This window comes from Ylistrum balloti, unplaced genomic scaffold (genome assembly GCF_031769215.1).
Source record: "Ylistrum balloti isolate Yb309-2 unplaced genomic scaffold, AGI_CSIRO_Ybal_v1 Utg371278, whole genome shotgun sequence".
Taxonomy (NCBI): domain Eukaryota; kingdom Metazoa; phylum Mollusca; class Bivalvia; order Pectinida; family Pectinidae; genus Ylistrum; species Ylistrum balloti.
The window spans coordinates 1-144,179 of NW_026782687.1; the positions used below are offsets into that span (position 1 = coordinate 1).

The 144,179-nt window shown below is 35.1% G+C and overlaps 6 protein-coding genes and 1 pseudogene across 9 annotated transcripts; 3 read left to right on the plus strand and 4 right to left on the minus strand.

Moving 5' to 3' along the window:
* Positions 1 to 7,723: 7,723 nt before the first annotated feature.
* LOC132561785 (dystrophin-like) lies at positions 7,724 to 19,607 on the plus strand. 2 transcript variants are annotated; one of them, XM_060226483.1, is made up of 8 exons: positions 7,724 to 7,801; positions 11,149 to 11,193; positions 12,258 to 12,321; positions 12,774 to 12,865; positions 13,428 to 13,668; positions 14,153 to 14,300; positions 14,617 to 14,700; positions 16,387 to 19,607. In XM_060226483.1, exons 1-8 carry the CDS (start codon positions 7,770 to 7,772, stop codon positions 16,527 to 16,529), a joined length of 849 nt encoding a protein of 282 aa, XP_060082466.1. In that variant the 5' UTR covers positions 7,724 to 7,769; the 3' UTR covers positions 16,530 to 19,607. The 2 variants fall into 2 exon arrangements, with proteins under 2 accessions (XP_060082466.1, XP_060082467.1); XM_060226484.1 differs by lacking the exon at positions 14,617 to 14,700.
* Positions 19,608 to 20,815: 1,208 nt separating this feature from the next.
* On the minus strand, positions 20,816 to 31,637 carry LOC132561791 (c-Myc-binding protein-like). 3 transcript variants are annotated; one of them, XM_060226490.1, is made up of 5 exons: positions 31,571 to 31,637; positions 27,410 to 27,482; positions 26,058 to 26,106; positions 24,532 to 24,670; positions 20,816 to 21,920 (listed from the first exon to the last, which is right to left on the minus strand). In XM_060226490.1, the coding sequence occupies exons 1-5, from the start codon at positions 31,583 to 31,585 to the stop codon at positions 21,873 to 21,875; spliced, it is 324 nt and encodes a 107-aa protein (XP_060082473.1). In that variant the 5' UTR covers positions 31,586 to 31,637; the 3' UTR covers positions 20,816 to 21,872. The 3 variants fall into 3 exon arrangements, with proteins under 3 accessions (XP_060082473.1, XP_060082474.1, XP_060082475.1); XM_060226491.1 differs by lacking the exon at positions 31,571 to 31,637 and adding an exon at positions 27,799 to 27,876; XM_060226492.1 differs by having other exon boundaries at positions 20,820 to 21,920; positions 24,541 to 24,670.
* A 1,454-nt stretch (positions 31,638 to 33,091) lies between these two features.
* LOC132561786 (serine-protein kinase ATM-like) lies at positions 33,092 to 81,498 on the plus strand. The gene is made up of 56 exons (XM_060226485.1): positions 33,092 to 33,160; positions 33,455 to 33,577; positions 34,142 to 34,286; positions 34,386 to 34,550; positions 35,607 to 35,772; positions 36,003 to 36,087; positions 38,985 to 39,089; positions 39,660 to 39,736; positions 40,044 to 40,122; positions 40,273 to 40,427; positions 41,086 to 41,193; positions 41,345 to 41,470; positions 41,944 to 42,871; positions 43,307 to 43,502; positions 43,995 to 44,215; positions 44,551 to 44,633; positions 44,896 to 45,060; positions 45,389 to 45,607; positions 45,898 to 46,003; positions 46,387 to 46,557; positions 46,717 to 46,877; positions 47,056 to 47,308; positions 47,991 to 48,097; positions 48,342 to 48,468; positions 48,833 to 49,047; positions 49,286 to 49,385; positions 50,474 to 50,551; positions 50,897 to 51,055; positions 51,360 to 51,495; positions 52,180 to 52,438; positions 53,235 to 53,382; positions 53,885 to 54,079; positions 54,528 to 54,693; positions 55,489 to 55,579; positions 56,637 to 56,771; positions 56,974 to 57,183; positions 59,295 to 59,397; positions 59,685 to 59,830; positions 60,300 to 60,398; positions 60,719 to 60,838; positions 61,275 to 61,494; positions 62,021 to 62,179; positions 63,001 to 63,123; positions 63,532 to 63,734; positions 64,111 to 64,321; positions 64,742 to 64,861; positions 65,530 to 65,682; positions 65,905 to 66,058; positions 66,422 to 66,504; positions 66,970 to 67,110; positions 67,560 to 67,835; positions 67,984 to 68,149; positions 68,598 to 68,684; positions 69,688 to 69,802; positions 69,924 to 70,135; positions 81,247 to 81,498. The coding sequence occupies exons 1-56, from the start codon at positions 33,092 to 33,094 to the stop codon at positions 81,429 to 81,431; spliced, it is 9,108 nt and encodes a 3,035-aa protein (XP_060082468.1). The 3' UTR covers positions 81,432 to 81,498.
* Positions 81,499 to 106,228: 24,730 nt separating this feature from the next.
* On the plus strand, positions 106,229 to 108,109 carry LOC132561798 (bifunctional 3'-5' exonuclease/ATP-dependent helicase WRN-like). The gene is made up of 2 exons (XM_060226498.1): positions 106,229 to 106,771; positions 107,367 to 108,109. Exons 1-2 carry the CDS (start codon positions 106,303 to 106,305, stop codon positions 107,795 to 107,797), a joined length of 900 nt encoding a protein of 299 aa, XP_060082481.1. The 5' UTR covers positions 106,229 to 106,302; the 3' UTR covers positions 107,798 to 108,109.
* A 2,339-nt stretch (positions 108,110 to 110,448) lies between these two features.
* On the minus strand, positions 110,449 to 129,372 carry LOC132561796 (dehydrogenase/reductase SDR family member on chromosome X-like). Its single transcript, XM_060226495.1, has 8 exons — positions 129,272 to 129,372; positions 128,189 to 128,274; positions 127,481 to 127,688; positions 125,897 to 125,931; positions 124,877 to 125,077; positions 112,827 to 112,974; positions 112,562 to 112,688; positions 110,449 to 110,845 (listed from the first exon to the last, which is right to left on the minus strand). Exons 1-8 carry the CDS (start codon positions 129,345 to 129,347, stop codon positions 110,734 to 110,736), a joined length of 993 nt encoding a protein of 330 aa, XP_060082478.1. The 5' UTR covers positions 129,348 to 129,372; the 3' UTR covers positions 110,449 to 110,733.
* A 2,448-nt stretch (positions 129,373 to 131,820) lies between these two features.
* Positions 131,821 to 139,410, minus strand: LOC132561787 (retinol dehydrogenase 14-like). The gene is made up of 8 exons (XM_060226486.1): positions 139,335 to 139,410; positions 136,592 to 136,677; positions 135,115 to 135,325; positions 133,958 to 133,992; positions 133,558 to 133,758; positions 132,841 to 132,991; positions 132,181 to 132,307; positions 131,821 to 131,959 (listed from the first exon to the last, which is right to left on the minus strand). Exons 1-8 carry the CDS (start codon positions 139,408 to 139,410, stop codon positions 131,821 to 131,823), a joined length of 1,026 nt encoding a protein of 341 aa, XP_060082469.1.
* Positions 139,411 to 141,670: 2,260 nt separating this feature from the next.
* LOC132561788 (uncharacterized) overlaps positions 141,671 to 144,179 on the minus strand; it is a 4,577-nt pseudogene continuing 2,068 nt past the window's right edge.

Genomic DNA, 144,179 nt, shown 5'->3' on the forward strand with positions numbered 1-144,179 from the left:
AGACAGTTGAGATGGTATTAGCTTCAATACTAAATAAGTGGGCTTATCAAGAAGCATAGATCTTATATCGATTGAACAAAATGTTTCATGAAAAATGGTACTGTGACCCATCTAACTGATAAAGCCCTTAAAAGCAGTTGAATGAAACTGACTCTCATCTCAGCCCACAGGTATCCTCAAATATACGACACATACATACAACAGAAGTTATGTTTCTAATATATGATATGTTAAATCTGACATTCTGTCTAATCCAGTGAAATTGCTGAATCCCAGAAGGTTTCATATCAGACATTTATTACTGTACTTTAAAGCCAAGATGAAGTGGTTCATGGCGAAATCTGTCAGGCCGCAGACTCTGCCGTTCTTACTTACTGTGTCCCCACATGACAGACAGCATGGTCTGTTTTGGTACAGTCTGATCTTGATTATACAGACTAGCCTGCCTATTATATATAAATACGCTCCTGGTAAACTCTGTCAGTCCAAGTCAGTTCAAGTCTTGCTTTTTTTGGACACTGAAAGATGTTGTCCTTTGCACCTAAAGCACTGTTCTGTGTTTGTACTTCTGAGAAAGTGCTGTCACACCCTTATCTAAGAGTGCAATGCAGTACTGGTTAACGATAAACTTGCTTCAGAAATTTTGCATCAAACATAACCACTTGCCGGTATTGAACTAAACTCTAGGTCTCTTGGTGTTAATGAGTTTTGCCTGCTGAATTGATATTTTATTTTTAGTATACTGTTGTAGAAAATAGTTTGACAGAATTGATAAAGACTTTTGAGATAAAAAATGTTTGTAATTGACTACTTGGCTTCAAAGTATCATCAACCTGGGAGTATATTTTTTGTCCCTGTGTGTTTACAAATACAACCGATGCAGGTGTCGTTTTATTCCTGATCCACTTTTAACTGGCTAACAGGGATATTATAGCACTGTTAAGTTTATGACTGGAGGGTGAATGGTACTTTGAGGGTACAGGTGCACTGTTCCTGTAATTAGTGTGTCCCGATGCAACATCATTCTCAATAGCCAGGAAATAGTCTGTTATTGATCTGACGTTACAGATACTCCAGATGTCTTTTAGACCAGTACTACTTATATACTTATAGACTGGAACTTCTTAGGGTTGCTTCCTACTCCATTACAAGTCTCATGTTAAAACAGACATTATCTGACTGACATCTAGTTGTTAAAAAACTCCTTCCATCTTTGAAATCATCCCTAAAAAAGTCTTATCCTACAGCTCCCAAAATTATTTGTCTGGAAAGTTCTGGGTTTTTATATGAGAGAAAAGAATCTGGTTGAGTTAAAAGAAAGTTAAAAAAGAATTTTGGAAAGTAGATTAAATTAATGTTTATTGTCAAATTTATAAAAGTATGGCAGGATATAGAAATTTTTATAAAAAATTATTTTTTCTTATTTTCACATTGTCTTGATAAAAAATTCAATGACATGGATGTGAACAGCAAAGATGTGTCCTTTACAGTCATATCTTGGTATTGGAAATTGGGTTATATAACTAAAGAGGGGTAAGTTATGCTATCTTACATTGCTAATGTAAGATGGCATAAAGTCTGTATTGATCGGGAATCTTACAAAAAATTGTAATGACATGACCACTAGTGTAGCTTAATTGTGACTCAGGTCACCTTTAATACCCAAGGGCCACTTGTTAAAATTTAACAATACAAACAACATCTTTACACATATGTAAATTAATAGTGTAACTGGAAATTCTTTTCATTGGAAATGACCTTCTTAAAGTGTATTTAGGTCAAAGTCTCATGGTGACGTATTCTAATACCCTTCAACTGACGTTGTGTGTCTGTTAAACACTTTTGACTCTCAACAACATCTGATTTGATTTCAGCGAAATTTTGCAGAAACCTTCCCTGGCCTTAGATAGACCAAAATTGTGAATTATACAGTCTCTCGGGGCCAAAACGGGTCAAATTGACTTAAATTTCAAAATATTCTTCTCAAGACCCAGATATGGTAGAATTAAATACTCTTCATGAATGGAAGTATCTTAAGGTGCTTAACCAAATTTGTGAATTTCACGGCCCCAGGATCTCACATTTCAATGTGCGGAGAGGGTAAAGTTTACCACAGTTTACGTAGGAAAACAAGATTTTTGAGCATGATTTGTTTAATTTCAATTGAAAATATTTCGAACTTGGTTAGAATCATAAGTGAAGGGTGACGGCCAGACGGTATGCCCATTTTGATCCTGACTGACCCCTAGGCAGGGCCGAAAAAAGTCAAATTGACTAAAATTTCAAAATCTTAAGATGCTTTAATTACCAAAATGAGTCTCACATTTCTTCCTGGGGAGGAATATTGTTTTAGACTTTACTATAATTTTCATAGAAAAAATTGCATTTTTGAACGTAACGTTGGTTACATCCCACTGGAAATAACTTTATTAGAATTATTGGTATCAGATGACAGTTTTGTTGGTATGCATGTATAGACACTGGCTTTAATTCAGTGTCACAGTTTCTGTTTCATGACACTTGATAACTTTCCTTTTACCTTTATATTTAATATTGCTTATCTCTGGTGACCATCAAGGCTGCTAGGCCTCTTGTTAGAAATGGAATAAAGGTCTTATGACGAGTAAAATTTTTTTGCTAAAGAATGAGACCCTCCAGTCACTGCGATATATGTTAATATCTAGAAAGCTTAGAAAGGGTAGAAAGTCATTGTACAGCCTGTCTCTGGATGCTGGCAACAAAGTGCTGTTTGATAATGACTGACATACAATGTCTGACAGAGAAAACCTGATTTTCTACTTTGGATAATCCTGCCATACAAAGCCATTAGTCGATTAGTTCTACTAAGTCTGTTTATGGTGCTTGAGGTATAAAAAAAATGTGTCTAGTCTCCTGGTGCAGACAAAGTGTCAACAATCGTGTGGCACACAACAAAATGGATCTCAAAGTCTTCTAAACAACAGAAAGAAAACAAATGTATCGGGATGAAATTAACAATTCATGATTGTGTGGGTGACGTGACAGATAACGAGCGCGGATAACGAGTTAGGTATTAGATTGTAGCACAGATGAGGCTGATCATCAGTTGACTTATGCAGGTGTGTCAGCATCAGTAGCCAATGCAGCATCAATCATTCATTGGCCACATCGTACCTGTTTGTGAATACAGTCCTCCGGAGAGCTTGTATCGCTTGATGTGGTATTTTACAGTTAGTAGACAGAGGACAAGTTTTTTATCGCGAGACACATTGATAAATAATAGATGCGTTTTAAGATTGTTTAGCTGTTAAATGTACATAATAGGGAGAATATATAACAGATTTTTTTTATTGTAACATTGTAGTGGAGGCCAAATTTTGAAGAGAAACTGTTTAATCAATACAGCATACATGATGTAGGGTACTGATTACGTACAAACTAGCTGATAGAAATTGATGATATTGCTATGCCTTTAGATAAGGCATTTGTTGGTAAAGGAATATGAAATTTTAATATGCTTATGCTGACAAAAATGATTATGAAACTGAAAAAAAAACTTTTTCCCACTTTTCTGTTTATTTCTTTGTTCAATTCTTGGGTGGTCGGTCGGTGCAGTGGTAATATAGTTACACATCTAGCTCTATGTGGTTCATTTCCCCCTTATGTTGTGAAAATGTAAGGAGTCACCTGCCCACCCAAGTGAGTTTTTCCCTGGTACTCTTGTCTTCTCCCACACTTAGGCTTGCAGTCAGCTACCAATTTTGATTAGAATAAGTTAAAATATCTTTGTTTCGTGTTTGTTGTAAAATAAGTAAATTCGTCAATATACTGTAATAGTTCCAGACAGGGTCACACAGTCTTAATGGCTATGTTTAGACATGAGATCAAATAGCTTTCTTATATCTCGGAACGCAAAATAGTTTCTGTAATGCTAGTTGAATGTTGCAGAATCAGGCTGTGAGATATTGTATCATAGAGAAGGCTGAACTCTGATCACACGATGTAATAAATGACAGACAGCAAACGTGATATTGAACTGCATGGTTTATTTAGAATTGTTTTAAATAACGATAATTTGTTGGTGACTGTTGATAGTAAGAAGATTGTAAATTATATAATAATATTAAAAAAAAAAAAAAAAAACAGAAATCTGAACCAAAAAAAATAAAAGTGTTGTTATGGTAACTGAATCTTGTGATGACCTACATAGGTTGATTGTAATCCTGCATACAATAGATAAACCTAAATTCTCCAAGACGATTGTAACTACATGAAGATAAAGATCAAGGGAGGGTGTTGATACCATACATGGATATGTCTGCCATTTGTCTGTGTCGGCAGCATCCTAGCTTTTTATTTCTGTGTTAATAACATACTCTGTCGCCTAGCTAATGACACATCACCTGATCAGACACTGCCCTTCTTCAACAGGTAGTCACGTCACAGAAAGAGAGCGGGGATGTGTTTTGAGCGAGATGCATGACTGATTAATATGCGTCGTCGATCAATGACTGGTAGAGAATTTGAAGTATAGCCCGTGGTATCACCATACTGCTCACCCGTTCAGTATATATTGATCAATTCTGGTACCATTAATTACCCTGATTTCTCTACAAGCATTTTACTGATACTTCATTCTCAATTGATCTCGGAATTCCTCACAGTTAGTGATGTTTATACAATAGGAGGAACAGTGTTCACGCCTGCTACCTAGATCTCCCACAAACCATTTCTTACACATAGGTTGTCATGGAAAGTGTCTCGGAATTCTAAGAGATTAGATTTCAGCTGTTTTATCACTGGAGACCAGAAGATATCTCTATTGTGCTGTCTCTTGCCAAGATTTCAAGCCACCGTATAGACTGTAGTTTTGATGGTGAGAACATCTTCAAAATTTTGAGGAATCGTGGATTTGTAAATGAGCACAAGATTGAACCTATATTGTGGTTAGGTATTGTCATCTTCTGTCTCGATTTCACGGAAAACTGATTTTTGTTTATCAGTGGTTGGCTTCAAGACTTCAATATAAAGGTTGACTGATCTTATAACCTTATAAGGAGCAGGAAACATCCAATAGGAGAGCCAGAATTACCAAATTTTATTTAACCTGCACTCAGCTCTACTATACTGGTAGTCAAAATTGCCAACTTTACGCCACCTGCACTCAGCTAGGATAACAAAACTCACTCAGGGAGTTCACTATCGGTGACTCCATTGATTGCTGAGGTTACCGGCATTTATACTTGAGTCATATGTCACAAAAACCTCGTGTCATCGACAACATCAAGGCTTAAACAATTCTTTTCTTTCGATTGGTTTAGAAACTACGCAGTTAATTCCGTAGACACTAAACATTTATTGAGGCGCCATTTCGTCGTTTTTTGGATGTGACACCAGTTTCTCTTGAATTTCACACTGAAAGCTACCAACCGCTGGATTTCTACGGGTTGTGTAGGAATTCTACAAGGAGAAAACTCTCCAGGATTATGGGAATTCTTACTATTCACAGGTACCATTACAGATGTTGTTTTGTTAGCGCTAATCAATACCATCATGTTTTATAAATGTTACAAGCTTCAGAGTCTCAAGACTGCATCCTCCTGCCATCTTCAGCAGGCAGTTTTCTAACTGCATGTTGTTAGATGATAATACAAAATCTCAGCTTCCATAGAAACAGTTAAAACTTCTTAATTATTTTATGAAAATGAATCAATGTTTGAAAAAGTGAGTTCTTTTTTAGGTTTTCATAAATAAAGACGAATCCAGCCATATGTTCATTGCTTAAATTTCATTTTGTGATATTTATATATGTACTTAATTAAAATTTGTATATCAGAAATCATTATTTACTTATTGATAACTTGTATATCAGAAATCAGACAGACACATTTGATGTTAAATCTTTGTGGGAAGTGTTTGTTCTTTTTTTATAAAAATATCAGACAAGATCAAACAGCTAAGATGGTATACTTCAGCACAAGATGATCGAGTGCATGCAGACATTCTGTATATCTCTTGTGTGTTTAGGCTTATTTGTCATGTTTCTGCAGAGCATTTACTAAGTGACATTGATGGAGATTTTGCATGTGTAGCCCTACTTCAGTTTTATAGCAAAGTAGATTTTCTAAACTTCATAAAAAAAAAAAACCATCGAAATATTCATTTATAAAACTAGGAGAATGTATCTGTCACCATTATGGTCAGAAAAAGTCATGTATCTACACTCTATAGATTGCAGACTGACACGTCCGGGAGGGAAGACTAACGGCAGTAGAAACAGTTTTATCAATATATGTAGGAGACATTGTTTTTGTTAACGTCCATTTTCCTGATATGGCAGAATAATGCGTTCGCCCGACGACACAGAGAAATCATTTATACGCAGTACGTCCATCAGGTGATCCATTGTGTGGTGCTCATCACTTTCTCTCCCAATAAGGGTATTTGTGTTCCTCCATACTAGTCTCTCCTATCTCTGTATAGTTATCCCACAGCGCTTGATGTATAGCCTCGTAGGGTGTTTCTAGGAAACTTTAACAGCCCTGACTGATATTGATCGTACAGTCTCAATTTTTCTCCATTTGATGAGAGCGTAAATTGCAGTTGGTAGATACTAATTACGGTAAGTTGTCAGAAGCGAGGGTTTGGCTTGGCATGACTCCAGAATCTGGGAGGCTTTGATGGTATTCCTACAGGACCCTAAACAGTTGACTGTACAGATCTACCGCTATGGTGTAAATCCACTTCGCAGCTTTACCATTTACTCTGCATGATCCGCAGTAGATAGGGTATCTTGGGACGTGACGGAAGATCGCAGCGGGGCACCTGTTGTCGTAATCGTGACAGTAAACCTCCTCCAACTGATTGCTTTTTGGCGCCAGATCATTACCTGGTGTATTAAGTGTGATAGCATGCCATATTTATACAAGCTTTGACCGATTCGTTGGTGCCAGACTAGCCGTTCCACTGTCAGTTGTCTATCTGTAATGGGTTTTGGACCAGTCTGGAACCGTCCTCTTGGACAATCAATGACACTGTGATCGTTTAATAGATGTGATTCTGTGTATCACGGACAAAACTAAATAGGATACCCCTTACCCTTGATACTGTTTGTTTTGTCAGCGAGGATAGGTTGGTCAGTCGTCGTCTGGATTTCAACACTCACTCTGGACATTGTCATTCTGACAACTAGAGGCCGAAAGTTAAGTTTGCCTTTCATTCACTGGTGAGAAATCAAGTACTGCTCAGAATAATGAAACTGATGTGTTGGAAGTTTTGTCAGGGATTGTATATCGGTTATTGGTTCACCAGAACCTAAGCCTTATGACAAATTGATGGATTTTCCTGTTATAGAAATGTCCCATACTTGATGCAGTGGCTATAAATAGGAATATTTTCTACCTGTAACGAGAGAAAATATATTTATTTAAAGCAAATGTTACATAACAGATTATTTTTTCCCAGATGGATGAATCTTCAAGTCTTTCCTAATTGTTTGATATTAATTTTTTTATTTGTAGAGGACCTGAGATTTTTCAAAACATTCTGTTAGTTATATAGTTGAGTAACATGGCTATGATATTGGTATTGTGGCATTGTTTTGTGTTTGATATTAAATTGAGTTGGAAATACTTGGTTAATGTCAAAAGATGCTTAATGTTTGTTTATCATCAACATCCTGTCAGGAAGTTGAATATTCATTGAATAACAGTTAGAATTCGTAAATTTAAATATTTTCTGTTTTTTTCAGTCCTTCACCATCTCCCCAACATAGTATATCATCACAAGACATGCATTCCCGACTTGAACTTTATGCAAACAGGTAAGTGTTATATTTGATATGTTTTTGCTCTCTAACATTGTTTTTAGTCAAGGATGATTCAGTAAGTTTTTGTACCTACCATATCTATTGTTTATCTGTCTTCCATAACATCAGAATTATCTCTCTAAAATTTGTTTATTTTGTGATCCCAAATGACCGACATCTGATGCCAAAGAAATTATCTTCTGTTTTTTTGATGATTCCATTAAGTTCACATATTTCTTCTGGATATCCAAGTTTTCAGAGAAATTTAAGCCATTAATCTTCTATTTACTCTCCCAGGATGTATTTATTCTGGGTAGGTACACTACATATATATATATATTGTATTGATTCATGAAAAAAAAGTAAAATTCAAAGTAAATATTCACAACATTGAAAAAGTTGAGAAAAAAATTTTTGTATGTACAAAGGAAGCTTCAAAAAAAGAGGTGAAAACTCTACAGCTTCAGTAGGTCAATTTGTTCTGAAATCGAATTTTGCAAAGGGGAGAATCAGATTTCAGTTTGTTGTAGTAAACGTATGGAGTAAATGGAGGTAGAGAATTGATGTATTGTATCTATATAACCTAAGAAGGTTCTGTCTGAGAGAAGGTGATAATAGGCTGGTGATGTAAACACCTCCGTTGTTTGTTAATGATGGTCCTGGAAACTCTATCCACATCAATAATACATGACTGCTGTCTGCTCACTGCCACTGTCCTGTAACACGATTTCTAACTTACCATGTCCATGAAATACTTTTGACTGTTTTTTTGTTCAGAATTATAGCCTTACATGAACTTTATTTATTTATTTATTTATTTATTTATTTATTTATGTATTTATTTATTTATTTATTTATTTATTTATTTATTTATTTCAAGAAGCCAAGGTATTACATTTTGCCTTGGAACCAATTCAGTTGATTTTCATTTCTTTTTTAAAAACTTTTTCTGTAATTATTTATTAAAGAAAATAATAACATGCTGAATATACCCCTACCTCTAACCCCCACCCCACAAATAAAAATGAAAAGGAAAAAAATGAAATGTAGTTTGGATTCATTGGTTCCTGGAAGGAAGAAGTAACAAAGAACAAATTTAATTGTTAATATCGTGTACATCAGGAAAAAAAATCCACGTTCCAACATGTCAACAATGGTGTATTTTCGTAAGTGATTGATTATCTTGATACAGGCATGGATGTGAAAAACAAATTTGTTAGAAAATTGTGAGATTTCTGAATGTTTAACTATAATCACTATTGACCGACATTTCAGCATCAAGCATGGCAGCTATTTGGCTTCTTATATTACAGTGCCAGACACCCAAGTTACGATGCAATTAATTTACGGTGTTGAATGCTGATTGGATGATGAAAATCATTATCTTCTGCAAATATTTTCTTTCCTGTTAGAAATCTTTGTAATGTAGACCATGTTAGAAGTACTAACACAGAAGTTGTGCATGTCTAATTTTATTTACAAAACATGTGTTTCTGATTGTATCCATCATGGAATTAAACAATTTTCTCAAAAGACAATTTTAATCTTTAAAAAAGATTTTTTTGTTTACTAAAGCCAAAGACCATGGTTGCCATCTTGAAAATCTGTTTTGAACTTAGATTCTGCTATGAAATGGATTTCAATGAATTTTTTATGGAGATTGTCCAGTAATATGTATTTCTGACTGGTTTCAAAACATACTTCTAATGATGATCATAACCTCTTCATACTGATGTTATGGAATGTTTTTTTTTTTACAGTTTGTGAAAAATCTATTCTAGGTGCCCCAGTATTGATTTTGAAATAACTTTTCTAATTCAAACTCAATTAAGTTGTAATTATAGATAACCAATTTACCTGGTAATGATGATATGTTTATGATTATGCTAAACACATATATGTCTATGGTTATCGTGTTTAATATTAAGACTTAATTTGTGATTACATTTATTTTAAGAATTCAAAATTTTAATTGATGAATTATCAAAAGCTCAAATCTCCATAAAACTTTCATGTTCATGTCTATGAACGCTATTTCATTTCTTAGGTTGTTGAAGCCCGTCTTTTTTCAATACCATATCTTATTTTCTCCAGGAAATAAGGAAAAACCAAAACCTAGATGTTTTATTTCGTAAATGTTGGTTTATTTGACATTTTTCACCTTTTCAGCAAACACTTATTGATTTTCAAGTGTTTTTGCTCATTTCTGCGAAACGTGGTGATAGGCAGCCCACAGAAACCGTTTCAGATAGCTGTTTGGCACGACATTGTCAACCTTTAATGGAATGACTGACTTTCAGAGTTCAATGATGCAATCTTAAATAGCAATGTGCATTTGAAGAAAAAAAGAGACTTTTGTTTTAAAGTGCTGGTAACTAACACTTTAGAGACTGCCCTGAAGCAGACAGTCACACCATCCTGCCATTTTAGTCCAAAGTTAATGGTTTGGGGGATCTGTGCATCAACAAGGTGTTTTCTGTGCGAAAAAAAAATTAAATTCTGCTAGAAAATGTATGATGATTGTCTAGCATTGCATGGCAAGCAAGTAAATCTATTCTATTAGAAAATGCATTAAAAGTGTAGATGTAGATTATTGATTGGGCTGTGCTTTGTTTATTACACCTAGAATATGGCTTTCTGTGTAGAATTCCATCATTGCCAAATTTGCAGCCTATCATCAAGCCTTTGTCTCGGCAATAAACAGCGATGATTTCTGACTCTACCAGTATCTTTCGACACTGCAAATGCCATACTAAACCAAGCATATGCTTAAGTGCTGTGTCTGAGCGGAATGCTTACGAGTGATGTCTCAAATGAACTGGAGGGAGCATTAGTCCTGATAATCAATAACTCTTACAATTCGAACTCTTTTATCCTGGAAATAATATAATTAAACCTTCATGTCATCTTCTTTCCTCAGATGAGCTTCACCTAAATATTGATTGTGTTTTATAAACAGAAAGATGTATCATCATCATGAAAATAGTATCACCAGTGACATCATTCCTTCTTCAGTCGCAGTGATATCTTACTTCATGTTCAGTATCAGCCAATGACATCATTCGGTATCTAGTGCAGTTTCTAGCGCTCAGACAAGCATGTAATGGTGTCTTTATTACCCAGTTTTCGTACCAGCAGTCATGATACTACTACTACACGTAATACTGTCCCTGACCAAGAAGACTGTGTCAAATAGTGCACTAGGTTACCTGGTAGAACTAAGTCGCCGTGGGCACACAGTGTGTCGTATACCACGGGCTGTAGAACAACGCAGGAACTGAAATCAGTTTTAAGTAGTGCTAAAGGATAAAAAATTATATTGTTTTAATGTAAAAGATGATGATGTATATGAATTGTTGTAGGTTGGCAGAAGTGGAACAAAGACAGGCGTCCTCCACACCCGACTCGTAAGTATATATATATATATATATATATGTGCCTGATACACCAGCTATTGTCTTTTCTTTTTCATCAAGTACAACTTCCAGTGTGTACAGCATTTCTTTTAAAACATATGGATTTCCTAGAGGCTTACCAGCATAAATAAAAGATCACTAAACACAGAGCTTTTATGTCTAGTCGACTTTAGCATAATTACTTTGGAAATCACAACCATTTGTGAACACTGAAATAATCACTTGAACTACGCAGGCAGGAAGTGTCTCATGGGAGCAGTGACATATTTTTATTGTTGCTTTCACTGCAATATCTTATTTCACTCTCCGATTCAGATTGCGGGTTTTTGTTTAAGTTTTTCAGATTATAGGTATTTGTATGTGTTTTTCTCTTCCCAAACGACTTTAAAATGCAAATTTTTAGAAGCGGCATGCAATTTCTGTTTACTGCTAAAGCAGTTTGTTCCTTAAGATTTTATTAAGATCGCTGTTTATTTGAATGTGTCGCCATGAAGATGCCAGAGATATTGATCTTAATTTTTCTTTTTCTGTTTTGAAACAATTTGATCCAAATCAGAATAAGCGAGCACATGTTATTGGTAATAACAATGCAGTAGTCTGCACATTAGATTCCTGGCCATTCAGCAGTTAGATTAGTTGAGTATGGAATCATCATGTCTGCTTCCCAACTGACTTGAACGTGTTGTAATTGTTTTGGGAGGGGAATTGTTTTGTGCCGATTGGCTGGCGATTCACCTTGTTATATTCTATATATAGAAGCATTAGGGTAAATCATTGTAGACAAGATTTACTAGACTGTCTGATCTTCAATTGGAGGCATCACATCAACTCGCTTTCAGTACTTAACACATTTGGTACCCAAGCCATCCCTGGGTTACAAGATACCATTCTGTGTATAGTTTTACTTAGTATCAATTTGAAAAGATAACATTGTTTTAGAACAGTTAATGTTATCCAATAAAAGTAAGTTTGTTTGTTTGTTTGTTTGTTTGTTTGTTTGTTTTGGGTTTTGTTTTATCAGATTATTTTTTTATTAAATTATCTCTCTTTTGCAGTGATGATGAACATAATTTGATTGCCCAGTACTGCCAAAGTCTGAATGGAAACACTTCCCATACGGTATGTATGTGTTTAATGGATCGTCAGTGCTATAGCATTAGGTCATTAAGACGATCAGATAATGCTGGTCTCAGACCTGGATTTATCTACTTTTTGTTGGAGTTCAGAACAACATTGTATGTACGTGTGATGCATGCTTCACCTGGATCTCCGTAAAATCATTCATGCAAGATTGATAGCGTTTCTCAACTTTGGCTGAATGACAAAAAAAATCAAGAAGCATTTCTGCATATCCGAGTCAACTGAGAGGAACAAATCAATAGCATGTACATGTCTACACAGAAATACAAAGATTGGGCAATATAGAGTGTTAAAAGCACGTTTTCATTTACATAGATATTTAACGATTGATTTTATATTGTGCAGTACTGACTAATACGTGAGTCACAAATGATGTAAGCACTGGTCGTGTGTGTATGAGGTAAGCAACTGTCATCCTTGTACCGTTGTAGCTGAAGAGTCCAATGCAGATCATGATGGCAGTCGATTCGGACCAGAAGTCGGAACTGGAGGCCATGATCAAGGATCTCGAGGAGGAAAACAAGTAAGTGTGACCTTACTACCTCTTAACCCCATGTGTGTCAAGGCTTGCAGACAGGTCTTGGTAAAGAGAGTCAAGATTATTGATTTTTTGGGAAATTGTTTGTCATGGAGTGTTCAGGGTGTCTAGTTTTCTGTTGTTTACATTTACCTTGTTTTGTGACAAGGGCAGAAAGTTACCAGTAAAAATTGCAAGATATATCTGGTTTGTATCAATTAATTTTTTTCCTGAGCTTCTATCTAATCAGGTAAAATGATGTTACCAGATCTTATATAATTACTTCAGTGCAAATTTATTGTCATATATCTCTATAACTGATAAACTTTTCAATAGCATTTTTCTATTCAATTTTGTTCATCATGATGAGTTTGGTATACTGATCTTAATGGGAACAAACATTTCTTTGACATTGATTTTGGTGTAAACATTACGTTGACCATGACTTTCATTTAACCATTTCCATGATAGTGACTTTGGTACACAAATAACATTGACCATGGCTTTGGTGCAAACATTATATTGACACCTACTTTGATGCAAACATTTTATTGATCTTGATTTGCAGGACACTACAGCAAGAGTATGACCGGCTGAAACAAGCCAATGAACTGCGAGAAAATGGGAATGGACTAGAGGAAGTGGAGGATGACAATAACAGCAATGTTGACATGGATGCTGAAATGATTGCTGAAGCCAAGTTACTTCGTCAACACAAAGGTCGTCTGGAGTCACGTATGAAGATTCTAGAGGATCACAACCAGCAACTGGAGGCCCAATTGACACGCCTCAAACAGCTCCTGGACCAGGTGAGTCAGGCTCATTCATAGATTACTAGCAAATGTTATGGTCCTACAGATATTCTAACATTGATTCCTTCATTAGTTGGTATGTAGATGTCTCCAGTTTTCTACAGAATGAACTTGTGGCTGTAGTTAACATGGTGGTTGAATTTACATAGACACCGTTCAGTGATGGTGAGAACTTCATCAAGCATGTCTTGTATGATGAAGTTTTAATTGTGAAAGTTACTTTTACTCTAATTTTACTGATATTCATGTTTCTACAGCTTGAATGTTAAGAGAATGATTCACATTAGTTGTAATTGTTCATAAAATGAAGGTTAGATGAACATTATATAGTTAATGAAATGCTGTCTCACTCAACAGTATCAAGTACAGAATTTGGAAATTGTTTCAGTGTGCAATATTTTCCCAGATATGTATATGACAATTTAAATGATCAAAGGAATGTATAATAATACTGGTGTTAATTTCATTCTCACCTTTTCAGCCGACACAGGAGCAAAGTGTAGGTTCATCCATGCCTACCACCCCCTCCTCCACAGAATCTGACATTCAGCAGCCCCCACCCCCTCGGTACAGGTTCAGCCCTCAGCTGGAGTCCACCCCTCAGATGAATGGTCACAGTCATACAACAGGTCAGTACATACATACCCTTGTTTCCACATCTCCTTAGCTAGCAGTTACCCTTGAGAAATACCACCTGTTATAGCAGTATCAATCACGGTCTTGCCTAAAAAGCCACAGAGCCACTTGCAACAGGTCAGACCATCTCCCATGGCAGCTGACTTTTCATCATGTATTTACTTGTGGCAGCACTGGGGAATTCATTGTATTTATTGTGTCATATCATCATGATCATATCACCAGTCATAGTTAGTGTTAAATAGTGTGATAGTCCCTTGACATACCCATTGATTCCTCAGTTCTCAGTTTTCATATTGTTGTTTACAGAAACACCTAGTAAAGATGAAGTTGGGGACATCAGTGAAATCATATCAGAACCCAATGGCAGTATAACAGAGGACAAATCCAGAGGTACAAATGCCAATGACTATATCACTGAGTTCTGTTTCTTCCTCTCTTCTTCTCTCTATCTCATTGAGTTCTCTCTCTTCCTTTCTTCTTCTAAGTCACATTGAGTTCTGTTTCGTCCTCTCTTCTTCTCTCTCTTTATATCTGTCTCATTAAGTTTTGCTTCTTTCTGTCTTCTTCTCTCTATCTCATAAGTTTTATTTATTCCTGTCTTCTTCTGTTTCTGTCTCATTGAAGTCTATGTCTTCCTCGCTTCTTCTTTCTCTATCTCTTTTAATTCTGTTTCTTCTTCTCTCTCTATCTAATTGAGTTCTGTTTCTTCCTCTCCTCTTCTCTCTCTATCTAATTGAGTTTTGTTTCTTCTTCTTTTGTCTCATTAAGTTTTGCTTCTTTTTGTCTTCTTCTCTCTCTTTCTCATTGAGTTCTGTTTCTTCCTCTCTTCTCTATTTCATTTTTTGATTTGTTTCTTCTTTTCTTCTCTCTCTATCTCATTGAGTTTTGTTTCTTCTTTTCTTCTCTCTCTATCTCATTGAGTTTTGTTTCTTCTTTTCTTCTCTCTCTATCTCATTGAGTTTTGTTTCTTCTTTTTTTCTCTCTCTATCTCATTGAGTTTTGTTTCTTCTTCTTTTCTTCTCTCTCTATCTCATTGAGTTTTGTTTCTTCTTTTCTTCTCTCTCTATCTCATTGAGTTTTGTTTCTTCTTTTCTTCTCTCTCTATCTCATTGAGTTTTGTTTCTTCTTTTCTTCTCTCTCTATCTCATTGAGTTTTGTTTCTTCTTTTCTTCTCTCTCATCTCTTTGAGTTTTGTTTCTTCTTTTCTTCTCTATCTCATTGAGTTCTGTTTCTTCTTTTCTTCTCTCTCTATCTCATTGAGTTTTGTTTCTTCTTTTCTTCTCTCTCTATCTCATTGAGTTTTGTTTCTTCTTTTCTTCTCTCTCTATCTCATTGAGTTTTGTTTCTTCTTTTCTCTATCTCATTGAGTTTTGTTTCTTCTTTTCTTCTCTCTCTATCTCATTGAGTTTTGTTTCTTCTTTTTTTTTCTCTATCTCATTGAGTTTTGTTTCTTCTTTTCTTCTCTCTCTATCTCATTGAGTTTTGTTTCTTCTTTTCTTCTCTCTCTATCTCATTGAGTTTTGTTTCTTCTTTTCTTCTCTCTCTCTCATTGAGTTTTGTTTCTTCTTTTCTTCTCTCTCTATCTCTTTGAGTTTTGTTTCTTCTTTTCTTCTCTATCTCATTGAGTTCTGTTTCTTCTTTTCTTCTCTCTCTATCTCATTGAGTTTTGTTTCTTCTTTTCTTCTCTCTCTATCTCATTGAGTTTTGTTTCTTCTTTTCTTCTCTCTCTATCTCATTGAGTTTTGTTTCTTCTTTTCTCTATCTCATTGAGTTTGGTTTCTTCTTTTCTTCTCTCTCTATCTCATTGAGTTTTGTTTCTTCCTCTCTTCTCAGTATCCATTAAAGGTAATTTATTGAGTTCCAAATACTTAATGATAACACTTGCTTTTCTGAATTCTTGCTGTATTCAGAATCATCTTGTTTTCAGAAACTTGTACTTTTATCTTGTTCCATATTTATAAGTGAAATGTTCGTCTTTTTATTGTTGGTGCGTTGTAAAATGTGTTGTTTAGGAAGTTTCATAATTATCAAGTGTTTTATATAACATTAGTGTGTGACTTTGGTTGTTCTTTCCAGGCCCCAACAAGGTGGGAAACTTGTTTCACATGGCTGGTGAGGTGGGCAAAGAGGTCGGACGTTTGGTCACTGTGATGACCGATGAACAGACCGCAGAAGCCGAGGCCAGAGAAACAGGTGCTGCACAACCCCAGACCAGTTAGAGGGTCATTACCATTGTAGCACATCAATGATCTCAAATCAGTGTTCACCTGTGTTGAGGAGACAGGTGTCACTCTGGTCACAAAGACACCTGTCTTGAGAAATCATATTCCATCAGAACACATAAATGACTCTGAAGACATGTCATCTCGTGTATGTTGGTCCCTCATCACGTGAAAATGTTTTCATTCTAGCCGAGACTGAGATCATGCCTGCCACTTCATGGACATACCGTCAACATTTGGGTCAATGTGTATGTGTATGGAAGCTGTTATCACCCACCATCTCTTTGTCCTCATTATGTACAAACACGTTTTCTCTGCTGGACACAAAACATAAAAACAAGGTCAAAAAGTGTTGTAATATTCAAGACCTCAGAAGTTGTTTGTGTTAAATTGTTGAATGAGAATATTTTGACTTTTTTTTAGAATTTATCTTTTTTGAACAGAGAGGACAGGATAAGCAAGTCAGATCCAGCCAAATATTTCGGATACCAAAGAAATGTAGGCTAGTTTAATGAGATAGTAGGAAATGGACTCCATGTTTGTGATAGTGATTGCCTTCTGTGATGCCACTTGTGTCTGGAGAGTTTTATTGAAAGCTCTGTTCTGTCATATTCACTATGTTGTGATACCTACATAAAACATGAATGTGTGCGTATGTGTACAAACATACCTATTTTTATTTGTTTAAACACTGCCAAACTTGCATCTTTTTAATTTCATGATAGAAATGTGTTACTATGGTAACCATATGAAGCAGAGAATCTACTGAAATATTCACTTTCCAGAGTTACTCCCCATGGATGAATAATTAGAATCACAGGGCAAATGCGAAGAAGTATTGATATTTACACAATGTGCCATGTAATCTTCCAATAATTACATCATGTATAGTACAAGAATTTGTTGGAAATGCCAAATAAATTGGGGATATGATTATATATTTGTTGAGGTCAGGAGATACAAAGTGGTAATACAATCTACATTAAGCAGAGTCGTTTGCTGGTGTTTCGGAGCCCTGTGAATTCAGGTTTAGAAAACATTGCGCTTTATCTCCAGATTTCAATCTGTGACTTGTGATGTTACAGGATTATAGGTTAAGTCTCTGGTTTTGTCATAATCCAATCAAAGTCGTCCGTGTGAGTTTATCGATAAACATATGTACATAGTTATAAGGAAAAAATGCAAATCTTCCATAATTTATATCAGGTGTGTTTGATATACGAGACTCATTCTAATTCGAGGGTGCAGGAGGATTACAATAAAAGGTTTAATGTATCCCGGGCCTAGGTATGATGTGAGGGTGAAGTGATGAGTGTTTGTTTGACTGTACATAGTCTGGAGTGTAAGATTCTATGTATAAAGATAGCCATTGGTTGTACAGACCTCCCATCATAAATCATCATCATTCACAGTTGATTCTTATACAGAGTCACTCCCCAACTATGTAGACCAAATGCATTTTCCAGTTGATATTTCAAAGTTTTCCATACATTTTATTTTCTGTGAAGTCCACTTTCATCTGTTTTTAGCTTGTTATATACTGTATAACCAAGCTTTTGTTAATGTAGACAGCCGTTAGGTATCCTGTCGTTCTGGAGTGATCTCCCTTAGAATGTATATATCAGTTACTGGATGAAATTAAACTATTTTAGTCACAAATTAACATAAAATGGAAATGAAGATTTTTGTTGACTGATATGTTACAGAATAACTTTATGGTGCTATGTTAATGGTGTAAGTTTATGTACTGTCAGGATCAGTATAAGCATGTGTACAATCTATTCTTGAAAATCTCTGAATTAAACAAAAGTATGACGGACAATTACTTGTAGAAGTTGGTTAATTACCAACACAACATTTTGTTAAAGCATTGATACTGTCAAGATTTTCTAATCCTTTCCGACGTCCTTGGCAGACATCTTCCCATGTCAAAGCCACAACCGCCCCCGCTGCTTACTGAAAAGAATTAGCATAGTATCCGTGCTATTCCTGGTCAACATTAGTATATATATCATGTACTGATATTTCATGTCTTTAAAAAGTAGTACTGAAAAATACTCTAAACATTCTGTAACCAACTCTTTATTCAGGAATTGTAACATAAATACTCACATATACATGTACCAGAAATGTAAAGTGTATATACTTCAAGTTTGAACTTTTTAGGGGCACTGATATTTTCGTGGTTGGAATAATAGGAAGAATTTATTAAATTTGTCACTAAACTGACCATTGAATTCATAGATGGATAGCTTGACCATTCTAAGTTGCTAATCCACCCTGGTCAAAAGTTTATCTTATTGAGCTAGCTTTAACTACGGGAAGAACATTCCATTAAAATTGTAAACAGTATAGAATTTCTTAATTGATAATTACTATTTAATATTTATACCAATAGTGTACAGCAGATAACTCACTCTAACAATTTACCAATTTCAACAAGTAATTATGGATGCTAGCCACTGTAAGTTATATGTAATAATCAATATTTATGCATTTAAACTTCATAGATATGTGTAATGTATACTTTTGCATATAATGTTTGAAAAATATTTCAAAACAAAATGTATTTCGAACACATTATATAATCTCTATGACAAAGTATAAACACTGTGACATGGTATACCTATAAGAACAGATTTTCAGTTCTTTAAAGGGAAATAAGATTATATGTCATGCTAAAGGAACTCCTCCATTAAAACTGAAGCTTGTATATCTAATCTTGGGTTGTGGTATGGTTGTACTTTATCGTGTTAGCCTCTCTATATTTTTATGTTACTGGTGGCCTCTATATTTCCACTTGTGACTACTCTGCATCCTAAACTACATTTCTGAATGAGTAAACACCTTTGTACCCTAGAGGTATTGTAGGCTGTTTTACCCCTGGCATAAGTTTTACCACTCGGATTCGGTAGTAATGGACTGTAGAACTGTTAAATTACCTCCCCTTATATCATTTGAGCTTCGTACTGTATACATTTGTTAAGTTATACAAATTAGCAAAATGCTAAGACTGAAATAAACATATAGATTTTATACGAGAAAAAAAATTAATAAAAATTATATTTGAATGTATATTGTGTGTTATTTGTTTATTCTGTTGCCTAGTGTTCTACACTAGATCACATTCAGTTCATCATCTTAGCTGTGGTTGCTTAGAATACTTTAAACAGGATTTTATTAATTTATTCTACAGAGATGCTTGATAAAAGCTCATTGACGATGACTATGGTACTTTTGTTGTACTTGCACACCCCACTAGTGTACATGTATCCACAGTGGGGAAAAGACTTTATCAATTTAAGTAGTTTTAATGTTTATTAAAGGGTTTGGTTTGTATATTATTTAAGGGGATAAGATAAAGTTGCAAAAAATAAATAGTGGAAATTGAATTTACATCAGGAGTCATCGTCTTTTCCACCATTTTACAAGAAGTTACAACATCAGAAGAGAATATGGTTTGTTTTGTTTAATTATGACTAAAGCATTTGATCTACCATGTTTCTGAAAACCAAAATTTGTTGTTGGCACAGCATCATATGTGACCCAACAGTGAACGAAGGACAATAACTCTCAATATACTGGGATATATGATCAGACGAGCCAAAAAAGAAAACCAAAGTTTTTCAATAAACAGCACAACATATTAACACTGCCAGAAACAGAGCTCAATTCACTACAAGGAATTTGGTATGACTTACACAATTTAAATGGAATTTTGTTTAGCAATAACATACAAACGGTTTATTTTGACATTTGGTGTTAATACTGGCATACATGGTCTTCACAATATGTATCCTACTGAGAAGAACTAAAATGATGTGTTATTCTTTATCTTCTGTATACATGTAAAGGGGAGGTCGTATGACCTACATTGTTATGCCAGAAATCATCTCTACCGTTCCGAAGAACATATTTGGCATTTTAAGGAGACAGAACATAAGACATGCCCCTGAAGGAATGTTCATGAAACTTGCAGAGTTGACCACCATTTTAAAATGACTGGTACACAACAACTATTTCTGCTCCTCCTGGACACAGACTTAAAGAATCTCTGCTTTAGCTTATAAGTTGATACAGAATAAACAAAAAAAAAACTGTTATATCAGCTATTTGCTTTTCTGACCTCTGTCTGCATGTTATTCATTCTATATCTTATCCTGATACAATATTTCATATGATTCAGCAAAATCACAAAAGTTATGTAGAATCTGATTCACAAATATTTCACATAAAAATAACAAAAACATCATGTAAAGTAATTATGATATTTATTGGAAATAAAACTTCCTAAGAAGACAAAAAATTAAATTACAATCATGTTTTAACCTTACATAAAATAATATACATTTGTACATATAATATACATGTACATTTAGATTTTGAACTATTTTTATTTCTCCTTTTTTTGTGTTTGACAACTGTGAATGGAAATAACATGTAGGTGTAACTTCAGTATCGACCTGCCAATTACTGGAATGTGCACGTTGTGGTCTTTTGAGAGATCAGAAATTGTTAACCTGCCTTACCAACAGACAAGGGAAATAACTCTTTTATTCTAACAGTACAGTGTAACCGAGTATATTTCTAAGAAGTTACTGTTTGTATATGGAGGACGCCAGTCATTGTGACCAGAAATTCACTTGTTTTATACTTGTCAGTTGTTGAAAAAAAAACTTTCACATTTGTAATCTTCCTACAAATAATTTGTCCTTCATAAAACTGACAAGCACAAGATTTGTTGCCAGAATGACTATATGCTATCACATTTTAAGTATCAATACTCTTAAGTAGTAAAAACTGAGAACAAAATAACTTTCTCATATCACTGTCATGAATTATTGTCTTATTGTCTTCCTTAGGTTTGTGACTTGCAAGGTATATTTTCAAAGCAACAGTGAGAAGAAACATGTTTTGTGTCTGAAGTAAAACTTGGGTATTTCACAAAAAAAAAAAAAAAAAAAAATGCTGGTTGATGCAAAGCAAAATTCACATTGACCAGGGAAAGACATTTTTGGATCCATAGTTTTACATATACACTAACTACAATGGACAAAGGCATGTCTGACAATGGAGGCCCTACATAAAAATACTAGTGCATATTTTTAGCTATAATTCATTCCCCAAGTTTTCATTGTAAAACAGAACTCCATCTGACAATTTTCTTGCAAGCTGATCTGACAAAACACCTTGCTCCATGTTCTGTAACGCCATCACCAGACACACATGAATGATCTCTGTCCTAATCAGTGAGATGCGACGTTCTATACAGCACTTGTCCTAAATGTACAATGTAGTGAAGACATGACAGTAGATGGATGGGCAGCATGGGAGAAATATCTAACTATCCGGGGCTTGTTCATCTGTCGGAGGTTCATACTGTTGTAGCTGTAAAAACAAAAAATAACTGGTTAAGTTTGGTTGATGGTCTTGGACTAAAAGCATGAAGTATCTGTCTTGAAAATCTTCCTTTTTCCTTTTTTTTTAAAAGTTAAGTTAAAATTTTAACTATAGTCTGATTATGATTCTGCCAGTTGTACAATTGAACTTTATTTCAATAATACAAACTGCAGATGTGACAATATATAAAACAATTTGGTTACAGGTATATGTATTATCAGTTACTTGTGTCAACACTATTGAAAATCACAACAAATAGTTCGGAGTTGAATTTACGGCCTCTCTCAACCACAGAAAACATTTTCTTGCCATGTAAAATTGGCTATCATTGATTTGGTTGTAAAACTTGTTTCAAATCAATAACAAATTGGATGATGAAAGAAATATATATTTTTCCCGTTGTTTGGTGAATATGTGGAATACCTAAATGTTCAATCTTTATATGTAGGTAAGTAATTATAAGTTGTACATGTATTTCAATTGTTAATTAAAACCTGATGTTATTTAACTTTATCAAAGCCAGTAAAGTTTTGTAAGGAAAGAAAAGTGGACAAGTTATGTTTTTGTTTTTTTGTTTTTTTGTTTTTTGTTTTTGTTTTTTTCAAGTTTCTATAAGGAGAGAGCAGAGTGAAAATATTAGTACATCATACAGTATGATTACTATACAATACTGAGTCTGAGTTGAGTTTTGAGTACAGACCTAACTTTATATTAATATTAATTGTAATCAATATTAACATTAATATATTAATTAATATCAGAAATATATTGTAGTTATCACCTAAAACAGTAACTGTCAAATTCCAACAGGTTAACATCCATCAACAAGCAACAAAAGAAACACCTTTGTTATAAATGTCACAAATACATACACACATGTGCATGTTCTTGTCAGCGTTGTGATACAATAGCTGTTCATGCATAATAATAACAGGAAAGGCTATAGGAAACAGCCTCTCAAACGAAGGGTCATTGGGACTGTCACTCACTCAGAAATTGTAAACTTCCTATAACAATCTATCTGGTTCATAAACATGCAAAAGTGTTTCAATATACTGTACTAAACCAACTTTGTCACAAATTTCAGCACTCATATGAAGTTCTTAATCATCAAAAATTATGCCTAATATAAGAATTATTTTGGAAAGTATTACTTTAACAATACACTAACCACTACTTTTTATAACAATCTGATATCATAAATAAGGTAAAAAGAGACCTAACTCACATCAACGCATGAATATAAATATTATGAAAACTAAATTATACTATGTACATTTTCAATTCACTATTATCATATTCTCCAAGTTTAATTGTTATGTAATATACATAGAAAACACATCAGTATTAACTTCCAGAAAATCAAACCTTAACGAACTTCCAGAAAAATGCATCACAACTAAATAAAGATGTGCATATCTTAACATCAACATATAATTATTTCTACAAATTTCAATTTTTTGCAACATCTACTTTAGCATTAGTTTATTTATTGAACAGCTTAAACATCCTTTCAGCCTTTCAATGGACTAGTAGCAGTGGTTGCATTCACACCAAAGTGTAGCTCTTCAGCGAAAAAAAGGGGCATAACTCTGCAACAAAAGCCTGATATGCACATCCTCACTTCATTAAAATCATTTCTACAAAGTTTTGTTGTTGTGGAATGTCACCTTAAGACAGCGTTACCTTCACACGAAACTGAGACATGCAGACTGATGAACAACAGCTAAACTAGACTGTTCTGGTTTGTCTGGTAAGGAAGTACTAGTAAGAATAATGATTAATAGAGAAAGATGTAGGCTATTTCGCAAAAAGTAATTGCAGCACCATTGTAAAATAAAAAGAGTTCTGCGACATACATGTCACATTGAAAGGCAGATAAGTACATGACATGAGTGGTATAAATATTACCTTTGATGGTATGTTAAGAAATGAGCAAAGTGAATGAAAATAGTGATGAGCAAAATTATAAAGAACGGAAATTAAAACATTACTTGATTATCAGCCTTTCTTAATTAAAAAAAATGTATTCCAAGTACCTTTGAGTATTTTTTGTTCATTTATCGAAATATAAATCATGATTGAAAATACCCAATGGGTTGAGAGAACCAAGATCCTGGCTGCTATCACTCAGTATTAGAATCTTTGATGGACACATGGGTATTCACTCGAGTTCAATTGATGACAGTTAACAACACAATAAACTGCACAATCGAAATGTTGATGTTCCAGTTTTTTGTTTGTGATGTCTGTCTGTCTCAATGGAACTGAGTGTAAGTGATTTACCAATAGGCATCGATCAGAAATTCCTTCCACATTCAACTAAGGAGTGTTAACAACCAGGACCTTGGTTCTCTCGCAATACAATAATATCAACAAAGTTCACAACCATGAGATCAAGATGTTGATATTTCTTCCATTCATTTCTTACAAAATTTCACAAAATATTGAATAGAGTTTTCAGCTAAAATTGTGGCTTCACTGAAATAATCATCCCTGCAAGAAGAATGAGACAGAAATGGAGAAATTTAAAGGTTACTTTTTATCTTATCACCACCACAAGACAACAGTTAGTTAAGTTAGTAAAAAGTCACAGTACGTTGCCAACCTTGGCCTTTAGATCTGTATTTTCCTCCGACAACTGTTCCACTTTTTGCCTCAACTCTGTCACTTCCTGTTTCAGAGCCTCAACATCCGCTGTCTCTGGTCCAGAGGCACCTAGGTGCTGTTTCAGGAAGCTGGTATGTAGTTAAGAAAAACTTGCCGTCTACATCTTATAACACATATGCACATCATGATATTACCAATATCTTGACTTTACTATTACAGCAAAGTACATCAATCTTGTTTAAAAGCTTTATTTTGACAGTAAAGGAAGATTGCAAATTGTCCTCCTAAACTTTGACCAGGATTTGTGATCGTGTAATAGCTAAGTCATATTGTGACACTCAGATAGCATCCACGTCAGTCCTGTTCAAGATTCAACATGACATTGCTTATTCTGCAACAAGATTGATGCATTTCATCAATGCAAGCAGGTTACTGATTGGTCTACCAGGAAATAGTGAGCAATTAAGTGAAAACAAAAAATAATACTAATGCTAAGGAAACATGCAAGCATTTGATGTTGATAGATTTTAGAAAACACTTGATCTGAATTATTTGTAAATTACTTAAACTTAAAAGATGCTTGGTCGAATTAGTCCATTACCCGATACTGCAAATAAAAAAAAAAGTAAGCTGGTGCTCACATAGATATATCCACACCCTCACATCTTCTTAGGATCTAAATCTATAAGGAGTTCATGAGATATCACACACATAAGCATTGCATTCCAAAATTGGTCAACAGTGACCAGTGACCTTTGACCTTTAACTCTGATCATCTTTAACGACCATCAAAATCTTGTATAGTGTAAATCATACTGAAATCAGTCCATGGGTTTATGAGATATCTTGTACACATGCACAAGCAAGCGATGTTATATGGGTAACACCCTCCTCTTTCCCTCCAACCTTACATACGTAGGGGGTTTAATTACATTTAACTATCAAACAATATACCTAGTACACTATTTAGAAGATTTCTTATGAAGGAATATAACAAAAAGTAATGAAAACTTGTATGTTTTCCCTCTAACAGTAAATGTTTCAAACACTACATCTGTGTTGAATACTTAAACACAGAGTGCACTAATTTGGTTGTTTAAGTATTCAAACAGCTTTTACTTAATACTTAAGAAAAGTTCTCATCATAAAAGTCAAGAAAGAGCCTTTAGCAAATGTTACGGTATACTGTGTATAAAGTGTCTTGGTAACAAAAATATCCAGCTCTTGTATATATATAAACACTGACATGTTTTGAACACCCATACAGACAATTCTGACTGTGACTGATGACAGACACTTTTATTCTCCAGTCTGGACACACACATAGCTATACTCCATGATGGATCCTGGAAACAAGAGTCAGGGGATGGGCGAAATGTTAACAATACAGAAAATAGTTTTTAATATTAATCAACGTTAAGATACTGAATTTACAGGGACCTGTTTGTAGATAATGAACATTGTTCATCATCTACGACTTGTGTGCATCAAGTGGGATAATCGGTAAAAGGATACTCTAGAGCATTGTTTGGCTTTTCTGGTTCTTCATACAGGCCTACTAACACTGAAAATAAAATAAGGGAAATTATCAACATGTGATAAAAAAACATTTTCTGATTCCTATAAAATATTCATACTTAGCTTCACAAAATTAAAATGCATTTCATGAGAATGCCTGGCAAAATACCTGTATGCATGTAGTTTGCACACAAAAACATCTGTAAAATACGAGCTTTACGTCTTATACTATAAGTACATTGTATTTTTTCATGCAGTTACATATATTTCATTTTGATTTATGGATATTCACCATTAGCATTATAAACTACCATCTTCACGTTACATTATGAAGTAAATGAGAGATTTATAAATGTGTATGAAATATATACAAATGTACTACCACAGAGTGCAAAACAATTATGCTATTTAAATTGTACATTTATAGAAATTACTTAGGACAATTTCTTACTTGACATTTTTATTTTAAGATATCACACCAGCTGAAAGTTAAATGGTAAGGTTGAAGAAAATAATGAATGTGGGATAAGTCTGAAGTAAATGGTAATAATATGTCTGGATTGTATATATTACCCAGGACCATACTTTTATAACCATGACTCATTGTATCTATGAATTACTTCCTTATACATCACAAATTTCCTGTATTTGTTAAGAATGCACAGGTGTTTTATGAGAAATTCAAGCTAGTCTTGATTTACTACTGGAAATAGTGTCAAACTTTCCGGTTAACAATCAGCTATTGATCGTACTTCAATACAACAATACACTTTTTCTAGTATTTATTTTACATGCTATTAACAAATCACCTTGTAGGTTTGTAAATTCAAACCCTTTCAAGTGTTTTTATATGCCAGGTAGCTAAAAGTTATACCTACAAGTTTTAATTTGTGTCATGCTCACTGATAACGAAACTGAACAGTAACAGGAAGTTTCTACATTAAAATCCAACATTTTCCTCAAACTTCAATTTCATGGGTTTTCAAGTGAAAATCAATGCACGAGAATTCAATCTGTACTAAAAATTTGTTGATTTAACTTTTGAATGCTGGTGTGATGAACATGAACATTACCTGTGAAATCATGGAAATGAATTTCTGATTTTAATACTAGCTCTGTACTATCAAAACCATGTATTTTTGCTACACTTTATCAAAGAAAGAATATCCATAAACACATTGTTTAAAACTACAGAGAGAACTGTTCAATCAAAGCAGGTATGTCAAGCAATATCATTGCAATTAGTCACAACATACAAATCTTGGGTCTCTTTAGATAGATCTACAGGTGTATCATGTATATCACCTGCCGACCATCTGAATATGTGTAATTGATCACATTAATCTTACCTTTCGTTAAAGCATCCAAAACACCTGCTTTCTCTAGATATTTCCTAAACTCCTCCCTCTTAGAATCAGCTGCCTGGAAAAACACAATCAATATAAAAAAATTATAATGACTGATGATAACATTGGTATCTTAATGTCCAATGGCTGAAAAAAAACTTGGAATATGAAGTACATCAGCACTTGATGTAAATATGCTTTCTATTATTTTGCCAGCACTTTCAGTGAAAAAAAGTATTCACGGCAGTGATAAACGAGATATATCCCGTTGGTGAAACTCAATGCTGCAGCTCAAAAATATCCAATTTTGTACAATTTCCTTTTTTTCTAAGATATTTTCAAACCTACCACAAATTAGAATTGAAATTATTCAACATTGTTATGCATCTTACCTCAGAAGGCATTTTTGATTTCACTGTATTAACTAAAATCCCACCACAAGTACAGAAGCCTCAGAGAACTCTACACGAACATCTCTGTGTCGAGTGTCAGCGTCTTACTGATACACACACCTTGTAGTAATTTAATGTGCAGCAAGTTGAGTATTATATAATCAATGCTTCATACAGCTAATTGACTGATTCCCTGCGTATACAGAATGTCAGATCGAACCCCGGGGCTATATCACTTCAGTGGAGATGTCGTGTTTCATTAACATCAACATACAGGCCAGTAGTATTGTCAACCAAAGCTGATTACATTAAGAAATTGGAAATGCTCTAAAAGTTGCCATTTTAAGCTAATCTAATTACCTTTCAGGCCAAATAGTAATTCTTGCTTTAGGTTACATATTTTTTGAAAATGTATTTACAATGATTTCTCACGCAAGTTCATCTTTTGCACTAAGGTTCTAGGTTCAAGATGCTTGGGGCTATACACTTGTATACATTTTTATACACATACCACATACATATACCGAGCAAGGTGCTTCTATGAAAAAAACACATTTCATTTGTAAACTTCATTAGTCTGAGATCAAGATTAATCATTCTGTTGTGTGTGTAATGTATACTTCAGTTTGTGGACCCTTTTCCAATAAGGTTCACTTTAACGGTCAATAACACTGTCTAGCAGCTTCATTACAAAAAAAAAAAAAGCGAGGGTAGCATATTTGTTTTTCAAATAAACATAAGAATTTACATACAAAAACATATTGGAAAAAAAAAAATACAAATTGAAAGTTAATTCAGGTGTTGTTTAAAAATGTATACAACACTTGTCCTCATCAATTTTAATCAATATGCCAGGTTAAGTGTCATTAAATTTAACAGTTAACCAGAATAAGAGCATTTCTGTAATGGATTGTGCTTCAACTTTGGTTGCCAAGTTAATTGACAGAATGCACTAACGACAGCCAAGAGGCTCCTTGAAGTAGCTGGTGGCTACCTGATTGAACAACATATGAGAGACCTGTTGCATACCATCCAGAGCAATTAGGGTTAATTCTCTTTGCCCAAGGACACAAACCTTATCAGCACAGACCACATCATTTCCCAGCTTACTGAGAAATACAAAACACTATGGGTAGGGAACATCGAACCATGCATCTAAGATCTTTACCCGAGGTTATTTATGCTGATGCTCTATAATGATTATCAGCTATCGCAGCCCCGCCAAGTCTCTAACGAGTACTGTGTTAAACCAAACTGTTACCAAAACATTATTAGATAACACTAGATTTTCACTTTTGGGGGAAAAAAAGACATATTCCCAAACTGCCTATCTGTTTCTTCTTCCTCACACTATACACTTTCAAAATCAATAGTTAGAATTGGCCTACGTCACTGTTGGCTTGGTAACGAACAACTTCACACAACTCCAGACACCCTTCTCAGCGAAAAGATATTTATATACATTAGACATTAAATGTCTGTATATCATATCAAGTCTATGGGGAGGAATTTCATGGTTGGAAAGAATTTTAAATGAGTCTCTTCTACAGCATCTTAATAGTTTGGCATTTAACATGAACAATTATTTCAAAGTAAGCTAAAATCTTTGACCAACACTTGCTGTAAACATAAACAATACAATGTATGCTATTATAAATTTTATTTTGGAGATTTTCCTTCATAAATAATCCAGGAATTTCCATTTGACAATGGATTAGGTCCCCTTGAGATATACTGTCATGTACATGTTATGTGTCTGCTACTCTGCTATTCTTTCCATGTTGTTTTAAAAAATGAAACATCAACAACAGTTTATCGTCAATGATCAAAGAATTTTTTTATGACTACTAAGATGACTTAAAGAAGAAATTGTTTTAATATTTTGAAAACAATAATCTATAAGTCATTTATTTGGGAAAATTCAGCCAGAAACCTAAGCTATAAACCCTTGTTGAAATAAAACATTCAGCAAACACTTCACTGTTATTATAGATCCAACAGAAATCATCTAAATATCAAAATGTGCAATAAAGGAACACTAACTATAGGAAATTATGAATTGTGAATGCTATTTAGATATCAAGTAATTTGTTTAAAACTTTATATTTATGAATGAAATTGATGAAGAACATGTACCATGGTGCAAGCATATCATCCCAAGATTAGTCATTGTAGTTGATTTTAGGGTGGAGTGAGGGGGTTAGTTATCTCTATGCAATAGCTCGAGGATATCTATCTAACGGAACAATATTAAAGAAGGCTGTCATCCGGTAAAATGTCTTGCCCAAAGACAAGACTTCAAGAGTAAAGGCAAGTCCATTTCTCAGCTTCTTTAGCGACACAAACTTTAAGTATAAGAGTATACTAATACATAGTAATATATGAAAACCTCCAAACTTTAGAGGAACTATGTTATGAGATTCCTCAGAGTCGACTGAGCTATACCTGATTTGATAATTGTTGTCACCTTGCTCAGTGTACTTATCATCAATGACAAGTGCTTTTACAGCTATAAAATCAAAGCTCAAGATATTATAATTAATATAATTAACTGTTGAGAAATGTTAGTGAATTGTATTTACATGTATGTGCATGCATATTAGGTAACACTGATAACAACATCAACACTGGTCATCCGGTAGTAATCATTATATGTCTATACCTTACTTATATTTAAATTTGTAAAGATTTGAGGAAATGGTATTTTGAATGTATTTTGAATGCCCAAAATAGATTCTGATGAAGTGCCTTCTTGAGAGTAATCCGCATATTGATAGGAGAATGGCACAGCAAATATTGAAAATTTTAATTACAATTCTATAAGATACAGCAATAAAGCACTGATGTCCCAGGCTCTGAATCATGACATTTCCTCAGGACTTTCCTTCCTATAAAACTGACCCCAAATATTAGTGGCATTCCCAAACAGAACTTGCCAAGGTTTTCAAAATCCAAATAAATTGTTTCAAATTCAGATGTAAATTTATTAAATGTACTATATTGTATGGTGCCCAAATTTGAAGTAAACTTTTCAAATTGGACTTCAGTGGAAACATCTCAAAATAGTCAGGAAAGTTCCTTCATTTTGAGTTATTACACTTGATAATTCCTGGTGATCCAAAGGTAAAAAAAATAAAAAAAATTTAAGATTTATTCTTACACAAGGGTCATAATTATATATTATCTAGCATCTACTATCAACTGTTTTATCTAAGCAGGGCCTGTATATAGGTATAAATTGTACAGCTGATACTATATCACATCAGATAAGAAATTCATGTTGAATAACATATGTATATATAACATATAACTGGCAAATTGAGTTAAATAATATCTTAAAAGTAATGTTCTTTAACTTTACATTTACAATATAAGTGAACTGTTGTATTACTCGACAGTATTAATTACTGGACATTTCTCATAACCAATTCTGTACATAAGAAATGGTGATTTGATACTTATCAATGTTTACATATCAACTACAACATTTCTTAAGGAATATTTACGATAGAAATATACAATTTGTGTAATGCCTTGTATGTAAAGATACAAAAATAAACCTGAGAAATAATTTAGTCGATTATCATGAAAACAGAATTTTAATCGTTTTGATACAAGTTGAACCGAAAATTCTGAGCGCGCACATGCATGCACAAACATTTCACAACGCCACATTTACAAATTTCAACAACTAATTTCATATCTATTTGTCAAACGAAGGAAAAGTTATCAATAAAATATGTCACAATGAAAAAGACGAAGCTATTCTTACCCTGTAATTCGTCATTATTACCGGTATATTTGCTATTTTCTGCCAGACACGATCCAAACAACACACAGCACTAGGTTGCTAAAGAGATTGACGCCTGCGCAAATTTTGTTTCCGGTTAATACAGCGGCAAATAGTCGATAAAATCAGTGTCAAAATTTCCTATTAAGTACTCTAGATTTGTATCAAACGATGCTATGATTTATTGCATGAATTGTATATTAATATGTATACGTTATTTCAATGATCATTACATACACAGAAAGGACATATACAAAATATTATATTTGTAATCTTACCGATTATTTTTGTCTTTGCTCGTTTATCACCGCCATATTTTAAAACCACGTGAAGTTGTTTTCCTTACATGACAAGTTTGCACAGTTGAATCCAATGTATGGTTTCAGACTTTACATACGTTCAAATTTCAACAGTTGGGCGGTTAGGTAATATATATTATAGTGGTCTAGCCATACAAAGTTGCCTCGACGGTTGGGCCCTATTATTCTAGATAAAATCAAAACGAAAGTTAAAAAACATTGTTTACAATTGATAATATGAATTAGATGAATCATGTTATGATCGCATTGATGTATCTATGCGAGAGTGTAACGATGAGAACAAGTTTAACTTAGTCTGAGTATATAAATGTTATAATAATTCCGTGAATATTTATCAATGTAACACGGCATGAGGCGTCATTTTTTGTCATATTTCATCATATTAGCTGCTGATATATGTTTCTTGAATGGTGCACACTAAAAATCGTAAAAATCGGTGTTATAAGACACTGTTCATGTGACATGCCCTTCTGCATTACATATAGCCCCTGATAAAACCAACAATGTATATATGTAAGAGACTTTTAAGGTATTTGGCATTGTGAAATTTGAAATTACAAATTCCTCAGTGGGAGGTCAGCTCTTGTCAAATAGATGTCTTTCTACTACAAATTACCATTGGAAAAAATAGTTAACATGTGTAATTTCTTGTATTTTTTTAGATATACTAAATACTTAAATTTTGCTTTAATACAACATTTTTTCTTGTAAGATAAACAATGTGGTATAGTAAGTATGTATATAATGGGCACAAAACACAAACATATGTTTGACCAGCCATCAATATTGCAAGCGATTTCTACATTTATATCATTAATTAAACAATAACCTCAGATCTGTTGGTGCTGCCTGAAAGACCTACAAAAACTAGCAAAAATTGTTAAAAAGATGTAGGATCTGAAGTTTGATGTATTTCCATTGAGCAATACAATACCCTTAAATTGGGGATCAAGCAATGACTTTCTTGTACATTTATATGTATAGAGATATGACTGCTAGCTTTGTGGGATGTACTGCTCTTGTTGAACAGGCATGCACAGGATGCAAAAGACATTTGTATATTGATAAGAATATTTACAATACAGATTCATTTGAGATTTGTTAATGTGTTAAATACTTTTCAGGCACCTGTGCATTCAAAGCATCATAATGCATCCATGAAGATTGATTCTTCCATCAAAATATGGAGTACCTTTCTGACATAGCATCATACTGCCATCAGCTGGTAGCGGACAAAGCATCCGACAGAAAGGTTTGGTTCACTGTACACAATACACATATCATCTCGACTGGGTTGTACTTACCTGGTATTTAAAATATATGATACAGTTGTACTAGTCTTTAAACCTGGCTTTCTTTATTTGTTTAACAAGATTTGTCATTCTACCAGGATTTTATGATGCCTACCAGTATTTGAGGAATACTTCATAGTTAAAGTTAATTACCATAGGTTTACAGTATGTTTCCAAAGTATTTGTAGGAAGTGACTTATAGTTTTATTGTTCATACCTGGTTATTGAAATGTGAATTTTTTCAATCTATTCAGAAAGGTGTGGAGAAGTTGCTGCAGCTGCTGAAAAAGAATTCTGTGTTAGAGGCATTGGACAAAACCTCTGACAGTAAGACAAGCCGCAGGGATCGTCACATAACATGGGATGGTATTTTACGGGTAATTATTTAGAGGTGGTATCTTGTCCTCAGCTCACCATGTGTCTAATGTAAGCTGAATTTAGAAACTAAAACCTTTCTTTGTAGTGTTGGGTAACTTATTGAATATACATACACTTTTCCTTTTTCTCTATAAGCCTTTTTCCAAAGATTACATGTAAGTGCATATACACAACTTTCATGGTCCTGTAGGTAAATGACTCTATATGCCTTTTAATATTTGATCAGATTGAAATCCTAGCCATCCATAACTAAATTTAACTTAGTGTCTGAATGAATGTTCAGAATTCCATCTTGCTTTCATACAGCCTGTTCGTCAATATCTATCAGACAACACGCATTAAAGACATAATATGCTATCCATGTTTTTTTAGTTCTGTAAAAAATGTCAACAAAGTCTATTTTGTTTTCCTGAAATAAGTCTATTCTCCCACTTTGAATCGGATTATAAAAAGTGTTGTTGACTTAATGACAAATGTTTTTTCCCCTGTTGTTTACCTGTGTGTAAACCACACTTTTAATCCAATGTTTTAAATGATGCATGTGTGTGCATTTTTCTTGATAGGGTGCTATTGGTTATGTGAATGTAGAGACTACTACACTACAAAAGGCCAAAGAGGCTCAAACAGCTTCAACACTTGCAAACAGAGCGAAACGGAAACAGGAAATCAGTGGTGTCTTCAAGTCTGTTATCAGATATGCTGACAAACGTACGTTTCTTAACTTGGATCTATTAGCTATTTTGTATTATGTATTGTATATACATTGTACAGGATTTTACTGACTGAACATTATGGGTATTATTACAGGTGGCCCTCGATTGAAGTGTTCCAGCATCCTCAAGCACCTTACAGATGTACTCAAGGACGAATATATGTGCAATGCCTACGGACTAGACTATAGTAATATCTTACTGAAAAATCTGCTGACTGTGCGTAAATATTGGACAGAGATCACATTGGAGATGTGGCAAGGTTGGTATACTATTGTAGAATGATATGTACATTTTATAAACCATGTTATTGATTTTATGTTGTGTGTAAATATTATATATGCAGGGTTTTCCATAAGAGCCAGTCACCGGCCAATTTGACCGGCTACTTTGATCATTTGACCACCTACACCAATCCAGTTCCGTTATAATGTTCTGTACACGACTACACGTACACGGCAGACCAGCCTCCTACTTTCACTACACAGCCTACTACTAACAAAATTATGGAAAACCCTGTATATGGATCTAGAGGCTTTTAGCCTGTGTCCATCCAATCCCTATTAGATGCTATTGCTGTTGTGATTAAATTTCAAAGGGATTTAAATGTTTCCAAAATTAAGAACTGATGTGTTGTTACTGTTTCCTTTTGTGAAATTGAATTTCCCAAACGATCTCGAATTGAATATATATTAAATTTGTTGGTTGTTTCAATCTTGGCAGCACTATTGTGCAAAGGCTGATCTCAAAAGTCACTTTTTATATTCAAGGTCTCAATTTTTGTGCAGAATACAATTCAAAGACTGTTAATACGGATTATAAATCTTAAAGATGCAAACTGTGTTTCCAGAACATATCATGAAATCATTTATGATAAAAATGATGGACTTGATTTGATGGATATTTTTTGTACTTTTCTTTATAAATATTGATCAACGAAATTGATTAAGTTTCAAAATAATGCTGTTTATAATGAGAAGTATTTTATTAAAATACTACATACATGTATGTATAACCCAAAAATATGACGTCATACAAACAATTCCATGTTATGACATAGATAGATATAAACTTGTTCTTTTTACAATGATTGCCAAGCTTATATGCATCACTCTTGTTGGCCCGGATGGAAATGTGCGAGGGGTCTTCCTGTGGGAGGAAACTGGAGGACTACGGTAAAACTCATGTGGTCAGGGAGATAATCCCATACTTTTTTACATCTTAGTCAGGAATCAAACTCTGCATGCCTATATGAAAGGCAAGTGTGTAACCACTGCGCCACCTTACCACCCATATTACTATATGTTTTTTTTTATAGAATTGATAGCACTCTACTTCATGATGTTCATGGACACTGACAGTCAGATTGACAAGACCTTACTCTCACGACTGATTCGGGTGTTGATCTCTGGCGCTACCACCCAGTGTGATTTAAGACCTAAACGTCTTCTCAAATTCTTCTCAGATTACTTCAAAAATGTCAGGTAATCATTAGTTTCATTTCATTTTTGTCAATGGATATTGACACTAAAAGTGATAGAAATTGGAGAATGTTTTTGGAAGAGTGTTAATTTAAACCCAAGTTGTCTTCTCCTCAATTCTTCAACCGATTGATTATGTTGAATGTTATTGCAATTCAAAATTTTTAACTGCATTAAAATTGAATTTGGCTAAAATATTACAAATGTTATAAAACCCTTTTATTTATACACAGACAGGAGAAGACATCAGGTGTTGTGGAGAATCTGCTTTCAGCCTTAAATATATTTCTTGTCAAAATAGGGGAGAAGTATTGTGTCGTATGTAACATAACTTAGTGAAGGGTTGATGTATATAGCTATAAATACAACAAAGCAAATAGAGCTGATTTACTCTATATTAAGAAAATAATTAACAAATAACTGCTAAAAGTTTTTTATCCATCAAACATTGATTATGAGCTAGGGATCTTTATGATAAAGAAATGTCTCTGAATTAAGTGTAGAGTATCATTCACAACTGCATCAGAGTGTGTGTAGAGTTTAAATGTTCTAACATATATGTCTACTTTGATGAATGTACAATCCAATTCACCTGTCTCTGTCATATAGAAATATTCACACCAATGTCTGATACATGAGTAGAACTTATATCATCACACCAATGTCTGACATGAGTACCATGAGTAGAAATAAATATTCACACCACATGAGTAGAAATATTCACACTCAATGTCTACCATGAGTAGAAATATTCACACCAACTTACCAATGTCTGACATGAGTAGAAATATTCACACCAGTCAAACATGAGTAGAAATAGTCATACCAATGTCTGACATGAGTAGAAATATTCACACCAATGTCTACCATGAGTAGAAATATTCACACCAATGTCTACCATGAGTAGAAATAGTCATACCATGAGTAGAAATGTCTACCATGAGTAGAAATATTCACACCAATGTCTACCATGAGTAGAAATAGTCATACCAATGTACCATGAGTAGAAATATTCACCTCAATGTCTACCTTGAGTCCATATATTCACACCAATGTTTACCATGAGTAGAAATATTCACATCAAATGCCTACCATGGGTCCAAATATTCACACCAATGTCTGACATGAGTAGAAATATTCACCTCAATGTCTACCTTGAGTCCATATATTTACACCAATGTCTGACATGAGTAGAAATATTCACACCAATGTCTAACATGAGTAGAAATATTTACACCAATGTCTGACATGAGTAGAAATATTTACACCAATGAGTAGAAATATTCACACCAATGTCTACCATGAGTAGAAATATTACAATGTCTACCATGAGTAGAAATAGTCATACCAATGTCTACCATGAGTAGAAATAGTCATACCAATGTCTACCATGAGTAGAAATAGTCATACCAATGTCTGACATGAGTAGAAATATTCACACCAGTCTAACATGAGTAGAAATAGTCATACCAATGTCTGACATGAGTAGAAATATTCACACCAATGTCTACCATGAGTAGAAATATTCACACCAATGTCTACCATGAGTAGAAATATTCACACCAATGTCTACCATGAGTAGAAATATTCATACCAATGTCTGACATGAGTAGAAATAGTCACACCAATGTCTACCATGAGTAGAAATATTCACACCAATGTCTACCATGAGTAGAAATATTCACACCAATGTCTACCATGAGTAGAAATAGTCATACCAATGTCTGACATGAGTAGAAATATTCACACCAATGTCTGACATGAGTAGAAATATTCACACCAATGTCTGACATGAGTAGAAATATTCACACCAATGTCTACCATGAGTAGAAATATTCACACCAATGTCTACCATGAGTAGAAATAGTCATACCAATGTCTGACATGAGTAGAAATATTCATACCAATGTCTGACATGAGTAGAAATAGTCATACCAATGTCTACCATGAGTAGAAATAGTCATACCAATGTCTACCATGAGTAGAAATAGTCATACCAATGTCTGACATGAGTAGAAATATTCACACCAATGTCTGACATGAGTAGAAATATTCACCTCAATGTCTACCTTGAGTCCATATATTCACACCAATGTCTGACATGAGTAGAAATATTCACCTCAATGTCTACCTTGAGTCCATATATTTACACCAATGTCTGACATGAGTAGAAATATTCACACCAATGTCTAACATGAGTAGAAATATTCACACCAATGTCTGACATGAGTAGAAATATTCACATCAATGTCTGACTTGAGTAGAAATATTCACACCAATGTCTACCATGAGTAGAAATATTCACACCAATGTCTACCATGAGTAGAAATATTCACACCAATGTCTACCATGAGCAGAAATATTCACATCAAATGCTTACCATGAGTAGAAATATTCACACCAATGTCTACCATGAGTAGAAATATTCACATCAATGTTTACCATGAGCAGAAATATTCACACCAATGTCTGACATGAGCAGAAATATTCACACCAATGTCTACCATGAGTAGAAATATTCACACCAATGTCTACCATGAGTAGAAATAGTCATACCAATGTCTACCATGAGTAGAAATAGTCCTACCAATGTCTACCATGAGTAGAAATAGTCATACCAATGTCTACCATGAGTAGAAATAGTCATACCAATGTCTACCATGAGTAGAAATAGTCATACCAATGTCTACCATGTGTAGAAATATTCACACCAATGTCTACCATGAGTAGAAATATTCACACCAATGTCTGACATGAGCAGAAATATTCACACCAATGTCTACCATGAGTAGAAATATTTACACCAATGTCTGACATGAGTAGAAATATTCACATCAATGTCTGACTTGAGTAGAAATAGTCACACCAATGTCTACCATGAGTAGAAATATTCACCTCAATGTCTACTGTGAGTAGAAATATTCACATCAATGTCTGACATGAGTAGAAATATTCACATCAATGTCTGACTTGAGTAGAAATATTCACACCAATGTCTACCATGAGTAGAAATATTTGTATGTTTGGTGTCACATACTATTCTCAGGGCTCAAAATCACTGTTGTCTGTAATTAAAAAAAAACTTCATTTTCACTAAAGATGATTTGTACATAGTCCCTGCTTTTGGAATGTAAGATGTAGTTCGAGGGCGTTACATATACATTAGTCTCTCTTACAGTAAGCACTTATGATATGTTTAACATGTTGACATTCAGAATGAAGTGGTAGAATTCCTGCACCTCCAGATGGAATGTCACCACCCAGGAGGAGCACGACGAGGAACTCCGGAGGCAACAGCAGTTGACTGGGATGTGTGGATGGTAAGATTGTCTCCCCTTTAACATAGTTTTATATTCAAGAACTTTCATCTCTTCTACGCAGTTTTAAGAGTAGGGGCGTATTAGTGTTTCTTGTGTACATTTCTTCTGTCCTGTTTTGAAGCAGTATCATATGAGGACAACTCTCAACAGATTTGGTTGGTTATGATATTAACTCTATCATAGCATAAATCGTGTTCTTGACCTGATTAGATTCTGGTTTGAATAGGAGAGTGACCATTCATGTCTTATATTCATTCTCTAATCCAGATGTGCCATATGTATGTTGCATATTTTACCCTCACTTAGCTTGTATCTAGTGTGTCTGTTTTCACTTTCAGCAGTAGATTATGAAAGAAAATATTCTTTTGAGATGTAAATAACCTTTTATAAGTTGAGGACTTGATGGCATGATTTTATAGAAAAACTAGGTTTATATGTGTACTAAGTAGAATATTAACAAGAAGGAAAAGGTTATGTTAAAGATATAATGTCAAAATACATTTTGTAAGGTCCTTTCCCATCATTTCACAATCTATTGTTTCACTGAAGTATATAAATACATATTTTCAGAGTCATCTGAGAAAACTTTATGAAGTTATACATGGAGATTTAAAACAGCTTGGAGGCCGTACAAAGTTTTCAGGACAGTAAGTTTTCACAATCAAAACTAGCATTTAATTGTGCTGTTGCTTCAATGTAATTTCTGCAATTTACCACTTTCTAATTTTTGAAGCTCTGCAGTTTACATTTAGTTAGACAGTAAATTCAATTCTGTAAGAGAGGTAGATTAGAGTGGAGATTTTATTCTATTACTTCTAGATATTATAAACTTGTAGGTGTTTAATTTTGATAATTTGGATATTTGATAAAGATACACAATGCTAATTCTGTCAGTATCTCACCATCATCACAACTCCTAGTAAATATTATCATAAAATGTTGACTGTTTTGAAGTGCTAGAGATGTGTTCCAGTCCAGAGAAACAGAGTTGTCACCAGCCTACATCAACCTAGCTGCCGACTTATGTCACCAGGTAACTCTTAAAACTTTTTTTCAATATTTCGAAATGAAATATCTTAATGATGAAATTAAACTGAATTGTATAATTGAAATATTTGAAAGAAAACATATTTAACTTTATGTTTCATGCATCAATCACTTCTTTCTATAAATGTCTTGGCAGCTGTTTGAGGTAGACAGCCGGGAGCTGGAGATAACGCAGGTTGAAGAATCATCAGATCAGGGTCCAAGGAGTAAGAAACGACGCTTAGAATCGGGATGGCATGCCATTCGGGATAATTTAAGCTCCCTAGGACAGAGCCAGCAACTGGTGCCATGGTGAGATTATGTACCCTTCATCCATTGGATATAGATAACACAAATTTGAAATATTTGTGAAAACGGTAAAACATCAACAGGGAAACACTGTAATGTAGTGATAATTGCTGATATTAGTGAATAGGAAACACTGTAATGTAGAGATAATTGCTGATATTAGTGAATAGCCTGTTTGGTGAACATCAATACATCATTTTTAAAAAACTATTACTGTTGACCTGTGGATGTGTAGAATTATCACATAGGAACACTCTTTACAAAATGTAAGAATCCTGGTTTGTATTTTACTGGTCCACTTTGATTCTCAATTTCTATATCCCTGCCTATCTTACGAAAGTGTATAGAGTAATATCACGTCCATCCATTCTTTCACCTTCTATCCTGTTTTAAATCAATTTTATGTCTTGAGAACCTCTTAGCAGATTTGGTTCCGAATTACCCAGTGTCATCTCATTAAAATCTTCATACGGAGATTTTGAGGAGGAGGTAGATTCTAATAACTGTAGAAGCATCCAACTCATGAGAATTCCAAGAACAAAATTATTATGATAAAAATAGATTTTGAAAAATGAAGTGACATTTTGCTATTATGAAATTGCCACAGTTACTCCACTTTTCCCTCCAGAAAGATTTGAAATATAAATTTTTAATTCTATAGGCTACAACTGACAAAGCGTGTGATTGAGAAATACCCGAGCAGCTTCCCAGAGGACGAGTTTCCACAGTATCTACACTGTCTGTCTCAGCTACTGGCCCAGTGTAAAAGGTTTGTGGACATCTTCAAACTGTTAAATCTCAAGTCTGTTTAAACAATAACACTATATAGGATACTCATTGTCTAAAACCTATATACTTAAAAGAAAAGAAGCCTTTTTTGAATGTGATATTTAAGATTAGCAAACTGTACTGTTTTACAGAAATGATCTGATGGGTCACCTCCTCGACTGCCTTCTGTGTTTTGTACGGTACCCGGTCACTCTCCCACAGGTCAGCCAGGACACCTGTATGACTATCTGGAAAAAAGTTTGGGCTTCTACTCTCAGGTAAGTATAATTTATATTTTGTTGCAAAACCATAATATCATTAAATATACAAAAAAAAACCCCATTTAAGCCTCTGTGATAACTCGTGTAGGTATCGTGTTGTAGCAATACTAGTCATCTTGTCATCATTGGTTGAAGAAAAGTCGTGTGGTAATTTGTGTAACTCTATATACACCAGTTATACCTTATATGACTTAAGACAGTGTCATTATAACAGTGCAAATACACAATATCTGGGGGCTGCACTTACTGAAGAACTCAAGTTACAGATTAATGCTTATTCAAGCTATTCTATTCAACATGATGATTTTGTTTTCAGTTGTGATCTTTAAGAATTAGGCAAGAAACACAACAACATGTTGCAGTAAAAACCTTAGAACCCTTGAAATGTTTTTGATGATATTGATATATTTTACTAATGATTGCCTCGGGTACACCTCTATAAAATGATAAACACATTTGATTTTTCACAGAGCCTTAAGTCTACAGAATGCTGTAGAACCAAGTTTCAAGCTTCTGACAGAGATGCTGAGAAGTGAACTAGTGCCTTGTGAAAGAGATATATGGAATCTCTTCCTGCCCTCCATTTCAAACCCCACTGATGGTGCAGTACAGTTCCTCATCACCTACCTGATGACAAAGAGCCTCCCAGAAAATTATCAGCCTAGTCTCCTCAGTTCCATGGCAACTGATGGTCAACAGTTATATCCACTTAGAATGCAACTTCTGGAATGGCTACTGCCTCCACGTCTTGTTATTGATGGAACCATGGCAACCAAGCCTAAATATGACCTTGACCCTGGTTTAGTAGGACAGGTGTTAACATTACTTGTGATGAAAAATCCATCGTGTCTAATGTTTGTTCCACCCGAGGAGAAAGATTTTGTAACAGACCTTGAAAGAATATATCTAGAATCTTCTCACGACTTTCCGTTATATAGCAGACAATTAACGACTCAGAACAAAGATGTTGGAAGCAAGGAAAGTGTTCTACTGTCTGTATTGTTGAGACGAATTGAGGAAAACATGAAAGAAAATGTTAACTCTTTGCTGGAGTTCTCAGAACCACAGGCTGTAGACACACAGTCTCTAGCAAAGGAAGCATGTCAAATCACCAAATTTATATACTGGTTGCTAAAATATGAACTTGTTTCAAAAGACAATTTGGCTTCAATGGATATATTAAGTGTATTGAAATCTGTTCTTAGGAAAATTGGAACGTTTATAAACGATATTCATCAGAATCATGGCGCAGTGGAGCTTGTGAGTGTGTTGCCATGGTTACGGGTGATGTTAGAATGGGAGGAATCAGACAGTGCAGGGATCATAGTTGCCAGACTAGTCCGCTCTCTAATGCCAGCCAAGGCTGTAGACACTCTCCTTAATATGGCTGTAGTTACAGTAAGAAACCTGCACCAGTATACAAAAAAGGACAAAGCTCATATCTAGTTGTACATCTACACATAAAGTTTTTATTCAAGTTCATTATTAAAAATATCATTTTTTCAACTTAATGCTCTATAAAAAAAAAAAATTGTCCTCAAAATATGATTTTGTTAATGAATATCGGATGTAAAGATTTTTTCCATAATGTGTCCCCATAACCTGTTCCTCGGAGATAAGCTTATAGAGTAACACTTTCTGTAACCATAATATCTCTGTGTTACAAATTGTTGAATTCCTGATGTAGAATTCTTGTAACACTTCGATATTGTTGGAATTGATTTACAAGAAACACTTCACCTATGATTTGAAATTTGATGGTAATTCTGCCTTCACACCAGGATGTAAAATCCAGAATTCTTTAGATAAATATTATAAGCATTTATTTCTTAGGTTTCTAAAAGAACTAAGCATGATACTAGCACAAGTCAAGACAGAACATCACGGAGAGGAAGGATTCTAGAGGACTTTGATGATATGGATCTTGAGTTTGACGACACATCTGTTAAGGACACCACAGATGACCTTGGTTGTGATGATGGTTTTGGAGATTCACAGGATTTGGATGAGGCAGCCAAACAAGGGGATGGTAAGTGTGTCGATACAAACAAAATAAATTCTCTTTGTTTTATTTATCTTTGTTTATAATTAATATATCAATTACCTTTTGTCGTTATGATGTACAGTTGTATACATGTATACATTTCGTTTTATATCACTCTGTTGTCTACCTACGTAGATAGACTTTTTTACAAAGTTCATCCATAAAGTAATCTGTAGACAATCCTCTAAGTCATCCATTTCCTTAATCTATATTTTCACCTGTACATGTCCTAAGGAAATCTCCTTAGATCCAATAAATATAATATATTATTAGATTCATTCTCCTCATGGAAATTTTCAGTTGACAAACAATGAAGTATAGTTGCTGTTCAATATTTTCAATTTAGTACTGATTCATTGTCCTGTAATAGCCCACTAACTGAATTTGATCTACAGGTAAACTTTTTGGCCCCCGAAGCATTCTACATGATGGCTATAGTAAGGTGATCAGTGCTTAACATAATGATACATGGTGCAGATTTTCAGAGCCTTCTATCACCTACTGTGTTGACGGATGCTCAGAGAGTGAGAGTGGATGCTGCAGGCGTCCTTTGTCTGTGGGCAGGGTTTGATACTATGGAGATGAGACAGGCCACACCCTTTCACACAGACACAGACCCAAGTGTTGTCAAGGAAAAGCTAGGAGAACTACTGGGGGAGGACAGTTTTGACCCCCATAAGGCTGTAGACCTTCAGTTGGTAAGAATCTGTAATTTTCTCTACATGAGTTTCATTCAACTTCCACAAATAAACCATTGTCATTCAGTATTTCATTTCTATTAAGGCACTTTTAAAACCAGTTGTATATTTGAAAAAAATGACTAAGACATATATTTGCCTGGAAATCTTGCTTTGAATTTTTCAGCTAATCTGATCCGTTCCTTTTCTATAATTGCCCAGTCCTTGTTTTGGCTGATCTCATCTATTTCTTTTCTATAGTTGTCTTGTCCTTTAAGTTTTTAAACTCTTGATTTGTAAAATAAAATGTTTACTGTTGATTAATGAAATACTGTTTTGTGCCTCTGTATATACAGATGAAAGAGATGATGACTTGTCTGACCCGCCCGTGTCAACAGCTAGGAGACTTAGATCTAGATAATATGGTGGGCGCTATCAGGTACTGAATAGTAATACACAAATAGAATCTGGTGTTATTTGAATTGGGGTAGAATTTGAATTATTTTAATTGTTTTTCATTGCAAATTTCATCCTTAATGATCTATTAGGATTTCCCAACAATAAATCATTCCAGATTTTTCCATGTGAAACTATCATTGACCAGCAGAGAAAGTGAAAGGTGCACATTTTTGTGTAATTTGTTCTGAAATCACCACTGTCAGCTGCTGTCTAAGGCTGTTGATATCTAATGTTTCTCTCAGACAAGTTGCCAAGGTACAACGGAAAGACCAGAATGTGAGTTTCACTTGTCTTGAACTCCTTGGACACGTTGCTAGGCGACTGGCCGATGATGAGGACGAGGATCTGCCTACCAAAACCAAGCTTGAGTGTCGTGATACAACCATCAGCTTGTTGTCAGCTTTCTGGTCAGTGGATTTGTCTAAATCATCTACTTAACAATTCTCTACATTCTTAACATTACATATTTTGTGTCCTAACACCTCGTAGAAAAGTATTGATATATTGTTGTTATGAAATATCAGGTAATCGTTTGTTCTTCAATTAACATGAAGTTACAGGATGACCAGTATTGTTGTAAAGTTAGACTGGCAATTTTCTGTTTATTTACAGGAAGTTACAGAATGGCCAGTTTGCTGTGAAAAAAAAAAGGCTGGTTATTGTTTATTAACAGAAAGTTACAGGATGACCAGTATTGTTGTAAAGTAAGGTTGACAATTGTTTGTTTATTTACAGGAAGTTACAGGATGACGAGTATTGCTGTAAAGTGAGACTGGCAATTGCCAAGTGTATCATGCAGCTCCTACAGGTTGATCCTGAGAAGAGATGGGTTCACCTGTCCATACCTCGTGATAACGAGAATACAGGTAACACACCAATAGATCTATTGTTCATGCAGTACCTGTCTGACCCCGCCCACTCTGTGAGGATGTATGCTGCCCAAGGCATAATACAGTAAGTACAGTAATATTTATCTTGAATGTCTTGTAGGTCAGGATGGGGTAGGATTGTTACTTGTGTACAATTCTCATGATCCTTGCACATGAAAAAGTATTAAATCCACTATTTCTGATTAAATGCTGTTTAAACTACATTTCAGCTAAAAGTTTCAAAATTTAGATATTAAGTTTTAATTGATATTAAAAACTACTAGTTTAAGGTCGTTTGTGGATTTGTAGTTACAAGATTTGTGTTGGGATTTATATGACGTACGTGTGTAAAATTAACCTTTCTTTCTGCTTCAGGATGTTTATGGTTGGACAAGAAAGAAAGGTTCCACGAGACAGGGTAGAACAGGACAAGGCATTCGATAAAATCTATGAGATCATCAATGAAAGCTTGGATTTTCAGGTTTGGCTCATAATGCACAGCTGCATGATTAATGTCAATAGAGATGATTTTATGAAGAATTGAATTTACCAATTGAAATTTAAAATCTAGACTCAATTTGTCCCCTTTTTCCTGCTGGAGAGCAGGTGTATAGTTATATATGAGCTAGTATTCAGAGTGTCTATCCAGTTCAAATGGGAAAAAAATCTTTTATTGTTGCTGTTTAAAGCATGTGTAATGAGAGGTATTTAAGAAAATATTGAGAAAGTACCAAGAATGATATTCAGTGAATACACCTATGGAAGATTTTTGTGTATTACACGTGTGTGATAAAACATATTATGACATCAGATATAGACAAGTCTCCCATCAATGAGTGTATTTTGGTGATGTGTCTATGACAGGGACGGTTGACTCCAGAGCGTGCCCACGATGAGCGTGAGAACAGGACAGGGAGCGTGCTAACAACTTTGGGAAACATTATGTGTATCAGTCCAGTCTGTGAGAAGAAGGCAATGTTTGCTCTGTGTCAACTCATCAAGGAAAATGATGTGGAAATTAAACAAATTCAAAACGTAAGTGACTGGAATCTGTCTTAATCTTAATTACTTAGATATGTGGGTTAGGTTTTTTTACGAACACAAAGTATGCTTCAAAAATGTATTCTGAAGTATTTTAGTGACATACAAATGTATACATATAGTTTCTCTGATTACTGCAATCTACTGTTGTAGATAATCCAGAAGGTTTCTAAAATTCTCCGCTTCAAAGATGGTCACACTTTCATGGCTGACCACCTTCCATACCTAGTGCACCAGTGGTTGGGACTCGGCTACCCTGTCACAGAGTTCCCACATCAGATGGCCTTTTGTGACACTAAACAGCACTTCTACAGGTATTGTAAATTTTAACATCACAATCTATTTCCTGATGCTTAGCCATTATTTTCTTTTGAAGATTATTCAGGAAATATTCTTTTTCAAAAAATCAGTCAGAACTCACTTTGCATTTGCAACACATTTTCAGGTTGTTTCATAGGGATCTAAGTATTTTTTTTCTACTCCTACCACCAGGGACCATTACAAAATTTTAATACCAGAATTGATTATGAAGAAGAAGATGGACAATGCCAAGGAGATAGTAGTTGCTATGGGAAAGGACTGGACAGAGACATTGACGTTGTGTATCCCTAAAACAGTGGTCCACATCCTGCCATTATTTGCAGCCACACGTCTGGGAGAGATGTCAGGAGATGAGACTGTGAGGCGGCGGACAGCCCAAGCTACGCAATGTTATGATTTACTGTCACAGGAGGCAACAAGAGAGGTAGAAGTATTGGGGATGCTTCTGGAGGAATTTGTTCTGTTTATATGGGGTTTAAGATCCTTGCACTTGCCAGGGTCATACGAGGACAGTTTTCAGTTTTCCAATGGTGGAAGTATTATATATGTTTGTTTGTTGTTGTTTTTTTTTTTTTTTTTTTTTTATTTTTTTTTTTTTTTTTTTTGTTTTTTGGTTTTTTTTTTTTTTCAAAATTTTACAAAAATTGTATAAGTATATTAACATGTTATTGACATACATGCAACCATTCTCATCATGGTCATAATGTCAGGTTATAATATAACTTAACAGTAATGATGTGATATGCCACTAAGAAATTTCACATTTTCGTATGATATCTAGAAAATCCAGTTTTAACCATGTCATATTTTCTCCACTGAAGAGTAGGAACTGAAAATATATAATGTTCGTCTTTCTCAGTTAAAATTACCCATTTCAATATTCCCCATACATTCTTAAATAGCAAAAAAATAAACATTGATGAATAAATCTGTTATACTGTGAACAGAAGTCACCATTTGAAAACATGGCAGTATATTAAGTGAAAAGGTGAGAGTTAATTTCTATTTTTTTATTATATATATATTAATTAGATATTTGAGAGAGTGCTGTATTACGTCTTCTGTTGGTTCTTCTGTTGATATTAACGGTTACCTGTTGTTTACAGGTGTTAGAAACGACTATTGTGAGCAACCTAGATGAGATCGTCGTCAACATCCTCATGTGTTTGTATGACACAGATACTGACAAGTTTATTCAGACAGGTATTATAAGGTAATATCACTTGAAAAGGATTGCGTAAGGAGATACTTAGGTATCGCAGATATTCTTCTTCATAACGATTAACATTATCGGGCCATTTGTTAGTAAAGGCGTTTTAAAGATCATCATTCATATATCTATTCTTCTGTGATGATGATACTGATACCATGACATTTTTTTTGTGATGTTCCATCGTAGCAAAGTCAACCTTGCTCCTCCTGACCTATTTTATGACTCTGATTTTTTTGGTTTCCAGGGATATGGAGCCGGAGCCCAACCCTCCCTGTTTTAATACCTACATGATTAAGTCAACCTTGGACTACCTTACACAAAGCTTCTCCAGTAACAACAAGTCACTGATAGATGTCCTGTCCCGTAAACATGTAAGTTGACAGGAGATAAATCTCTATTTAAAAATTATATGTCCCTGAAATCTCAGCAAAGTAATGCCTGTTTAATACAATAAAGGGCTTTACATCCAGAAATATTTTGAAATTAGCATCATAATCTCTCACAATATTCATAGTTTCTTATTGATCCTGTCTAACGTGAAAACCATGAGGAAGAACAGTTTTCCTGGTTCTTCAGGTTTTGGTTTAGAAAGTTAATTGGCAAATAATTATTACATGATCAGTTTGTCTTACATATTTGTGTGTGAAAATGACAGATTTGATAAGATAGAACTGTTAGCATTGGCTGTATGGTACATAACTCAAGCAAGTTTTGTGATGTTTATGTGTGTTTTAGGACCAGATACAAAAGATACTGTTAGAATTGGCTATCAAGCTGACCAAAGAACACAGACTTCATGACAAGCGTCGCATTCTGATGATGTACCGCCTTTTCTGTAAACTCCTTTTTAAGGAGTTTGATGGCCAGCTGGGGGGAAACTGGGCCTTCATTATGAGGGAGGTCATGTACCGGCTTATATATATCCTCAAGGACATGGTGTCTGTGAACAGGTAGGTCAAGGTCATGTGTCAATTTATGCTTATCCTCAAGGATACAGTGTCTGTAAACAGTCAAATCTGAAGTTAAGGCTGCTGCCAAAAATTAACTTTCTTTTATGTTGATGTCACTATTACCATGTAACCTCAGATGATACATTCCAATACAAATAGTCAAATTTTATCAAAATGTGAAAGAAATATTGATTTAAATAGTGAATGTCTTCCTAATGACAAGTTGGTGTCTCCACAGCCCAGTGACTGAGGAAGTGGCCTACAGGGAGAATATTGCCTGTATGGCTCTGGAGCTTCTGAGAGACCTTTGTGTCACCTGTATGGAGATCTGTTCTCAGGTAAGTTTTCCACCTGTATGGAGATCTACACTCATGTATGTGTGTCATCTGTATGGAGATCTACACTCATGTATGTGTGTCATCTGTATGGAGATCTACACTCATGTATGTGTGTCATCTGTATGGAGATCTACACTCATGTATGTGTGTCACATGTATGGAGATCTGTTCTCAGGTATGTGTGTCATCTGTATGGTGATCTACACTCATGTATGTGTGTCACATGTATGGAGATCTGTTCTCAGGTATGTGTGTCATCTGTATGGTGATCTACACTTATGTATGTGTGTCATCTGTATGGAGATCTACACTCATGTATGTGTGTCACCTGTATGGAGATCTACACTCATGTATGTGTGTCATCTGTATGGAGATCTACACTCATGTATGTGTGTCACATGTATGGAGATCTGTTCTCAGGTATGTGTGTCATCTGTATGGTGCTCTACACTCATGTATGTGTGTCACCTGTATGGAGATCTACACTCATGTATGTGTGTTATCTGTATGGAGATCTACACTCAGGTATGTGTGTCATCTGTATGGAGATTGACACTCGGGTATGTGTGTCATCTGTATGGAGATCTACACTCAGGTATGTGTGTCATCTGTATGGAGATCTACACTCATGTATATGTGTCACCTGTATGGAGATCTACATTCATGTATGTGTGTCATCTGTATGGAGATCTACACTCATATATATGTGTCACCTGTATGAAGATCTACACTCATGTATGTGTGTTGTTTGTATGAAGATTTACACTGGTGTATGTGTATCACCTACATAATCCATGTTCCGTTACATATCCAACATTTCTGTTGACACTGGTAGCTTTTTTTGTAAGCTGACTTTACATCAAAATAAGATTATTCTGTTGATAGGTATCTGAAGTATTTTTATATATACATATATATATATATATATATACTTTATAATATCTTGTTTATAGGGGAATTTAATTTAAAACTTTGCTTCAAATTCACTTGAGCTTATATTACTTTTAAAATCAAAACGAGTCTGTGCTTCATGTGACTTCAGTTTTTGTTTCTGAAGGATAGTTTCAAGTGATGTCATACTTTTACAGGAATTTGAGAAGTACCTGACATTTTTTGTGAGCAGCCTTGTTCCAATTGCTGAAAGTTCTGGGATAGTGGGAGAAGAGGTTAGTGCTTCACAGTTACTGTCCAGGCTTTTTTTCACGATGTTTCACGTCTGATTTAAATGAAAAAAAAGTCATATTGGAAGATATCAGTGGCTAAAAAATACAATACACAAACTGTATCTTACACTGATATTCTAGATGTGTCTGGTACTTTGAATCTAAGCTTGCATGTTCTTTTAAGTCATCTCATATTTATATTTTGCCCAGACATGTTCTTTAGTCCTTCTCTAGCTTAAAACTTTGCATATTACCGGGTAAACAAAAGTCATTTGAAATATGCATTTTTATGATTTTTTTAAAGACTAATAGTAATTCCTGAGCTTACTTGTTTTGACAAATCTTTAGGCAGCTGGTTTGCTACGTTTGGTGATTTTGGACAACTATGCCGTTCTAAAGCAGGGTATCATATCACTTGACCCCTTCCCCAACACAGAGGTGTTCTCACAGCTGCTTGTTACCTACAACAGACTCAAGTTTGCAGGAGGCACCTTTTCACTTAAACAGGTAACAGTCACTATTTTTAGAAAAACTTGAGTGGGTTACAATTTAGCTCACCTGATTAGCTGTTACCTACAACAGACTTTTAAGTTCATTAGGGGCACCTTTTCACTAAAACAGGTAACAGCCATTATTTCTAGAAAATCTAAAGTGTGATACAATTTAGCTCACATGATTTGTATTATGTATTGTTCATTCTTTATTTTTGATCTCTCACATTGATTCTGTTTCATTCACAACATACTTCAAAGAAATTTTGTTTTATTGAAGATATATTTGTGACAGATCTGTGATATTTTCATTTTGATAGGAAATAGAACATTTTCTGTCAGTGTGTGAGATGACTGGTGGTCATTCAGAGAGCAGGATTGAGGGACTTCAGCATCTTTCACAGAAGTTACACTCCCAAAAATCTGAGGTCCTAGTGCTGGCCAGAGAGGAACAAGGTGCAACTCACTGTCACTATCTGTAATGTGGTACTAAAACAAACTCTTCACCTCAAATTTTACACCTCGTGTTTATAATGTCTGGTATTTATTGTATCTAATGCTAATTGTGTCTGGTGTTTATTAATTAGGTAGAAATGTTCATGTCCGTATGAATGCCTTGATATATCATAAACTTACAAATCAACCCTTTCTTCCTGTTTCACCTATTTCTGGCCTTTCATGATTCGTTTGCCTTGGACAGTTCTTGTCAATACAGTCATCCGAGATGAGGGTGTTAAACTGCAAAGATTGTTCCATCTCTGATCAGTTTTTTTTATTCTCCACAAAAATAGGCTTATATACTGAAACAAATTTATTCGCTTTATCAACCTATTCACAGATAAGTATATACCTGTAGCTGTTTTATTATTTTTGCATACTGTAGATCTATGCTATTTAGATTTACGCAAAGAAATCTATCTTTTTTATTCCCCTCAGATAAATATATTCTGCTATGCTCCTTTATTCTCTACAGATAAATATGTTCTATTTGATTCCAAGAGGAGAATGTATCCTGTTTTGTGGACTATAGATTGATATATTCTTGTTTAATCATAACAGATAAATCAATTCGCTTTACTCCCAGTAATGAATAATTGTTTCATTGATCATTGATAAATCTATTTCTTTTATTTGTAACAGATAAATCAACAGATAATCTTCTATGTAAACTGGTTTGTAAACTGGTCTACATGGCCTTGACCTCTGGAGACAGGGTCAAGGACAAGGTTACACAGTGTTTAGGAAAGATTGGTCCTGTTAACATGGCAACAGTTGCTCTACCAGATGTGACAGAATTGGCATGTTTACGAGAGGCTAAGGAGGTGTTTGAAGAGGACACATACCTCCAGAACTATTGTGTTATATTCCATACACTCAACACATACCTGGTTGATCAAGAGTAAGCAAAACCTTATTCATCAACAAAGATAGATAAAATTCTTCATCAACAAAAATAAAGAAAATTCTTCATCAACAAATATAAATAAAGTTCTTTATCGGCAAAGATAATATATTTCTTCATCAACAAAGATAAATAAAATAATAATGTTGGATCATGTTTTTGTTATTTACAAAAGCAAAAACATACTTAAAATTGCAAAAAAGAGAAATGAAAAAAAAAGGTCAAAATACTTAATAAGGTATGCAGCAAAACTTTAGTCCACAGTCGTTTTCTCTCTCCAGTACAGATGTTTGTCTTCACCCACTATTCATAGAGTAGTCCTAAAGCATAACATATATTTCAGCTTTCACTTCAAATTTTCACTGCATTTTTAGTTTCATGTACTTGGAAAATAACAAAATGGATAACAGTTTTTATCGTGGCTTACATTTCCCCATATTCAAATAATTACATAGTTAATTCAATACTGAATCTTAGTGAAACGACATTTTTCAGATGAAATCACAATAAAAAGGAAACAAGAAATGATGATAAACAGCTCCTGTTTCAGTACACCGATAGGCATGATGGCTGTAGCATAGTTTTGAGCATTTATATTAGGCGATTAGATGGATGTACAGTGATGTGAAATACTTGAAACATGTTTAACACACTAGCCTTTAGAAATGATTGATGTATTCCTCATTAAATAACTTTCATTCACTTAATGGAGGTGCTGTCATATTGTTATTGCAAGTTGCTGTGATTTGATTGGCTAAGAAACAGCTCCATTTTCTGTGTTCTCCATGTACAGTGTTGATATAGTAGAGGCTGCCTCGCATGTCCTCAAGTCAATGTTGTGTACAAATACTGGTACAGACTTCGCCACCATCTACAAGGAGAAAGTCAGTGATAAGGACCACCTCATAGAATATCTACATCCCTTCAGAGTCAAGAAAAAGGTAAGGACCATCATCTCAAATATCTACATCCCTTCTGAGTCAAGACCTTTCCTGCCAAGATAGAGAAATTACAAAAACAAGTTTTTTGCAACCCATCAAGCTAAATTCATAAAATGATCTCTTACTTAAATCTCTTGCTTTAAATTTTGCTTCTCTGGTCAGAATTTCAATGGTTGATGCGTCTGTTTTTCCATGGAAAGAATGTTTGGTTTTTGCCAATAATTTGACAATATATGCTAGAAACTTTCATCATCTGAAATGCAGTATGGTTGTCAGCAAGTCTCTTTTGTCAACTTAAGTTTCATAACTCCTAAAGGAAACTTTAATTTCATAAGAAGTGTACAAAGTATTTAAATTTCTATCTCTCACAGAAATAATTGTTGTAGTTTCTTTGTGATGTTTTTAATGCTATGCAAAGTAAGACATGACAACATGACTTCTTAGGAATTTTAGTCAGAATTGAAAGAAAATTAATTCTGAAATGGAACATTCTGTTGAACAGGTAACAGCTCGTACAAAGTCCAAACAACCAACAAGTACTGACCAGTTCTGTGGACTTGTAGACAGGGAAACACTATGGTTGTCTAACACCAGTAACCATGGAAACTGGGTCAGGAGACTGACCGTCACACTGATACAGAGTGGCGCTGTCAAGGATGAGATTCTGGCCTTATTAGAACCCATCTGTGAAAGGAAGGTATATAGAACACCATATATCACAACTATCAGAGGAAAGTTGTTTGATACATTATTAACCTACCACTTAATTTCATTGCTGTTTTGGTTTCCCCTACATCTGGATACATGTCAGTATCTTTTTCAAAATTTGAAAGATTTGTTGAGCCAACCAAGCATAGATCCTCAAGCAGAGTCATACAGGTCTCTAAACAAACTTAATTAGATACTCTCATAACTACTTATTTGTGATTTGTTACCTGCTCAATTTAATTTGACATTGTATAAAGTATATGTAATGGAATTGGTATGATAGCATAAAAGTTTGAAGCATTGTAGTCTCATCTTTTGAAGAAAAATATGATATGTGGAACACTTCATAATTTCATTATTTGCCAAGTAATTGAATATAATTGATTTACCAAGAGCTATTGACAGACAAATGTACACCTGTATTTTTACCTGTACAGACAAACTTCTGTGAGATCGTATTACCATTGCTGATACATGACATCCTGGTACAAGGAGCAGAAATCCACAAAGATGTTCTGTCCCGACAAGTGTCTGCGTTCTTCTCCACCCACTGTGGCCATGGTAACCTGGAAGGCCGCAGTGTCACACCTGTAGACAAGACAGGTGAGAATGCCATGCAAATCTCTCAGCCAAAAGCGATGAGGTGAAGTTTGAGTTCTTCTTTTGATGAAAGAGTGTTACTTAACAAAAAGTAGTCATTTACTCACCTTTAGCTTCTCTGTACCAAGTTATGAACTTAAATTTGTCATTCCTGACTTTTTGAGGTCATATTTTAAGCTGTCAGAAATATATATTGCCAAATTTTTATGCAAATATTTCTTTGGATAGTGGACTGTCTTCCAAAATTCAGATCCCTCTTTGTATATATTACATAGTTGAACATAGAAATGTGATGTGCTGTTGTGATTACTCCAATGTTTGATGACATGTGATGGATCTTCTACATGCTGTTCAGTGAAACAGTCTGCAGCTATTATTAGGAGACTGACTCAATAGGACCTTGAGTGTTCAAGGGGCAATATACAAAGCTAACACATGAAACATGAATGACTAAGGAAGAACTTGCTCCCTATTTCAGCCTCAAACTGATCGTCATTTTTACCAAGTTGCCAAGCAAAGAAATATTTCTGACTGCCTATTGTTAGACTGTTCCCATCTCCATGGTAAAAAGGTTTTATGTCTGATCTATAAATATCTATATATATTTCATTTTCTAAAATTTGGTGCTGAAGGATATATTGCTAAGTTTGCTGAATTCTGATGTTAAAGATCCTGTTTACTTTTGTTTAGGTTTAGAAGAGTCTTTGAAAAACTTGATTTAATACTGAAAATTATATCGTTTTCTGTGAAATTGTACTTGTATACAGATTGATAATGGGGACTTAAATTTTTTGTTAGATTCCACAACTGTATGCTTCACTAAAGACTCCATTAGGACCATGCTAAAAGTGGTGCAGCATCTCAGACAGCAAGAAAGACCCAAGGAGGGGTAAGTTAAGTCACAAGAGAGGTCCAAGGAGGGGTAAGTTAAATCACAAGAGAGACCCAAGGAGGGGTAAGTTAAGTCACAAGAGAGGTCCAAGGAGGGGTAAGTTAAGTCACAAGAGAGGTCCAAGGAGGGATAGGTTAAGTCACAAGAGAGGTCCAAGGAGGGGTAGGTTAAGCCACAACAGAGGGCCAAGGAGGGGTAAGTTAAGTCACAACAGAGGGCCAAGGAGGGGTAAGTTATGTCACAAGAGAGTGCCAAGGAGGGGTAGGTTAAGCCACAAGAGAGGGCCAAGGAGGGATAGGTTAAACCACAAGAGAGGTCCAAGGAGGGGTAGGTTAAGCCACAAGAGAGTAAGTGTTCACAAGAGAGGTTCAAGGAGGGGTAGGTTAAGTCACAAGAGAGGTCCAAGGAGGGGTAAGTTAAGTCACAAGAGAGGTCCAAGGAGGGGTAAGTTAAGTCACAAGAGAGGTCCAAGGAGGGGTTGGTTAAGCCACAAGAGAGTGCCAAGGAGGGGTAGGTTAAGCCACAAGAGAGGTCCAAAGAGGGGTAAGTAAAGTCACAAGAGAGGTCCAAGGAGGGGGTAAGTTAAGCCGAAAGAGAGGGCCAAGGAGGGATAGGTTATGCCACAAGAGAGGTCCAAGGAGGGGTAGGTTAAGTCACAAGAGAGGTCCAAGGAGGGGGTAAGTTAAGAGAAGCCTAAGGAGATGTAAGTGTTGGAGCAAGAGCGGCCCTAGGAGAAATATTTAGTAAGCCTGGCAGTAACAGAGGACCAAAGAGTGGTATGTCAGGCAACAAGAGACCAAAGGAGGGAAGAGTCTTCTTGACACTTAAAGGTTCATGTAAAGGAGAAAAATTTGCTAAAGTAATAAAAGACATCTAGAATTTATAATAAATAGAGGAAAAAGGAACAAATATTCTGGAGACTGTAAAATAAGGGTTGAGTCCTATTACCACTAAACATAGTCTGTTAAAGACAGTAATACTTAGAATTCTGTTTAAAAAAATGCCACATGGATTGTTTACTGTATATACTATGAACTGTTTTTTGTTTACCCAGGAGAAGACAGATGACAGCTTGGGATAATAATTTCTGGCTGGATTTGAACTACCTGCATGTTGCTAAGGCAGCTCTCTACTGCTCAGCCCACTTCACAACAGTGCTGTACTCTGAGATCTGGTGTGATGTACACAGGTAAGTACTACAGTGCTGTACTCTGAGATCTGGTGTGATGTACACAGGTAAGTACTACAGAGCTGTACTCTGAGATCTGTTGTGATCCTCACAGATAAATACTGGCATGTTGTACCTAAGTTTGAAATACCATTAAAATCATACAAACATTGAGAGGCACTGTAAATTTGAGGTATTACTATTGAATGTTTTTCCCTAACAGACAACAGGAGGAAGATAGTCGTAATTCTTCAGGCAGTCTTAGTCTCTCTCAGGACTTCACGCAGGACACACGGATAGACTCGGTTAGCTGTGCATCAACAGAGGTCGGCATCAATGTACAGGACCTGCTGATGGAGGCCTTTCAGCAAATTGGTGACCCCGATGGCCTTTATGGATGTGGAGCAGGGAGACTGGCAGACACCTCATCAAGGTACATACTTTCTGGGTCCTTAAATCATTTCCATATCTGAAAATCGTAGCATCTATATACCGTGGTATATATTAAAACAGAGATTGGCAACTACAGCATTCTCATAAGATCCCACATGGCTGTATTTTCGTCATGAAAGAAATGTATAGAGCCTGAGAGGAGGTGGCATGTAGAGATGATAAAAAGTACTGACCCTTTCGTAGCTTTAAGGACTTAATCTTATCAGATACTTATCACAGCAATAATGAAATTCGAGGTGAGTGATTAATAAGATATTAAAACCTGAAAATCATTTTTATACCATCAACAAGCTACAGAAAGAGCTTATATCATCCTAAAGCCGAGAAGGACAATGATCATGTACACACTGCAAGCAGCCATGTAAGAAAACTTTGATGTGAAATTACCACCATTTCACAGCTTGGTTATCAAACTTTAGCGTCAACATGTATCTTACTATCAAAGTCATCTTAATTGAAATCACGAACAAAACACAGAACTTGTATAAATCCAAAGCCTAGATCTGTGGCACAAGTTGACAGCCACCATGTTAAATACAAATTTGTTGTATAAATACTGACATAAGTAATGAAAGATGAGTTTCATGTGTAATATATGAAAACCAAATTCAAATCAAATAAATAATAGGTATGCTGACAATATTTAAAAAAAGACATTGGACATGTAGAAAGTTTATGTATTTTTAGAAAATTAATCCGTACAAATGATGAATCATATCTCGTTAATGTCACGAAGGCATTGCAGACTAAACATTAAATACTACAATAAACATTTACTTCCTAAGATACATTGCATATATACTATACTTCGTAGTTCTGTCTTAGAAGTCTTGAAGTGAAGGGTGTATTCATTGTTGTAAGATAAGTTATTATTAGACATCCGGTCATGTGCGACCAATGGTAAGCACTAGAAGTTTCTTATCTCTGAGTTATATATGTCTCTGTCCATCTAGCAGATCACATTGAAATTTGAAAACAATTTCTCTGAAAAAACATTATTTCCAATATTTACTGGATTAGAATATCAGCCGCACCTTTTTTCCTCGTGAGTCGGGCTTGCAGCATATATACCGATGCGGCTTGTATGTGGACGAAAAAAATCAGCAGGATGATGAAAAACAAAAACAAACAGAAAGTGTACCAGTACACCAGTACGAAACAGTACTGAACATTTTAATGGGTACCTGTCCGTCACCTGTTTGTGACTGAAACAGATCGTCTAGATTTGCAATCATATACAGGATGATTTGAAGATTGAAATAAAAAGAACATTCTTTTGGATTTAATTTATCATAATCTCAGTAATATCTTCTGGACTTTTGTGTTTACTTTGATGCCATTGTGGAAGTTTACAATAGCCTTTTTCATCCTGGGATCGATAGGTCATCAGGTTATAGGTCAAATTCTAGAATGACCACCATGCTTGTTAACAATATTAATGGTTTCGTGTAACTTACAAGAAGAAATAATATGGGACTATAAGAATTTTGTCAGCATGCAAGGGCCTTTGTTAGTATTTAACATTACAGACACCAATGGAGATATTGTTAAGTAAGCTGTACGTAACGACAGGCCCTATATCTGTGCATAGACAATCGTCGAAGGCACCCAAGCCAAACGAGTTCATTATTTGCTATTTTACGGGGTTTTTTTTTAAATGCATCAATAAAATAATGTTTATACTGGTAATTCATTTGTAAACTTTATCAAATGTTTCACTGATGATCTTGATAAATTGTCTGTTATATCAACAAACTTTGGTCAACATAACTGTTACCATTTCATGAGAAAGGGCGCAGCTTATATTGTGGTGCGGCTTATATGTGGATCAAACAGGAAAAAAATCACTACAAACTGGCCCTGTGGCTTATAACCCGCCCAGAAAATATGGTAAGTTTTAATCCATTATGACACCAAAATTACCTAGGATGACATTCCAATATATTTTATAACATTTGAGCACATGGAGATGTGTGAAAGAGTAATGTACATTACATGTATAAGGTAAAACCAGTACCATAGAGAAGAATACTGGGAAAAAAATCTCCATATAGAATGAACAAGTTCTAATATTACGTTTTCATTTTTTAGAGTTAAGACGTACGAGCATGAGAATCTGTGGGACAAAGCTTTAGTTACATATGACATTGACAAGGCCAGTTCCACAGCTGGTTCAAATCTGGGATTACTGCAGGTCAGAATGCTTCCCATTTATGCAATTGTATAAGATATTTTTTAATATGGTGTTTGATAAAAGAATAGAGGTATAATTATGTAACCTCCAGCTCACTGTCATGAGTTATGAGTATGTTGCCATGTTGGTATTTGCGTAATGTTGTTTGTAAACTCCAGCTCACTTTGTTTATATTTTGTTTATTGTGTTTTAAGTTGTTATCTAGCCTCACTTTTTCATCCTTTGTTTTGTGACATATTTGATAATCAGACATGACACCTCACCTTGTTCTTTATCATGTTTTGTAGGCTTTGCAAAATTTTGGTGCCCTTGAAGTGTTAAATAACTACTTCCATGGGATATCAACAGGAACAGATGTTGCCCCTAATGTACAGGAGCTACAGTATCAGGCAGCCTGGAAGGCTGGTCAGTGGACACTGGATCCCACACTCAGGTAATAGGGGTTAGGTGTCCAGTTGATGCTGGACACTACTCTCAGCTAAAAGAAGTTTAGAGAAACTGACCCCTAAATCATTCGGGATGTTGGCCCGTGTATGCCAGACCACACACCCAGGTACTAAATGTTAGTGTTTCATGTCAGTGGACACCAACCCAGACCCAAATTCCCACTTAGATATTAAGTGTTCAAGATATAGAGGTTAGTGTATGCCAGACCCCATATTTAGGTGCTAGGGGTTTGGATTGTAGGTCATTGGACACCAACCCCCCAATAATGTGTTTGTGTTGCCTTTCAAGTACAGAAATTATGGTATGATAGAATGTAATTTTGAAGAAGAGAAAAGAAAACAGCTGATTGGAGCAAAGATACTATAATAACAAAATAAAGTGGAAGTAGGAGGATCTATTGAGCTCTGTTCGTAATTATAGCTGGAATCTAATATATCATGCATATTATTCTGTAGATGTAACCAGACAGGATACCAGCAGGCTGTTTATGCTGCCCTGAACGCAGTTAGAGACGATCACCTCTCTATGGCTTCCACTGCAATCCAAACAGCCAGGTATATTTATACAAAAACACTTGATAAACTGATAACTATTTACAATTTTGGATAAAAGTAACAACATGTTTACTTTATCAATAAAAATATACATGTAGTGATACATGAAATGTCAAGTTTTTGACAGATGCTAATGTCTAAACTACTATAATGTACAAATTATTGATCATCAAATCTTGAAGTCAAATTGGCAAATGTAAATATTTGATAATATAAATGGTTTTCCATTGTTTAATGTTTCTACAGTATGTTAAGATGACAGATAAAGAATAGTTTTTTGTTTTTGATACAAATTTTACTCTGATTGATTGCTGTGACAGGTTGTGTGTGATGGAGAGACTGAGGGAGGGAAGTATGGAGAGTGCCCGCTGTCTATACCCCATGTTGACTGACCTCAACTGTGTCTCACAGATAGAGACCGCCATCAGCTGTAATCTCAGGTAAGAATATAACAGAACATGAATATACTGTAATGTTAAACACTGTCAAGATTTTTGGCTGAATTAAGTGATGATAAATCACTGATTGTTGTTTCTATATCATAGAAATACTATGTACTGTATCAAAACGGAGTACTGTAAGCATTAATGTGATGAAACAGTCTTTCATAAGTAATATTGGTGTGAATAATTACTAATTGGAATAAATTCAGAAATGATTATAGATGTCTGTCAAGAAATAAAACTCAACATTAAAGCATTTCTTTGATCTCATTCTTGAAAACTTGATTGGAAGATTTCTCATTTTTTTTTCACTACTCTTTGAAGGTAAAAAGTTTTTGACAGAAATATTACTGCAGTGCATGCCCATTTCATAAATCATGAACTTATTAGGAAAAATTTTTTTTTTTTACTGTAAACAAATTTCTGTTCTAAGGAATGATGCTGAGTTGTCAAGTCTACTGGAACGTTGGTCAGGCGAGGATGAAACCTACCTAACCAGCAATGACTTTGAGTTCCTAGAACCAATCTATAACATTCGTATCACACTGTTACAACTGTTCCTAAACAAGGGGGATAACTCTGCTGTGTCTGACTGTCTACAGAGACAGTTGTTACAATTGGCTAGACTCAGCAGTGGGGCAGGCAGGCATCAGGTACAGTATAACCTTCTTATATTAGCTGTTTTATGTCCCCCTCCATTTTATTGGTGGAAGGACATATGATGTTACCTGTATTCGTCCATTGTCACATTCTGTCACATTCAATCTTGTCCTGTTCCTTATCAGTGTCATATCTCTCAATAGTTTTGGTTTATATTTACACCATAGCATCATAACATCATGTTCTATATGTAGTCCTTTTATTGTGGTCATTGATCAAAGATAAACAGTTAAATGTAATATTTGACAGTTTCACTTTGTAAATTAATCAACATAAAGATTGATTTCTTTCAAAGATTTTCCAGTCTTGGCAAGCAGAAATTAGTCAATTTTGAATGCAGATAATTTAGGCAAATTTCAGCTCTTTCAGGCCAGCAACAGAAATATATTGTATAACCTTATTCAGGATATGCACAATTTCACTGTTTGATGTGTCATTCTCAGTATTATAATTCTACCAACAAGGTGAGTCAATACAGGTGTGTAGATTTACCAGATTAGACGTTGTCCCCTGTTACAGGTAGCAGAGAGAGCCATTGGTCGACTGAAGTCCCTTGAAACATCAGTCCTTGACCTTCACATCAACAAGATGGTGGAAGAAGCCAACATGTTTTGGGCCCGCAGGGAGCAGAACACAGCCAAACATCTCATGAAAGACATTATCTTACAACTTAAAAAGGTACGAACAGCACTGAACTTGGATAGTATGGTGGTAGGTAAATCAGTTTTGTGGATAGTATGATGGTAGGTAAATCAGTTTTGTGGATAGTATGATGGTAGGTAAATCAGTTTTGTGGATAGTATGATGGTAGGTAAATCAGTTATGTGGATAGTATGATGGTAGGTAAATCAGTTATGTGGATAGTATGATGGTAGGTAAATCAGTTTTGTAGATAGTATGGTGGTAGGTAAATCAGTTTGGTGGATAGTATGATGGTAGGTAAATCAGTTTTGTGGATAGTATGATGGTAGGTAAATCAGTTATGTGGATAGTATGATGGTAGGTAAATCAGTTTTGTGGATAGTATGATGGTAGGTAAATCAGTTTTGTGGATAGTATGATGGTAGGTAAATCAGTTATGTGGATAGTATGATGGTAGGTAAATCAGTTTTGTGGATAGTATGGTGGTAGGTAAATCAGTTTTGTGGATAGTATGATGGTAGGTAAATCAGTTTTGTAGATAGTATGATGGTAGGTAAATCAGTTTTTTGGATAGTATGATGGTAGGTAAATCAGTTTTGTGGATAGTATGATGGTAGGTAAATCAGTTTTTTGGATCAAAGTACATACTTGCTCTATCTTTCAGTTATATTGCAAGATTGTGGACTTTTCCAATAACCCTGCTCTTTGTACCATGTCTGGTCAAGCCATTCTTTAGATATCCATGCTGTTTCAACTTTTGAAAAAATAAATGTCACCACTGAACTTCTGAAGATTATATGATGGTGGATACCATCACCTGATGAGGATATTAAGTTTTTATTATCTGTATACCACAGGTTCACAGGAAGAATAAGGATGCTACCACATACTATGCTAAAGTACTGTGTATAAATGGGAACTGGCTGGCGGAAACTAGATCGGAGAACCCAAACATCATCATGGAAGATTACCTTGAAAAAGTATAACCTTATATCATTACATTCAAATATAATTTTAAAGAGATATTTAATACCGTATTTATCCTAATTAATGCCCCCTCTCTAATAAACGCGCACCCCACCCCCCTGGGGTCTGCAACGCCCCCGGGGCATTTATTAGGATAAATACGGTATTTAGAACTTAAATGAGAGACCACTGCAGTGTTAAATTGTATGAAATGAATTTATGATACTTGTAATTATGACCTTCGACACTAGATATTATATGAACACCTGGTAGATGACTACATGTAATACCTTTACATATTTCTGATGATTTGTTTATATGAAGTTGAAATAAATGTATCCTGATCAAACGTCATTTGTTTTACCTTGTATTCTAATTACATAACCTTTATTTGGCCATTTGACCTTTGTATAACCTCACAGGCAGTTTCAATCTTGGACCAGGCTGGAATCGAGGACGACGCAGCATTGGACTCGTACCTAGCACTCGCCCGCTACGCTGACAGCCAGTATCAACACATCGTCAATTACATGAAGTCTAGCACTTTTGAGGCCAAACAGAACCTGTTCAAGAAAGCTCAGAAGGAAATTGAGTCCCTGAAACAAGTTGGAGACAATACAAAAGAGTAAGTTTCTAGTGAGAGGGGTAACAGTTACATTTCACTTCATCCTTCAATCAATCACGATGGACAAGATTTACTGAAGGAGATCGAAATAAAATATTAGAAATCTTTCCAAGGTGAGTTCTAAAGAAAGCATACCCTACCGTCATCACATCAGTTTCTGACATTGTTTGTGGTACATTTAGGTATTCTCTTCGATGGTCATGAAATCTAACAAGTTTCTTGGTTGGTTATCTGGGGATTTGAAGCAGTCATGGAGGCAGAACTGTTGCAGTCTTCCAGGACCATTTGGCTGGCCACGTCTTAGAAACTGAGCATCTTATATGATACATTACTAACTAAAAGATAATCTGGTTATTGAAATGTCCTGGTTTTGTAGGAAGTACTTCATCATTCTAAATAAACAGAGTCAGATTGACAGACAGGAGATTACAGCCCTGGAGGACGACAAAGGCCGCTTTCTGGTGACAGCTGTGGAGAACTATATGCGCTGTCTCAAGGCAGGAGATCGACATGACCTTCGTGTTTTCAGACTGACCTCACTCTGGTTCAGTAACAATAATGACCAGGAAGTCAATGAAATCATACAGGTAGATGTTATTTTTATCTATTTGTGCGTAAACATTAACTTGTCTGTGTCACTGCTCTGGTACATATTTCAACAAACTGCATTCCTATATAAGTTATTGCTTCTATATATGCAAGTCAAGTTGGAATGTGGAAATAAAGGCTCCTCAACATTCGAGAAACTTATCAATTTTATTGTGATCTAGATGTTGTCAAAACATGTCAACCACATCTGGATGACAGCTAGGTTATCTAGAGTAATGGTTCTCCTGTTTTTTAGTTTCTCACATAGCCAAATTGAAAGATCAAAGTGACAAAAAAAAAAAAATTTATCATCGTTTGTAATTGTATAGCAGTAACATTTTGTTTTACGTGAGTTTCATTTATTGTGCTACTGTCCAGCTGTTGTACGTTTTGTGTAATAATCATGATATTTATTGTAGGACAGTATAGAGAACCTTAGTACATACAAGTTACTGCCCCTGATGTACCAGCTGGCCACTAGGATGGACACTCGGCCCCACAAGGACCAGTGTCCACTATTTCAAAATACACTCAATAAGGTAAGAGGACAATAGCCAATGAAATGTAGCTTTAAGTTTATGAGAATGAAAGGATTTACATAATATCACTGTGATATGGTGTGCGACATCTTTTTTTGTTTTTTTTTTTAACACTCAGAAATTTGAAAGTTTTTGTATGGTTTTCATGCGAAGTAGAACATATCATGTTATGATTTTCCATTTCCGTGTCCAACATACCGAAAGCCAAGTGTTAACAGTTAAGATTAATAAAGAATAAGGAACGGTTACAGATAGGAGTAGAATTTAAGAAAGAACCCAGAGAAGCAGATCATACCGAAAGCCAAATGTGAAGAATTAAGATTAATAAAGATTAAGGAACGGTTACAGATAGGAGTAGAAGTTAAGAAAGAACCTCAGGAAAGCAGTTCAGACTAGAAATTTGACATATTTTCTTTAAGCCAATGGTGTGTGACATCTTTACTGTACAACTAGTGCATTTGTAGTACATAGGTGTAGGTTTTATTGAAGGGCAAAGCTTTAAGAAATTATGTCATTGCTGCGTATTTGATTATACTCGGACCAACTGCCTTGATTCATTACTTTTTCTGCACATGTACATTCCTTTTGACGAAATGGTTGAAGACATTATAGATGAGTTCAGGACAATGCTGTAACTAATTACTATACTTCACTTATATTCTGTACAGGTAATTGAGAGGACAGCAGTAGACCACCCTCATCACACACTCTTCTGTATACTTGCTTTAGCCCATGCCAAGATGGATGCTGACATCTTCAAAGACCCTAACAGAAAGAGCAAGTTGACAAGGACATTGTCTGACATGGCCAGAGAGGAGGAGGTAAGTTACAGGGGAGTCTTGATGATTGATGGAAAAATCATATAAATATTGTATGTGCAACAATAATACATACACTGATATTGACTTCTTTCATAGAGGACTACAATTTCAGATAGTCATTATTCAACTATTGATTGAAACAACAGAACTGTGTATTTGCCCTTTTTACATGAAGGGAACTTAATTGAAAGGAATTGATTATTGATATTATTATTGGCACAGGGGAGAATTGAAGCAGCCAAGAACTTGGTGGAGAGGTTAAAGGCTGACAAGGGGCATAACTCTGTCGCGCATATTGTTAAAGACATGGAGAAGCTCTGTCTGGCTTACATAGAACTGGCTAACTACCCGGTCACAAAGTACAAGGCAGAGACAAGTACTGATGCATCACTTTTATAATGTCTTTAAAAACACTCTGATTTATAAAACTATTAAGTATTCGAAAAGGTGCTGGTATTGATTAGCCTATACATCTTTCTTAAAATTAAGATTTGACACAATGTGGACCATTAAAAGCTCCTCTAAACCTTTGTTTAAAAGTGTAAGCAGAGTATTATGATCTGGTTTCTAGATTATGATTAGAGCATTGAAAATGTGTTTTATGAAAGCAACAGGAATTCTGCTTCCATGGATAATGCCTGAAGAAATACTCTTACAATAGCTATGGTTAATTCAGCTAATAATTAAATCTAGGAAGTGACTTGGTCAATTTTATCCTGAATTTCTTTTACTGTTACAGAGCCAATCCCCTTTCCTAGCTTGCTGAAGCTGCCTGCTGTGAAAGACTTGCGTAATATTGCTGTACCTACCGTTGAAATTCCTGTAAGTTAAACATATTACATGCAGTAAACTGTCTACTGTGTGTTTTGGTATTTTCTATATGTTTTGAAGTTTTTCTTTCGCACGACCAGTATGTATATGATTAAGTCTGATGAAACCTTACAGATAAGTTGTTAGCTCAGAATGTTATGTTTCCTCAGTTTAAAACTAGAGTATAGCAAAAAAAAAAAAAAAAAATGCAGAATTTAAATTTTACCTTTAAGACTGCACTATCATTATAAATGTTGCAATTCACTCACATTATAAGGAAGTTGATATTTCATTTAGAACTAGAATATAATTTGAATCACAAACTGGCATTGGAATTTGGAAAAGATGTACATGTGTCATAAAGCATCACAGAGTCTTTTATAATCACTATTAGTATTAAACTTATTTTCAATTACACTGTCACTACAATGAACTTTGACCTTTAAGATATGCTGAAGCTTCATTGACAAATTTCAGGTGGACCGCAGTGGAAGATACACAAACATTACCTATATACACAATTTTCAACCGACATTTAAGTTGGCAGGCGGCATCAACTTGCCAAAAATCATATCATGTATGGGATCAAATGGTAGAAGTTACTGTCAGCTTGTGAAGGTAAGGGGGAGATGATTCTAAATTTGCCATCTCGAATGTTAATGTGTCATTTGTTCAGTCTGAAACTTTTGCAATATTTTAATATATTTGTCATCTGTTCAGTCTGAAACTTTTGCAATATTTTAATATATTTGTCATCTGTTCAGTCTTAAATTTTTGCAATATTTTAATATATTTAAGAAGAAGAACTATTTTCAAAAAGTTATGTTTTTTTTATTGGACATGGATTTGAGATTGATTAGATTGTTTTTCTAAATTTATTTTATGAGACTGACAATATACATGTACATGCCACCCTTGAAAAGCTTAGCCACAATTACTGCTATCCTATGAGAACTTCTTCTGAAGTCAATCATTTGGCTGTTGAGCCAGAAGTCAGCAAATGCATTGATATAAATACGGACCTGTTAGCAGTCATGTATGAAGATCTCATTTTGTGATGATTCTAGGGTCGTGATGACCTTCGTCAGGATGCTGTGATGCAACAGGTATTTAACATGGTCAACAACCTTCTCAAGAAGAAATCAGAAACAAGGAAGCGTGGCCTTCAGATTCGCCAATACAAGGTCATCCCACTGTCACAGCGAAGTGGCCTGCTTGAGTGGTGCGAGGGCACCCTTCCCATCGGAACATACCTGATCGGAGGCAAGAGTGAGGCAGAGGGTGCCCACAGGCGTTATCGCCCTCAGGATGCTCTGGCCATGGACAGTCGACGACAACTTGCTGTAAGTCAGAAACTAATCTTAATCCTGTAATTATCATTGGGAATTAATCTGAAGCATGTACAAAGGCATCTACGAAGATAAAAGTCTTCAAATATTTAAATTTACAGAACATGTGTCCACTTTAAATTTTACATTTTCTATATTGTAGGGAGTACATACCCAGCCAGCAGAGGTAAAATACAAAACATTCCTAGGAGTGTGTAGTAAATTCCGACCTGTGTTCCGTCACTTTTTCATGGAAAAATTTCCAGAGCCTGCTCACTGGTATGAACGCCGGCTCGCCTACACCAAGAGTGTGGCCACCAACTCTATAGGTAATCCCACCTAGTAGTACAATAACTGATCACCATTCATTTTTCCTTTGATGCATTTTCTTCAAGGAAGTGGTAATAAGTATAGCTTTAATGTTCACTGTGGCTTTCAGAAAACATAGTGATATGTAGAAACCAGGAAGGGGAGACAACCTGGGTTCAAATGTGTTCAGAAACCATTCATTTTTCCTTTGATGCATTTTCTTCAAGGAAGTGGTAATAAGTATAGCTTTGATGTTCACTGTGGCTTTTAGAAAACATAGTGATATGTAGAAACCAGGGAGGGGAGACAACCTGGGTTCAACTGTGTTCAGAAAAAAATCTGGAAATGTTTCATATTAATATTAATATATTATCATATTTGTTAAAGGAATTTTGTCATACTTTTAGCATCCGTTACATATGTATGGACGCCATTCTTGTCCTGATTCATTGTGATTGGTTGTTTTAGTGGGCTATATACTGGGTCTCGGAGACCGACATGTACAGAACATTCTTGTGGATTGTAAAACTGCTGAACTCGTCCATATTGACCTAGGTAAGCATTAACATTACTCATTCACAGGTATTTAGTGTTCATACTCTGAACCAGAAGAGCTTAAAGTGCACAATGAGTTAAATAAGCATAAATAGGTAAGTACTGGTGACCTTTACACTCTCAGCTCGGAATTCACATAGACATAAGTGAGTATTAACACACATGAACACACAGAGCTGACCATTGCAGATTTCCAACTAAGAAGTTTAAATTTTGTCCAAAAACTTTAAAATAATTACAGTCAAGCTTGACAAGATAATTTAATTGACTATTGACATGACTAGGGAGTGCATTTGTAATGATGAGTTCACCATGTAAGATTTGCATTTCCAGTGTGCTCTGTCTGGCTATATAAAAAAAACCAGCACCATTAGAATTTTCTGTGAAAAAATGAAAAAATTTACCAGAAAACCAAAAAAGGCAAAAATGTTTCTTAGATATCTACTACTCCTTTTAAGGTTATGATGGTCTTCCTATTGATGTGTCAAACACTGCTACATATCAAAGTGATGCCATTTTTGTTGAATCAGTTTTAATTGATATAACTTATTATTCATATTCTTTGTTTGTGACACTGTTATTGTATCTTGTATGTTATATCTTTTTTTCATATTCTTATTGTATCTTAGTCAATCATATTTTATCTTCAATTCCAGAGAAAAAGGTTTCCAGTTGGAAAATTGTTTCGAGTAATAAGGTCCCATTTGGTTCATGTATATTGTGCTTCATCTGCTAGTTTTGAAAACAATGCCTAGTGGTATGGAAGCCCCTTTTAAATTAAGTAAATTAGATAAAAACCTAAATACAACTAGATACCTTTTAAAATGATGAAGATTAGAATATTAATATATAATTTAGCATTAATATTTAAATTAGAATATGTTTGACACACCATACTTCTTTGCAGTTCTGATTTCATATTCATCCTATATATAATTGTACGGATATTTCCATCCCTATAGAAACAGTGCCTCTGTTGACTTTTTTTATTTCTTTGCTGTAGGTGTTGCGTTTGAACAAGGCAGAATCTTGCCAACTCCAGAAACTGTACCATTTCGGCTGACACGAGATATTGTGGACGGTATGGGTGTATCAGGAGTCGAGGGTGTGTTTCGTAGGTAAGGGTTTTCATGGTGTTTAATGATATACTTCTTTTCCGTAAATAGCTGTTAAAGGAACGAGGAAAGGACAAAACTTTTTTGTACCGGTATTTTATATGTTAAAATGTAAAATGCACAGGTGTTGTGAAAAGACAATGGAAGTGATGCATGACCACCAGGAGGCGCTGCTGACAATTTTGGAGGTGTTGCTCTACGACCCCATCAATACTTGGTCCATGTCACCTGCCAAGGCATATGCACTTCAGCATAGGCGTGACCGTACTGATGATGCCTCAGAGCTCAATGCTACTAACACTGCCCGAGATATGCTGGAGATGGCCAGTGGTTCAGGTAAGTGATTTAGGCTAGATATGTTATTGAACATTAAAAAGTCAAACTGGATTATAAAATAGTAGTGTGGGTCATTATGATTGAGGTGGACATTCTTAACTCAGCTCATAAATTGTACACAAAATCTCATCGTTTGGAAGAAGACTTTTGAGTGTCAACACCAAAGATTAACCTCTCTGTCATGAAATAGATTGTACAGTGATTGCACTCTAATACATGACATGGAAGAAAACTCGAATGAGTTTAACCTGCATAGCTATAAGAGGACACACAATTATGTGCGTTCATTTTTTTCAATTTCAAACAATTTCTTTACCTACATAGATGTTGATTAATGTAAGTAAAGCTGACGTATTGCTGAATTACCCAGCTGTTACAGTGTTCATATAAAATGGTACTCGAAATTAAAATTTTTAGTTTCTGGTACATACAAACACATTCTGTATTATCATATTGCACTTCAAGTCAGTAAAATGGATATTGAAAGTGCATTTTAAATGGATATTTTGAAAATTTCAGAACTATTGTAAAAAGGCACCATATCTAGATCAAAAAGATTTTAAAAAGGAAAAATACATTTAAATCTTAAATTACTGTATGTTGAGATTGAAAAAATTCAAATTGTGTTGATCAGTACGATTGTCCTTGATACATGTTTCACATGAGCAACACCCCATCTTAAATTTGTTCTTTAAGCAATATACCTCCATATGAATATTCATGTCATATAAATAGAATTACAAATTTGTTATGAGGACAAACGATGGATGGACCAAAGTGTTACATCATACATGCTGGAGAATACTCGACTTTAGGCGACAAAGTTCTACAGTTTAGGTTCTTATGAATTTTCATGTCATAACATACATAAATATGTAAGAAAGGTGGTCATCATTTCTATGGGACGATCTCCAGAACAATAAACCAACAGATATGTAATTATATTTTCGGTCAGACTATGATGAATTATCGTGTAGGTACGTGTAATTACACTATACGTTATAGGGACAGAAAGTCTGTCGAAATATTCAGGATATAAGACGCAAGTCGACCACACAGGCAAAAAAATAATGGATTTAAATCAGGCTAAATGTCAGAACAGAATTGAGGAATTACCTGTTTGAGTAAGGCACAAGTAATGATGGATTTGTCAACCGTAGATAAGAGCACCTCATTAGTTAGAGATCCTGAAGATTTTATCCTATAAATGATACAGTAATTATATATATTCACTGCTTTCAGGCTAAAGTGAAATTTATGGATATTTATACAAAGTGTCCCAGCATTTGAATATTCATGAGCTACTTTTATGGGTAATTGAATACATTTTGGAAGGGTATCAGAATTGAACCTTGTCATGGTATGTAAAAACTGACAGTCAGATTTCTATAGAGTTGAAATCCTAGTGATTTCATATTTTTGTGGTGATATTCAGAAATGGACAGACACTAGACAAGATTAAGGCTGTGATATGTCAGTTTTGTCAGAGATTTCACTAAACATGGTGTGTGGTGTGTGACTGTATAGCGACTACCATTCATACACTGCTACATGGGTGTGAAGACATTTTTATGCTGAAAACGTTCCCAGCCAATACACAAACTTCTAAATATTATCTCATTATAACTTTTTACTGACAGTAATTTTCACATGGTTTGTTACTGAATAGATATCATCACTGCAGAGCTCTTGTTCATTAAGAAGATAATTTGTGTTTTTTTTTTTTTTTTTTTGAAAATAAATCCTCTTAAACTAGCAGTACCCGACACTTTTACTTCATCATTCTTTTTTTCTCCTTTTTTGGAAACTTTATTTGTTATTCTAGTCCAAACGATGTTGTAATTCTTCCCTTACCTAGGATCTCACAGAAGATCAGTCTGTATCCCTTTGGTCTGACATGAAACTTTACACTCCTAATCATATGGAAACTTTCACAACTGGAATCTATCCTGGCTCTTCCCAAGCTCTCCACTCACTTTTGACTCCCCCCACTCTCCAAAGCCCTTCACTCAGTTTAGACATCTCCCCCCTCAAAACCTTTCACTTACAATATAACTGCGCCCCCCCCCCCCTCCCCAATTCTCCCAAGAATTTCATTCACTATAGAATTCTCCCCAACCTCCCAAGCCCTTCACTCACTATAGACACCTCCCAATCCTCCCAACCCCTTCACTCACTATAGACCCCCCAACCTCCCAAGCCCTTTCCTTGCTATAGACCTACCCCCCCCCCCCCTCCATCCTCCCAAGCCCTTTACTCACTATAGACTCCCATCCTCCCAAGCCATTCACTCACTGAAGACACCTCCCCATCCTCCCAACCCCTTCACTCACTATAGACCCCCCAACCTCCCAAGCCCTTTACTTACTATAGACCCCCCATCCTCCCAAGCCATTCACTCACTATAGACACCTCCCCATCCTCCCAAGCCCTTCACTCACTATAGACCACCATCCTCCCATGCCCTTCATTCACTATAGACACCTCCCTATCCTCCCAAGCACTTCACTCACTATAGACACCTCCCCGCACCTCCCAAGCCCTTCACTCACTATAAACGTCTCCCCGCACCTCCCAAGCCCTTCACTCACAATAGACTCCTTCCCAACCTCCCAAGCCCTTTACTCACTATACACCAACCCTCCATCCCCCCAAGCCCTTCACTCACTATACTCTCCTCCCCATCCTCCCAAGCCCTTCACTCACTATAGAATCATCCCCAACCTCCCAAGCCCTTCACTCACTATAAACGTCTCCCCGCACCTCCCAAGCCCTTCACTCACTATAGACCCCCCCCCTTTCCTCCCAAGCCATTCACTCACTATAGACACCTCCCCATCCTCCCATGCCCTTCACTCACTATAGAATCATCCCCAACCTCCCAAGCCCTTCACTCACTATAAACGACTCCCCGCACCTCCCAAGCCCTTCTCACTATAGACCCCCCCCTTTCCTCCCAAGCCATTCAATCACTATAGACACCTCCCCATCCTCCCATGCCCTTCACTCACTATAAACGCCTCCCCGCAACTCCCAAGCCCTTCACTCACTATAAACGTCTCCCCGCACCTCCCAAGCCCTTTACTTACTACAGACCCCCCCCCCCCCCCCCCCATTCTCCCAAGCCCTTCACTCACTATAAACTCCTCCTCAACCTCACAAGCCCTTCACTCACTATAAACTCCTCCTCAACCTCCCAAGCCCTTCACTCACTATAAAATCCTCCCAAGCCCTTCACTCACTATAGACTCATCCCCAACCTCCCAAGCCCTCTCACTAAGCCCTCCCAACCCCTTCACTCACTATAGACAACCTCCCAACCCTCTATAGACACCTCCCCATCCTCCCAAGCCCTTCACTCACTATAAACACACACCTCCCAAGCCCTCCTCCCCATCCTCCCAAGCCCTTCACTCACTATCACAAGCCCTTCACTCACTATAAACTCCTCCTCAACCTCCCAAGCCCTTCACTCACTATAAACGTCTCCCCGCACCCCTCCCAAGCCCTTCACTCACTATAGACACATCCCCAACCTCCCAAGCCCTACACTCACTATCCTAACATTCACACCTCCCAAGCCATTTCACTCACTATAGACACATCCCCATCCTCCCATGCCCTTCACTCACTATAAACGCCTCCCCGCAACTCCCAAGCCCTTCACTCACTATAAACGTCTCCCCGCACCTCCCAAGCCCTTTACTTACTACAGACCCCCCCCCCCCCATTCTCCCAAGCCCTTCACTCACTATAAACGTCTCATTCTCCCACTATAAAAGCCCTTCACTCACTATAAACTCCTCCTCAACCTCACAAGCCCTTCACTCACTATAAACTCCTCCTCAACCTCCCAAGCCCTTCACTCACTATAAACGTTTCCCCCATCCTCCCAAGCCCTTCACTCACTATAGACTCATCCCCAACCTCCCAAGCCCTTTACTCACTATAGACCCCCCTCCCCCCCATCCTCCCAACCCCTTCACTCACTATAGACTCCTCCCCAACCTCCCAAGCCCTTCACTCACTATAGACACCTCCCCATCCTCCCAAGCCCTTCACTCACTATAAACGTCTCCCCACACCTCCCAAGCCCTTTACTTACTATAGATCCCCCCCCCATTCTCCCAAGCCCTTCACTCACTATAAACTCCTCCTCAACCTCACAAGCCCTTCACTCACTATAAACTCCTCCTCAACCTCCCAAGCCCTTCACTTACTATAAACGTTTCCCCCATCCTCCCAACCCCTTTACTCACTATAGACTCCTCCCCGCAACTCCCAAGCCCTTCACTCACTATAGACACATCCCCAACCTCCCAAGCCCTACACTCACTATAAACGTCTCCCCACACCTCCCAAGCCATTTCACTCACTATAGACACATCCCCATCCTCCCATGCCCTTCACTCACTATAAACGCCTCCCTGCAACTCCCAAGCCCTTCACTCACTATAAACGTCTCCCCGCACCTCCCAAGCCCTTTACTTACTACAGACCCCCCCCCCCCATTCTCCCAAGCCCTTCACTCACTATAAACTCCTCCTCAACCTCACAAGCCCTTCACTCACTATAAACTCCTCCTCAACCTCCCAAGCCCTTCACTCACTATAAACGTTTCCCCCATCCTCCCAAGCCCTTCACTCACTATAGACTCATCCCCAACCTCCCAAGCCCTTTACTCACTATAGACCCCCCCCCCCATCCTCCCAACCCCTTTACTCACTATAGACTCCTCCCCAACCTCCCAAGCCCTTCACTCACTATAGACACATCCCCAACCTCCCAAGCCATTTCACTCACTGTAGACTCATCCCCAACCTCCCAAGCCCTTTACTCACTATAGACCCCCCCCCCCTTCCTCCCAAGCCATTCACTCACTGTAGACTCATCCCCAACCTCCCATGCCCTTTACTCACTATAGACTCCCCCCTTCCTCCCAAGCCATTCACTCACTATAGACTCCTTCCCAACCTCCCAAGCCCTTCACTCACTATAGACACATCCCCAACCTCCCAAGCCCTACACTCACTATAAACGTCTCCCCACACCTCCCAAGCCATTTCACTCACTGTAGACTCATCCCCAACCTCCCAAGCCCTTTACTCACTATAGACCCCCCCCCCCCTTCCTCCCAAGCCATTCACTCACTATAGACACCTCCCCATCCTCCCAAGCCCTTCACTCACTATAGACTCCTCCCCAACCTCCCAAGCCCTTCACTCACTATAGACGCCTCCCAATCCTCCCAAGCCCTTCACTCACTATAGACTCATCACCAACCTCCCAAGTCTTTTACTCTATAGACTTCTCCCCAACCTCCCAAGCCCCACTCACTTCTCAATGATGAAGAGGCCCAGGATAATAAAGTTGGGCCTGTAGCATGCTGGGATGAAAGACTACCAAGGTGATACAAATTAATAACCTTTAGCTACTTTCATGATTATAAAGGTTTAAAGATTTAAATTTTTTTCAATTACCTCTTCAAACAAGACCCAATGACCGTAAGCTAGATGCATTCTAGGATGAAGGGTTACTTTTCAATCATCATTAACAATGTTGGTGAGAATATGAAAGTTAACAAAATCAACTCTACAGGCCATTTGGACCCCTTATATCTTCCACAGAACACATTTGTTGGATGTTTAATTGGTCTCCATGTGTGTCTGAGGAACTCTTCTGGACTACAACTTGAAGATCATTCAATTGATCTCAATGAAACTTTGTATAGAATGTATACATACTAGGCTAGTGCACTAGTTTTGCCTTTTGCTATTGGCGAGATTTCATTTTTGATTACTCTGTTACCATGGAAACATCATAAAAACTACGAAATTCCATTTTTTTCTGGTCTACAACATGAAAACTGTTCAGCTGATCTATACATGTGTTAAAACCATGAAAATTTATGTTAACATATGTACCTACTATAAAGTAGATCTACTCAGTATGTGTTTTGGAATGTTTATACCAACAGCCAAGTGTGGGGAATAACACCACACTTTACAATTACTTGTAATATCTCTGTAATGTGACATAATAATTAAAGGACTGTATTAGATGTCACTGAGGAGACAACTGGCGACGTACGGCCGCCTGCCAAGCCTTCCAACAACGACTCATATTGCAACATTTTACCTGCATGTATCTCAATCACTGTTGAACCAGATATGTGATATATAATGGCCATACCTGTCTGGAACGTAGACCTTTTCTTCTATAGGCGTTTTACCTACACGCAATCTCACACCTGTGTTTTGTTGAAATATTTTAACTGGAGGAAAAGAAACTACATTTATATTATGTGTTGATGTTAAATGCAGCTTGTTTAAATTTTATAGTGAAGTAAGAAGTATTACTATTTTACATTTCAATTGATCTATGAGAAAAATATGTTTGAATTAAAGATTAGCCAATTTTACATCATTATATTGTGTTTCTGTTGGATCAAAAAGCTTCCGATGAAATAAGACATCTTTTGTTTCTTTTCAAAAATAGTTATTCAGTATAGTCCCAATAAATCATCAACAATTTTTTATGGTGTTGAAATAAAAAAAATCAAGTGTTGCCACTATCTTCTGTGATAAATTCTATAAATAAGAGATTTGAGTTTATAAAGGTGAAAGATGCAGGTTCTATGGGCCTGAAGCTGTTCGTTTTATTAAGAAATATTTTAAATGTTTAACATTTCATTCTGACAGAAAGCTTCACTTTTTATCAGATCTGCTCAAGGTTTGACCACTTTCCCTGGAGTCAGGGATTAAGAAATTTACCGGTAAAGAGAATAATTTACCTCTCTTGAAACGATGGTATTTTAAATAGGTCCCCATATATCAATCAGTAGTATTTAACAGTGACAGGCGACCTACACTGATCTTTTAGTCCAGTTTAAAATTGGACATTTGATCAAGTGTTAACAACAATGGCAGACCTGTCTGCAGACTTCTCACTGTCGCTAATGCGATACCGGATCCCTTAATGATTTGTTGCCAGAAACGAAACACTCATTATGAAATTTTAGCTGATAATTTGATATTCATCGTTTTAGCGTTTCTGTCAGCTAGAAGTTACTTATGAATAGAATTTATGTATATATGATAATAAAAGCTGTGCTTAAGTTGACTGCTTTAACTCACATGTGAAGAATTTAAATGTAGAGAACATTTTCGTATTATTATCATTTCTTTCATGTTTTGTAACGTAAGTTGCATGGCTATTGTGTAGGAAGGGAGGCCGTTCATGTTTAAACATCATATTTACATTTTCACTGCTTAGTATGATTTAGTTGTCTGTAACAAAGAAATCTTTCTCCATAAACAGACATAAATCTTTTTATCATCTTTCCTACGTCTTTTATCAGTTATTAGCCATGTAAACATGTATCACAGTAAGCCTAGGAAAGCTTCAATCTTGACTACACATCCTCTCTGAATACTGACCAAGCTGGATTTTAATTTTTTCAGTATTTTCAACAGGTTCTTAAAACATTTTGAGGTCACTAGCCTGAACGTTTTTACCTTGTCGCTTAATTCAGGTATTCCTGCCATTGTTCTTCAGCATCAAGTTTTTTTTAACAAATATTGTAGATAATGTTGAGCCTTGCAAACCATTCACATGTTACAGATTTTAGTGTTGTGCTGTGATGCTTGTTTTAGGGGAATATCTTTTGGCCCAGACTGATTTCTGTATAATGTGAGATTTTTACATGTCTGTCAAGCATTGTGACATCATAAATTTTAATTTGCTCAGAAATCTTTTTCCAGAATGTGGGTTTGATTCATCTGTATTTAGATAAGTTATTGCCCTTTGTTTAGAAAATGTTTGTCCCGTTCTGTCTTATTTTGAAGGAGTTGTTAGTCCTCTACTGGTAAAACTTAAGGATTGTACAGTTTTCCTCTCTCTATCCATCTGTCTGTGAAATATTTTGTCAATGCTATGGTGGTTTCAGTCCTTGAGGGATTCTCGTCAGATTCATACTCACAAACAATATCAAAATATCAAGTTTCAGGGTTGTTAGATGGAGATCACTATTACTAGTTTTAGAACATCATTGTTACCATTCTAACGTCTTAATTCCCCATGGGATTCTCATCAAGCTTCACACACCTATAAAGCCTCAAAGTATCTCAGGCAAGTGCAAGTATCAGGGTTATTGGGTCAAGGTCATTGTTCTTTTTTTAGAAAATTATTGTCAGCATTCTGACGGCTTCACTCTTAGAGAAATTTTTAGGAAAATTCACACACTTTGAGAGCACTGAAATGTCTTTGACATCTTTCAGTTTCAGGATTGTTGGATCTAGGCCATCTGTGTTTTTTTTTTTTTTTTTTAGAAAATCAGCAGTCTAGCAGCTTCATTCCTTAAAGGATTTTATTCAAACCTAATACACACACAAATGACTATAGCACATTATTACAAATTGATGATGATTGTCAGATTGTCATATTTATTTATTAAATCATTACAGTGAAATAGCTGGCAGGGGCCGGTAGGGACATGTTTAGCAATACTTAGTATGGTTGTTGCCAGGTTATCTCATTTGAATTCTCATTGTCCAGATATCTCCTCACTCACTTTATAACCAATTTTTTTTTTTTTTTTTTTTTAAACTTGGTAGAACTTTAAAACGTAGCATAGTGCTCTCATGATCCACATTTTTTATCCAAAAAGTTACTTTCCTTTGCTCTTTTCAGCATTGTAATCTTGTTCAAAGATCTCTTCTGTTAGTTTTTAACCAAACTCTTAAGGATTTGATACCTGTCAATTTATCATTATAACATGTGTAATGTTTTCCCTCATGACATTTTGACTTGTTATTAACATTTCCGTATTTGTATTAATGCTGTAAATTGAGAATATTTATTTGGTATTGGTCAGGTGTATATTGTTCAGCCTCCCGGTACCATTGTTGGTATTGGTCAGGTGTATATTGTTCAGCCTCCCGGTACCATTGTTGGTATTGGTCAGGTGTATATTGTTCAGCCTCCCGGTACCATTGTTGGTATTGGTCAGGTGTATATTGTTCAGCCTCCCGGTACCATTGTTGGTATTGGTCAGGTGTATATTGTTCAGCCTCCCGATACCATTGTTTGGTATTGGTCAGGTGTATATTGTTCAGCCTCCCGGTACCATTGTTTGGTATTGGTCAGGTGTATATTGTTCAGCCTCCCGGTACCATTGTTGGTATTGGTCAGGTGTATATTGTTCAGCCTCCCGGTACCATTGTTTGGTGTTGGTCAGGTGTATATTGTTCAGCCTCCCGGTACCATTGTTTGGTATTGGTCAGGTGTATATTGTTCAGCCTCCCGGTACCATTGTTTGGTATTGGTCAGGTGTATATTGTTCAGCCTTCCGGTACCATTGTTTGGTATTGGTCAGGTGTATATTGTTCAGCCTCCCAGTACCATTGTTATGCAGGATGATAGGATTCACCGCATTTGTCCTGTTAGAAATGAAGGACAGAAAAGTAGACGTTAATTTATTGTATTAAGTGTATAAATGTACAACTGTCAGATTCCTCTTTAAAGAAATGGTATTTTTATTTCATTTTTCAAAGCTGTAGCAGTATTTCAACCTCACAGGGAGTAAACCATTGTAAGCTTTTAATATTCAACACCTTCAGCAAAAAACATGCAAATGCATTTCATAATTTTAATTTGTCGACTGAAATGCTTTTTTTTTTTTCGAAATACAAGATAATATTTTGTTGTGAATATAAATGCAGTGTCAAAATGCAAATAGAAAATGTACAATATGGAATATAATTTGATTTCCGCCACGACAATCATTAAAGTGTCATTTCTCTCAAGTTTTGGTTTTACATATAAATGTAGTGGTGGTAATCAAAATGTTCATCTCTGGTTTTAATAGATTCCCTTTGTGCAAGTTTTTGAGAAGTTTTAATTTTTGAATTGCAGTAAACTTGAAGCCTATACATGTATGTATAAGGATTTGATATTGTATTTCAAGCTGTCTTGTACATCCAACAGCCTCCATACCCCCCACTACACAAAATTAAACAAACGAAGACATTTGAGTAGCCTTTTGTACATGATATCATAATTAAAGAGGAAAGTCGTCAATTGAATAGAAAAACTGTGTAATAAATAACTGCAAGTTTTGTTTGTAAAAAAGTTCACTGAGATGGAGTAAGTAGATTTCTACATGTCATAGCTAATAAATGTGAAATAAGAATCACTGTATCAGGTCTACAGCAAGATATTCAGGTTTTATACTAAACTAGAAGTGGAATCATATTAATGTTGTGTGAATTTTTATATAAACTGATAATAAAACGTGGGTATCATATCGTCCCCAACAAGTACTACATACATGTAGGTTATACTCCATGACCAGCTCTGTCACAATCACCCCACACAGAATTTGACATGTGAAAATTCTCTCTAAATGTTGATATGTTGTAACATTATTCATCATTATGTGGAGTAAAAGTCCTTTCTTTGTCGTGTATAAATTTGTTCCTGGCATATTTCACCAATAGAGTTTAAGTATGTGTTATGTACTAAAATCAGTCTCAGATTCCAATTTATACAGAGTTATCACCCTTTGTTCACTGTCTATCCACTTTGCATCAAAATATGTTTTATAACTCTCTCAAGCCTTTGTTTGTGAGTGCCTTAGGTGATGATGGAGTGTCATAATATGCACATCTGATTCTACTTGACCTAATATACAGGATACTCCTGTACTGATATCCTATAGGAAAATGTTACAACTGTGGTATTGTAATAACCATGGAAACTACAAGATACATGTGGATAATTTACATAAACTGGAAGAGAGATCTCTTCTTATTGTCTGTCATACAACTGAGTGAAGATAGAGAGAAGAGATCAGAGTACAATTAGAATCAGGTTTATAACTGTATTGCATGTGATAAATAAACTTTTTGTAAAAGTTTTTAAGCATTAGTTGTATAGACAGAGTGGATGTAGCAAAAGTAGACTTGGCCTAAAACCCCAGCACAAGTGATGTCCTTTGTGTGGGATGTCACTTTGTAAATTCAAATATTTAAGGTGTTATGAAATAATCTTTGGTCTACTGACTGCAAAGTCATTGTGAAATTTTTACAAAAATGTTTTTATGTTTTCAGAGGAAAATAGAGAAAATGTCAACAAATTGGCAGAGCGTGTTTTACTACGGTTACAGCAGAAATTACAGGGAATTGAGGATGGGATACAGCTGAGTGTGGCTGGCCAGGTAAACCACCTTATACAGGAGGCACGTGATCCTAAAAATCTCTCTAGGCTTTTCCCCGGATGGCAGCCATACTTATGAGGTGTTTGAAATCACTTCGTTGACTTTTGTGATGTTAAGGACAGAAGGAAGTGCTTGTCCTCTGAAATTGTGCTATATATTTACAGATTTTGTTACATTTCTGAAAGATCTATTGTAGATCACTGATGCCTGGGCATCACTGTTGGCTGCTAACACAATCCCCTCCCTCTGCATGTATCTGACCAGCTCCACCGCTAATTCTGGGATGGAAATTGACCCTGATGAAGGGGTCGCTGGTGTAATGGAGGTGGCCACTGGTGTGGGCTCTGTCGCACGCCGTCAGCGTGTTGTAGATGTTGGTGGAGGAGGAGGTTGTATAATTGCATGGTTGTGAGCTGCCCGTCGGCGAGACCAACTGACAGCTCCAAAGGGTTGTGTGTCTGTAAAATAAGTAATGAACCAGTATACAAAGTCCTTCTGTGGTTAAAAGGAACAGAAAAGGATGAGCCCAAAATTAGCAAAGTTAATTGTGTATGTCAAAAGTATAGTAGGCATTCCATATTCAACACAGCTAAAATACGAGCATGGGCATAACGCCGATGTATTGAACCGGGGCATTCCCCAGTAAAGCTTTCAAGCATGTGAGCCCGGGCATTCCCTCGGTAAAATCTGGGCATTCACCCAGTAAGTCATTATAGTCCAGGCATTCCTCCGGTAAAATCTGGGCATTCCCCCAGTAAGTCATTATAGTCCAGGCATTCCCCCGGTAAAATCTGGGCATTCCCCCAGTAAGTCATTATAGTCCAGGCATTCCCCCGGTAAAATCTGGGCATTCCCCCAGTAAGTCATTATAGTCCAGGCATTCCCCCGGTAAAATCTGGGCATTCCCAGTAAGTTTACATATAATGGAATCTGCATGACATTATGTAAAGATTTTTTTTTTTTCAATGAAAGGTTTAAAGGTATAAAAGAAATCATTAAGGTTATTATCCCTCAATAAAATTCATACCTAAAATTTAAGATATACAGAGCTGGGATAATCACTGGGCATTTTATTGTTGAAATGTCAGTTTAATGGTATATTCCAAAGTGTTTATTCCACAATAACTGAATGCTTGTTGATAAACCACCCAGTTTCTGTAGAATTACCAACAATTGCTTTTTGTAATATCCTGTAATAAGTGAAATCTAATGTATTGGCCTCTGTGGTTTATTGCCGTGTAAAGCCGACTTACAGATAATCATACATTGCTATGCTCTCTTTGATGAAGATAAAAAGGACAGTGTGTATCATGATAGGGTAAATTTAATGACAAGCAATCCTTTATCATGTTCATGAGATATTTCAATAGTTACGAATTTTGGGAGGGAATTCCACAGATTAAAGAAGTATGTTGTTGCATAAGATTATCTGTTGAAGTTAAATTCAAAGCAGAAGAGATTTATGGACAATGAAATTATGTTTTATTTCAACATGTCTGGTATTAACGCAGGTATCAATTAGAATATATTCTAGTGTTAATACTGCATTGAAAAAATCAAGTCTGTTCTCCCGCAGGCCATGTCCAGGTGGTAATGAACGACAAACAAGATCTCCACAACGCACCGTGCAATACACTTTATTATCAACAATTTCATTTAAAAAATGCGAGGAAATACCCACATCATTTTACAATAATCACCATACTTGATATGTTACCAAAGGACTTTTTTTGTATGTCTGTCCTTGCCTGGTGCACTGCCTGAACTGATTTGACACCTGACAAACACAGGTAACCTGTACATCACCACCTAGCAGAGTACTTACGAGAGAAAATAATTCAACCCTAATTCATTTTTTTTTTCAAATACAAGAAATATTATTAACATTTTCATTAAAAAAATTCGTTTTATTAGTAGTGATAAAATTATTTACTAATAATGTTTTGTAATATTACAATGTGTTGTTTTTGTTTTTTGTTTCTTTCACAATAAAGGAGCATATTTGTTGCATGAAAAACTGGAAGTTGTTTTTATTGAAAACATCATGATGATGTATAAGCTTATGTTTATCAACTTTGTGTTTTAGATTCTCAATGTACTGAAAGGAAGATATAAAAGTTCGCACGAAAGTGTCCTCTTTTAAACAAATTTTTACACGATGATGATAAAATATCTTTAGAAGAGGTCATATTGTAACAATATGTGAAATTTATGAGGTTGTCATTAGCTGTCAATAACAGACCTTTGTCTAGCCAAGCTTGCACCCACAATAATATCCCTTTTGAAGGTAAAGCATTTACAAAGATCCTGTTAAGAAAGAGATTTACACCACAACGCATTTAAATACGACAATTATGCCAGGTCTAAGTGAAATTCTTTTTCACCGGTATGATTGTCGCCATTCAGGCACAAGATGTATGGGCAGTCGCAACGTGGTCATGGTGTCAGTGAAATTGATCGCAAATCAGAGTTCTATTTCATCAATGACACGTCAGAAATCAGCTAATTGATCACGTTCAATTCTGACACATGACATGTGCAGTCATACAATATAAACGATGCAAGGTTTCGGTGAAACGTGAAACTATTCAAATATTAAAAAATAAATCAATGAAGTTCACAATACACAAGTGCAATTTTGTATGTTTTTTAGTGTATTCCCATATAACCACAAAAGGCAGACAATAATTGGTGAATCTTTTTCTTGAAATAATGACGTAAAAACCGACTTCTAAGGTCACTTTTCTAGCTCTGGTATTCACGATATTAGATAGTTATCATGAGAAGATTTTGACAGATGTATTTATGGAAGAGAAATAATAAAAGCCAAAAGACATTACTGTTAGTGCTAAGCACCTATTCATCATTTCAAATTAAGCAGATGACAGCTAAATTGCAGTAATGATAAAATCCTTTAGATAAACTTAGGTGTTAACTCCTCGAGTCAAGATATGGACTGGGGTGTGCATTCCTCACATTTTGTGCAATGGATATATTCTTTATCAAGTAGGCACACTACATAAACCTTACTGTATATAGACTTGCCTTTATGAAAAAAAAACCTCACAAACTTCACAATATCTGATAATTGATTACATAAACTTGTGTGTGGTAGTGTCATTTATAAAATGTATAGACGACTGGTATATTGCATGAAAATAATGCAACATTTGACTCGTATCCAAATAACAGGTATAATGTTTTAACGACCAGGTAAACAATAAATCATTTTCACTTTATGTAGTGATTTTAAACACTGGTTTCAATTTTACATTCCAAAATCTTTACTTCCAAAATCAGATGTATGCCAAGCATTACACTTCTTTTCAAACAAGGGCTACAAACTGGTCAGCTGCAGATGCAGATTATTAATTTCATTTTAAAGATAAGTAAATTATACTAACTTAACAGAACAAGGACGGAGTTCTTTCTGTATTACTGTAAAGTACTTAAGGTTTCTGTATGATTTTGTGTAAGTTATAAAAAATTGTCCCATATATATATATATTGTATTATAAATCTTCTTTATTGTCATGTGTATCAGTTGTAAACATTTGACCTGGTTTGTCCTGGAAATTTCAAGAGTTACAATCACTTACTTTGCTCCAAGTTATATAAAATCTCAATCCAGTGTGTATGAATGATAACGCAATGAGACATTAAATTTTATGATAGAGAAATATGTTTGAAATAAACTTGAAAACACCTGTAGAATCGGGAATTCTTTATACGTTTGTGAATTTTATTATTTTTTTTTTCCAAATTTAAGAAAACGTGTTTCATAGTGATTGTGCAATATTAAACAAGATTTATGATATATCGGGTTGAGAAAACTAGGGAGACAGGTCCTGCTTAGAAATCAGACGTATGTGATATTACAAACAGGTTAGTTTGATTCTTAACAACAGATATGAAAAGAGATGTGAATCACTGTGACTGGATATTCCTAAAGGTTACAGCCAGTATCACAGAGATTTTGTAATGATGTAGATGACTGTGAAACAGAAAATGTGATGCATTCTTTTTTCATTACTAAAGTAATACAGTGCAGATTTTTCATGATCTATCTTTTGGACACATTTGCTATAGAATTAGGATGACTACATTTAAAAAAAATTATTTTGATAAATTTTTCATTTATAGATATTCACTAAACCATTACTGACTCTAATTAAGCCAATTAAGCCAAATTAGACATTAATTTGATACTTCATCACATCTATTCTTAGAAGTAAGTACATGTTGTCATCTCAATTCATAACATGAAAAATCAGATAATATGTAATATGTATTAAAATATTTATAGTTATTTTATATTAACGGTTGTACATATTATTGTACACTTCCATAGAGCTAAATTTCAAGAAATGAAAAAAGAAATGACCTAGCACTGCATAAAATGTTTATTAATAGCTACAAGCAATTTTTGTATTTTACCCTATCACGTTTTTAAAATGATACATACTGTATTCAGAGCTTTACAAATATTTGGGGAAGAAAAGAAGAAAAAATTGTTTGGCAAGTTTTGAATTTAAAAAATTTTAAAAAAAATAGTGCAATAACTGCAACTTCAAAAGAAAAACTGGTCTTAAAATTGCAGTAAGTTAAGTTAGTATCGGTTTGAACTAAGTAAACTCGGCAGAAACAAATTATTCGTCATAAAAGCTGTCAAACTCGTGCTCATATATTGCAATATATTCAATTATAGAATGCTTTACGATTCCGGTTAGAATTTCAAGACGAACATGGTTTTTGTGTAAACATCAGGCAGCTGAACAGGTGCCCACTTACACAAATAATCTATTGCCGTGTATTTCTATCTTAATAATCAATCACCTCAATTTGCATACTCATTAGCATATTTCAGTTGTCTGTGATGCGTATCTTGCAGCTCAAATTAGCATCCATAAATCAGAGTAGCAATAAGGTATCCCATATTTATGTCACGTGACATATCTCTTCGTGAAACTGAAGGTATGCACAGATATCATATTCAGACTGTTGTGTTTGTGGGAAGTTATAATTTTACACATAGCCTTTAAAGATTCTTTGATGAACAAAACTATCCTACATGTAGATAAATTCACCTATGACTGATGCTAAGGTTTTGCTGTTTGTAGGTCAAGAAACCACCACTGAGTGAGAACAGATAGAACAGCATCTCTCAAATACTTAGCTACCGATAAAAATGTGTCATTACGTTTTGATTTAGGACCTTACAGTTGTAAAAGAAACATGGATGGATTCTGTGAAAGTCCTACCCTCCCTCAGCAACACTGCTAAATTCTGTGAAACTATTACCCCTCCCTCAGCAACACTGCTAAATTCTGTGAAAGTCTTATCCCTCCCTCAGCAACACTGCTAAATTCTGTGCAAGTCTTACCCTCCCTCAGCAACACTGCTAAATTCTGTGCAAGTCTTACCCTCCCTCAGCAACACTGCTAAATTCTGTGAAAGTCTTACCCTCCCTCAGCATCACTGCTAAATTCTGTGAAAGTCTTACCCTCCCTCAGCAACACTGCTAAATTCTGTGAAAGTCTTATCCCTCCCTCAGCAACACTGCTAAATTCTGTGAAAGTCTTATCCCTCCCTTATCCACACCACTAAAATCTGGAATTGTGACCCCTCCCTTGTACACACTGCTTCTGTGGGACTGCTACCTCTCCCTCAGCCATGCCACTAGATTCTGTGGAACTGTTAACCCTCCCTCAGCCATGCCACTAGATTCTGTGGAACTGTTAACCCTCCTTCAGCCATGCCACTAGGTTCTGTGGAACTGTTAACCCTCCCTCAGCCATGCCACTAGATTCTGTGGAACTGTTAACCCTCCCTCAGCCATGCCACTAGATTCTGTGGAACTGTTAACCCTCCCTCAGCCATGCCACTAGATTCTGTGGAACTGTTAACCCTCCCTTAGCCATGCCACTAGATTCTGTGGAACTGTTATCCCTCCTTCAGCCATGCCACTAGATTCTGTGGAACTGTAAACCCTCCCTCAGCCATGCCACTAGATTCTGTGGAACTGTTAACCCTCCCTCAGCCATGCCACTAGATTCTGTGGAACTGTCTCCCTTCCCTTAGCCATGCCATTAGATTCTGTTGAACTGTTACCCATCCCTCAGCCATGCCACTAGATTCTGTGTAACTGTTAACCCTCCCTCAGCCATGCCACTATATTATGTGGAACAGTTACCCTCCCTCAGTTACACCACTAAATTATGTGGTATCGTTACTCCCTTCCTCAGTTACACCACTAAATTCTGTGATATTGTTACCCCTCCCTCAGTTACACCACTAAATTCTGTGATATTGTTACCCCTCCCTCAGTTACACCACTAAATTCTGTGATAGTGGCGGATTCATATTGATCATGTGTAAGACTTCTTTTATACTAGTAAAGCGTGCCATCCTGAAGCAAGTTTAGAATACAAAGTTGCTTATACTGTTAACTGGCAAGGAATCGTCGTTGGAGCAGATTGAACTTGCCCTAGTCTATTCCTTTTACACATGATAAATATTCATTTAATATTTCATAAGATATTTCCATTGTTCACAAAACAATCAACATTATTTCAGTTTTCCTTCAAAGTCCGGATTCTCTATTTAGTATTAACGTCAACGGCTTCATTGATTCCCGGACAACGTTTCATATGGTTTTTCTCTTCCAACGTCTTATAAAGATTATAAAATAATACAAAAATAACGAAATTCAACGTTTTTATCGGATTAGAGATGATGTAGATCAATTCCGAAAAGATAACTTTGGGTTTTTTTAGGATCACCAGTGGCTTCCATCTCCAGAATCGTACTGTGACATTGATATATTAATCATCAGTAAATGGTAAGCTCGTGATTTATCAAGCCTTATCGAAAATAAAGTTTTACATGGTGAAACCGGATGGGCGTCTTTAAAATCTAGACGTTTGCAGTTTAAATTATATTAGTTCTTGATTATCTTCAATACATGAACTGCATATTCTGACATGCTTTAGCATGAAATCGGCGAGTCTTTAAATATTAATTATTCAATGGAAAATCTCTTTTGTACGAACTAGCAATTGTTGACATCTCTGTAGAGGTGAATGGGTAATCATATTTTCAATTGAAAAACTATTTTGTACCAATTAGTAATTTTGGACAGCAATATAGAGGTGTATGGACTTTAAATCGTTCTCATTCTTCTACGGACCAGTAATGTTGGGCATATTTGACATCTCTATAGAGGTACTTGGGCCTAACATCTTCGAGTTATTCAGAGGGGAATCTCTTGTGTACGAACCAGTAATTTTTGACATCTCTGTAGAGGAGTGTGGGCCTTGAGTCGCTGAGTCAGTGGGCCTTGAGTCGCTGAGTCAATGTTATTGTAGATTCTTACGTACTTGAGTCATGAATCGTTCTTTTTCAATTTATCAATGAAAAATATCTTTTGTGCGAATAAGTTATTTTAGAAATCAATGTAGAAAGGTTGACAATCGTTTAGTTATTATATCTAATTTAAGATCGATTTTGTATGAACCAATAATTTTGGACATCAAAACAGAGGTGTTTTGGCCATAAATAGATGGTCTCATTTCACGGGAAAATCCCTTCTATGAACCAATAATTTTGGACATCAACATAGATGCATGTGGGTCTTAAATCATGAAGTTGTTATTTGATGCACATTTTTTTTCAGGAAGTACTCAAGCCTTTTATCGTCAAGTTCTTTTTTAATGAAAAATCAATTTTGTACGTACCAGTAATTTTGTATTTAAAGTTGGATTTGCCCATATATTGTGATTCTGTTTTTTATTTTTTTAAAAGCATTTTTTTAAATCCAGATGCCTTCATCATTCGACCATGCAGCTTCATGAATCAGTATCGAATTATCGGTTTTTTTGATTATCGCATCTATTTTGAAAGGGAATCAAGATATTTCACCATTAACTTTGTTTGCAGACTGCCGATGAAAAGTACACACAAAACACATGTATATATTACCGCGAATTAAGATCAAAATCGCCACGAAATAGAAATTTTTAGGGATAAAAAGGTCAATCCCCTTTTACTCGGTATCATGTATAATGTTTAGAATGACGGGATAAGATGTTAATCAGGATTTTAATAGTTAGTTAAAGACGTATAATGAGACGTTCCCTACTTATAGTGGGTAATTGCCTTGTTTACTATCAAAATTGTATACATAAACGGATACCATTTCAAAGAACATATTATGGACTTTCTATCGCTGGCAATAATGAATAGTAATATTTTTATGGTTCTCGGAAGTACTGGTAAGAGTTCACGGGTACTTCAGTAGGATAATGTTTGTAATATTCTGGCCGACAACCTGCCCGAGTTACATTTATACCTACACGGTAAGTAATTTCTTATGATAATTGTCATATATGCGACCTTTCATAGTATCACTCCCTATGATTTGATACTGTAAGCAATAGCGCACACATACTGTGTATTTAAATTATCCGCTCGTTATCAGTAAAAGTTGATTCCATTTTTGATGCGAAAGACAACAAAACACGCCCCCGCATTTATGTACATACCCGTAGCTCAACACCTAAAAACACGCACACCCACCCACCCCATTGTGAGAATATTAGTGGTAAAACAGGTACTTGTAATTAATATTAAAATAGCGTGTGACCTGTGTTCGATTTTTGCTAAAGGATGTAGATTCGTTTGTAGTTTGTTTTTTAGTTATGTAAATAGAACGAAGATTGTTTAATTAAGCACTAAACATTTATAATTCTGTAGAATATGTGTATTCCTGTTTCTCTCACAATTATCCTCTTCATCGGGATATCACACATCTTTATTGTATTTTTCATTTTGAACTCTTGGCCAGAAACAGTGGTGTTATCTCGTCAATCTAATATGATGACACTGAGACACAGATGGTTATGTATTTTTCACGTATCTATGAATTGGATCGAGTGCTAGGTATGTGCAGACATGCTGGTGGAGATATTTTCCAAAGATTCTAAGTCGTACAACTTTTGATGACTGACGATAACATGTGATATACAAATTATAATTTCATATTATGTGATATTTCTTTTTTCCCGATAGGAAGATTTGCTGCGTCACTGAAGAGATTTAAATAATGATGCTATTTGAGAAAAGTTAATGTTATCATGTGTTTATGAGTTTATTTTAATGTGCAATATATAGATATATCTGTGCATCTGTTAGTTGGGTCTGTTTGAAGTTTATGTTAAGTAGAATTATAAAAGAGTATTTATTACTTAAATGACGCAGCCAAAGGCACATTTTTTATTATGTGGTGTCGTTTTTGGTGTGATTCACCCTCGCAGTTTAGATTTATATTTTATGAAATGCACGCTTTCCGATATCAATTACCAATAGGGTTTAAAATGGCAAGCTTTAGTAGTGAAAGCTACACGTGTTGTTTCGGAAAATGTGCTAGAATCACAGCAAAACTAACTTCAAACACTATCACAATAGGAAGACGTTGTTACAGAGGCTGTCACTATCCAAATGACCCAAAACAAACAGGTCACATTTGTTGATTTATATAAATTCGTGAATCATATAAATACAATATATAAATCCATTAAAATAATATTTTTTATACATTAAAAGTCTGTACTTCTCATTTCAATCATTTAAATAATATATATGATGTAAATATTGTTTTTTTTTTCATTTTCCTGAAGGGGCGTCGTTGGTGGTCTGTGTCCTAGATCGAAAATAAAAACAGTAATTTGAGTTTCCTTGGGTCCATATAAAACTCCTTAATGTGCGTCATTACTGACTATTTAGTTTATAAGACGGCATTTTTGCCTACATTTTATTATTTTATAAACTTATTTCAAATAATGAAATGAGATACGTTAGAATATTCGGCCTATCACAGTGTATCGGAGTTTTGTTTTTCAGGTCTGAATCTAAATGGTCAAAGGATACACACGGTAGAAGACTTGTTTCCTGGGGATAGCTTGCAATTCCTTCCTTCTAAATGAATATTCTTGCAGAAAATGTTTGCTAGTGGTTCCTCAATATTCACGATCCAGGAAACGGATATGATAAACAGAAAATCAGTTTTCGCAAAATACCTTAGGCCAATGAAAAACTAAACTCCATATTGTGTTCGCATATATAAAGTGTTTGCTGGAGATGATATTTCAGGTCAAAAGTTCAAAGATCCAAATCATGGTTACTAATAGTGGACAATCATTGTCTGCAAAATAACTCGAGAATTCTCTTGAAGTATTCAAAATTCATTCAGTGCTTTCTTACTGAATGCTCCTGATATTCAGTATAGCTACATGACATATGTTCAGTTTCTTCGCTCAAAAAACATATTTTAATTAGTGTAAAACCTCTGTGATATTTTAATTGGTGTAAAACCTTAGTGAATATTTCGAATGAATTCTGTTTCTAAATTTGACTCTCCAAATAAAATACAATGAATGCTTCTCAAAAAGGAAATTGTATCATGTCTTTGATAAAGGAGACGAATGATGCATTTGCGCAATTGAATTTATAAATTAACAGTTACTTAAGCTATTACGTCCACATGGTTCATTTCAACAATGTAATAGACAATTAAATTGAATATCTTGTCAATTCATGCCATCATCCTGTCTTTTTGATTTTCTCTCTATTGTCTTTACTCCAACAGACGATGATGAAATTATCGTTCACATTCAATATAACATTTGGTTTTCTTTTTCAACAGTTTTTCTTCTTCTACTACAAACAGGCATATCAATCACATGAATGCCATTTTATTAACGAAAATATCAGTATAAACGTTTTGCGTATTAACTAATGTAATAAAACAAATACAAGTATTGTGACGTCATCATATATAATGTTATTATGTATAACATTCGCGAAGTACATTATGGTGTCTTAAAGAAGACCATAGATACAGAACCAAATGGACCAAAGTGTGACGTTCTATATTAAAACAAAATAACAGAGCATTCCGTAATTCGGCCCCATATCATATGTGATACATTAAACTCGTCACATTTTCCGCATTTAGCTCGCTAAATGCTCCCAAAATAAAAACAAAACAAAAACAAAATCATAAATAGCTCATGAAATGAAAACTCCTTTAAAAATTTTAATCGATCACATAACGACCCTGCTGTTAGTGTAATAAACCCCATAACAAGCATTTTTTTGTATGACTCTGGTGTAATATGACCTACTGAATTGTGTAACGATTCCAATTGTTTAAGTGATGACGTCATAGCTCCATGGCGTCATATATATTGTAACATCAACAAAGACAGGGATGTAGATAGACTAAGTATATCGCTAATTTAGGTGTTATCTCGGTCTAATAAAAGGCTACTCCACGTGCAAGTAACATTTTGTATTTAAATGCAGAAAACATGCAAGCAAAACTTTTCGTTTTATTTTTTTTTTTTTTTTATGTTGGTATAAATCATATGAAGAACTTTTCAAGATTTAACTATACATCTAATGTTATTTTGTTTTCATTTCTGTATAAGAAGGGGTTTAGGAAACATGTTATCTTTATAAATGATCCAACATGACTTGTATGTGAAAACGCTCCCTTAGCTGACTATGAGACACCTTGGTGAGTATATGACACTGTCATCACCCTCGGTAGCTCACACAGGGCTGTTTATATTGACTTCGTCCTGGTTGGTACGACGAGTTAATTTGACAGTTGCTTCACTAATATACGTCACGTGGTATTGGTTTAAAAAGTGAACTTGGTGGTGATCTTCCCTAGATTGACGTTTTCCTCCATCCGACCGGACACACTAATCTACCTACACAGGAGTATTTAACGGTAGCAGTATTGACATTTCGCCAAGGAACACTCCGACACCATGTCACGACAGCTGAATCTGTGGACCTGGGGCTTTCTCCTTCTCATCTGTATATTTGTTTTATTTTATTTCTCAGCAGGTAAGACATACATTTTATTTATCTACCTATTTTTTTTAACTCGAGGTATAATTCGTTTCGAACGAAGAAAAGTTGATATATTTACCTCACTAGATAAGTATAGTAACTTTAAACTAGGACACCAAATCTACTGATAAAAAACGGAAATTGAATGTGATAAATTTCTCTTTATGGGCTTGGTTCGGAGAGAAAAAACAGGTTTTTTATTTCATCTTTGAAACACTTGTGTGTGCATGAAGATATTAAGTATACGCTAATGTTCTACCTGAGAATTTGATTGTATGCAAAACTTTTCAAGATGCCTTGATAATTATTTTTATACTTGTCAGGAGGGCAGTTTTTCAAATACAAAAATAAAGACAATGTGTTAAAGTCTCACCAAAGCTGTTAATATCTGAAGTATCACGAGTTAAGATTTGTTCTTAGGAACATTCGGTGCATTAGTGTGTGATTTTTTCATTTTGAATAGTCGGAAAGCACCGCACTGATCAGACAGACTGCAGTGGGTATACATTATACTATGTTCTGCTTACAGGACTAGATTTTTATTGTCGTTCTTTCTCTAATTTATTTGATTATATTAAATTCAAAGTCAGGTTGATAGACAAGGTAAGAAAAAACAGTGGAAATTTGTATGTAACTAGAAAAGAAATTTTTAAAATTGACGGTAAAGGAATGATGTCAAAAATGAAAACAAAAAAGCAAAATTAAATATGAATGATATAGTAATATGAATGTTAGCACTCTTTTAACGTAAACATGAATGATAATGAAAAAAATTATGAAAATATTTGCATAACTATATGACCTACTGAAACTCGTCATTTAAAGTAAATAAAAGTAAAAGTAATTAATTATTTTTGAAAAAAAATAGATTAAGAGAAAGTAGTGGTTTCAATAGGAATAGTATAACGTAATATCTAGAGCAACAATAAGCAGCAGGTGTATACTAGAAAATAACTGACGACAAATTGAACATGAGAAATGGATGTGGCACAAATTGTATTCTGTTTAACTGTTTCAAGATAAAGTTAACACAAAAATCTCAAACGTTTCAATCCGTTTAGTCTCAAATTTAAGCTATCTCTGAATTTCCGTGTCTCTCCAAACTAGACTTTGAAATATGAATGGGTGGTAAAGGATGCATAAAGAGATGATTTGCTTCTGTGAGAATAAGTACTCGGTTATTGTAAACAAATGATAAAAAACAATACAACACTATGGATAACACAGTTTACTAGTCGATGCATTACTTAATGATTAATGATAATTCATGTATTGATTAGTCAATATATGATAATTGTATAACATATATTAAAGATATAATTACATGGGTGTCATATACGGACATTGCATTGCATAGACGAAATTCCACGCCCTGTGTAATATCAAAACTCAATCATATTTACAAATAATGGTGCTCACCACGCCGAAAAGTCCATTAAACAAGTAAAAATTTTAATAATGTGGTATGATTATCAGTTGTTTTTTTCAGTTGGGAGTTATGAAATTGTAGCTTTTCTTTCAATCGTAATAAACTTTTTGAAATATCGAAATAACATTGAAAATTTATTATTGACTTATGGTGTCATTAATGGGCTTTAACTGAACATTTGTGCAATTTATAAACACATTACGGTGCATTTAAAGTGTTGTTTATCGGTGAAAAAATACTAGACACGAAAGCAAAATATTAAGTCATTTTCTCAATAACGAATAGCTATTTCGCATTATAAAATAGCTTCGATTGTATTTAGAATTTTGATAATTCAAAAAGCAAGTCATACTTAGGTAAAATTTCATAATAAAAATATCTTTATATGAATCGCAGAAATGTATTTAAAAGGGTGAAATTGACTTATGATAATATTATGAATCATAAGAAGTAAACACGATCAGGAGAAAGTAGTATGGGACTTGAGTAAAATGACACTATCTTGTCTTGCCATCTCGCTCACGAGTACTCCATATTATATCCGCCACATTGCCGTTCAGAATTTAACCAATTTACATATCTTATTATCAATAGAGAATACGACAAATCTCCTAAGTGGCCAGGTATCTGATTTAAGCGAAATCTGAACCGTACATTTATTCGGAAGTACTGTGATTTGTAAAGGACAATTTTCTTGTGATTTGTAGACAAAGAAATGATGGGTTCAAATCCATCCACAAAATGCAAGGGTTTTTTTTTGTCATACAAAACAAAAATGTTCCAACTTAAGTAATTATACTGTAGCCCAGTAACAGTAATCACTTCCTCGCTTTAAATGTGATCAGCTGATTAATGACGACGAAAAATGTTAAGGTAAATAATATGATTTTTAAAAAAAAAATCATTATGTTATTGTAATTTGCAGGTGTACAATCATTTAATAACTTGTCTGATCTTGGTAGTTTAATCGTTACATGGTAGGACAATTCCATTACAGATTTAAAGATAAAATTATTTAGCAGAAAAACAGCGGTTGCTCGAGTAAATTTTCACTTTGTTTGATACTAGATAGTGTACTACAACTACTTGTGAGATGGAATGTTCTACATACAGAAATTATTGTATTGATGACAATAATACCAAGACAATTCATTAATAGGAACATAATTCTACATGTTAAATTTAAGCGAATCGATGGTAAAATTGAAATGATATGATGGAAGTTGCAAATGTTTTTTTGTTTTTTGGGTTTTTTTTTTTTGTGTGTTTTTTGTTTGTTTCCATGATCTGTGAAAAGTTCAACACCTCAAAAAGAAAATCCTTTCATCCATCATGACATACAGAGCAAAATATCTATTCAGATCCAGGGTGTTTCCTATGGTGTGGCTGACACATTGCTAATTGATTTTGTAGTAACGTGAAATGAAAGTGAGTCAATAAAAGCTTAAATAGGAGTAGTATGTAATGAATAACTCCGCTTGAAGGTCGACTTTATACCAAAGTGTCACAGAATCAATATAAACTGCGCCAAACACAAAACAAAAGCCGTAGAAATTTGAAGCTAGCGTTCGATTCAAATATTTATTAAAAGTATCTTATATACATATTAGATGCTATCCTTTATAGAATTTATTATCAACAAAAAACAGTGCCGCAAATAAATGTTTAGGGGTGGTCGGGTGGCCGAGTGGTAACGCACTCGCCTTTCACCTAGCCGTCCGGAGTTTGATTCCCGGAATGGATGTGAAAAGGTATGGGGTCACCTGCCCGTGGGTTTTCCCCGGGTACTCTGGTTTTCTGAATCCTGTTACAGTGGTTCCGTTATGATGTCATTTTTCTCGGAGATTAAAAGAATTGATCGTAATTCTTCGATAAAATTTTATCAAAAGTAATGTTCGTTAAACGTCTGTAATTTTATTTTCTAAGTAATAAGAAATGTGATTGAGAATACACATTATCAAATCGAAAACATGTATTAAATAAATACTTAGCATTATTATAACACGTAATAAATAACAAATGTCTCGTTAATAAGAAAATAGCCCTGACTCGTCTTTAAGTATACTGAATATCTACCTGACTTACTCTAGCGTTTATTTACATAACGGCGTTTCTTGTTTGTTTATTTTTATTGTCACGATTTTAAAATAGTTTATTGGGTGATTTCATGTATATATGATTGCTGTAGATTGTGACTCGCAATTCTATTTCATTTTCATCTCATATATTTGACAATGGGTAATTCTTTTATGTGTTTTAGTTTAGTGATCTCAATTGTAGCGTCTACTGCATAAGTGTCATGTGACGTCATGCATGGCGTTCTGGCGAAGATTTTTACTATTTTACCACATTCTCTGTGTTATATTTAAGATTAATTCTATGGTAAATACAAAAATTTGTATTTTATTGACACTTTTAGATTTCTATTCCGAGACATGAAGTGTTTTCAGTATCTAATACGAAATTTAGTAACAAAATCCTCTTAAATGACAAGATGACTTTGTCTTTTTCGTAACTTTGTTTTCCTTTTAGATTCATTTTCAAAAAAGATCATAACATCTCTTATCTATTTATTTATTTATCTATTTATTGATCTATTTATTTATTTATTGTTATTTGTTTATTGATCTATTTATTTATTCACATACTTGACACATTTGTTAAGGCAGATATATATATATATATGTGTGTGTGTGTGTGTGTGTGTGTGTGGTTGTGTGTGAGGGTGTGTGTGTGTGTGTGTGTGTGTGTGTGTGTGTGTGTGTGTGTGTGTGTGTGTGTGTGTGTGTGTGTGTGTGTGTGTGTGTGTGTGTGTGTGTGTGTGTGTGTGTGTGTGAGGGTGTGTGTGTGTATGTGTATTACTCGTATCAATTTTACTGAGAGCCTAATAATTTGATATAATTTATCAATTATTCGGCATATACACTGTTCTTCGCTTGTAACGGTTTCATTTCTTCACTTGTGTTCAATGCTTATAATGATAATAATAATAATAATAATAAAAGTCGATTGCTAAGGATTTCAATATTTTCAGTCGTCATTTTGTAGTTAAAATATATCCGATATTTGCCAGTAAACAAAATACTTGTATGAAAAGATTTTGTTATTAAGAAAGATATTTTCTGTTGAAATTATGAAATATCTAAAACCATTTTACTGTAGTGGCGAAGGGGACCTTATTTGAAAACCGCATTAATGACACATGTACAATACAACCCTCTATTGTTTTAGGTATTGTTGGGACATTTCTCTGTGTATAAATTGTTAATATATCAAGTAATTATTAGAAAACGACCTTGGGATTAATCGACATTGCATGTCTCATTTCAATGTAGCTGGAGAATGTTCATTTCGCCGCCTGTGTGGCGACTACCTGTAGATTTAGGGGTGTTTGATGTTGATCTAGTTTACGTAAGTGTTATATAAGAATTGTAAACATTCAATAATATCTATGTCGATTTCAACATTTCACTTGTATATATTCACTAAAACGACTGATTACAGACAAACAACAAACCGACACGTAACTCCAAGTTCGTTTGTATGAATGTTTGCATTTCTTCATTTCAAATTGAACTCGCACATAGTCATCAAATTGCCTGATAACATGCGATGTTAATACAACAAGGATTATTATTCTGTAGGTCTGCTTTGCTGAACTTTTTTTTTGATTGAATAGTATCATGTAAGCACAATATTAATCACGAGAGCAATGATACTGTCACATTTTCTCCATTTGTCATTATTCCGGAAAATGAACCAATCCAACCTATTCTTCGCATTACTCTATCAGTTACCAGCCAAATAATTATTAGAAATATTTTAATTCACTTTATTGTGGAAGCCCGAGCATTTTACAGTGTGATACAAAATTCATTTATTCTTTGGAAAATCATGGCATATTTAATGACAAGACACAAAGATTATCCTTGGAAAAGGTTGAATGCTGTTGGCTCTTGGTTTTATATATTTAATTATAACATAATTTTATATTATATTTTTGAGAATTTTTGCCATGAAAAGAACATATCTCAGTATACAAATAGCGTTTTAATCCTTTTCATGGACATTTATAAAGAATGAAAATTTATCCTCGGAAAAGAAAAAAAAGCCTATTTAATAAATAATATTTTATTGCAAATCTCGCAACTGCTTCGTCATATAATTTAATTACATTGTTAACTGCGAAATAATTTCTCAAATTCCCGATGATAGTTATCCACTTTAGAGAAATACCTGAGGTTAACCGCCTTTTCACCTGTCATTCTAACTCTGGGTTATTTAAATCTTGAATTTTTGATCGTCATAACAAGAATACATAATCGTTTTGAGATGTAAATCATATATGTGAAAGTGGATTTAATCTTAAACGTGGACGTTTATTTCAATAATGCTGGAAAGAAAGAAAATACCGGGATCGGATAAAATGGTCCACGCCTCTCTTCCTAACTCATATTCTTTTGTCCCTTTCTTCCTCTATGCTGGATTCTGTGTGGGGGAAAAAAGAAAAACAGGAAGGGGAGACAGAAAAAAAAGTTCAAATTCAATCACTTTATTCGTTGTCATTGATAATATGTCAGTTGGATAAACACATGTGCAAGATATTCTTCTAATACAATAAAACATGTCAAAATTGATAAATTTATCGAATTATTGGGAAAATGCTCCTCCCGATATAGGTCTCGACATTTCTTTTGCATACTGCATTTTCCTCAGTCACCTCCTTCATTTGAAAATTTAAGCCCTTAGCATCACTTACGAACCCAAGAAGGACATTTATATGATGAAGTTTAAATCAGTGTTTAGTGCAACCGTATCTCATTCTATTAAAAGGTGCAATTGACTTTTTTCTTTGGCAAACTTTTGGTAGACGGGAGTACAACATGTTACAGATCAAACTGAAAGCATGTTACAATCAGGATTTAATTATTAAACATGACTTGTGATTTAATAATCAACTTTATTTTACTTTGTTATAAAACATTTCACCAAGTGTTTATTTATAATTTGTAAAATTAGATAAAAGTTAGAACTCAAAACTTTGAAACTAATTCTTAATAAATTGTAAGTCAAAGAAGAAGATTTGATTTTTTCTTCTTTCTTTTTGTCGAAGTTTAGAAAAAGTGCGTCTAATGTATCTGGTGGTTATTTAGTTCTTGTCTAAACTCTTTTCCGATAAGATTGTACAAATATGTACTTTCTATAACACAATTTACAATTTTCACATTGGGGTCGTTTGGGAAAAGTATGTAAGAGTATTCTTCTCACTTAAGTCAATAACCTCTTTAATTTAACTTATGCATACTAAACTATGTCGCACTGTGGATTATTATTCTGTTTCAACTTATGAAATAATTTAATTTTAGTCGATGCTTCCTGTGTACCTAATGCCGCCACAACAACATCGACGACGACAACAACGACAACAACTAAGCCCCCTCCGAATCCTTGACGTCACTTCCGGACAGAAGGAAGAGGAAACTGTTACAAATGGTATCAATGCTTTTGAATTCGCTGTAATATAAAAATAATAGCATTATCATGACCATAATCCCTGTATATCCAAATCGTTGCTTTTATAAATGGTTTACGCATCCTTACATTGTTTCTTATTTTAGTTTGAGTATGCTGCTTCCGGTTAGGGATCTACCATCAAGACAGCACGGTCGCCAATATACTTCATTTTATAAACTATCGCCGACATTTCCAAATATTTTATTTCTATTTGACTTTGATTATTAAAGTCTTGTTTTTCGTTGATATTTCTGACTTTTTTTTGTCGTTGACATGGAATGTAACAATGGCGTCCATGTTTACTACTGAATAGCTGCACAGATAACATTAGATAAGTCGTATGCTCAATGAAAATATTGCACAAAAGACAAACACGTGAATAGCACCTTTCAGAATTAGATACAACAGAATCAAATTATTAACTCAAACTGCCTCATACAAATGTTTCGTCCTTTTAGGACTCGTCAGTGTTGTCAAGGTCCTAGATTTTGAATTCTAGGAAATTCTGAAATAAAGAAATGATCGTAAGATATGTCTACATCTAGATGGGGAGGTGCACTAATCCCATAATTAAATAACTTGGGTAATTTACAAATTCCTTATATCTAAGTAGTTCATAAGTATAATTTGAACCTCGCTGTTTGAATGAAGTTAAACGTGGTATGTGGGTTATTGTAAACCTAGGGGACTAAACATCAATCAGAAATGTGTACACATGACACAATAGCACATTTCAATGCAAATGTGAGAAGTGACAGTAAACTGATGCTAGACCAACAAGCTATTTCAGAAATCTATTACGGTTTTTGTTGACCTTTCAACAGTTGGAAAAGACAGTGGCCCTACATGATGGTATGCGTCTTCCCATGAATAGACCTAAATATATTATTAGCATTTTGTACGTAAATCAGTGTTTGATGCTTTTTGCGTTTTTTTTTTTTTTTTTTATATTAAAAACGTCAAGAATTAACATTGACAATATAATGCTTACAAGAACCATCATGACTTTCAAACTTTTTTACCGAAAAAAAATATGTCTTTAAAAATCCAATTATTTAAAAGAGAAAAGAAAAGAGGAAAAAAACAGAAAGAAGAAAAGACAAAAAAAAGTCAAATTTCATACATCATAGCACCCTTTAAATTCTTAATAATGGAGCGTGTTCTGCAAGTATGATAGAGATCGTTACGGTTGGGTGAATCAGGCTTTGGTGGTCAGTCAGGCAGGTAATGCAATCGGGAAGGCGAGAGAACCAGCTACAGTCGGTATAGTGATAGTGGTAGCAAAGTAATGCAGGATAGAATATAATTGTTAATGAAATGGTCATGAAATACACGCTAATAGAATAGAACAACATTGCTTAAAGTGCACAGTGCCAGTACATTAATCATTTACCACATCAATGTCATCTTGTTAATGGAAAACTCCGGTCAATCATTCTATACCGTTATAATGTTAATAATATCACTGCTTTAGAGACGATTGTCGCGAACCATTCTGGCGTAATTGTGTAGTACCATTACGTATAAACATCGTTATACATAGGTAAAATAGATATATAACGATGCTCTAGCGTAATTTTACCACTTAATTTGGAATATTGACATGGGCGTGTGTACTTCTAACTGTATAACGAAATGGTATACTTTAAATCAAACAAAATACTCTGTTACTCTTTCTTTTAAATGGTGTATTTCTAAATATTAATATATTCTAAATATATTTCTATATATATTCTAAACTATTAAATTTAGTTCTAGATGTAAAGCATATGTAGAATAAATGGTTAAACAATAGCATTCAATAGATCCGAAAATAATCAGATTATTATCATCAAGATGTCCTCATACCCTCAAACTAAGTTACAACCTCGGAGCTTCAAGACATACTATTTTTTGCAAAGATTTTGTTGGGGAGTACTGCTTTGCAATTGCGGAGAACCCAAAATGCAGATATACATGCATCGGCTCTCTCAGCAGCCTTCAAACTCTAACCATAACTTGACATGAAATCTTAACAACTGCTATTCAAATATCAACATCGACAAGTCAATGGAAAACTATGAATAAATGACAGACTTCCATGGAGACCCTGGGAGAGGACAAGGGGTATAAGATCATAGGTTCCACAAGGGAAAGCGTTTGTTGCTTCATCTTCGACACTTTCAAGACAATCATGATAACATTGAAAACATCTAACTTCACATCACACACGGCAATGAAAGGTTTCTAAATGATATTATGTTGACAAATACAAAACCACCGTGTGATCTCCATCATCACGCATTTCTCGAAACTTCGCGTTGTACATTTTCATCGTCAGACAACAATGGCTATTACAGAAATCGACGTTATATTGGTAACGAACCCCTGATTAATGAATCAAAGTCGACATGATAGCAACGACCAAGAAATGGAAAGTTCACAAAGATCACATCAAGGGGTTTGAAATCAAGAATTGTTCTTGTCTGTTGCGTTTGGAAGATTGTACAAAAGACACACAAATGTATAGCGGAAGTATTGATGGGGGCAAGCGATCGCTGTAGCAGTATTTGTCGTGTATTTTGAAATTCTGGAGAGCGTATATAATAGACTAGGACAATAAACATAACGACTAAAGCGAAATTCGATCGAACATAACATCTTATATGCAACTTCACTTTATCGGGTTTAATCACATTTCAGAGATACAATAATTGCGTCGGTTGATCAGGATGGTCTCCCCTTTGTATACGATATGAATGTGTCTCAAACACAGGAGGCTCATTCAGTAAAAATGTCTATTATTCATGTAATGTCTTTTTAGGAAATTACACTTGTCAGTTTACTCGCACATGACATTTTTTCAGAAAAAGATTCATTTGAAAAGCAGTAGAAAATTGAATAAATAAAGTAAAAATAATTTTAAAAAAAAGTAATTGAAACACAAAAAGGAAGCCATCAGCTGTAGAAGAGACAAGACCCAAAATTGGAACACATTTGAAGTGAAAAATTAGCATTTTGTACTTTGTTTACGTAACAATATATTCCATTCTTTGTATTTTAGACGTCTGAGGTACCTATCATCGCATAGGTCTGCTTTAATCGTAACCATGTTTTTATCCACTATAAAAGTGCCCCTGTATTAATATCATTAAATGTCCATTATCTGTTCAAATATCTTAATTATTTGTTAACTTTACTAGGTAGCTAATAAACAACATATACGAGTATGTGAAATCGCACCACTTGATTTTATTTATTTTCTATATAAAATGTTTGTATTGAATTTAAAGACTACATCAAAACTGGGAATGAATTCCTAGTAAGACTCTTGTCATCCGTCTCAAAAATAACCTTGGTTTTAAATGGAGCGATAAACCTGACCAGAGACCGTTTCAGAAATCTGTATCCACTGATTTCCTGTAGACTAAAAGTTGACTTCAATCGTCCTCTACTGACCTTGTCGTTAACCACTGTAATTAGAACGCAAAGATACTTCTGAAACAGTGTGTGTTCGTGTCCAAGGCTTACAGAAGGGATGTAACCCTTACACTCTTCAGTTCGTCTTATGTCAAATAAAGTTCTTCTATCACAACCAGTAAGTTTGATTTAAGTATAATTTATCGTTTATCTCTTCGATTATCCACTTGGAACGTGCAACTAGCATACCAATTACTTCGAACATGTGTGTTCCGTCTAGAATGGAATTTAAGAAATCTTAATTATAGCCAAAAAATTGCGTTCAGTTTACAACAGTATCATAATTACTCTCTCCTCAAATATACACAACAAAAACACACAAACATCTTGAGACTGGTAATGTTAGATTGTAACAACACTGAGAGAAAAAATGTAAAGTTTCACAATTGCATTATTTAGCTTCCTGTTGTCTTAATAATTGTTTACACATCTCCAAAAATGTTTTTGTTGTTTTGTGCGGACAGATCGGAAATACCAGGTAGGAATAAATTTGTTATTTCATCAACGTTAATTAATCTTGAAACATGAAAAAAATGACACGTCTGGTGTCTAAAGATAGAACAAACAAGGAGAAATGGATAACTTTTTACACGGAGGCCCACAGATACAATATAAAATCTATAGAGGAAGTGACAACCATGTATATAATATATATCTATTCCATAACGCAAGAGACTAAAAAATAATTTTTGAAAATAAATAATTGAATAATGATTATTTACAAATGATATGAAATTAACGATACTTCAGACAAAGCTCTAACTTTGTGTGAAAACGCCTTGAAAGGTTTCTTACACGCTTATATAATATCAAATAAGACAACTTATATATATATTTATCACACAATCCGCCTGTTTTCCAGTGATTTCGCCCAGATAATATTTTTGCGTTAAAGTCAACATGTTCAGGACAAAATCATACAGAGAAAGCCACATTTTTGCGCCATTGTCCATACCATGACATTACAATCAATTTCTTGAGCCAATAAATTACCTGTTCTTTGTTGAGACGTATATTATATAATTGTAATAACTCTGATTCGTCAAAAATACAAAAGTGATATGAATACTAATGATGAATTATTATCTCATAACATAAAGTTTCACTGGTGACAAAATTGGAACGCCTTTGGTAGTGTTCAATCTATTACATAATTAGCATTTTATTCTGTTAATTTGCTCTCGCTGTATTTTTGTGTGTACACCAATCTCCAATCTGAAATTGTGATGTCATAATATAGACAATATTACGTCATGAATTGATAATACTGGTAAATCCTTCCATTTAAGTATTACATTATTGAAAAGTCTCTGAACAATACACTTCATGTAGCTCAAATATATTTGGTCGTATCTAGACTTGAAACTGTGTGTAATGTTCATGTGACCAGATGGCCAGACTTGTGTAAGTCTACAATAATAGTCATGACAGAGTGATCTCCCTGCCTAACGGAAACGTAAGTATTTTCTGTTCAATGAATCCGGTAACATAAAAGAAGCTGCTGCTGTTTTATGTGTCAAACTCAGGTGAGATACATGTTACACTCGTATGTACGTAATGTCATTTTTAAAAATTAAAACCGCTGTAACTAGGCCAAGGAGACGAAATCAATTTCCATTCAAGCTTTATTACATTATATCGAATAACTTGTATCAGAGACGTATATAACGTGTTATATACGTCTCTGCTTGTATTCTGATAATTTTGTTTTGCCACAGCAGTTTTATAAACATTTCATTTTTTACTTAAATGATTCCGTTATCTCGCAAATATAATGGTAGGTTCGACTTTTGAAACGAGAGATCACTAGGCCTATAAGACGAGTCATTTCCATTAGTAAAGGAGCTGTGCATTGTGCAGACATGCATTTCGGTTAATATCACGTGCAAGTTTAAGCACTGCTTCATTACACATTTCTGTTTTTATTGTGTTTTACTTTCCAGTATTAAGTCAACATTTGTTTCATTAATTTGTCTTGAAATTTGATTTACTTTAATATATTTAATTTTAGTGGTATTATTTGACACCACCTCCTGTATATGTCACACAATGTGATTTACACCGAGGTACTTGCCTTGTCTGTCAATACACTCATACAAGATTGTATTGATAGACAAGGTTGGTACCTGTGGTTTGTATTGTGTGGACACCCTTTAGGCTCATATGCTTTTATTTTTACATTTAATTTTGGATAAAAACAATCTAGTATGCACATGGTTGTGTGCAATGTACTGGAGTACAGGAATTCTACTCTATAAAACCAACAAGGACATGCAATTCTCAAATCTTATCTTTATGTATATCTGTACACATCATCTGTAGGAGTATAGAGTCAACGCCGTTCTTTTCGTAGTGTTCGTAGGTTCCGTGGTCCCTAGCTGGATACCTCCGGGTATGCAGGGCGATTGAGAAATAGTGGTAAATAAAGGGTAATATTCAATCGCAACAAGTCCAGGGTACCAGAAGAGTTTATTTATTATCCTTCTGAACATATCAGATTTAAATGTCATGTTTTAGCATCACATGGTCTTGTTTTATGATTTTGCAGCACTTTGTGATCAGTTGACCACTGAACATGTCTGCAGGCTTCCAGTTTCACTAGTGTAGTGATTGCTGTCAGAAATCATGACATCTAGAAAACGACGTCAAATTCCTGATTGGTTGGCAATGTGTAAAGTGAAGAAATCGGACACGGACCATGATGCACCAGGAGGTGCAGCTTCAGTAAAGAATGTGGATGAAACCTTAGGAGGCAACAGTGGTAAATCAGGGGTCAAGAATGGAATTTTAGAAAACAAAACATCTTCAGCACAAGACAGAACTGAAACTGAATTCACTAAATTTGACAATACTGTCCCAAAATGTAACAGTAAAGAAGAACGGCAGAGTATAGCAGCTGCCGAGTTCCAGAAGAGAATGGAAGATTTACTACCAGAGATGATATTTACTGGTACTTTGACTTACTCGTCCCATAAAAATGATTGTAATGCCCTGTGTGATGAGATTGAGTCCAGTCTGGTGGGAGATGTGCTGGGTTTTGATATGGAATGGCCTGTCACTTACAGGCCTGGACAACAGGATCCAACAGCAGTAGGTAAGGATTTGTTTCTATAATTATCTCCCATGGTTGGAAATTAAGAAAAAGTGGAGTTAAGCAAGTACGTATGTGTCAAATATCTCCAAAAATTTTTATTATCAAACCTGTGTGTGTGTTTTTTTTTTAATAAAAAGAAATGTGATTTGAATGATTTTAATAAATAACAATTGTCATGAAATGTATTTGTGTATTTGCATTGTACTTTGTATGGTTTTGTTTACTCTAAATAAGACAGAACACCTTTAACAAAGTGATTGAATTAGTTCCCATAACGAAGGGTCACTACCAATTAGAATACATGTATAATTGAAGTAGAATACATGTATCGCTCAAAGCCACAGGGAGATTATGACATGTTAATGCACTATGGACACATATTTTGATTAAGAGACTGTGAGGTGGCAATCACAAATGTATGGTAGCATATTGAGGGTTTACAATATAAACAATATATGAACATGTGAATCATATTATCTTTTGTCACTAAAATGAAGATGAGACCAAATACATGGAATCTACACATTGATAATAAGTATGCATTAAAGGAAAAATTTCATTTTGTAAAACTGTACAATTTAAAAATTGTTTTTAGTTCAGCTGTGTACGGGTCCTCAGAGATGCTACATTTTTCACCTGTCTACCATGCAGTGTATACCCCAACAACTGAACAGACTTCTAAAAAACAGCAAAATTAAGAAGGTTGGAGTTGGAATTGAGTCAGATCTGTGGAAGCTTGAGAGAGACTATGACATACAGGTACAACATATTGTCAAAAACTCCATGGTGGATCTTGCACAGTTAGCGAACAAAGTGTTGAAAACATCAGAAAACTGGAGTTTGGACGGTCTTGTACGTCATTTGTTTAAACAAAAAATAAATAAAAACCCCGAGATTAGGAAAAGTAACTGGTCTCAGTATCCCTTGTCAGAAGCTCAGAAGAAATATGCTGCCACAGATGCCTATGTTAGTTACGAGATTTACCAGAAATTGTTAAACCTTGATCAAAATCAATGCAATACTTAATTAGAATTAATGTTTCTATGTAATATTCAGCAATGTTTACAAAAGTTCAAGATAACTATCCTGATTTAGAGATTCTAAAACCATGTTGATATATTGCTCAATGTTACTTGAGTTGCATGGTTGACATAAAAAGTTCATCTGGTACATTGCTAACTTAAATGTTAAGGAATGCTACGATAAGTTTTCCAGCTAATGAGTTACTTCCCTTTAATTTGTTAAAAGGGTTATATTAGGTTGCTGTTGTATCGTTTTCTATTTTTTTCAGTCCACCATGTCATAAAGTTATACATGCAGCCAAACAGTCCAAATTTTTTTCCTGGACAGTAATCTGTAAGAGATTCTCTCCTCCTCTTAAATTTTTTTTCTTGCAAAAAGTCATGAAATCAAGCTCAGAACATTTATTTTAAATGATGTGATTTTTATGTTTATTTTTCACTGAAACTGCAAGTTTAATGTTGATTGGTTGATTACCAGAGTTAAATGCAGAATAAGTATTATATTTTGTAAAAACCCATCTCTAGTAGATAACCTTGCAATATTTAGGGTAAAATGAAATTGTTTGAAAATTTTAAATTCATATTGGTCTTGCAGATACATTTTCGCATTTTCTGTTACTTGTTGTCAAAATCTATTTTGATATGTATTTGCTCTTTTGGATTATTTATTCATCATGACATGGAATTATTGTTATCAATCTTTCTATCACAAGCTACAAGCAACCATTAATGAATTTAATTCCTGCATCAGGTTAAACCAATATGAATTGTAAATTATTCATAAGTCTTAACAAAAAAAAAAAAACAATGAAATGTAGTTGAATACTGTATTTCAGATAAAGTTATGAAGTGAAATGAATTTTACAACATTAACATTTGTTTTATACTATAACATCGCATTCAGGTAAGCCTGAGATTCCTCTCACTCCTACACCAGAGGCAAGATGATTTAACGGATAAATGTCAACAAGATGCAAATGTTTCTCTCCATCAAAATGTCTTACATCGTCTTCTACAAGAGCTAAAGGAAACCTTTGCTACGTTCAGATGGTTTCATCCCTCATTACATTCCTGTTGTAGTAGTTTACAATTATAAAACATCTCTGTGTTTTAGAGGTAATCAATCTTGTCCACATAGTCTTCAATATCTGGTATTGCAAAAGATGTTACGATCATCAGTTTTGTTATGCTTGAAAACATGCCAATCAAATTCTGTACGATAATACTGAATTGTATTTTTATATATTTGCTTCATATTCTAAATGAATTAAACTTTTGTGATTTCAGTTAAAACTCCACGGTTTCCGTTGAACCTTCATATGCTGCAACAGGGTTTTCCATAAGAGCCGGTCGCAGGCCAATTTGACCGGCTACTTTGATAATTTGGCCGCCTACACCAATCCAGTTCTGTAATAATGTTCCGTACACGACTACATGTACACGGCAGGCCAGCCTCCTACTTTCACTACACAGCCTACGACTAGCAAAATTATGGAAAACCCTGCTGCATTTTCCCAAGTTATATAAAATTTCTTCCGAGATACCAGCCTCGAACCATATGTCTTGTAAGACTTTTATCGAAGGGTCAATATTCTTTTTGTAATGTTAGATGACACGCTTAATTGAATGTGAGCATGCAGAAAGGTGAATTGATGTCACCTTTGTAAAACATTTATCTGATGAAGTCATAAATATTTATTCTCATTTTTCAGTACACATCACTCAATAGAAATACAAAGGCAGCTATTTCTTTATTTATTTATAATTATTATGTATATATAATGAGTTATATATGTCATGTATAGTCAACCATTCAGAAAAATATTCATCTCATGTTTACTCTTAGAATTAATAAAATTTACTTGTATTTCAAATCTTGATACCAGTTATAATAAAATAATATATTTTGGAAATGAGAAGAATTTGTGTTTACTTTTTGTTGATCTTATTAGTGGTACATGATACTATACCCATTGAAATAGCAAAAATATTTATTTTACTGAAATGATATAAAAAAAGAAAGGTAATGGGAGGTAACTCTGTTTATTTGTAAAACACAAAAAAATGTGAGATGGCTGTCGGTGGCTATTTAGAATGTTTATATTTAATGATTTTTATAAGCTCTTCCCAGTCTCTGTTACAGGGATCTGCATGAACCTTAAAGAATATGACCAGTATTGGTCCTTATTGTGAATATACCGACATTGATTGAATGTCATCAGCGCCCATTTTGAGTATTGATTTTTGAAGTAAGTGATCCATCTGGTTAAAAAAAACCACTGAAGAGTTATTGATGAACATTAAGGTATGCATACAAAACGGTTTGTTTTATGAAATATTCAAAATTGCCGCCAATAGCCATTTTGAATGCAGCCTATTTGTAAGACATGTGGTCGTATGTGACAGCAACGTTAAAGCTGTTAGATGTTGATATGATGGTGTCATTGTGCCTAGGTCAAGGTCATATAAGTCAACCAAGTTAAGATAGAGATATATAAAAGATGTATGATGTCACCGAAACAAAGACATGGAGCTGCATGGTTAACTTCCTATCTGGACTGGAGTTAAAATGAGACTGTATTGCTTAAAAGAAGAAAAGGAAAAATTTCACTTAAAACTGGTCAACAGCTTTATAGGCCATCCAAAGATGGACGCTCTTTTTATGATATACTTCTAGAAATGTTCAACAAACTTTCAACATATCATGAGGGTAGGATTACGCGCCATGTTGTCGTCTGCTTCCTCTCCCTGAAGTTAGGAATGCATGACCGGAAACTCGGGCCTATAAATACGCTGCTAATAAAAATTATGTATTGTAAGTAATGAACACTGATTTTTTGGTATACTAACTGACATGTCAACATGATATTTTGATGGAATAGCAGTAAGTTGGGTTGGACCTATTTGGTGATGTAACGCGTATATCGATCTGATGTAATCCTATGTTTGTTCAGTGTAATTTCCCTCCAAGTCTTTGGCGATTTCCTCACTGATATAGTCTTTCAAACATGCCATGGTATACGACCATAATTTTTTCTGGTCACGTTTATTTCTGAAAAGGAATTGAAAAGATATCATATGAGAAATTGCTCTCAAGTTCGGGTATTCTCTGCTGCGATTTTTCAAACTGTATATCACAGTGACAGTCTGGAGAATTACAAGAAAATATTTATATCACATTTGAGTTCAAATGATCCTTGCTATATTAAATAAAACATATTTAGACGTAAAGTGAAAATGAGAAACTTCATCTTAAAATTGTATTACATTACATGAAAAATCGGAACAATTATCGCCGTGTTTGAAAAGCGTAGCTATTAATTATTTTTGTTTTATTCAACTTAAATTAATTTTACAATTTCTATAAAGGTACGCATATATGTAGAGCATGCAAATAATTACAATACCTTTAACACAAGCGTTACATTTGCACGTCCTCAATAGTTTAAAATTTCTCGTCCTCAATAGTTTGTAATTTCTCGTCCTCAATAGTTTGTAATTTCTCGTCCTCAATAGTTTGTAATTTCTCGTCCTCAATAGTTTGTAATTTCTCCGTGTTTTGACATTTCAATTTACATCCGATACTCTTTTAGTTCGAACAATGTTGTATGCATTATTATTGAAATACAAGACATCCTCGATACTGCAGGTGTTACGATCACTTTCGCCCTCACTGGAACATGTCATGGCGAAACCGAAGGTTCTATGTGCTTCGCTTGTGCTTTCAATTTTGCCACGACATGTTCCAGGAGTGTAGAGAGGAACATCGTGACCCACATACTACACATCTTAGAATGATTTAATTACATTTTAGCATTAACGATGAGAAATTTATATATAATATTATGTATATGTACTCAACTTAGTTTATTTTATCCTCATTGCTAGGAAAATAATACTTGTACTAAAGGACTCGGAATCCATGCACTTCCCCAAAAAATGTTTGCCATGCTGGAAAGCCACAACGATACTACATGACATTTTTTGTATAATATTTCACAATTAGACGAGAGTAAATTTATCACTTAATGTCCTGATTAATATCTAGGTAATATAGGCTGTCTGGATACTGGAATCTGAGATGGTTCTGTGTACCTACCTAGACTGTCTGGATACTGGAATCTGAGATGGTTCTGTGTACCTACCTAGACTGTCTGGATACTGTGCTGAGTTTAGAATCTGAGATGGTTCTGGGTACGTACCTAGACTGTCTGGATACTGTGCTGGGTTTAGAATCTGAGGTGGTTCTGAGTACCTAACTAGACTCTCTGGATACTGTGCTGGGTTAAGGATCTGAGATAGTTCTGAGTGCCTACCTAGACTGGATACTGTGCTGGGTTAAGGATCTGAGATGGTTCTAGGTACCTACCTAGACTGTCTGGATACTGTGCTGGGTTTAGAATCTGAGATGGTTCTGGGTACCTACCTAGACTGTCTGGATACTGTGTTGGGCTTAGAATCTGAGATGCTTCTGGGTACCTACCTATGCTGTCTGGATACTGTACTGGGTTTAGAATCTGAGATGGTTCTGGGTACCTACCTAGACTGTCTGGATACTGTGCTGGGTTTAGAATCTGAGATGGTTCTGGGTACCTACCTAGACTGTCTGGATACTGTGCTGGGTTTAGAATCTGAGATGGTTTTGGGTACCTACCTAGACTGTCTGGATACTGCGCTGGGCTTAGAATCTGAGATGCTTCTGGGTACCTACCTATGCTGTCTGGATACTGTACTGGGTTTAGAATCTGAGATGGTTCTGGGTACCTACCTAGACTGTCTGGATACTGTGCTGGGTTTAGAATCTGAGAAGTACACATCCCTCACTCCTGCCAATTTCGGATCGACAGCCGCGTTAATTGTTGTCCATGCACCTTCAAATGCTGTCTTAGATCCACCTTTATCAACAAGTATAATAATTCAGGACGTCAAATAAAAGAAAACGTGATTAGAAAAAAATATTGGTTATAGATAGTAACCTTCCCAAACGAACATACGAGTATAAATACATAGTTTACATATATATACATATTTACCCATACGCCTCAGAAGTCTTAGTCCAGCTCCAGAAATCCCCCCACCAAACGTGTCCAGTAGTCCTGTTTCCACAACACCCGGATGAATTGACGTCACTGTAACATTACTGTCTACCAATCTTCGGTTCATACTAAACATCTGCATAATCTGCGGAAAGAAAAATCCTAAAATGATTTAAACAAGAATGAATACACGTGCTTTTGAATAACTCGAATGCTATAATCTTGTCTATTAACAAAAATTGTCGAATTATTTCAGCATCAAGATCGAGATTTTTAGTATTTTTTAATTGTAAGAAAGATGCATATTCTCCCTAGTCCCCTAAACTTCAAATATTAGGCATAAAAAATTATCTCCTGTCTCTCCGCAATTGAATGGATATTTACATTGTTTGAGAGAAGATGAATGACGTAATGAATTTTAAAAAAATATATAATCCGGACAAAGATCTCGCGACCTCTGACATGTGGTCGTCGAACCTACAAAACCACGTTCTTTGGGAGTTAAAACAAAAAGGCTATAAAAATGTTTGAATTGAATTTCAAAGTTGACTTAACGACAACGAAACATCCAAGACGATTCCTGTGTTGATATTGTCCATTCTTATTTATTATTTTGAAATTTTCTAACCATACATATTGTATCACACATCTATCACCAAAATGATTTTATGCAGCAGGTGTAAATATTATTTCAATGACGACAAAACCGCTTGGTCCGATTATCATCTTTAATGGGGTTAAACAAAAACGTTCTGAAATATTCAATAATATGTAATAATCGGACAACATACTACACACAGCAATTTACACTTAACCAAGTGGTTTCATTAGTGTATACCCTAAACATAATTATAGTTTGTACAAATATGTTTTTATAAAGAAAAGGGTAACGTTCATTAAGTCTTAAGGCATGATAATTAAAGTTTATAAACTATACCACAATTTTTTATATACTTCTTCATGATCAAGGTAAATGGTTTCTCCCATCTTTCATCTCGAGGTGTTAAAGATATCCCAGTTTAAATCTTGTGTAGACGTATTTGCTTCTGTTTTGTATCAAAAGTCGGCAACGTGTTGAAATCATCTCATTTGAAAATATGTATTTAGTTTGTCAGTTAGTAAAATTCTGATATAAGATCGGAGTTAGCTCCCTTGATTTGGTAAAACTGGCTGGACTAGTATTTTAGCTCGTTCCGTTTTATGAGAAGTTCCAGAGGGACTTTTCTTTGTTTTGTTTTATTTTCTTTTTTCTCTCTCTCTCTTAGCTAACGTCAACGCATGGTAAATAATTACAGTTTGTGAACGATCCCCCCCTCCTCCGACAGTCATCCCAAATACTCCCTGTGCATATATTTGATAGGCAAGCACATGTGTCGATGTGAGATGAACACAAAGGTATTTATAAAATGATGAAACAAAGCCAGCTTATGTCAAAACGACATTTTGAAACAACAATTTTATAAGCGAAGATATTCTGTACATACAGGTAACATGACTATTAACTGACACTCGACAGGTATACAGGTGCGTCGACAACTGCACAGTAGCATGATTAGCACGTGCACTTGCCCACTTGAATTGTAAGGACTTACGAGGATGACCCCTACATGCTGTTAATTACACCAAGAGTCTGCTGTTGTTAAGAAAACTTGAATTTTAAGAGGTAAGTATACACTTGTATTTAAAAATATAGTCTGAAAGTGAGGTGAGTTTATGTGATGGTGAGTGGGTAGGGGAGGGATTTCACGCTTCAGATGAACATTTTTTTTTTATTAAAGATTATATAGCGGCATTTCATAAAAAATACATATAAATCGTTTATTAAAATAAAAAGTCTTAAATGTATGCCTCTCCTCAGTCACTTTAATATTTCTTTACTACAATGCAAATGAAAATATTCATTTTAAATTAATCACTTGTGACATTTTTAGTTGAAACTCATCATTTTTTTTTTGTTTTGTTTTTTTTTTACAAAATGATCATTATGACAGCTTCAGTGCCAAATAAAACCATTATCAAAATGTCTCTATCATGTATAGTAACGTTTCAACACATGATAGTAACAAAAAAGTAGTCGTCATTTATTTGGCGAGTAATTTCAGTCAACGGTCCTACCGCTGTACAGGTAAATACGTGCTCCATGCACGTGCATCGATGAGTCATAAATACGGACTTCTGATTGGTTCAAATAATATGATTAATAATACGTATTGTTTTCGGATCAAAGTAAATTAGATAATTCAGAAATAATTACTTTTATATGTAAGTAATGAAATATAAATATTTCCACATAGCTGCAAAGTTATAACCATCACATAGTTCACCGTATCTGTATGCTGACAATCATTGGAGATGTATTTTTTAATGCTTGTTTACTTTTCTTTTCTATTTTCTTCTTTTTTATCAGCTTATCACTCTGTGCATTTCGTTCGGATATTCAGCCCAAGTTGCCAAATTTCTGGCTGTTTTGTACCCTTTAAGAACTCATTCCTATAATTTTTGAAACTATTGTTACTATATTTATATATCTCCTGTGGTCCATTAGTACAGGCAAAATTGATGGAAACAGTCTAAGCTATAAGGCTAACTGTCTAAATATAGCGCAACAGGAAACCGGAACAGCAGGATCACCGGTCATACATTTTATACAGAATATTGAGTAAATACACAAGTGTGTATGGTGTTCACTAAATTTTCTGCTGGGGTTTCAGTCCTATTGCTTCATTAGGCTTATTTTCTGTAGATTTTATAATTTACACAAATGTTCATTCTGTTCGGCTGATACAACGCAAACCTGTTATGACGCAATCAGGGACGCGCGAACGTTTGTAAATCGATTTAGCTAGATCTTTATAGAATTTCAACAACGTAGATATCTTACGTTTATTTAAATGATAAATTCAGGTGTACAATTTCCGGAAGAACATAGTAAAGAAGTTTTTCTTCAAAAGCATGTTCTGAAATCCCAACTTGTGCAGAATAAGCACGTGGAGTTTACGAATGGTATTTCTTATTGGGTAATGTCCTGGGTAGATCGAGCTCTTGTAAATGATGTGTTCCGATAGAATTGTTTATCATTTGTGAATATGATTTTCTTCTCATGACGATTTTATTTATTATTTATTATTTTTTTTTAATAAATATTCATATTGAGTACCTATTTTACCACATATTTAGAGACATAGAAATCGTGGAACGTAGAACGGAAAATCAGGAAGAGGGACGGGAAGCCCCGAGCAGTATACTACATGTATACTATACATTGTCCCAATCTTTGTTTCTACTTATGTCTGATATATCACATTATCACATTTCTTGTGAAATTTAAAGCGATGATGTAAAAAAAATCTTATATCATTACCCCGCCCTGCAGAAAATATAGGTATTTTTTGTGTTGTAAATGATATCTGTTCTGTTTGTGTTATTGTTGGAGAAAAACTTCTTGCAAGCTGTATAATATGTGCTGAATTTCGTTACTCTGTTGAATGATGATAAATAAGTTAACATCAAAGGTTAACTTATGTTATGCAGGCACATGTTGTCACACCTGATCTCAAGTGAAACTTACTAATGAAGAAAGAAGACAAAGACCAAAGTGAGTCCCCCTGCATGTCCCAAATACCCAACAAAACATGTTCATCTTTCCACCCACCGTTAAAACTGAAAGTATCACTTTTTTGTTCTTTTTAAAGTCACTCTACAGACGTTTTGCTTATAAAATATCTTTAAGACATACTTATTTTTAAGCGAATATATTACAATTTGTAAAGACATTCATATTCAAATTATCACGCCATGACTTGAAATATAAATTTTAATGTTTAAATAATGGATTCATGTGCAGAAAGCAGGGACTCGGTTCCTTGGTTCAAATCCATTACGACAGAGTTCTGCAACGGAAATGAGCCTGCAAATTTTGATATAGTGAAGGAAAACGGGAAGATGAATATATTTTGTAATTTTCTGTAAATTTCCAATCTTTTCTTTATTCTTCTCTTTGAAATACGCGTTTTAACCAAATATACAAGAGAAGATTGCTGAAAGGTATGTATGTGTAAGTATGGCCGATTTATCTGACAATTTATACAATTTTGAAATGTACTTTATTGTGCTGTTGGATATAAATCGAATAAAATACTTAAAAACAATCCGTGTGTGTGATAATTTAAGTGATGTGCGATATTTTCAAAAGACAAAGAGAAGAAATAATGAAGATCTGGTAAGTACCCAGCATGCACCCCACTGCCCGTTTCCGGTTGTTACTAACATTTCCGGTTTCTGTTGTCTGTCTTGTTTTGTTATCATATTGATTGTTTATACTAAATTCAGAAAACAAATAAAAACATGACGGTCTTGGTTTTTTTGTCGTTCTATGATAGCGAAAGAAGCAAAACTAACATACACATAACGATTTTCCCAAGATTTCCCGTCATTCTTGTACTGAGATAGAAACACACAAAAAATACCATACATATCAGTTTTTTTTGCCAAGATTTCCCCGTCATTCTTGTACTGAGCCAGAAACACAAAAATCTATCGAACACATAACGATTTTCATAAGATTTTTCCGCCATTCTTGTACCGAGGTAGAAACACAAAAACTCACATAAGAATTGATTACTGACGTCATATGGAAATCAAACTAAAATAAACTGAGTGGTTATCCTGATAATTGTAATTTTCGAAAACCTCTCTCATCAGATGAACAGACATATTTGGAAAATGTAACAAAAACGTTAGCTTCGAGGATAAAATATACCACATTCAGGAGTTGAAGAAAACTTTGTTGGTTTGTTCTATGTTGTTACATACAAGGTTGTTTTACCTGTGTACTGCTGTTAAAATACACCACAATGTGTAGTATCCGAGCTCACAAGAGTGATTAATATTAGTGAGTGTAATTTGTTTCACAACAGTTTGAAAATAAACCAAATGAAAATTAAATGATTTATTAAGCAGATAATTTTGATTCCTTGCAAATTCTGAATTCCAGGAAATCCTTTGTTCTCGCATCGATTTTCGGATTTTTTTAATGGCGAGCCGTTTCTTTTCTGGATTGGAATGCAGAAACATGAATCATTTTGATTTATGTATCTGCTTATCAATACATCTGATATTCGCGAATCCGGAAATGAACAATTGTTCACAACCCGATCCGAATTTAGTATCACGGAAAATCGTGTATTTTTGGAGGTTTCAAATGGCTGTAGAGGTTTCGTAATGCTGCTAGGATATAGAAACAACACGGAGGAGTGAAACGTCTTCAGTGATGCGGAAAGCGGCATTCATAAAGGTATGTTCATCAAATAGATTGACCTCACAAACAATTTTTATGAAATGGTATCAATATTTTTGATTGGATCGCAGCTTTAACATTTAGAGGAAATATTTTTTGATGGAAACGAAAGTAACACATCAGTCCTGTGATGTCGTCAGCACGCTGTCTGACATCAACCACCTGAGTGATCAAGATGGACAGAGGTCATCAAAAGCTCTCGGTAAGCTATACAGACAATTGTTAGTAAGAATCTAATCTAAAATCAGACCAGCTACTTTTTTTAGCTCCGCCTCTCTGATTTGCACAAATAACTGATTGATAGAAAAACATCGTTTTCGACATGTAGAAAAGCAAACATGACTAGTGCTGTTTTTTACTTTCCGCCGTGTGATTTAAATTTTACTCTGTGTCGATATACTGGATTTGAATAAATAACTTTTGATAAATAATATGATAATGCAATACGTAACACATTTCTTTAGTCATAGTTTAATTCAAATAGAAGTCCGAGTGAATGGTATACACCGGATGCCCGACAGAATGGTATACAGCGGATGCCCGACAGAATGGTATACAACAGATGTCCGACAGAATGGTAAATAGTGGATGCCCGAAAGACTGGTATACAGCGGATGTCCGACAGAATGGTATACAGTGGATGTCTGACAGAATGGTATACAGCGGATGTCCGACAGAATGGTATACAGTAGATGCCTGACAGAATGGTATACAGCGGATAGCCGACAGAATGGTATACAGCGGATGTCCGATAGAATGGTATACAACGGATGTCCGACAGAATGGTATACAGCGGATGCCTGACAGAATGGTATACAGCGGATAGCCGACAGAATGGTACACAGCGGATAGCCGACAGAATGGTATACAGTGGATGTCTGACAGAATGGTATACAGCGGATGTCCGACAGAATGGTACACAGCGGATAGCCGACAGAATGGTATACAGTGGATGTCTGACAGAATGGTATACAGCGGATGTCCGACAGAATGGTATACAGTAGATGCCTGACTGAATGGTATACAGCGGATGTCCGACAGCATGGTATACAGCGGTGCCTGACAGAATGGTATAAAGTGGTGCCCAACAGAATGGTATACAGTGGATGGCCGACAGAATGGTATACAGCGGACGCCCGACAGAATGGTATACAGTGGATGTCTGACAGAATGGTATACAGTGGATGTCCGACAGAATAGTATACAGCGGATGCCTGACAGACTGGTATACAGCGAATGCCTGACAGAATGGTTTAAGCAGATGTCCGACAGAATGGTATACAGCGGATAGCCGACAGAATTGTACACAGCGGATAGCCGACAGAATGGTATACACCGGATGCCCGACAGAATGGTATACAGCGGATGCTCGACAGAATGGTATACAGCGGATGTCCGACAGAATGGTATACAGCGGATGTCCGACAGAATGGTATACAGCGGATGTCCGACAGAATGGTATACAGTGGACGCCCGACAGACTGGTATACAGCGGACGCCCGACAGACTGGTATACAGCGGACGTCCGACAGAATGGTATACAGCGGATGCCTGACAGAATGGTATACAGCGGACGCCCGACAGAATGGTATACACCGGACGCCCGACAGAATGGTATATATACAGCGGACGTCCGACAGAATGGTATACAGCGGACGTCCGACAGAATGGTACACAGCGGACGCCCGACAGAATGGTATACAGTGGATGGTAGAGAATGTTGGTGAGTTAATCGTCCCGCGGGAATACTATCATCGTTAAGCAAGTGAGAACAAAGATCAGATTACTCAGAATGCACAAGACTACTTTGTCCAGTTACCTAACATAACTAGCTCCTGTCATCTATTGCTTTCTGGTTTTAAGCTGTTACGGATTTTTGTAAATGTAAGTGGAAACATATATTTTGGATTTTGAAGACAGGAATATGTAATGATTACGTAAATGAAATAATGAAACTTGGAAAAGGGAGATAATCTTCAAATCATGTTAAAGGCTCAGATAATTCTATCAATAACTAATGTAATTGTATGGAGAATTACATATATAATGGACGGAGAAAAACCATTATATACAATGTACAAAGCTGTATAAGACAATGTCCATATTCGGTTACGGTTCACTGACCTAACCAATCCCGGAATTGACGATAACAAATGGATCAGTATGTCTAATTGTATGAAATCTTGTTACAGATTAACATGGAGAACAGGATTTAGGCATGTCAGAGTGAAACGAAGAAAACCAATGTGAGTCTCCCTGCATGGCCCCACTTCCCAACGAAATATGTACACCTGTTCCCAACCTAAAACGCCACAGAGAACAATAAAATTTGTTAAAATGTCGGGGACATGTGTATGTTACTATTGAACATACAGTAAAGAATTTCGTATGTTAAGTTCAGCATTTACTTAAACAATTCGCTTCAAATGAATTAAATCTAACTACTGTTGCATTGTGGAAGCCAATAGCTGAGTAAAGAATAAGGGAAGGGTGTACATATTCCGTTATTATATTGGATCTATTTACCTACTTTTTTATGAATCTTACTTTCCCCACACCAAGAAAACGCGAATCTATAAATGGAGGTTAAAGAGAAGATAGCTGAAGGGTATGTATACGTAAGTATGGCCGATTTATCTGAAATCCTGTCCCTTATTGTATTGTTTGATGGCAATGAAATAAAAGGATGAAAATCCGAGTGTTATATGTTGATCGATGAACGACATTTTCACAAGGCAAAGAGAAGAAAAAACGAAGATCAATGTAAGTACCCAGCATGCATCCCACTGTCCTTTTCCGGTTATCACTAACATTTCCAGTTCCTGTCATCTTTCTTGTTCGTTCTCGTGTTGATTGCTTCTACTAAATTCCAAAGAATGACGAAAATGAGACATTTTCTCTGGAATCAACATAATAAATTGTTTGTATTGACACAAATGAAAGTGGAATTTGTTTCTACAATATGACAATATTTCCCAGCCATTTCTAAGTCGTTTTATACTATGGTAGGCCTATATGCACAATGATGACGTCACAGGGAGGTACTGTGCAAGAATTTCCAAACAAATGACGACTATATGTGTTATTTTGTTTGTCATCCTGAACTGAATGAAAAACAATAATATGACGTCACAGCAATATGCACAATGTATATGTATTGAACTTTGATGGCTGAAAACATTGGTAAATAAGAACAGACGATCTTGATAATTTTTTTGTCAAAAGCTTTGTGCATAAGATGAACGGACTCGACATCATATACTTTGACAACATACAGGAAAAAAATCATCCGGGTAAGATTCAATACATACAGCGATACTGGTTGATGGTAAATACCCATCATTCGGGTTAGTAGTAAATGCCGCTAACGAGGATTGATGATAAATATCAATTACTGGAGTTGATAGTAAATACCCTTCACTGGAGTTGATAATGAATACCCATTACCGGAGTTGATAGTAAATACCATTCACTGGAGTTGATAATAAATACCCTTCACTGGAGTTGATAGTAAATACCTATCATTCGGGTTGATAGTAAATACCCATTACCGGAGTTGATAGTAAATACCCTTCACTGGAGTTGATAGTAAATACCTATCATTAGGGTTGGCAGTTAATACCCATCACCGGAGATGGTGTTGAATACCAATCACTTTGATTGACAGTGGGGAAATAATTTCTGTTACACCTGGTCCTTATGATCCTGAAAAATTTCAAGAAAAAGTTTATCGCTAATTTATTCTCGCTACGAATTTCGGGCTTTTTTATTTTATTTTTATTTTGTGGCGAAACAATTCGGTTTTGGATTGGCAAGCAGAACCATTAACCAAAACGAATACAGATGACAGGTTTTGAGCCTTTCTACACAATCCGTCCGGAATTTGTTTTGAAGGGAGAAAAGCGTGCCCTTTTATATAAAACATGGATGTAGAAATTTTGTATGTTCACACAACACAAATGAGTGTCATCAGTGATGAAGAAAGCGATGTTCAAGAAGGTATTTTGAACAATTTCAGTGTAGATGGGTTTCTCAAAAAAGTTCATGAATATGTTTCAAGATATCTAATAGAATGAGGCTTTTTACATTTGAAAAGCTAGGAAGTTTAAAGTAACACATTATTATTGTTTTGTTCAGCTTGTCCTATTTACAGTAAAAACATGTTCTGATGACGAAATTTTGACCAGAAAAGAGAACTATTTGTCGAGGGATAGAAAATGTGATATGACAATCTGTTTCATATTTTTTCTATTTGATTTAATACAAAAAAAAAAACAAAAAAAAACAAAAAACAAAAAATGAATTTTCCTGTGTGTGATTTTGATTTTACACTTTGTAGATATACTGCGATTGAATAACTTTTGATGGTAATATGATCAACTATAACGTATCAGATTATCCCAGCGTAATCCTACAGAAGTCCTGCTGAATGGAATACAGCGGATGTGCAGTATTTATAATGTTGGTAAGTATATCGAAACAAATCATGCTTCGACCGGAAACCATCATTTTATATCATTTCCGGTTTCTGTTTTTCTTTCTTGTTTGTTCTCGTGTTGATTGATAATTTCTACTAAATGGAAAAGAATGACAACAATAAAAATTAAAAGCCTTGTAACTATAACTATGACGTCATCATTTCTCTCTTGTTTTTTTCTATGTTATAAGCAACATTGACGTCACAGGAAGTAACATTACTTGATATTACTCATGGCGTTTATCGTTTTTCTGTCGTTCTGTACTCAGGTAGAGACAACACGATGTAGTCACAGGACTGAAGACAAAGAGACAGACATATGTTTGATGTCTGAAATGATCAGTAAGTAATAATACATAAAATGATAAGTAATTATCCTGATCAGATTTATTCCTAGGATATACGGACTCAACATTCCATATTTGGAAAATCCACCAGAAGTTACTACCTTTCCGGGACGAGTTGGTGAAATGTTTCTGTTATGTCTACTCGGTATGGTAAACAATAAACATAACACTCACACAACACTATAGAATAATAAAACAACTTCATCTTCATCATCAACATAGGATACTTGAAAACTGAAGAAACCGCTTTGATTTCTCGCTGCTGTTTCGGTTTTTTTTATGTTTTACGAATCGTTTCGTTTTTGGATTAGGGAGCAGAAACATTAACTAAAACGAATATGAATGACAGAGATTGCACCATTTAACACCGTTCGGTCTGAATTGTGTTTGACGAGGAAAAAAATCATGCGCTTTTTTTGCGATAAAAATTGGACGCAGAGACGTTGTATGTATGCACAACACAAATGAGTGAAGTGTCTTTAGTGAGGAGGAAGTTGATACACTTAAAGGTACTTTAAACAAATGGAATGTAGATAGATTTATCAAAAGCAATTGATAGATATGTATCATAACATTGAATGGAATTAGGCTTTTACATTTAAAACGCTAGTAAGTTTAAAGATGAACACCAAAGTAACACATTATTGTTTTGTTCAGCTTGTCCTAGTTATAGAACGCACGTGTTTTGATGACGAAATATTAAGTAATCAGTAAATATTTAGGGTAGAAATGATAATATGAAGATACATTAGGTTGGATTTCTTGGGTTTTTTTTCTGCGTGTGATTTTGATTTTTCACTGTGTAGATAAACTGAATTAGAACGATTTTTGCATTCAGTGTAATCCAACCAGTTGTATAGAAGAGTGGTATACAGCGGATGTCCCATAAAATGTTGGTGAGTATTTCAGAAAAAAAAATGGTTCAAGCTAATACCATTATTTTTGGGCAAGTTAAAACAAATAAATCCAGTTAGAATATGTCAACCTTCATATTGTAAACCTGTACAATAGATATCAGAGTTAACATGCTAAAATAAAAAAAAAAAAAAAACGTTATTCTGCTGCAGGAAAGTTCTGGCTCGCCTTATGTGCGCTGGCGCATTATTATGCTGTAAAATATCGCCGATTCCATGACGTTTTGAGAATAGTTGAACCACATCTTGTCTTGTACGATTCTTCCAACAAATACCGCAAAACATCTCCGTTCCGCGACGAAGCAGTTCACGAAATGCTCTCTTTGTTGCATCCACTGTTCGTCCTCCGTCATTGTTTGGTGGAGACAAAATCGGGACTAATATGAAAACATTACAGTATCTCATTGTCGCAAAGCCCAATAACAGTGATAGTTTCAGTGGTGTCACAACAAAAGGGGTGCAGAATAGTGACGCCGTGCTTTTAATTGGTAGACATTAAACTGATGAAGGACTGTGTAGGCGGTTACACGACTCCCAAACAATGCACTGATCTCTACTGAATTGATTTCACATGCGTATTTATCGTATACGACAGTCATCCCTAGCCGTTGTTTTTGGCCTAGTTTGATTCGAACAACTTATAAAATATATATAAATATATATATTGCCTTAACGCTTGCAACCAATACGCTGTGCCGATCGACGCCGAGAGCCCCAGTCTTGATCATTATATAACATTTTCCTTAGTATTTGTGACATTCGCGGCATATAAAGTTGATAATGGCTGGAACAGGTCTTAGTTCGATTTATTAATAAAATTCTAGCGGTGAGACCAAATAGTCATAGAAAACCTCGTGGCGCCGTTCCGTTATTACGCTTGCATGAATGTAAAATATTGCCGTTTTGTTATAATGAAAAAAATTTAATCATTTCATTCTCAATAGATTTCAGGTGTTTGTTAGGAAAAACATGTTAACGTTTCCTTTTTGATGTTTTCTACGTGTACGACTTACCTGATATAACTTTGACCTATTGTAGAAGGTCAATCCATCAAATGTGTTCTCGGTGAATTGCTTGCCTTGGATCTCGTCATACTGGAAGGATGTCATTCTATGGGCTATGCTAGATACTAAGATTACACGGCAGTCTGGGCCTGATGTCTTCATAATCGGTAAGAGATGGGCAGTCAGCAGGAAGTGGCTCAAATAATTCACCTGTTGGGATTAAAACATGAATAGCAATACTACAAATAACAGAATTACGAATAAATTGGTTTTATTTTCACTTGTCTTTCCAAGTCACTCGGACCATGCGAAGGCAATAGATTAACTTAACGCGTGTTGCCCTATCCCATGCTCCAGTGAAACTGATTGAAATGAACAATGCGACACGAATATCATCACATGACTACTGATTGCCGAAAGATAGTTTAACTACATTTGCCAATATTTGAGAAAAAAAAACTAATGTAAACATAAAGAAATGCAACTTTTAAGTGATTGATCAGCAACACTCCTGTCATCTTACTGCAAGATGCTTGTGAATGGATAAGTGTGATCGTTGATTAATATTGTGAGTCTTCTTTCACTGTCTGTTAACTGAAAGGAGACTGTCAACGACTTGTCAAAGCAACAGAACAGCTCAAGTTGTTGCTGTTTCTAAGACTGTTACTCCTTGTAACTGTAAGACTGTTGTTACTCATTGAGAAAAAATATGTCGTTCTGTCGATGGTGGATGAAAGGTTGTATTATCACATTGCTATACAAAGAATTCATTCTTTGAACCGACCGTGCGTCACTGTCCTCATTTTGAGTTAGCAGCGTTGCTTGTTTCGTAAATTTCTTTCAGAAGCATTGTTGTGCAACTTTCACCAAACTGGAAGTCCTACATGGAAATTAATCTACCGAATTTAATTTCAATATATAATTATTCTTTGGTAATTAGTATCTAGCTTACAATACATTATCTAAAAAAGTAACTAAATACAATGATGTGTGAAATGCTATCTTAGTGCAATGTGTAAGAGAATTTACCTGAAACAGGAATTCGTTTCCATCTTCGGTGTATTCTGTAATAAAAAAGTAAATTATGAAAGAAATATTTGTAAAGTATATTTCAAATGCATTCCAATGAAATTAACATATAAACATTTTTTTTATGCTATGCAATGATATATGCTTAAGTTATCTTCCTTACAAATACTTCTGTTGCCACGTTCTCAACGGTTAACACACGGAATTCGACGCTAAATGATGTTATTTTGTCTACAATTGCCTAGTATATGGTGGACCTCTAACCCTGTACAAATGTTCAAGGCCCTAGTAGCTTTTGTGAGCTCCATTGTAGCAATCAAAACAGCACACCTCCTCAATGTGTCCACAAATATGTTAATGAATACCCGGAGAAAATTTTCCCACTCTGCTTGTATCGAAGGTACTGACCAATTCTGAATAGGATTCCATTTGCACACAAGAAGTTTGCGATATCCTTGCGGTATGTGGACGTGCGTTAGTTATATTGCAACTCAAACCCCTTGACAAGGAGAAAAGGAATCATAAGTGGCCTGAGCGTTTGATCAATGTAACATCATGTTGTTAGTCCATGTCCAGGGCCATCACCACGGAAGATAAGGAATACAGGCTGAATGTCATAAGCAATGCCACCAAAAATGAAAGCTGAGACACAGTTCCATCTCTCTGGTGCTTTTTATTTCCGGTTATGTTTGGCTATCTCAACACCACGGAAACAGTACTGAATATTATAGTCCAATCATCCTAATTGCGTGTTTTCCACATAAAAAAGTGACACTTTACTTCAACAATAAGATGGTCATGGAGCGATTTTAAGAGAAAAATATAACATATTTATATATATAGAAACCGTTATGACAGAACGCACATATTTTCATAAGGGTGTGTGAACTGTTGGTAATTGAAATCGTTCATCAGATTCCTGGCAGACCTCGTCTTGATATCACAAAACCGTATCAAAGACTTTGACAGGACTCTCTGCGTAACGTGGCCAGACAGCAAGAATCTCGTAGAATGAGACTAGCGTCTTTGAACATTCCGTTTGAAACCAGTTGATGCCGGAAATTGGTGCAATAACGTAAACGACTGTAACGCAATGCTAACATTGGTCCACAATACAGCCGTCCTGCCCTCGCTTCTGCTCTACGTTCACGACGTCAGATGGTGTCAGACCTGATCCTTGGGTTGGGAATTCGAGTGGTTTCCATTGCTATTACTGTGATAGTACGGAAGTTGCTGCGTATGTTTTCTTACTCGCTGACCACAAGGTTTAGATTGTACTACAAACGGTTGCCGCCATTGTACACGTGTAATTTTGGTGCTAGCATGCTTTATGAGTTGAATGTAACCCAGCGAGCGACCGTGCGATAGGGAGGTGAGTTCATGTGTAAAGAACAAAATTCATAATTACAACCGAACTATAAAGCTGATACCCATTTGAGGTTGAGAAACACAAGATATATACATTACATTTTTGTGACTACATGCCATTATTATGAATTAAGCGCATGAATAAGCAACCAACGCTAAAATCAATACAGTTTATATAAATTACTTTACTGGTAATTATCAGAACACAGTTCTTACCTTGTTTGTGAACCCCTATACCTGCGTTACATATAAGGGTATGCAGTTTGAGTCCACTGGCTTTGAACTCCTCAACAAACGTCATCACAGACTTTATGGACGCGTTGTCTAGCTTCATGAAGGACACATTCAACTCTTCCAGGTCACACACTCCTTCTGTTACATTCTTTTTCTCTTCAAGGAACTCTGTGTTCATTTGTTTGATAGCCTGATGGAATACATAGTTATATTAAATCAGTGTAGTGAGATAAAAAAACAATTAAAGTGTTTCCGAGACCTCTTCCTAAGATAACAATATCATCTTGTTATCGTAATATATTTTTATCTCATAATGGATTCTTTTCAACTTGTGTTTTCAGCTTTTAGATCGGTACAGATTAACATAATCAGATAAGGAAATAGAATATATTCATAAACATGTCTTCAGATGTTATAGAAATATATTGCAGTTGTCGTTTATATCATAATAGTATGAAACAAATAACATGCAAAAGGTTTTGTTTTAAACAATCACAGAGAATCTCAAACAACAAATCCAGTGCTCTTCTCTGATTTAATGAACATCACGGTGCCTCAAACATTGACAGAACCTCGTGCGCTGTCAGTAGGATTCAAACCAAGGCCCATGAGTCCAGAGATATACCAACTGCATCATATAGTCCCATAGGCATGCTATCACATGTATTTCAATAGAAAACTCATTGTTACCTTTGTTGCCTTCTCATCTGACCGACAGGCTATTATGACTTTGGCTCCCATCATGGCGATCCATTTTGCCGTGTGATAACCGATACCTACAGGACATGAATAACTTAATTGACATGTATATCCTATATACTGACAGATTTAAGAAAAAGTCACAATTATACCGTGAAAAGATAGCAAACTCGACGAAGGCAAAATATATCGTAGACCCTCACAAACTATCAAGTTATCCATAATGATGAACACTTCCGGTATCACACATGACATCTACCATAAGATCCCGTTCATTATTTGGGGGAGAAATCACAGTATAGCAATCTGCAACGATTGTGTTTATAACTGTTGTTTTGTTGGTTGTTTGACAGCATTTAAACATCGAAGTCAAATTAAGACGATGTGAGGTTAGACATTACCGAAAAATGGGTTGATAGGCCTAACTTATCAATATTGCTTTCATAAATATCTCCTATGCATAAGACGACAGAATATCAGCCACACCTACCGGGGCCTGCATTAGAACCTCAAGAGGATTATGGTAGGAACTGAAAGCATCAATGATTGTACAATTGATATACGGGAAAAGCATCGTACCATAAACTTTGATACAATAGAGCCAAATTATGCTCTCATTTAGGAATGTGATATTACTTATTTGAATCAGCATCAGTAATTTATTTTAATGATTAAATATCTTTTGAAGATCGTATTTAAGAAATTAATATTCCACCTGATATATTTTAATAAAATTTATCTATCTATCTATTTCATGATTAAACATCGTCAAACCTGTAATCTTGTATACAGACGTAAACACTGTGTGTATGTATACACACCTTGTAAACATCAATATAGCTTTTGTAGGACGATATCAGTTAAAGATAAGCCAAAAATAAAACGTGTCTGTACCTATCAGGAATACATTAGAATGATGTTTTAACTACTACATGTCCAACGGAAGAAAATTGATTGATTTAATATCTATCCAAGAAAGGTATCACGTTAATGTACATATATAACCTGTACATGTATAACCTCTCTCTTGAACAAGGAAGTAAGTGCCTTTCATTAACACATGTGAATACCTACCTTGATTTCCACCTGTGATTATCACCACTCTATCTCTCGGTAGAGAAACTCGCGGAAAGGAATGTTTACCTCCCATTTTAAGAATTAGGTGAACGCTTTCCTGTCAATAAATGCGTCTTTAAACATTACTAATGTTGTAGTATAGTTCAGTTTCAGTACATACACAAACGATGACCAGCCACGCGTGACCTGTATACATGTGTATCCTCAGTAGACCATGTTGTGTATGATTGTCTTCCTTCCAATGACGTCATTAGTTGGTCATCATGATGCAGCCTGATGTGCCTATAACCCGGACATCACCTTATACAATATCTCCGTGTTGGGTCCAAACACAAAACACGGGGTATGTGCTCATGCTGTGTCGCCTTACCCGGATATACAAGTGTTTATTCACCGTGACTAGTTTACAATGTACGGTTTGTGGGAACATGTGTGCGATGTGTATACACATGTGCTAGATCTATTGTTGATAATTTGGAGAGTAAATGGCGCGTTCATGTCATGATAAGGACTTTTCATATTTTAAACTTGTGAATAATGGACAAAGTGTTTTAACGTTCAGTTCATTTCACTGCCTTCTCTGTTCTTAATTTTCTTCGTTATTTAATTTATCATTTGGTGCTACAGTATCCGATTGTAACTCGTACGGGAAGTTGCTGTGAATTGGTGTGTTTACATAAACAACGTTTTATTGCTAGCTCGTCTGGTTGTCTATCAAAACATTTCTTCAAACATTTTACTACCACTCTTTGTACTATCTAATCATATTTATAGTTTTCTTGTGATGTTGTTTACTCAAGAGGAGTTGGATTATTTAAAATTTCCTATTGTTATTTTTTTTTCAATTTTCGATTTATTTTAGGACTTGTTCCCAGTCTCCCAATTTTGCCGGCAACTGGCAGACAAACTCAGGGTTTCGAGAGATACAGGTTGGGGAAGGTTTAGGAGAAGTTTTACTGTCGTCATAATAATCTCATCCAGAGATATTTCTGTCCGGTTTCTGATTTCCCTATTCCATAACTGTTACGTTATGATTCCGTTCTATGGATTTCGGACACAGTTAGTAGCGATCGATACGTATTACGTGGTTTCTTTGTATGTATTATGTTGTATGCTGGTATCTTTAAGAGCTCCGGTGGCAAGAGCTTCCAACAGTCTTATGTAATACCTAGGAGATCAAATTAAGTCCCTCTTTTGGTCTATTAGCCTTTCTGTAGGCTGTTGTATAAAACGGGTTACAAAGACATTTTTGGAATATTTTAGTACAGGTTAGTAATGTCAATAGAATAGATGTTCTTATAACACAACCGGTAGAAGATTAGAGTGTGACATTACGATAACGGTCACCTTCATCTGACAAATGACCATTGTGGACCTTGCCAATTCATCCCATGCATGAAGATTTTTTATTTTTTTTATTTTGGATAGATAAAAATACATCCGCTCATCCACATGCAAATGTTTTATTTAAACCATATCCGAATTAAAGATACAAAACAATAATTATTTGGCTCACAATACATAACCAAGATGTTTTCGATGTCAAAATGCTAAATTTATCTACAGACAGACTAACATTTACAATTTACAGGAAAAATTATATGTACTGAAAGATGACAATTACTTCAACTGAAATCACAATTTCTTACAACGCCGCCTAAAATGTGAATGCTAATTATGTAAGGATATCTCCTTTCGTCAACCATCTTTCATATACTCAGACTCGACTCGCACACAAATGATTTTGAAACAACCAAATCAAAAAAAGCTGGGCCATGTAAACATCATTCATAGACTCCCAGTAGTCATTGACTTTCCCATCCAGCTAGGCATCGCGACTTATACGTACAAAAACACTCTACAAGAAAAAAATGGAGCAATCCACTATCACGAGACAACGACAGGGCCACAGTTAATAAAAAAAAAGGACATATATATTATCACTTGTTATAAAATTCCATTTAAGCACATAGAAACGCACATGTCCTCACACTCACTCACCTTCGCACATGCATGATTATAAAAATTGCCGGTCATTCCAGCCCTCAGTCCAAATGTAGGTAACACTGACTGGCACCTCTCCCAATCTCATGGTATTCATCAGTAGAATGTTCGAGACTCAAACAAAGCAAAACGTATTATAACTGGAATATTTGTAGGCTGGAACATATGTCACAATTACTACTGAAATTATAGAACTGCAGCACGGTACAATGACAAAACGTGCACAGTAATATACACAATATATTGATAAAAAATATTAACTCTTCATCAATATTGTTTACGCGCGTTAGAAAGCAGCCTACCCTACTTGTCTTGATAACGAAATGAGCGAAATGACAGGTAGGATTGCTAGGTATGGTCAAGACGGCTTAATGCAATCATTTGCCGCTCGATAAGACCACTCGCAGGACAAAGCATATTGTTTTGTGAAATGCTCTGTTGTGCTACAATGTTTTCATCATATGTAAGCTATCATGGTGTTTGTCGCCATGTGAACCTTAGTGTTGTTTGTTTGTTTAGTTTCCTTGGAGAGACCATGGTGTCTACGGCGACCATCGTACAGAACCACGCTTTAGGTTGCTCTTGACGTTGCCGTTCAGCTCACTTTTGACGTCATCCGTAAGGTAACAATCCAGACTATCAAGAGTGTACTGCCATAGCGATTCTTGGTACGCAACGTTTCTAAAAACGAAAGGTCATCATAATTAATATTAATTTGCTGTTTCTTACGAGTAATATTTAAATTAATCGTTTTTTCATTATCAAAATTTTAATAATGCTTAAAAGAAATGTTTAAATTTCATGAACCCGTAGCTGATGAAAAACACGTTACAATGTAAGAACCAAAGCAGATAGCATTCATTTTACTGTTAATTTTAACATGGAATTTAACACAAATGTACCTTGCAGCTTCTGCCGGACACTCGCCTCTACATTTAACAAAATACACATCCCTCACTCCGGCTAAGTCAGGATTTATAGCAGCATTAAGGGTTGTCTGAGCTCCTTCAAATGGATCTACGGAGTAACCTTTTACAACAGAAATGGTATATAAAAATCAGCGTCCACTACCAACGTATTCAGCCTTATCGTTAATTGAATCAAAAGTTTATATTTTACCATTTCTGTAATACTGTTCACTTTTATCAAAATACTCTATCCGTATTGTTAACGCCACTGAAAAGTTTAACGTTTTTCTAGCAAAAACATATCTCAGTCGGATTAACAGACACAAATGCGCTGTAATGATATCACTGATTGGTTAAAAAGTCTTACACCTTAAGATGAGCGATATAGTGATTCAATCCTCGAAATTTCAACGTTATAACCTACATGTTTAGTTTTTCTCTGCTTATTCTTCCCGCGTTAGGATTTCTGTAAAAATGATTTTTGCAGCTGTTTATTCTGTGTATGATTAATAAGGTTAGGTTTAAGCTTCAGTTATTCAGGGATTTTTTTCTCAAGGAAAACGCCATCCTATGCTTTTTTTCATGGATAATAACAATACGTGACCAACCAAAATAACAGAAACGATCCAGCAATGTAGATGGCAAAATCCTCACCAATCAGCTTTGCCATAAACATGCCCACTCTCATAGTTGGGAAGTCTTTGAAATTTCTTTCTAGTTCTGTTCGTACCACCCCTGGATGTAATGACGTAACAGTAACGTTTGAACTTCGGAGTCGACGATTCATGCTGTACATCTGCATAATCTAAAACAAATTTAATGGTATTGTTTAAGTATAAGAAATCAGTTAATACATCAGGTTTATGAGAGCAAGGTGAGTAAATCTATGACTTGTTATCTTGAATCTAAAAATAACTACTAATTATTTCACTACTTATTCTTTTGTTTGTGTAAGTGACGAGTGGTTTCCAACCTGATTTATAAAATATTACGCAATCGTCAAATATCAGCTGTTTGGCTATCTTGTTACTCCGTTTGGTATTATAAATAACTATTAATCGAATTTTAAACTATTTCAAAATTTAACTTCTATATCATCAACACTTATAAATCATTAAAGCTCAAATAAGAAGATACATCAACTTATGTGAATATGATACGCAAAATGTCCGCGATAAAAAGAACAAGGGGAATTTGAATAGATGGATTAGTAAAAAAGGGATTAGTAAAAAAGGGATTTTATTCCAACCATTTCTTAGGAATTCTAGAGTTTCCTGAATAACGTCGACACAGGCAGAACAATGTTTTACAATTGATACAATTCTGCAAAAATGATTAATGACTTGATTATAAAAATGCACACTGTCTTACCTGGTATAGTTTTGAACGGCCGTAATACTGTAGTCTATCGAAAGTTCGTGCTGAACACTGTTTGCCATGTATAGTTGACAGTTCAAACTTAGCAAGGCTGTGTAGCATGCTGGATACAAGTACAATACGGCAATCATCTCCTGATCGCTTCATAAGGGGAAGTAGATGTGCCGCAATCAAAAAATGGCTAAGGTAGTTCACCTAAGGATTGGAAAATTTGAGAATGCAGTTTTGCCAAGGAAACATTATCTATTTGATTGTATTGAAATAAATGATAAGTACTAGTAAGGACAGCAAGATAAATGGATTCTGAGAATTCACTTAGAAGTGTTAAATTCTTTTCCTTTATCTTTAAAATCGTTAGAAATAAGTTCTTTTTTGAAAAATACATTGGGCTTACCTGAAAATGGATTTCGTTGTCGTCTTCGGTAAAAGCTGTAAGAAAATTATTGAGTGAATTGAGTGGATGTTTAATTTTTAAAAGCAGGAAGAAGTTGTTAATGTTCAAATCTGTAACACAAACGGTATTATCAAATGTCCCTAATAGGAATATATGCTTATACTTTGGATATTCGAGAAAAAGGGTTTCAGCTTTTGTCATTGCAATCGGTATCCTTCTTTTCAGTTGGCAGACGATAACAGTTTATTTTTGAAAATGTCCATTAAAATGCCTTTCTTTCAAGGAATTCCGCGTCTTAGCAACAGTCAGGGTCGTATATCTACAGTATATTTCTGGATAGCAATATTCCTACATCCCCAATCTAAGTTGTTTAAATGTCGCACTTGACTCGATATTCAAGGGCTGTTCCCATTATCATGATTTTTGTGGGAGAAGTCAACTGACGGACAAACTTGTGACACATGGCCTAAAAAGGGAAGTTTACGGACGTTAAAGTGATGTTATTGAGAAATATTGCTTCTTTGTACGATATGAAGCTGGACGTGTTTGATGCTAGTAAGGTTTCCTGATGGTTATATTGTCGTATGTCATTTTAGAATGAGACTTTTCTTATGTTTACAGGGCGGGTGTCGTCCGTGAGGCAGATACGCTTATTCTTCCGAATCACCTGGGCCCGTATTCACGAAACCGTTCTCATGCTCAAGGATGAATTTTGTGCTCAAGCCGTATGTCTTGTTCAAGTTAAAAATCGACAGATAAGACTGATTTTGCCAAAGATTTCTAAAAAATGTTGAAAAGACTCCAGGTCAAAGTTATATTCAATGTTTATATTTGACATTTGTAATATTTTATACGGTTTAGGAGAATTATAAAAAAAGTTTGCTTGAGCACAATACCTATGCTTGAGCATGAGAATGGTTTCATGAATACGGGTCCTGATCTTATACTTGTTTTTTTAATAGTATGCGTGTAATCATTCTTTTGTTTATATTTTGCCCTCGTTTTAATGAATTGGAGATTGGATTATGATTATATTGACATGTTGGTATTGTCTTGTTGTTTTATTGAATCAGCCTTGACCTAATTTCTAGTTATTATTCAGTAATAACCGTGACATAGTGACGTAACATCTTCCCGTTATCATCATGCAAGCTTACCTTGTTTATGCATTCCGACACCAGCATTACATATCAAGACATGGAGGGCAAGACCGGTTTTCTTGAATTCGTCAATAAACTCCATTGTTGATTTGAGAGAACTACAGTCCAACTTCATGAAGAAGACTTTAAGCTGCATTGCGCCTTCGAGACCTCCAAGTGACCCCTTGGTCTTTTCATGTTCATACTCTTTCTTCATCCGGAAAATCGCCTGTAGAACATTCAATAACACAAATCGTGACGCTTCAATGAATTTACCCCATGTATTCAATAATGTGTAATACGTCTCTCTTTTATTTAGTGTATGTTGGTGTTGGTGGTGATTTATGTTTGTGTGTGTGTTTGTATGCGTGCGCGTGCGTGCGAGCGTTCGAGCGTGCGTGTGTGTGTGTGTGTATGTGTGTGAGAACATCAGATTTAGCCTATGACAAAGTCATTTAGTTAATTGTAACCGACTTGTTGGAGAAAGGGAAGTCAATAGGGATGCGCAAGAAGACCAATCAAAGTACAACTTTATAAAAAAGTTTCATCCAAATAATATCATACTCTCAAAATGAATATCTTGGATGAATGGTACTAAATGCTGGAAACAGAAAGTATATAAAGGTGAATTACAGTTAAATTTTATTAACTCTCATGGTCCTGAAGTTGGCGTAATCTGAACTTTTATGGTTTATTTCATTTGAATAATGACAAGAAAGATATGTACTTGAAGTTTTTAAAACCATCTGATATCTGAAAATACTTAATTTTCTTCTTATTTGTCGGGCGCATCAGCCTTCCTCTCTAGATTTTTCATAGCTCTTTTGATCAATTGAATTTCTTCAGCGTTACTGCTGTTTATACTCATAGTATCTCCGACAGGTCATAATTAGACGGAACAATTAGATAATGCGACGTTATTCACTATTTGGTTCTTCTGTGAATAATTCTAAATCAAAACTAAAAGAAGAATTTCTCTTGTACAATCCGTTATGTCAATGCGGCAATATGTAGCTGCTTCTGATAGTATTGTTATCTAATGATATGTGATGTTCAGGTAAATGAACATATTATTAAGTTTTAGACCGGCATTAATAGATATTCGCATTTGTTTCCTTGTTGCATTGCAAGCTGTCCAGCGAAGCTTTGTATGTTATAGGCGATGCTGCAGTTTAATTAGGCATCAACACGCAACTGATGTGCTAATGACTTTATGTGTAGGAAGATTAACTATACAATGACGCAGTACTTAATATGATTCAGTTATTACATGGATTTTCTATTTATTTCCGCTTGTATCTCACATCATTTACTGTAACCTTGTCATTCAGTACACAGTTGTTCAGTTGACACCATTTTCCATCTTTGTTACTTGAATAGGGCTGAGTGTTTCCTACCGAATCTTGTCGGTATCGAATCAGTCTATGCTGACGCAAAATATCCCATCAAACATGAATCTATTTCTATAAATAGGAATAATAGCTTATTTGCGTACCTCTTCTGCTCTGGTCTTCGATCTGCATGCCATTATCACAGTTCCCCCTAACATTGCTATCCATTTTGCTGTTTCGTATCCGATGCCTGCAAAATAACAACATATGTTATCGTCATAAAGTTTGTTTTTAGATGGTCTTATGTAATCCAAAAATTACAAAGAAACAGAACTGCTGATGGGAGTTTATGTTTGAACTTTACAGTTTAGTCTGACTGAATGCCTTACCTGACGCCCATGTGAGATTTAATATTGATTTGATCATATTTATCTTTAAAACGAATGTGTTATCTTACATTCTAGCAGATCTCATGAAATCATAGTTATGGAAAAAAAAAAATTTCAGAAGGGCATCTTGTACTTATAGCGACTTTATCATTCATGCACACAGTACCGGTAACATTTGGGGCAATGTTAATTAGGAACATGATGATATTGAGCGAAAAATCCCAGCTTTTACGATAGAGTAAATAAAGTAATGGGAACTGCAGATACATACAATGGCCTACAAGAGCATTGTGACGTCACAATATAGGAGGAACAGTTGCAATTATAGTCTCGTAATTGCCGCCGGCGCTCAGAGTCACCTCTTGTATCGTTAAACCGGACATAATACTTACACTGAGTCTTGTGCAACTCATCTCTTAAAAACTTTATAGAGAGATCAAGAGAATGGGTGACTCATATCAGAGTTACCTCACTTATATAAACGTGCCACTTTTTTTTATAAAGTTTATGATATATTAGATAATTCACGCTCAAACTAAGTATTTACATAAATTTGAAATTAAATATAACTGTGCCAATGTTCTGGTACCTAGGAGAGCAATTTTGTGTGTAACTTCACAGATAAATACCAACATGTGAACGCAGTCGTAATCCAACTTCAAATTAAAGAAAAATAGGGCAATAAAAGATTTGAATGGAGACTCATGCGAAGACCAAGGACAATAAGACCGAGTGATCCATCCAAGTAAGAGGTCGCAATGGAGAACAAGGTATACAACAACGGAACCAAGAGATAAACTTATTTGTACCGCCGTTCACCTTTCTTGGAAAAGAAAACTGCCATAAAAAGGAAAATGAAGATGATTTTTTGTTAAGAATGGAGTATGGTGGTGTACAAAGTGGAAAACCGAATGTTCTACTAGAAGAAATGTTTTAAAAACAGGATGTTTAGGACTGGTCAGAAGCTCTTTAGAATTCTTAAAAGTTTGCTATTAACTCCACTTCTTGAGTAAACAGTATCACAATAAGAATGGTAGTACGTAGTTTTGACAAAGGATTGGTTGAACAGCTAGAGGAGACAGCAATAAAACATTGTTTATATGGATTCTTGTGAAGTAAGGAATCTAATATACACCGAGGAGGTTCATTTATTTATCCTTGAAAGAAAATCTAACAGATTGTTATACTGAAACATCAGTAGCCCATGTTTCTCCTTTGGATAAATTGCATAATGTACAGGTGGGGTTTCCTTCGTCATCAAGTAAGCCTAGCACTTTTTCTATACAGGAGATGTAACAATGTCTGCAGGCAAGGATCTATGTATTTGACGCCTAATCTGCAGGCACAGTAACATACCTGTCATCACGGAAGCAACAGCAATGTAAACGAAATACGGCGATAGATCAACCTAATCTATTCTAACATCAAGTTAAGATTTGTATCAACGCGACATGACTCCTACTCTTTCGTTCACAAAGGTAATTATAAAAGCTTATCTATGCCTTATATTCCTCTGCTTCAGTAATTACAGAGGTATGCTCTTTTCAGGGTTTGCACCAAGAGTTACAGATTCAGATACGATTCAAACTTCAATGTCAATTTCATAGAAAAAAAGTTTTACAAAAACTGCATTTAACTTAAGTTTCATTTTACACAATTCTGAAAGCTCGATAAAGACTGAAGTAAAAATACCAGCTTGGTGAACACCAAAATAAGATAAAGGCTAAAATAGGATACATTTTATCATGTGAAAATGTGAAAGATATGCGCAATGATATATTGAATACTAATAAGATTAATGCTATCATATGCCAAAATTTGAAAGATAAACGCCATAATATGATGGACACTATAAAAAGACAAATTCTATTAGATAAATATTTTTATAAGACATAATTACGAAAAACTCTATAACAAGAAGAACGTCTTATTCGAGAGATAAGACAAATGTTAAAACAAGGCAAATGCTTTGATAAGACAAAGGCTATTATAAGACATAGGTTATGACGAGACAACATTAAAATAAGATGGACGCCAAAATAAACGGTAAAATGAAATTACTGTATTATGAGAAAAGTTAAGATTAGTAAAGTAAGTAAGTGATTAGCTTTACAAAATGTTGAATAGATATGTCTAAATCAGTAAGTTTTAGACTTTGTCCAAATAACTTCCATTACATGCATATTCTCTATCAGCATAAGCCATATTTTTAAAGTCTGTATCAAAATTATTTAAACATATGGACTATGCTTTTTACTGATGTAATGTGAAAAAGACTGCATTTGTGCCTTACAGTCTTAAATACATACTGTTGCATTGTGTCATATTTCAAACTTTTTTTTCTTCAAAATATCCATCGCTGTCGATAAATTTAATTTTGAATATCTGAATGAAATGTAAATAGTTAAGTCTTTTCGATTGGTTGAAGTTCTTCACCAGTCTGGAAAAACACGTGCATGTCCTCGTGCATATCCTCCTGTTTGGATTTACCCCAATATAGTTACACGCATATACATACCTGTGTTGGATCCTGTTATAATATGTACCCGGCTTGCAGGAATGGTTACCCGAGGAAACGAAATTTGTCCTCCCATCTTGTATGTCTGTTAATGTTCACTAGCGTGTTCACAATAATTTCATATGTGTTTATAGCAACTAATACCTGCGTGATTCTATGAGACTACTGGATGGAGACTGATTGAACAGAGACCATACTGAGCGTAGAAGTATCAATAACGCACGTTCCTCTGTAATAACCTGGCAGGAGGCCTTCTGGGTGATTTTCTTGGTCGGTTATTTTAGTAATCATATAGCTGTTAAATGTATCAAAAGGTCTATTTTTATTATATGAAACCTATAACAATGACACGGAAAATAGAATTTTATGCTCATCACAGAAAAAGAATTAGTGTTTTCTCCGATTCATTTCCCCACAGGGAAATAACGTCTTCCCTGTAATTTGTAATTAATGACCTTATGATCCTTAGATCGATAGTAATATATACCTGACAATCTGTCACATGTCGTTAAAATGTCGCAAGAATAGTGACATTACACGGTAAGACAATACAGTTTGCTTGGTCTCAGACACCGTTACTTTAAACAGTCAGACATTAGATATTTAGGGCTTTTCACCCAAAGGTGAAAAGACCTATTGTTTTTGTTAAGTTTCTTATTCTTCTTTTTCTTCTTCCGTATTTTGTGGAGTCCCTATCTTCAGATGAGTGAAAGAAAGGTTGGTGGTTTTGTGAGTATTTTTTTAATGAAGGTCTGAAGGTGTTACAGGAACTTTTTCAAATAGGTCAAACATTTAATATGGCCGCCATGACGTCATAAACTAAAAACATTAAAACTGCTGTAACTTAAAAACCATTCATTGTGGAAAGTTTGAGCAATTATATTATTTGTAGAGAATTTCCTTATCTAATTTTTTTTTCTTTTTTTTTGTCCTGCACAGTTACTTTATACGGTCATATAATACAATATCTGCTTTGTCCTGGGCACCGTTACCTCATACGATCATACAATATTATAATTGCTTTGTCTCAGGTGTAGTTACTCTTAACGGTCAGACATTAGAATGTTTGTTTTTTTTCTCATGCGAAATTTCTTTATACGATTATACAATACAACATCTGCTTTGTCTTAGGTGTACCTACTTTAAACGGCCATACAATACAATACATGATTTGTCTCGGGCACAGTTACTTTATACGGTCAGACAATTACAGGTTTATATTGTCTTGGGCTCAGTTCCCTCGTTATAAAACCAGACAATACAATATGCTTGCTTCGTCTCAGGTGCATTTACTTTACACAGTCAGATAATGCTTTATTTACTTTGTTCCAGTGGCTTTTTAAGTTAAGACACTGCTACATTTACTTTGTCTCGGGCGCTTTTACTTTTTCGGTCAGACAATACAATGATTATTATTGTTTTAGGTGCAGTTATTATTCACGGTCAGAAGACAAATAGTTGATATATCTCAGTCACAGTTACTTTTCACAGTAAGACAATACACTAATTGTTTTTTAAATATTGTATAAAGAGCAACACACGCAAATGTTAGCAGTCATAGTAACTGATATTATTTATGATTGGTACACAAATCCATTTAGATTTTGTAACAATATTACATAAAGTTCTTGGATGAGGGATCAGCAATGCAGTAGTATGGAAAAACCCTACCAATCACTCGCTTAAGTCGTATCCAATGAAGAAGACTAATTCCAGAAAGATTACCATTCAATACCAGGTATACAAAAATTAAAACAAAAATATATACGATTGATAAAGACATGCAAATAAGAATTATATTTTGAGGAAGGCAATGTGTTATTGCTAAAATATTTTACTGACGATACATGGAATAACGACTTTCAGCAAATTTGGCTCAATATTCTAATCAGGTTCTTATTATTTTCAACGGGAAAATCTGCTTAAAATTTCATTACATATTCAATAATTGTCAGTAGTTGAGACATCGAGTTAAATAGCGAGGTAAAAAAATCCAATGCTTAGAATTTAATGATGTTTTTATTATCGATTCCACGAAAACACCATGTTTGGAATGGAATCACTATCATTTGATGTTTGGTATCATGGTTAAAAATGAATATATCATTGACATGATTGTTTAGTATAAAAACCATTTTGACATAACGTGAGAAAAGTATATAGCCTGGGTTAACTATTACAGAATCGTCAACCGACCATGAGGAGGAAATTCAGCTGTTGCCTTGACATCAACTTCACGTTCCAGTACCAGCTTTTGTAAATATACAAAAGAAAAATAATGTTTACACGTGTCTTGAAACTAACAACATTCTAAATTCAAGTCAGAATTTAACAGTTTATTCTCCTTCCAAACATTTGTTAATTTCATCTGGGAGAAAATTTGCTTCCTTCAGAAAGTCTTTAGTGTAAGCCCATAGAGATTCCTGTTTTCGTGAATTCCTAGTGAAAAGAAAACAAATTTCAGCAATATTACATGGAGATCTTTAATCAAACTATCAAATGATGAGTGACATGATATGGTGTTTGCTGATGAAGATTGCTGTTATATTCCTGTAAGGTATGCCTTGTCATTCATTTTGTATTATATAAATAAAGACACTGTTATCTTCTTTCAGTAAGTAGGATGTCATGTCTACCATACATTTTCGTGCCGGTTTTATCTGATCTGACATTGAAAAACTCAATTTGAGTGACTCATTCGCTTAAACAGATTAATATATCAACTATCCTCTTAACCTAGTTTTTATCGACGGACGTACTTATTAGCATCTAGATAGGTTGGATACGGAGTACGACACAATATTATCAAATACAGCAGGACTGAATCCTAATATTTAGTTATTTATTTCATCAATGGATAAAAAAGATAAACACGATAGAAAAGATGGAAAATAGGAAAATAAGTAAGACAGAGCAAAAATCCTTATTGTGAAACGATAGCCATCATACAACAATCATATTAACAATAATACAACAGCTCTATATTTACTTTGTTATGAAATTTCGAACAAATTGTGCAATGCGTGTGCCTTTAATGAAGCTCTGGCATTGCTGTTAATATGAGATAATGAAACTGAAATGATCAATGGTAAATATGACTTCTTTTTAGCCTCGAAATCAACCCCATTTTTCTGAAAATTTCATTTGTTTAACGATTTTAAAGTTTGTTAAATATAAAGTAATTCAATAGTCAACATTTATTGAGAATTTTTAGAAGACGATAATAACTGACTATTAATTACATGTCCTCTTTTCCAGACACATCTGCGTTATCATAATATCTAAAATAACATTTTCAAAAGAGCTGAAAATGATAACCATTGCGATTTTGTACATAATTTACAATTATCACTGTAATTTATTTTGCCACACAGCGTTTTATGTTTGGAAATAAATTATTTCTTACCTTTTTCACATTGTTTGTTTTGAGCAAGGTCGTTAAACATGCTTTAATTGTAGATTGCAGTAATTTGCGATCAAAGCATACGTAATTGTGCTAGGTAATGTAAAATATAATATTTGAATATGATTTACCCTGGTTAACCGCTGACGGTAGCAGGATTGAAGTCACCATAATACACATCATGAACACCTTTTAGGGACGGATTTACAGCAGCATTGATGCTGGATTCAGCTCCTTCAAACGGGGTCTTTAATTGTCCTTATAAAAAGAAAGGATAAGAGATACCAAATGAGCAACGTAACGACCGGTGATATGTTCCACGGAAGTCCAAATTTCAAATAAGAATTTTTCAAAATATCAAAATACAACTCGGAGGACAAAATGGTGTATTCAGAAAGTGTAATGGTTTCTAAATATCAAGGGTATGTATCTGTAACGAAAGATATTTTCTTTGTGAAAGTCGAATGAAAGGCCATTACAGTGTATGACACCATCATAATTGATAGAATAGTTATATACATGCTTGTAATGAATTGATTAAGAATGGAAAAGAAACCATGCATTACATGTGATAACTTTAGGAAACAGTCAACTGTTAGTTCACACTCACCAACAAACTTCAATACACTAATACAAAAAAAATAACTTCATATCCTTTGAATTCCTTGTCACTTCAGTATCCACATAGCCCTGATGAATGCTTAAAAAGATGACATTTGAGTTTTGAAGTGGTCGGTTCATACTGAACATCTGCATTATCTGGAAGGAAACATCAATTTTGGGTATTCTGATCTTTAAGATATTTGCCTGTGAAATGTACACATTTGCAAAGTAAGTTGTCTTAGAACACTGGAAAGCTGGTATCGTGTTTCGACCCAAATTGTTGTTGCTAATTTAACTTTTGCAATTGGTACTATACCTTTGAATACATGCTAGGCTCAAACTTGTATTTATTATTCAATTTTAAATATCCTTTTCCATGGATGGTCTTCAGTGTTCATAACATTAAATGATTAACAACAAACATCCCGAAAAAAACACTTAAAGTTCCAAAAATTATCTTCATATTTCTGCTGAACGGAACAATTGAAACTTGCTCCACAAATCAATAATTCAAATGCCAATGCCGATTGTTGATTACATTACTAGGTCTCTTCTAGCGATATGCCCTTTAACTTTCAATATTAACTAAACACTGGCGGTAGTAACCTCCGACTCAAGACCGTCTCGATTATCTGATCAACCGCAAAATACCTCGTGCAGAACTATGACTTATTTGAATGGTGTCACTATGATATCTGTAAGCATTATCAGTAGGAAAAAGCGGGTGAAAGAGTAATTATAACACTTAAAATGACACACTGTGACCAAATTATGTAACATGCACACTTGTGATATGACAACCAATCCTCAAAGTATCAGGGCAGTTTCTTTTGATATAA

What these genes read in the sequence shown, in the direction of transcription:
- LOC132561787 (XM_060226486.1), bottom strand. Translation starts at nt 139,410, where the DNA reads ATGGGAGGACAAATTTCGTTTCCTCGGGTAACCATTCCTGCAAGCCGG. An exon ending in TATAACAGGATCCAACACAG is followed by an intron (nt 136,678 to 139,334) that starts GTATGTATATGC and finishes GTTATTTTGCAG; the next exon opens with GCATCGGATACGAAACAGCA. An exon ending in TGTCGGAATGCATAAACAAG is followed by an intron (nt 133,993 to 135,114) that starts GTAAGCTTGCAT and finishes ATTTTCTTACAG; the next exon opens with CTTTTACCGAAGACGACAAC.
- LOC132561798 (XM_060226498.1), top strand. Translation starts at nt 106,303, where the DNA reads ATGACATCTAGAAAACGACGTCAAATTCCTGATTGGTTGGCAATGTGT. An exon ending in ACAGGATCCAACAGCAGTAG is followed by an intron (nt 106,772 to 107,366) that starts GTAAGGATTTGT and finishes AATTGTTTTTAG; the next exon opens with TTCAGCTGTGTACGGGTCCT.
- LOC132561785 (XM_060226483.1), top strand. Translation starts at nt 7,770, where the DNA reads ATGCATTCCCGACTTGAACTTTATGCAAACAG. An exon ending in ATGGAAACACTTCCCATACG is followed by an intron (nt 12,322 to 12,773) that starts GTATGTATGTGT and finishes GTACCGTTGTAG; the next exon opens with CTGAAGAGTCCAATGCAGAT. An exon ending in TGGTCACAGTCATACAACAG is followed by an intron (nt 14,301 to 14,616) that starts GTCAGTACATAC and finishes TGTTGTTTACAG; the next exon opens with AAACACCTAGTAAAGATGAA.
- LOC132561796 (XM_060226495.1), bottom strand. Translation starts at nt 129,347, where the DNA reads ATGGGAGGTAAACATTCCTTTCCGCGAGTTTCTCTACCGAGAGATAGA. An exon ending in TATAGGGGTTCACAAACAAG is followed by an intron (nt 125,932 to 127,480) that starts GTAAGAACTGTG and finishes TTTTTATTACAG; the next exon opens with AATACACCGAAGATGGAAAC. An exon ending in GAAACGAATTCCTGTTTCAG is followed by an intron (nt 125,078 to 125,896) that starts GTAAATTCTCTT and finishes TAATCCCAACAG; the next exon opens with GTGAATTATTTGAGCCACTT.
- LOC132561791 (XM_060226490.1), bottom strand. An exon ending in AAGCCAAACAATGCTCTAGA is followed by an intron (nt 24,671 to 26,057) that starts GTATCCTTTTAC and finishes ACTACATACCAG; the next exon opens with CTTCCTGAAACAGCACCTAG. An exon ending in TAAAGGCCAAGGTTGGCAAC is followed by an intron (nt 21,921 to 24,531) that starts GTACTGTGACTT and finishes TTGTTTTTACAG; the next exon opens with CTACAACAGTATGAACCTCC.
- LOC132561786 (XM_060226485.1), top strand. Translation starts at nt 33,092, where the DNA reads ATGGAGTACCTTTCTGACATAGCATCATACTGCCATCAGCTGGTAGCG. An exon ending in CTGCCGACTTATGTCACCAG is followed by an intron (nt 40,123 to 40,272) that starts GTAACTCTTAAA and finishes ATGTCTTGGCAG; the next exon opens with CTGTTTGAGGTAGACAGCCG. An exon ending in GTTACTGTCAGCTTGTGAAG is followed by an intron (nt 67,111 to 67,559) that starts GTAAGGGGGAGA and finishes TGATGATTCTAG; the next exon opens with GGTCGTGATGACCTTCGTCA.